Here is a 144,179-nt window from a genome sequence, read left to right as displayed (position 1 = left end):
TCCTTCACCCTCTGTCTTTCTGCAAGGGTCTCATGCACAACCCCACCTGGTGGCCCTTCCACCGGCCACCCTGTCCCGGTCTCCTCTGCAGGCCCAGCCTCACTAGCCTCCTCTGCCCTGGGTGCCTCAGCCGTGACCCTGGCAGCTGCTCCCCCAGCTTTGACCTCAAACTATACAGCCAACACGCTAAGTCTTGTTCCTCCCTCTCAAACCTAATCTGCCCTCAGTGTTCTCCCATCTCCATAGATGGTACCTATCATCCACCCGCCTCCCTCAACTCCACAGCTTTGCCAATGGTTATTCCCCCAAATACTGTTTCTTAAATTTTATTCTATTGTGACAGCACATCTGACATGGGATCCCCCCTCTTAAACGTTCAAGTGTGCAAGACGTATTGTTAACTTGCAGCACAGTGTTGTACAACGGGTCCCCAGAAATGCTTCATCTTGAGTAGCTGAAGCTTTATGCCCCTGATTTCCTTCCCCCTTGCCTGTCCCCCCACCCCATCCCATCCCCAGCCTCCGGCAACCACCTTTCCCCTCTCTGCTTCTATGAGTTTGACAATTTTAGATGCTTGGTATAAATAGCATCAGACATTATTTGTCCTTCTGTGACTAACTTCTTTTCTGGGCATGTCCTTAAGGTGCATCCATGTTGTCCCACAGTGCAGGACTGCTTTCTCTGTGAGACTGAACCATACTCCATTGTGTGTACACACCGCATCTTCTTTATCCATTTATCCATGGACATTGAGGTTGTTTCACATCAATAGTCCTGCAATGAACACTGGAGCGCTACTACCCTCTCCAGATCCTGATTTTAATTCTTTAGGGGCAAATACCCAGAAGTGGGATTTTTATCTCATCTGATAGCTTTTTTTTTAATTTTTGGAGGTGCTGCCAAACTGTTTTCCACAGAGGCTACATCATTTTGCGTTCCAACCAACAGCACACAGGGTTTTCGAATTTATCCATACCCTCACCAACATTTGTTTTCTTTTGGTATTTTGATAATAGCCCCCCTGACAGGTGTGAGGTGATACCTCAATGCAGTCTTTTTTTTTTTTTTTTTGGTGTGAGTCAAATGTCTCCTTCTGGAAGCAGGAATAGTTTGTTTGTTTGTTTGTTTGTTTGTTTTTATGGTTGCACCTGCAGCATATGGAAGTTCCCAAGCCAGGGGTCAAATCAGATCTATAGCTGAGGCCTACGCCACAGCCACAGCAACGCTAGATCCGAGCCGCACCCTTGACCTATGGGACAGCTTGTGGCAACACTGGATCCTTAACCCACTGAGCAAGACCAGGGATCGAGCCTGCATCCTCATGGAAACAATGTTGGGTTGTTAACTCACTGAGCCACAGCGGGAGCTCCCCTCACTGTAGGAGTCCCGTGCATTTCTATGATGACCGGTGATGTTGATTCTTCGTCCACCCATTTCTCTTGGTCCCCACCAAGGCCACTCGATCAAAACACCATCTTCTCTTGCTTGGATTCTTGCAGGAACCTCCAAGCAGGTCCTACCTCAGCCACCCTCACCTACCCCCTCTACACAAGCAGAGAAATCTTTCTAAACACAAGCCATCCCGTTGCTCAAACCCTTCGTTTCCCCCTTGGGATAAAAATGAGCATTCCTCATGTGGTTCCTTTACCTCATCTGTGGGGTTTCAGGCTGCACCTCTGGCTTCCTGCAGGTCAGCCACACCAGCTTCAGTGGAATGCATTTGCCATCCTTCCCCGCTTCATGAGTTACTTACACAAACTCCTGTATCTAAGTCCTCAGCTCCTTCAAATATCCCTTCATGCCAGACACCTTCCTCTGACTGTTTGCAAGCATTCTTGTGACACCACGTACTTCTTCTTCCTAAACTCACCAAGAGTGTGATTAAATCTATAACTATACTAGCGTCTATTTCTGCTGCCAGAAGACAGACTGCAAAAGTTTGTGCATCTTATTCTGTATCCCCAGGGCCTAGCAAGAGCCGGCAGACATGGAGACTCAGCCAGTGCTTCTGGAGTTATTGCTTGATGAGCTCCGTCTATTCAGAGGCAGCTTCTCTAACTGTATTGAAAGCAAAGGTCTTTGAGTCAGTCTAACATGGCTCAGCCTCTCGCTAGCTTTGGGACCTTGTGACTCAGTTTCCTCATTGATTAAAGAGGGATAACTGCTTGGTGCCGGCATGGAGTATGAGCTCAGGGAGCATCAGCAACTTTGGTGTGAGACACGTATCACCCTCGCAGCAGAGCATCAGGGGAAAAAAAAAATCTGTCCCTGGAGTTCCCACTGTGGCTTAGCGGGTTAAGAACTTGACCAGTATCCATGAGGATGCGGGTTGAATTCCTGGCCTTGCTCAGTGGGTTAAGGATCTGGCATTGCCAAAAGCTGCCACGTGGGTGGAGGATGTGGCTCAGATCCAGCTTCTCTATGGCTGTGGTGTAGGCCTCAGCTGCAGCTCTGATTCAACCCTTAGCCCAGGAACTTCCATATGCTACAGGTGCATCCATAAAAAGAAAAAAAAATCTCTATTCCTGCCTCTGGAAGGAGACATTTGAGTTACAGCACCCAGAACAGAGCCAGTATTAAGAGTTTCCTAGGGCTACTCTAAAGTGCCACAGGCTGGAGGGCTTAGGCCACAGAATTGTATTGTCTCCTGGTTCTGGAGGCTGAAAGTCTAAGACCAAGCTGGCAGCAATGCTGATTCCCTCTGAGGACTGGGAGGGAGGATCTGTTCCAGGCTGTGGTGTGCTGGTCATCTTTGATGTTCCTTGGCTTCCACAGGAGGTTGTGATCCCCACAGCTCACCTTGTCTCTGCAGAGGAAGGCGTCCACCCTCCCCTCCACTTTCACCCTGTTACCAAGAACCAGGTGAGCCAGAGCCTTCCCAGAATATTCAAGACAAATGAGAGTGAATGAGGATTGCTGGGGCTCAGCTCAGGCCCCGTGGCTGCGAGGCAGGCTTTGCAGCAAGGCTCCTCCATCTCACTAGATGCCCAAGGGTGCACCCACCATAGCCACCTTGTTGTGGGTGGTCTTGGGTCCTGCACTGAGACCTGTTGTACCCATGCCTTCCAGGCTGCGGGGTCCAGTCTAGTTCACAGCAGAGTTTCTCTAGCTCCAGCCCAGTGCCTATCATAATGAATGATGGGAGAGCCCAGGTGGGGGCCTTGGCTGCCCCCCTTTCCACCAGTGGAAGGACTATGACAAGCCCCTCAGCCTCTCTGAGGCTGGCCCTAGGCCCCATCTAGAAAAGGGAGGCCACCAGGCCTGGCTCCCAGAGCCATGGGGACAACTGGAGAACATACAAACCTCAGCACAGCTTTGGAACCCAGTACACCATCAGTGAACACAGCTGAGCCTACAGCAATCTGTGTTTCTTAAGATTTCCCAGAAGGGCTGAGGCCTCACTCTAGTGCTACCATAGGACATCTATTTGCAACCAGTTGAGGAAAAAAAAAAAATCTGCTGGGAGGGAAAATACCCTCCCTTCCTCAGAATAAACGGAGTTTAAAATCTGTCTGGAATCCCCCTCAGTCTCTTGTCAGTTTTTAGAAGGGTGGATATTAATGCACAGAGATGAAGGCACTGACGTTTCCCAAGAAGACAAAAGGTGGGAAGTGTTTCCCAGCACAGCGCATGTTGGGGATGGGCCCTGGACTGGGGACCACAGGGTGCAGCCATGGCCCTGGTCCTGATGTGCTGGCCAACAGAAGTGCAGGTGGCCAAAGGCCAGGGCCTGCATGCTTGTCCAGTTGAATTTGACCCTGCACCCACCTCTGGGCTCTATCTCACCCTAACACTAAGTCATTTATTCATTCATTCACGCATGCATGTAATAAATATTTATTGTGTGCCTACTGTATGCTGATGCTATGCTAGGCCTGGGGACCCAGGAGTGATAAGACAAGCCCCTACATAAGAGGGTTTACAATATCTAGGGAACAGGAAAGCAAGCAGGAGAAAGGCAAGATGATAATGCTGGGATGAAAATAGATAGAAAGTTCTGGAAGAACTTAAGAGAAGAATGACCAAATGGAGTCTGGCCTTTACCTGTGGACTGGGATAGAAGAGGCCAATGCTTCTTGTTTCAGAATCAAGGCCCGTCTGGACACCACAGCTGCCCTACCTCTCCCATTGCAGCCCAGGGTCTCATCCACTGGCCCCTGAGCCTACAGGCCTGTGGGGGTGGGGTTGACCAGAAAGACTAAGCAGAGAGGGTAGAAAGAACACAGAGGAGCAGGTGTGCCAAGAACCCCAGATGGGCTCCTGCCACCCCCACCCAGAGACTCAAAGGCAGCTCCCCTGGTTGCTAAAGGACTTCCTGGGGTAATTCTTACAGAGCCCTACAACTACTGGGGACTACTGCTGCTTGGATTCCTATGTGCTCTTTTGTAGTCCTATTTAAGAAAAGATTTTACGTGAGCCAGTTTTGTCCATTTGTTTATTCAAAAACTTATTTATCAAGTCTAAACTAGGCGCCAGATGTAATGCTAGGTTCTTGGGTTATATCAGAGAACAACTTTCACAAAGACCCTATTTTCACGGAGCAGGCATTTTGTAAGGGGCCAACAGGTAATCAACAATAAGCATAATAAAGAGGCTGATTATAGAGAATGTAGAAAGTGGTATGTGCTTGGAGAAGAAAGCAGAATAGAATGAGGGAACTGGGGCCTAGACAATAAGAGAAACAAGTTTTGATGTTAAATATGGTGCTCAAGTGAGGCCTCGTTCAGCAGGTGAGATGTGAGGAATTTAAGGATGTGAAGGAGACACTGTTAGGGTATCTGAGAGGAGGATGTTCCTGGCAGAAGGAACAAAGGTGCAAAACTCCACAAGAGGCAGGAGTGCTCCAGGAAGGTGAGAGAAGTAGGGGGCTGGAGCATCGTGGGTGAAAGGCAGAGCTCTGGGAAAGAAGGCAGGGGAGGCAAAAGGCAGCGCCTGGAAGGCTTGAGCAGAAGAATGCCGGCATCTGACTTGCAGTCTAAAGCCATCACTCTGGCTGCTATTTGGGACGAGATTGTATAATTGAGATGTGAATCAGTGATGCTCCAACAAAGGTGGGAGCCGTGGGCAGTTCTGGATCTATCCTGCAGGAAGACCAAGAGTACCTCCCGACAGATTGAAGGTCAGCTGTGAAAGAAGAGAAAGGTTGAGCTTAGTGGGTTTCTGCTGCTTGCAGCTGAAAGAGTCATGTCCCGAAAGTGGTCCCCTTTCCTCTGACCCGGGCACCCTATTTAACCTTGCAACGTGCTCCTCTACTCTCTAGGCCCCACCAGAACTTCAAGGTGGGCTTCCTTAAGCCTGCCTTTCCCCTGGGTTCAAGGTCTGCTGAGAAACCACCCATTTCCCTGTAAGGATTAGAGGTAGTGACTAAGCCAAGGAGTTCAGTGAGCAAGGCTGTGTGTTTACACATAGAAGCCTGAAGTCAGAAAGAACAAAGGGTGTGAATGAGAAATCCAGGAAATAGATTTTATCTGGAGTTTATCTGGGTTCAGCACATTTTCCCACATGCTGTCAGCAACTGAATGGCCAGTCCTCAACTTTGTGGCTGAAACTTCTCAGGGAAGGCATCAGACCACACACATCATTCTACTCACCACAACTGTGCTGATGTCATGGAAACAGTTGTTGATACTCACCTACTTACTGTCCATGAGCTAACCTACATTTTCCAGCCTCCCTCGCTATTAGTCAGGCCATAGGACTAACTTGGGCCAATGGATTGTGAGCACAGGTGATACAATTTCTTCCTAGGATGAGCAATGAGAGGCAAAATATATACTCCATTCCTCTCTTCCCCTGCCCCAGTGGCCTGAGACAAAACGGAGAGAGCTTGGATCCCTGAGTCACTAGGTGGAAAGAACTACTACCAGCCTTCCTTGGACTTTCTTGTGAACAAGAAATAAATGTGTTTATTATGAGGTTAATTTATCATGACAGCATGGTGTAGCTTTCTCTGATGAATACCACTGGATAAAGGCTTTGGAACCAATTTCAACAATAATAAGATTAGTGATATTCACAAATTACTTCATAGTTTAAAAGTTTTTTTGCAGAGTTCCCTGGTGGCTCAGTGGATTAAGGATCTGCTGTCGTCACTGCTGTGGCTTGGGTCACTGCTGTGGCGTGGGTATGACCTCTGACCCTGCAACTTCTATATGCTGTGAGTGCAGCCAAAAGAGGACTGTGTTGTGAAGAGCACCAAGTGAGGCCCGTTAATAGGCCACCCTCTGGGCTGACAATCTCATGGTGAAGAATATGGCCAACCTAAAAAAAAAAAAAAAAAAAGACAATGAAAGGAGTTCCTATTGTTGCTCAGCAGGTTACAAACCTGACTAGTATCCACGTACAGGTTCAATCCCTGGCCCTGCTCAGCAGTTTAAGGATCTGGTATTGCTGTGACTGTAGGATAGGTGGGCAGCTACAGCTCCAATTCTACCCCTAGCCAGGGAGCTTCTGTATGCCTCAGGTGCAGCCCTAAAAAAGAAAAAGAAAAAGAAAAGAAAATTAATATGGCTGACCAAAATCCTTATGCTGGGCACAAGGCCACACCTTCAGGAAGATTCTCTGCAGCACTGCTGTTAATAACTAAAATTGGAAAAATTTAAACATCTGTCAGGATGGGACTTAAAAAATAAATGATGAATAATTTCCTACTATGAAATATCATGCAGCCTTTCTCAAAAAGGAGGTTCTAGATTTAAGAAGTGGAAAGAGACCAAAAGTCGATTCCTTTTTTTTTTTTTCTTTTTCAGCCATGTGTGCAGCATATGGAATTTCCTGGGCCAGCTATCAAATCTTAGCTGCACCTGTAACAACACCAGAGCCCTAATCTACCGTGCCAGGCCACTGGGCTGGGGATCAAACTCATACCACTTCAGAGACAATGCCAGATCCCTAACACCCCAAAAATCTATTCTTAAATGTGAGAAACAAAGCCTCAAAATAGTATATTTATTATGACTATTTTGTGCAGGTGCCAAAAAATACATGTATTTTAAAACAAAGAATTAGAATGGTCCTTGCCAAACTATTATTCCAGCAAGAAAAACGAGATTGGAGGTGAGGTGAGAGATTGAATCTGCAATGAAGGATTTTTACTTTTAATAATCTATTCTTCTGTTGAATTTGATGTTTTAAAAGAATTATATTTAAAAAATTGAAGAGCAATAAGTACAGAATTATTCCATTTTCGTTTTTCAAGGACAAATACTTAAAATACATATACAGTGGTCTTTATAGGGTAGTGGAGCTGACTGTACATTTGAAGCCATGCAAAGAGATCATAATAACCAACGGAGAGGGTACTCTAAAATTCCTCTGGGGAGGGGGAGTGGGACAGGAGTGGTATGAACTAGGAGTTTGGGGGTAGTAGATGCAAACTATTATCTTTAGAATGGATAAAGGGATCTTACTCTGTAGCACAGGGAACCATATCCAATCTCCTGGGACAGACCATGATGGAAAATAACAGAAGAAAGAGAATGTATACATGTATGACTGGGTCACTTTGCCATACAGCAGAAACAGACACAACATTGTACACCAACTATACTTTCATAAAAAGAAATAAATAAACAAATAAATAAATATTAAAGAAATAAAATTCCTCTGGGGAAGGAACTGGAACCAGGTCTTAAAGAGGGACTTACACATTTTTCTCAATATACTTCTGTGTTACTAGATACTTGACAACGATCCCTGGAATTTTAAAAAGAAGAAAAACATGACGAAAAAGACAAAGTCATCTGACAAAAATACAACTGTTTTTCTAAAAAGATATTAAAAACACATATAAATAGAAATATTTCACTGGATTGTTATTTAATTATCTTTATTAAATTTTTTAAATTATGAAGTAATACATGTCTACAATAAGTGAAACAACCCAAAGATAATAAAAACGTTAATATTTACAAACTTCATTTTGTTTCATTTGTTTCTGATTTATGTGATCATTTTTATGCCAAGTATTAAAGCAGTTTAAAAGTGAGTAGTAAAAATCTGGGGATGCAAACTACTCCCCCACCACCATTCTTTTATAAAATGTTCTGGGGTATTCTCAGACTTTATTCTTTCAGATTGTCTACAAAATATTTGTTCAACTCCCAAGATATAGCATTGGAATTCCATTTAAAACTGCATTTTAGTTTTGCTTTTATACAATGTTGTGTGTTTATATCTAGGAACATGATATATCTCCCACCATTGTTTTACTTTCTTTAATAAAGTTATATAATTTTTTTCAGTAAGTGATACATCTTTTTTGCTAGATTTATTTCTATGAATATTGTTGACTTTTTGTGACTAACATGAGTGGGATCTTTCCATTTTCATTTCTAAGTCAATTTTGTTAATAGAAAGGATATTAATTTTTATGTTTACCTTGTATCTAGCAAGCTCATTAAATTTTCTTATCAATGCTAATTTTTTAATTAGTCTCTTGTTTTTCCTCAACAGCCAATCACAGTTGCACATAAGTATAATTTCATTTTTATTTTTAATACTTATATATATATTTTATTTTATTTTTTTTGTCTTTTTGCTTTTTCTAGGGCCGCACCTGCAGCATATGGAGGTTCCCAGGCTAGGGGTCAAATCAGAGCTATAGCCACCGGCCTACACCAGAGCCACAGCAACTCAGGATCCGAGCCACATCTGCAACCTACACCACAGCTCATGTCAACGCCAGATCCTTAATCCACTGAGCAAGGCCAGGGATCGAACCTGCAACCTCATGGTTCCTAGTCAGATTCGTTAACCACTGAGCCACGATGGGAACTCCAATACCATATTTTAATTTTAATCTTAGTAATAAAAGCATTTAAAATTATATAATGCTAGAAGACATAATTAAAAAACAGCAATTTCTTGCCACACTTGCTTTTGTTTCTGAATCCTCAGGTGCAGCCACTTTTATCTCTTTTAGCTATTTTGTCTGGCTTTTCCACAATGCCATATTTCTAAATGACATCTTGTACTATTACCTTTTTGTTTTTTAGGTTTATATACCTCCTCTTCACTTCCCAAGATGGAAAATAGTAATTTCACTTTCTTACACTACCCCTCACCTTCATGCATATTCCCCATTCTCCTAGTATAGTTTTGTTACAATAAACCAATTTCCATATTCATGAAGTCAAGGCTTTGTAAATATTGTCTGTAGATGAGTCATGCTCATAATGACTGTGACCATCTTCTCTTTACTTACAGCTTTTCTCTTTCCCAGATTCAATAATGGCTGTAGTTTTTTGTTTCCTTGTTTTAGATGTGTGTATATGTATATCGTCATTATTTTGTTTTGCTTAGTTATTCACTAACATCACTTCTGATACAGTCTCCTCTCAAAACATTTAAACACATCCACTAATCTATCAATTTTGTTTGTTTTTTTGGAGATCTTTTTCCTGTAGCTCTCTGTCTTCCTGCTCCTAAAGGAACTAGCTATTGTTAGCTGACAACAAGGCTGCAGTCCTGGACTTACATTCACATTAGCATTTGCCTCTCAACTGTGTTACCTATTCATTTATTTCTGTTTTTTCATCATCTTTCTTTTTCTTGTTTTACTCTATAGAGTAGATAGAAGGTAAATTGTGAGAAAGAGGTCATTACCATTTGCTGAAAAAAATTTTCCAATGAAGAGAGAAACAGAAATGTTTAAAAAAAAAAAAAAAAGCAGAAGAGGAGGAATTAGTGAAAGAGAGAAATTGTGATCACCCAAGATAAGGAGATAATCTGTAAGAGAAAGTTCCCAGAAGTTACACATGGATGAGCTGGCTTTGGAGAGGGAAGTCTTCCCACAACCCAACCATCAAGGGTAACTGAAAGATAGACTCTATCTCTGGGAATTTGGCAGACTAGATTATTTGAGCCAGCCCTCCTGCTGAAAACAATTTAAAATGCTCACTAAAATAGAATAAATATCCAACAGCTGGCTAAAGATTAGATTTATTAGATTTGCCTTTTGACAGTCCAAAATGGCCAACTAATCATAATTCCATATGTCTCAATCTAATAGTAAGGAAATAACAGGACAAAAATCTAAGGGAAGGAGGGATCCCCTGAGCAGTTAGAGCAGTACTGGAGCTGCTTTTGCTCCAAGGACATTTGTTGATCCAAGAAAACCTGAACTTTGGTCTCAATGGTGAAGGGATAAAACTCAAAAGTGTAATAGGAGACTCTCCCACAATATTCTATGAGCCTGAAAAGCTATACCCTCAGAAAAAGGATGAATCAGGGAACTACATGGGAGTTGCTGAGGCACTGAGCAGAATGAGAGGGAGGAATCCTCTAAAGAATTGTAATCATAAGTAGGCCTTTATGGAGATTTGTATCCAAAGATCACATTTCTAGGATGGTCCCAAATTTATCTCAAGTGTGAGTTTAGTTTAAAGTGGTCTTTGGCTAGTAGTGACCCCAGACAACTTGCAGAACTGAATGCAAATCCTTAAAGAAAGCATTTTATCCCACAAATACTTTTTCAAAGGAAATGAGCAGCATATAATAGAAAATAACTAAGCACATGAGGAAAAGCCACCAAGATGAGGTCCAACAGAAACAATGGATAGCAGAAACAGATCTGCAAAAAAGTCAGGCATTATAAACATAAGATGTTGATTACAATATAAACATATTTGAGGTGGAATCAAAATGGCAGAGGAGTGAAATGTGGGGCTCATCTCCTCCCACAAGCACACATGCACAAAAAAAACACCATTTACATATAGAATGATTTACACAGAATATCTACTGAATGCTGACAGAAGACTTTAAACCTCCAAAAATGGCAAGAAACCCTCCACATAACTGGGTGGAACAAAAGGAAAAAAGAGAGAGAGAGAAAGGAATCAGGATGGGATTAGCACTCCTGAGAGGTACTGTGAAAGAAAAAAGGAGCCCACACCCTGGGAAGCCACCTGACTGATGTGGAGATCAGCCAAGACAGTGGGATCTCAAGGCCTCAGAGAAAATAGGAGCAACTGGACTGAGGAGGGCAAAGCAGAGAGAACAACCACATAGTATCACCTCCCAGGATACCACAGCCTGAAATGCGTAGAAGAGAGCTGGGCTCTGAGACTCAAGCTCTGGAGGTCAGTTCTAGGGAGAGAACTGGGGTTGGCTGTGTGGTGACAGGGTGAGGGGCTAGGGAGTGGTGCACCAAGGGTTCGGAAGCAGAGTGCCATAGCTGAGGGAAACTAGGAGACGGTCTGGAACCACAGGAGAAGCAAGGCACCATTGTTAGGGAGGGCAAGATGAGAGGCAGACCTCCCATAGAAATATCTTTATCTGCAAATGCACAGACTCTTGGAGGTCAGGGTCACAGGCAGCAAGATGCCTCTTGAGCAGGCTATGGGTGATGAGACCCTATTGTGTAGGCTATGGGTGATAGCACCTCCTGCATGGATAAACATGATGGGGTGTCTCTTGCATGGTCTACAGGCAGTGGGGGCAAACCACTGCAATCATCTCAGATTCCAAAGGTGGGCATGGCCTGCCACCACTAGGGGTCCATGAAGAGGCACCGCCTGTGTCTCCAGTCACCTCAGAGGTCAGCAGGGAGGAGGGCACTTCAACAGAGCACAATCTGTTGTTGCTCTCACTCACCTTGGAATGCACACACCCTGCTGCTGCCACTACCAAATACTCTGTGCACTACCTGCACCTTCCTGAGGGTCACTGTCACTTCCCAGGGGCCTGCAACTAGGAGCAGCCTGAACCACCTTCCTGCAGGTCCTTGCCACTCTCAAGGACCCAGCAACCAGGCATTGGCTACTAGGCCTGCCCATTGCCTCCATCTCCCTGGAAGTACACACAACACACTATCAAGGGGATAACAGCTTGCACACTGAGGAAACAAACAGCAAGCAGACAAACAAAAAGCAGTCCTCACACCAAAAATAAATAGTAAGCCCTCACAAAATAACCAGGGGCACTCTCACATATAAAAAGCCCTCTAAGACTACAGTGGTTATTTTCCCTAAAATCACAATAAGAAAAATATAAGCAAAATGAAGACGCTTAGGAACCATTACCAGTTAAAAGAACAGGAGAATTCGCCAGGAGCAAACAATGAGTTCAAAAAGGAGATAATGAGGAGTTCCTGTCATGGCTTAGTGGTTGACGAATCCAACTAGGAACCATGAGGTTGAGGGTTCGATCCCTGGCCTTTCTCAGTGGGTTAAGGATCCAGCATTGCCGTGAGCTGTGGCGTAGGTTGCAGATGCAGCTCGGATCCTACGTTGCTGTGGCTCTGGCGTAGGCTTGTGGCTACAGCTCTGATTAGACCCCTAACCTGGGAACCTCCATATGCCATGGGAGCAGCTCTAGAAAAGGCAAAAAGACAAAAAAAAAAAAAGAGAGAGAGAGAGATAGTGAAAATACTGAAGGAATTAATAGCAAATATGAAGGAATTAAGAGCAGATATGAAGGGTAATGCAGATTACTTCAGAAAGGAACTCAAATTTTTTTATTTATAACAAGGAGCCAAGAAAAAATAGAAAATTCATTTGCAGAGATGCAAGCTGAGTTAAAGGCACTGAAGAGCAGAATGAATAATGCAGAGGAATGAATTAGTGACTTGAAAGATAGAAAAATGGAAATCACCTAATCAGGACAGCAGACAGAAAACCAAATGAAAAACACGAAAGCAATATAAGAGATCTATGGGATAATATAAAGGAGGCCAATCTGTGCATAATAGGGATTCCAGAAGGAGAAGAAAAAGAAAAGGGGATTGCAAATATATTTGAAGAAAGTATGGCTGAAAAATTTCCAAACCTAAAGGGAACTAATATCAAGATACAGAGAGCACAGAGGGCCCGAAACAAGTTGAACACAAATAGGACCACACCAAGACATATTATAATAAAAATGGCAAAATTAAAAAGAGGATTCTAAAGGCAGCAAGAGAAGAACAAATAGTTAATTATAATGGAACCCCCATAATGCTAGCAGCTCATTTCTCTACAGAAAGACTACAGGCCAAAAGAGAGTGGCAACATATATTCAAAGTTCTAAAAGGGAGAAATTTTCAGCCTAGAATACTCTACCCAGCAAGAATATCATTTAAAATAGAGGAGAAATAAAGAATTTCTCCAACAAACAAAAACTAAAAGAGTAGAGCAATACTAAGCCCATTCTAAAAGAAATGCTGAAAGACTCCTCTAAATTAAAAAAAAAAAAAAGAGTAAGAAAAAACAGGATGGAGGAAATAACAACTGGAAAATAATCACTTAAATTAGCCAGTATACAGATTTAAAAGAAAAAAAGGGGAAAAAACTATTATAAAAGGAACAATAAACACAAGGAATAGCAAAATGATCAACATGAAGATGCTAAAAAAGGATATCAAAACCATAAAATGTGGGGAAGGAAAGTAAGAACATCTGCTCTTTTTTAAAGAATATGTTTGAGCCTATATGACCATCAGGCTAAAGCAAGCAGATATAGGAAGGCATTAACATAACTGAAAAACTGGGCAACCACAAATCAAAACAAAACAATGCATTCACAAAAACTAAAAAGAGGACACAAGCATAAAATAAAGGGAAATCATCAGATAGAAAATAAAAAGAAAGAAAGGAACAAAGGAGAAACATACACTCAATTGGAAAACAAGGTTTAAAATGGCAATAAATATGTATATATCAATAATTACCTTAAGTGTGAATAGACTGAATGGTCCAATCAAAAGACATAAAATGGCAGAATGGATTAAAAAAACAAAAGCCTACAATATACTGCCTACAAGAGACTCACTTTAAGGCAAAGGACACATATAAATTGAAAGTGAGGAGATGGAAAAAGTTGTTTCATGTGAAAGGAAAGGACAGGAAAGCAGGCGTTGCAGTATTCATATCAGACAAAATGGACTTTAAAATGAAGGCCATAAAGAAAGGCAAAGAAGAACACTATTTAATTATAAAAGGATCCATTCAAGAAAAGGATATTATTACACTTGTCAATATATATGCCCCTAATATAGGATCACCCAAATACATACCAAAAAACACTAATGGACATAAAAGTGGAAATTGATGGGAATACAATAATTGTAGGAGATTTAACACCCCACTCACATCAACAGAAAATCCTCTAGACAGAAAATCAATAAGGCAAGAGAGTTCCTAAATGACACAAGGGAAAACTTAGATTTAATTGATGTTTTTGGGACAATACATCCCCCCAAAAAAACCATAGTACGCATTCTTTTCAAGTGCACATGCAACACTCTCAAGGTTTGAGCACATACTGGGGCACAAAACTAACCTCAACATGGAGTTCCTGTCGTGGCGCAGTGGTTAACGAATCCGACTAGGAACCATGAGGTTGTGGGTTCGGTCCCTGCCCTTGCTCAGTGGGTTAACGATCCGGCGTTGCCGTGAACCTGTGGTGTAGGTTGCAGACGAGGCTTGGATCCCGAGTTGCTGTGGCCCTGGCATAGGCCGGTGGCTACAGCTCTGATTGGACCCCTAGCCTGGGAACCTCCATATGCCACAGGAGCAGCCCAAGAAATAGCAAAAAGACAAAAAAAAAAAAAAAAAAAAAACTAACCTCAACAAATTTAAGAGTTTATAAATTACTTCATGTATCTTCTGTGACCACAATGGCATGAAACTAGAAATCAGCCACAGGGGAGAAAATGAGAAAAAACTGACTACATGGAGACTAAACAACATGCTACTAAAAAACCAATTGATCAACAAGGAAATTAAAAGGGAAATTTAAAAATACCTCAAGACAAATGATAATGAAAAGACAACCATTTAAAGTCTATGGGATGCCACAAAAGTGATTCTTAGAGGGAAGTTCATAGCAATACAGATCTTCCTCAGAAAAGAAGAAAAATATCAAATCAACAACTTAATCTACCACCTAAAAGAATTAGAAAAAGAAAAAAAAAAACCTAAAGCCAGCAGAAGGAAGGAAATTATAAAGATCAGAGAGGAAATCAATAAAATAGAGATTCAAGAAACAATAGAAAAAAATCAATAAAACCGAAACTGGTACTTTGAAACAGTAAACAAAACTGACAAACCTCTGGCCAGACTCACCAAGAAGAGGACTGAAAGAACTCAAATAAACAATAAGAAATGAAAAGGAAGAAACCTCAACAGATACTGCAGAAATACAAAAAAATAATAATAACAGCACAAAAGAATACTATGAACAATTATATGCTAATAAATTTGAAAATCTCGAAGAAATGGGCAAATTTGTAGAGACGTATAGTCTGCCAAAACTGATCAAGAATAAATAGATCAATGGAACAGACTAATCACTAGAAATGAAATCGAATATGTAATTTTAAAAAAACACTCCCTAACCACAAAAGTCCAGAACTAGATGGCTTCACAGGCAAATTCCACCAAATATACAGAGAACTTCTACCCATCTTTCTTAAACTTTTCCAACAGACTGAAGAAAGGAACACTCCCAAAGGCATTCTATGAAGACATCATCACCCTAACACCAAAACCAGACAAACATATGACCAAAAAAGAGAATTAGAGGCCAATATCTTTTTGTTGTTGTTGTTGTTGTTGTTGTTGTTGTTGCTATTTCTTGGGCCGCTCCAAGCATATGGAGCTCCAGGCATATGGAGGTTCCCAGGCTAGGGGTCCAATCGGAGCTCTTAGCCACCGGCCTACGCCAGAGCCACAGCAACGCGGGATCCGAGCCACGTCTGCAACCTACACCACAGCTCATGGCAACGCCGGATCATTAACCCACTGAGCAAAGGCAGGGACCGAACCCGCAACCTCATGGTTCCTAGTCGGATTCGTTAACCACTGCGCCACAACAGGAACTCCGAGGCCAATATCTTTGATGAATATAGATGCAAAAAATTCTCAACAAATTTTTAGTCAACTGAATCCAACAACATATAAAAAAGATCATACACCACGACCAAGTGGGATTCATCCCAACTTCACAAGGGTGGTTCAGAATATGCAAATCAATCAATGTCATACACCACATTAAAAAAAAGTCAAAAACCCCATGATCATCTCAATAGATGCAGAAAAAGCATTTGACAAAGTCCAACATCCATTCATGATAAAAAATGTTACCAAAGTGGGTATATAGGGAACATAATTTAACATAACACAAGCCGCTTATGACAAACCCACAGCCAATATAATACACAGCAAAGAAAAGCTGAAATCATTTCCATTAAAATCTGGAACAAGATAAGTATGCCCACTCTTACCACTTTTATTCAACATAGTATTGAAAGTCCTAGCCACAGCAATCAGACAAAAGAAATAAAACATATCCAAACTGGAAGAGAGTGGTAATATTGTCAGTCTATGCAGATGACATGATACTACATGTAGAAAACCCTAAGGACTCTATACAAAAACTACTCAAATTGATCATGAATTCAGCAAAGTAACAGGATACAAGATTAACATTCAGAAATTGGTTGCATTTCTGTATACCAAAAATGAAATATTAGAAAAGGAATATAAAAATACAATGCCTTTTAAAATCACACCCCCAAAAATTTAATCTGAGGGATAAACTTGACTAAGAAGGTGAACAACTTATATGCTGAGAACTATAAAACATTAATCAAGGAGATTAAAGAGTATTCAAAGAAATGGAAAGATATTTCATGCTCCTATTTTGGAAGAATTAATACTGTTAAAATGGCAATACTACCCAAAGCAATCTGCAGATTCAATGCAATCCTTATCAAATTACCCATGACATTTTTCACATAACTAGCACAAACAATCCAAAAAAGTATATGGAACAATAAAAGACCCAGAATTACCAAAGCAATCCTAAGGAACAAAAACCAAGCAGGAGGCATAACTCTCCCAGGCTTCAGACAATATTACAAAGCTATATTAATCAAGAGAGTGTGATACTAATACAAAAATAGACATACAGACAAATGGAACAGAATAGAAAACTCAGAAATACACCCAGACACCTATGGTCAATTAATCTTTGACAAAGGAGGCAAGAACATACAATGGGAAAAAGAATCTTTTCAGCAAGTATTGATGGGAAACCTGGACAGCAGCATGCAAATCAGTGAAACTAGAACACACCCTCACACCCTGCACGAAAATAAACTCAAAATGGCTGAAAGACTTAAACATAAAACATAACACATAAAACTCCTAGAATAGAACATTCTCTGGCATCTACCATACAAATGTTTTCTTAGGTCAGTCTCCCAAAGCAATAGAAATAAAAACAAAAATAAACCAATGGGACCTAATCGTACTCACAAGCTTTTGCACAGAAAAGAACACTTTAAAAAAAAAAATAAAAGGAGTTCCCGTCGTGTCGCAGTGGTTAACGAATCCGACTAGGAACTATGAGGTTGCGAGTTCGATCCCTGCCCTTGCTCAGTGGGTTAACGATCCGGCATTGCCGTGAGCTGTGGTGTAGGTTGCAGACGTGGCTCGGATCCCGCGTTGCTGTGGCTCTGGCATAGGCCGGTGGCTAAGAGCTCCGATTGGACCCCTGGCCTGGGAACCTCCATATGCCGCAGGAGCGGCCCAAGAAATAGCAACAACAACAACGACAAAAAAAAAAAAAAAAAAGACAACCTATGGAATGGGAGAAAATAGTTGCAAATGATGCAACTGACAAGGGCTTATGCTCCAAAATATATAAACAACTCATACAACTCAACAGCAAAAAAAAAAAAAAGAAAAGAAAAGAAAAAAAAGAAAAACCCAATTGAAGAATGAGCAGAAGACCTGAATACACATTTCTCCAAAGAAGACATACAGACGGCCAACAGGTACATGAAAAAATGCTCAACATCCTATTAGAGAAATGCAAATTAAAACTACAATGAGGTATCACCTCACACCAGTCAGAATGGCCATCGTTAACAAGTCAACAAATAACAAACACTAGAGAGGGTGTGGAGAAAAGGGTACCCTCCTTCACTGTTGGTGGGAATGTAAATAGGTAAAAACACTATGGAAAACAGTATGAAGGTACCTCAGAAAACTAAATATAGAATTATTATATGATCCAGGAATCCCACTCCTGGGCATATATCTGGGCAAAACTTTCATTGAAAAAGATACGTTCATAGCAGCACTATTCACAATAGCCAAGACATGGAAATAACCCAAATGTCCATCAACAGATGAATGGATTAAGAAGATATGGTACATATACACAATGGAATACTACTCAGGCACAAAAAAAGAACAAAATAATGCCATTTGCAGCAACATAGATGGAACTAGAGACTGTCATGCTAAGTTAAGTAAGTAAGAAAGAGAAAGACAAAATACCATATGATGTCACTTATATCTGGAATCTAATAAATCTCACAAACGAACCTACCTACAGAAAAGAAAAAAGCACATGGTTGTGGAGAACAGACTTGTTGTCGCCAAGGGGGAGGGGAAGGGAGTGGTAGGGACTGGGAGTTTGGGGTTAGTGGATGCAAACTATTGCAATGAGATCCTGCTGTGTCGCACAGGGAACTCTATCTAATCACTTGTGCTGGAATGTGATCGAGGATAATGTGAGAAAAAGAATGTCTATATATTTATAATTAGGTTAATTTGCCATACAGCAGAAATTGACAAAACATTGTAAATCAACTATAATAACTTTTTTAAAAAAGTCCAAACTGCTGCTGCAATCTCAGCTGTTGCAGTGACAATGGTGGATCCTTAACCTGCTGCACCACAAGGGAACGCCTCAGTAAGGCTTCTTTCACTCAGCATAATGTTTTTGGCAACAAAACATAATACATTAATTACGTGATGTTCTCTTCAAGCTATGTTTTCTTTCTCTTCCCTCTTGCCAACCAGTATCTTTTTTGTTTTGACTAATGACAATCTGTACTATACTGATTTTTACTAAGTGCTTTCAAATTGCGATTAAACGAAAGGAAGCAAATAACAGAAAAATACATGTAATCTCATGAAAAAGTTTTAAATATAAAAAATCACATCCATGCCTATTTAATTCTCAAAAAACCAAACAAAACCAAAATAACCATATTATAATGTTAAAAGATATTTAAAGCTCAAAAATATCTGCAGAAATATGGAAACAAACAAAAAAGACATAGAAAATTTGAAATAGTACCACAAAGAACTTCTAGGAATAACATTTAAAAGAATAATCAGGGTGTTCCCTGGTGGCATAGTGGTTAAGGATCTGGTGTTGTCACTGCTGCTGTGCAGGTTCGATCCCTCAGGCACAGCCAGCAACAAAGAAAGAAAAATCAAAATTAAAACTCAGATTTTTTCTTACTTTTTATTGTGATAAAATGTAACACAACATGAAATTTACCATTTATCATTCTTAAGTGTACACTTCGATGGCATTAAGTATGTTCATATCACTCACTGCCTTTTACCAGGACCTTTCCATCTTCCCAAATGGAAACTCTGTACCCTTTACATACTAACTCTGTATTCCCTTTTCTCCAGTCTCTGGCAACCAACATTCTTCTTTGTGTCTCTATGGATTTGACTACTCTAGGTACCTCCTATAATGAAACCATATAGTATTTATTTTCCCTTTTGTGTGTGGCTTAAATAACAGCTTATGTTATTGGCGGCCATTTTCAATGGCACTTACTTTTATTCATCCGTATTACTGGTTTTCACTTTTTTATATGAGTTATAGTGTTATGAATAATTTACATTTTTTATTGTTGCTATACCATATGTTTAAAACAGCAGGGACGGTTACACAATAGAAGGAATTTGGTGCTTTAATTTTGGTGAAATAAAGGGAAAATGAAAAAAAGTTGAGCTCCTACACTGTAATAAAACAGCATCAAGTTCTCACACACATAAAAATAGCTTAGCATATATGTCTTCAAGTTTCACGCACATTATAGTAACAACATTTTCTTCCTTTTAAAAAAATTATGATATACACAACATAAGCTTTATCATCATAACTGTTTTGAAGTATACAGTGGTTTGAATAGATTCACATTCTTGTTCAGCCATCACCAACATCTATACCAGTAACTATTTTCATCTGTTAAAACTGAAACTCTGTACCTGTTAAATAGCAACTACCCATTCTCCCCTTTGCCCAGCTCCTGGCAACCACAATTCTCCTTTCTGTCTCTATTAATTTAACTACCCTAAGAATTCCTGCTGTGAAGCAGTGAGTTAAGGATCCAGCATTGCCAAAGCTGTGGTACAGGTCACAGCTGTGGCTCAGATTTGAATCCTGGCACCAGGAACTTCCATATGCCACAGGTGCAGCCAAAAAAGAAAAAAAATTACTCTGTCTTATATAAGTGGAATCATATAGTATTTGTCCTTCTGTAATTGACATATTTCACTTAGCATAGTGTCCTCAAGGTTCATCCATTTGTCGCACATTGCACATTTCCTTCTTTTTTAAGGCTGGATAATATTCCATTGTATGTATACAAAACATTTTGCTTATCCATTCACCTGTCTATGGACACTTGCGTGGCTTCCACATTTTAGTTCTCAAAAACAATGCTGCTATGAACAGGAATGTACAAATACCTCTTCAAGGTCCTGCTTTCAAATCTTTTGGGTAAATATCCACAAGTGGAATTACTAAATCATATGATAATTCTATTTTTAATTTTTTGTGGAAATATACTGTTTCTCACAGCAGCTATATCATTTTATATTCCCACTAACAATGTACAAGTGTTCCAATGTCATCTTTTCCTCATCAACGCTGATTGTTTTCTGTTCTTTTAATAGTAGCCATCTTAATAGGTATGAGGTGGTATCTTATTGTATTTTTGATTTATACTTCATTAATGATTACTAATGTTGAGCATATTTTAATGTGCATAACGGCCATTTGTATATCTTCTTTGGAGAATAATCTATTTAAGAGCTTTGCCCATTTTAAAATTGAATTGTTTTTTTATTTTGGGTCTTAGGAGTTCTCTGTATATTCCAGATACAAATCAATTATCAGTTAGATATATGATTTGCAAATATTTCTCCCATTCTGTGGGTTGCCTTTCTGCTCTGCTAATAGTGTCTTTTGATGCACAAATTTTTAATTTTCATGAAGTCCAATTGGTCTACTTTTTTTGTTACCTATGACTTAGTTTCATATCCAAGAACTCTTGGCCTAACCCTATGTAATGAGCCTTTGTCCTATGTTTTCTTTGAAGAATTTTATTGCTCTAGAGCTTACATTTAGGTTCTTTATCCGTTTTGAGTTAATTTTTGTATATAGTTTTTAGGTAATGACACAGCTTCATTTTTTCCAAAGGATAACCAGTTTTCCCAGCATCATTTATTGAAAAGACTATCATTTCTCCATTAAATGGTCTTATCAAAAATCACTTGACCATAAATGCAAATGGTTATTTCTGTGTTCTTTGTTCTATTCTATTTATCTTTATCAATGCCTTTATATCAATACCATACCATTTTGATTACTGTGGTTTGGTAGCAATTTTTGAAATTGAGAGGTGTGTGTCCTCCGATTTTATGATTCTTTTCAAAGATTGTTTTGGCTATAGAGTGTCCCTTGAGCTTCTATATGAATTTTCGGATGGGTTTTTCTATTTCTGCAAAAAAAAAAAAATTTGACAGGGATTACATTGAATCTATGGATCACTTTGGATAGTACTGCAATCCATGAACATGGGATGTTTCTATTTATTTACGTATTCTTTAACTTTCAGCAATGTTTTGTAGTTTTATTTGTGTAAGTCTTTCACATCCTTGGTTAATTTCTAAACATTTTTTTCTTTTTGATATTATAGTAAATAAAATTGTTTTTAGAGTTCCCTGGTGGTGCAGCGGGTTCCCTGGCATTGTCACTGTTGTGGCTCATGCCACTGCTATGGCACAAATTTGATTCCTGGCCCAGGAACTTTCACATGTCAGGGCATGGCCAAAAAGAAAAAAAAGAAAAAGAAATACAATTTTTTTGTAATTTCCTTTTCAGATATTCATGTATAGAAATGCAACTGATTTTTGTGTGTCGATTTTATGTCCTGCTACTTTGTTGAAGTTATTTATTAGTTCTAACTGTGTGTGTGTGTAATCTTTACAGTTTTCTACATATTAAGGTCATATCACCTGCAAACATATAATTTTGCTTTTTTTCTATTTTGGATTCCTTTTATTTCTTTTTCTTGCTTAATTGCTCCAGTTAAAATTTCCAGTACCATGCTAGATATAAACAGTGAAAGCAAGCACCTCGCCTTGTTCTTTATCTTAGAATAAAAGCTTTTAATCTTTCACCATTGAGTATTATGTTTGCTGTGGGTTTTTCATTTGTGGCTTTTATGATGTGGAAGTAATTTCCTTCTATTTCTAGTTTGTTGAGTGTTTTTATAATGAAAGCATGTTGAATTTTGTCAAATGAGTTTTCTACATCAATCGAGGTAATTACATGGGCTTTTTCCTTCACTCTGTTTGTGTGACATATTACATTGATCAATTTGTTTATGTTTAACCATTCTTGCATTCTAGGAATAAATCCCACTTGGTTGGTCATGGTGCATAATCCTTTTAATATGCTGCTAGTTTCTGTTTGCTAGTATTTTGCTGAGGATTTTTGCAATGTTCATAAGGTACGTTGGTCTGTCATTTTCTTTTCCTGTAATGCCTGTGTTTGGCTTTGATATCAAGGAAATGCCGGTTTTATAGAATGAGTTAGGAAATGTTAGCACCTATTCAATTTGGGAGGAGAAATTTTTGGGGAACAAAAGTGTTATTTCATCTTCTTTTTATGTTTGATAGAATTCACCAGTGAAAACAACAAGTCACTGCCTTTCTTTGCTGGGAGATTTTTGGCTACTGATTCATTACTCTTTTATATCTAATTAGATTTCCTATTTTTTCCTGATTTAGTTTTTATAAGTTTGGTGTTTCTAGGAATTTGTCCAGTGCATTTAGGTTATTCAATTTGTTGGTATACAACTGTTCACTATACTATCTTGTAGTCCTTTTATTTCTATAGAATTGGTAGTAATGTCCCCACTTTCATTTCTGATTTTAGTAATTAGAATTACTAAATTTTTCTTGATTTATTAAGAAAAATTTGTTGATCTTGATATTTTCAAAGATCAACTTTTGATTTCATTATGTTCTCTGTGGTTTTTCTACTCTGTTTAATTTGTATCTGCTCCAATTTGTATTATTTCCTTCCTTTTGCCAGCTTTAGGTTTAATTTATTCTTCTGTTTTTATTTCCTTAGACTGTAAAGTTAAGTTGTATTTATTTCTTTTTTAATGTATATGTTTACATCTATAAATTTCCCCCAATACAACTTTAACATTTTCCCATAAATTTTATTATGTTGTGTTTTTATCTTCATTCATCTCTTCAGTATTTTCTAATGCCTCTGTGATTTCTTTTTTGACCCATTGGTTATTTAAAAGTATGTCATTTAACTTCCACAATTTTGTGAATTTTCTAGTTTTCCTTTTATTATTGATTTCTAACTTTATCTAACCATGGATAGAAAGAATACTTTGTATATCTATCTTTTAAAATCCATTGAGGCTTAATTTGTGGCCTAACACATATCTATCCTGAAATATATCCCATGTGCTCTTGAGAAGAATGTATATACTATTTTTATTGGGTAGAGTGTCCTGTTTATGCCTGTTACATCTAATTGGGTTAATATGCTGTTTAAGTCCTCTACTTCTTTACTTATCTTCTTTCTGTTTGTTCTGTCCACTACTGTGAGTGCTGTGTTAAAGTCTCCAACTACTATTGTAAAACTATTTCTCCCTGCAAGTCTATTGGGTTTTGCATCATATATTTTAATAGTATGTCATTAGGTGCGTAAATGTTTTTATAATTGTTATATTTTCTTGCTCTATTGAACTTTTATTAATATAGTATGTCCTTCTCTGTGTCTTAGAGACTTTTTTTTTTTTTGTCTTTTTAGGGCTGTACCTGCAGCATATGGAGGTTCCCAGGCTAGGGGTCGATTCAGAGCTACAGCTGCTGGCCTATACCACAGCCACAGCAATGCGGGATCTGAGACCTATCTTCAAGCTACACCGTAGTGCATGGCAATGCCGGATCCTTAACCCACTGAGCAAGGCCAGGGATCGAACCTGCAACCTCATGGTTCCTAGTTGGGTTCCTTAACCACTGAGCCATGACGGGAATTCCATTACAGACTTTTTTGATTTTAAGTCTATTTTGTCTGATATTAGCATAGCCACCCTGCTCTTTTTGGTGGTTACTATTTGTATGGAATATCATTTTCCATCTTTTTGCCCTCAAAAGGCTTGTGTCTTTGGATCTCAGGTAAGACTCATAAACAGAATCATGTGTTTTTACCAATTCTGCAGTCTCTGTGTTTTGATTGGACAGTTTAATACACTTACATTTGAAGTCATTTCTGATAAAAAGGACTTACTTTTGTTATTCCACTGTCCCATATGCCTTATAGCTTTCTCTCATTTCATATGTCACTGCCTTCTTTTGTGTTTAGTGAAATGTATAAATTCCTTTCTCCTTTCCTTTTGTGTATATTCTATACCTATTTTCTTTGCGGTTACCATGGGGATTACTTTTAACATCCTAAAGTTATAATACTCTAATTTGAATTTATAGCAGTATAACTTTAAGAACATAAAGAAACTCGGTTTCTTTACAGATCCATCCCCACATGTTTGGATTATTGATGTCACAAAATTACATATTTATATATGTGTGCCCCAAAACACAAACTAATAATTAATTTAAAATGCATTAGTCTTTTAAATTTTGTAGAAAACAAGATTTGGAGTTACAAACAAAAATTACAGTAGTACTAGCTTTTATATTAATAATTGTTTTATCCTTTAGATGGATTAGTCTCTTAAGTCACATAGAAAACAAAAAGTGCAGTTACAAACCATTGCTACAATAATGCTTGCTTTGATAATTGCCCATGTTTTTATCATTACTGAGATCTTTATTTCTCCATGCTGATCAAGTTACTGTATAATGTCCTCTCACTTCACTTTGTAGGACTCCCTTGAGCATTTCTTGCAGGGCATGGCTAATGATCGCGAATTCCTTCAGCTTTTGTTATCTGGGAATATCTTAATTTCTCCTTAATTTTTCAAATGACAATTTTGCTGGACACAGGATTCTTGGTTGACAGGCTTTTTTTTTTTTTCATTCAGCATTTTGTTTTTTGTTTTGTTTTGTTTTGTTTTGTTTTGGTCTTTTGTTGTTGTTGCTATTTCTAGGGCCACTCCCGCGCAGCATATGGAGGTTCCCAGGCCAGGGGTCGAATCGGAGCTGTAGCTACCGGCCTGCACCAGAGCCACAGCAACGCAGGATCCGAGCCGTGTCTGCAACCTACACCACAGCTCACGGCAATGCCGGATCGTTAACCCACTGAGCAAGGGCAGGGACCGAACCCGCAACCTCATGGTTCCTAGTCGGATTCGTTAACCACTGCGCCACGACGGGAACTCCCTTTTTGGTTTATTTTTAGGTTTTCTATCTCTTGAGAATTTATATCTCTTTATTGATATTTCCATTCTGTTCACACGTCTTTTTCTTCACTTTGTCCACATATTCCTTTAGATTTTGTGGTATCTTTAAGATGACTATTTTAAAGTCTTATCGACTACATCTGCCATTAAGTCTCTCTCGGGGACAGATTGTGTTAAATTATTTTTTCCTTTGAATGGGTTATATTTTCTTGTTTTCTTTGTATGCCTTGTAATTTTTTGTTGAACAATGGACATTTGAATCTAATTATGTGGGAACTCTAAAAAGCAGAGTTCTCTCATTTCTCTGGAGTTTTCTACTTTTTGTTGTTATTTTTCGTTTATTTTTTTAAATTGTCCTATTCTGTTGCTGTGAATTGTACACTAAGGTCTTTAAGATCTTTTCTGAACCTCTCACTAAGACATGCATGGTCACTTCCAAATTTTTTCTATAAGGGCAGTTGTTTTTGAGTGCCCTAGTCTTTTATGTCTGGCTCCCAAAGGGGGGAAGGCAAAAGATAAACTGGGGGAAAAATAAGTGGTAGCCTTCTAAATCTTCTGGAAGTCACTTCAGCCAGAGAGGAAAGAGATCCCAACAATGGAAAGAGGTGCATGGCTGTCTGCCTTTGATTTTGATCTCTGTGATCAAAAGCAGCAATCAGTGATCACACATAGAGTACAGATCCTGATTCTTGGAAGGCAGGAGAACAGTCTTCTTTGCCCTCTCCAGCTCCTCCAAGCAGTGTACAAGCTGTTCCTGGACATAGACACTTTGCCTGCCACATGGTTGGGGATGGGTGATGGGCAATCAGCCTCTATGTTAAGAGCTGAAATTGACCAAAATTAACCATGATTTGCCACCCAAGTCTTCTTCTGGAAATTGTAAACTTTTAACAGATTCCAGAGTTCCAAAATTGTATATTAGACAGATTCTGCCAGTACTATAGATTCCTGGCACTTCCTAATCCATCATCTTCATATAATATTCCTCTAAACTCAGATATTTTAACAAAATTTAGAAAAAGCTACAGAAATAATTTGGGAACTAGACGGTAAGTCAGTAGAAATTAATCAGAATGAAACACATTTTTAAAAATTGAAAATATGAGAGGATTAAGAGAAGGAAGATGGATTTAGAGGATCAACATTCCTTTAATTAGAGTCAGAGTAAAGGAGAGAAAGAAAAAGGCAAAGTCAATATTTGAAGAGATAATGCCAGCAATTTTCAGAATTGATTAAAGTTTTGAATATGTTCCTGGGTGGTGTTCCACAATAACAGAATTTGCTCTGTTGTCATTATTGTGAGTGTTAGTAGGACTTGGGAAATTTTTAAATTTTATTAAATCAGAATCATATCACCACACCCCCTAGTTAAAATTCAGTATCAATGTGATAACACACTGCAAAATCAGCCCCTCTTCTGGATGGGAGATGATGATTTACAGCCCAGCTGAAATAGAGCAGAGGAGATTCTTTAGAACACTGATCTCAGGTTAGGCTTCCTTTGAATTCTCCCCAAAGAGCCATGAAGTTCCACTCCTTAAAATCACCATTACTGGTGAAAAAGCATGACTTCCTCAGAGGAGGAAAAAGAAAATCCCATAAGTTTCTACAGCAATAATCTAGGCCAAGGCGCCAGAAAAATTTCTCATGCTCTGTCTTGTCATGAGTTACAATCATTGTTCTGGGAATTTTCTCAGGGGCTTGGCATTTTTCCTTATAAACAAAACCACATATCATTCTTGAAGCTGTCTGATAACTGGAATGCAAGCAATTGCAGCATCTTTTCCAGGCCAAAGTGTGATGCCCGGTGGTCCCAAGTGGCAACCAGAGGTTTGGGTTTCACTTTTCACTTCCCAGTGGAACTTCTTCCTCTCTGGACACAAATGGACACAGCCATCTCCTCAGACCTCCCCAATCTGGCACCAGGCCTCTCATTCATGGACCTCTTAGGGCTTCTTCCTCTATCCCACAGAGCCTGTGCTTTTCTCTGCCTGGAGACAAGGGCTAAGTTTTCTGAGGACTTATTAGTGTGGACGTGAGATGCTTGAGATCACTGGATCAAGTCCACATGGCTGGTACAGCATGTCCCTTGTCTGTAAATTAATTCTGGGATGAAGTTTACAAGATAAAGTTTTGATGACCTCTTGGATAAATGATGTAGGCTCAGAGACAGTTTAAATAAATCTAACTAAACAGAAAAGAAATAATCATTTGCAAGCCCCCCCCCCATCATCTTTCTTCTAGTTTCCCTCACTCCGTTTCTTTTTTTTCCCCTCCGTTAAGGATAGGGTATCACTTTTTGTGTCATCTTGATCATTATGTGCCCTGAGAACAGAGCTCCTGATTCCTTTGGAGTTGGACTAGGGAGTGCCCTTCACGTCTCTCTGGTTATCAGCCCTGCTGTTTGCAGTGCTGGACCCTTTCCCAGGTGCCTTCAAGACTGACCATAGTAGGACAGGCAGCAGGTGACCCCCAGGTATTCTCAGCTATCTTGACAATCTTCTCTCATTTGAGTAGGAGGTCTCCCCTTCCTCAGCCTCTTCTCTACACCAGTTCCTCCCCTGTACTTCCACCCTACACTCTTCCTTTCTCATAAAACCTCAGTGATTTTCTGTCCTCTTAAGGATCAAGGCCAAGCTTGTTCCTCTGGGTTCCGAGGCCTTCCTTAGTCTGATCCCAAATCTCTCCCTGATCTCCAACTCTCATCTGATCTGGTGATTTTCAACCAGATGTGCCCTAGAGGGTGTTTGGAAATGCATGGAAGGCTTTCAGTTGTCCCAAGGGTGGGGGTGGCAACTGGCATGTAGTGGGCAGTGTTTAGGCATGCAAATCACCCTCCGATGCCCAAGATGGTCCCACACACTGAACAATTATCCCATCCTGATGTCAGCAGTGCCCCTGTTGAGAAACACTGCTTGATTCTGACCAAACTTGTTCACTCTCCATCCATCAAACCAGTTACGTATGTCTGTCCTTACTGTTCCACCCTGTCTGGAATGTCCCTCCTTTCTTCTTTGATTATATTACCTATTTTCAAGAACTGCTCTGCCTAAATGCCCTCCTGAAGCCACCATGCCTCTTGATCCCTGAGAGCACCATCATCTATGACTGAGTGGCTGGCAGAGTCATGAGAAGGATGTGGATTCTGGAATGGCACAGATACAAGTGTGAGTCTCATTCTGCCACTCTAGCCACATGGCCTGGGGAGAGTCACCCTCTTGGCTGAGTCTAGTTTCTGCATGTCTAAAGTTAGAGGTGGTAATAGTTCCTCCCTTAGACACTTTTGTGAGGATTAGATGCCATATGGTTGTAACAAGCCCAGCTCCCTCTAGCATGTGGTAGGAGATCCTTTTGTGCTACATATTTTTAAATTCCTTTCAACACATTGCATGTTTTCATGTGTGGAGTCACCATTCACCCCCAAGACTGTGAAGCTGAAGCACTAGGTCATACCATTCTAGACAGAAACTATGTAGGCAGAAACTCTTATTCAGCCACATAAAATGTCTTAGGATGTGAGCCCCTGAGAGGGGGCAAAGAGAGAGGCACCTGGGAGGAAGCACTCCCAAATCCTGACTTTTCAATCTGACACAGAGTATCACTGCAGGGCCACCTCCCCACTCCTCTATTCAGCTCTCTCCTTGCTCCAGTTCTGTACCACAGACATCCCAACTACCTTGAAGTCCTCCCAGCTTGGCCTTGCTCTGTGTCCTGAGAAACATCCTTGTCTCCTAGTAAGAAATGGCAGATATGAAGTCAGAGAACAGCTTCACCACATTTAGCCAAAGACACAGGGCATCATGGATATCCAGGGAGTGTGCAAGGGCCAAGGCCAGGCCAGCCCACGCTCTTTGGCTTCAGTTTAAACCCAAATCTCTCCAAGTTGTGCAATGACCCTTCACGAGCACTCAGGAGCCAGCTGGTGACTGCTCAGGATGTCAATCACTTGGTAATCTTTAAGAATTGAAAGTTGATAAAGTTTCTGGTAAGGGATGACCAAAGGTGATACTGCAAGTCAGGGAACTCCATCCAATCCCTTCCAAAGTTAGCAACAACCCCCAAAGTGTAAGAAGATGCATCAGTAATATTCCAAAAACCTTCTAGGGCAGTAGTTTGATCATAAGGCACTGGATGTGATATGCTTTGAAGATGAAAAAGTGGGCCCAGCCTAATGTGGGTTTATGGGCAGATGGAGCAGACATCACCCTCCTATATGGGGGAAGGAGTGAGGACTGAGCCAGAGGCCTGGATCTGGGCACCACACACAGCTTCTCTGGGCTTCTGTCTTCTTATCTCATCCGTGAGAATGTTGTTCTATAAAGACTGCTTCCTGATGGTGATGATCCAGTTAAATACCCAATAGGGATTGATAAGTCATTGAAATGATCATGTTGGTTTTTTATTAGGATGCTGACCCTTATCACAGAAGTATTCCCACCCAACTGTCCACAAATGCACCTTAAGGACACCCAGCTCTCTCCAGTCACCAGATCCACCTGAGAGGCCTCCATCTGACCAGGTTCCATGTTTCTTGGGTCATGGCTCAAGCTGTGCTCCTTGCTCCAGTCATTTGTCACTTAACCCCTTGGATCACCCTTTCTTTAGGTCTTTACAGATTCTGCTACCAGCACTAGGGCAAGGCCAGCTCCATCAGGGCCCTTGAGTGGTGAGTCAAATGGCACCTGTGACCCAAAGGCCAGAACCAAGAAACTTCGATGATTCCACAAACCACACTCCATTGGGTGGTGGCTGGTGTTCAGCCAGAACACCCTGTGAGAAGTGCCAAGCACCAGCTTGGCTCTCTGGTCTCAGAGAGAAGGTGCTGTGACTGTCCCAATAGAGTTGGGGATGGAGCTGGTTGTGTGGCACACATTTGTTGATGCCTCTCTCAATACAGGGTCCCATCAGAACCATGATCATTTACACTCCTAGGAAAGATTCCAAAAGAGAAAGGCTGAGGGTATGTCCCTGGCCAAGGTAAAACACAGGCTCTCTTCCTAGAAGCTGGAGAATCCCACCTTCAGCATGGAGAAACATGAATCCTTCTCAAACCCATGCCCAGCAACACAGGCAAGTGTGTCAGGGGCCAGCTGGATACTTTCATGTTTTGAGCCTCTTCAACCCAGAGGTTTTACTAGAGGGAAAAAAATTTAATGAAATGGAGCATAATCAAAATCAAAATTTAATGAACTGGAGCATAATAAAAATAACTTATCAGGTTATTTCTGAAAGACTCTCTTGCAACAGAAAGAGAAATCACAATAAAAACTCATGTCAAGGACATGAGTTAGACCTAGACCAACCATTGTAAACCAGGAGGGCTCCAGCTCTTGTCACCAGCTGTGAGGCAACCTTAGGATGGTAGCCCTAAAGTCATCAAATCCCACAGAAACCACTCTAACCATCCGAAGAGAGAATTAATCCTGGAGATTCTTGCTGGTTTGCACAGCAGAGAACCAATACATGCATTTCAGACTGTTAACAAGGAAGCAAATGGAAACGACTGTCAGTAAATTAGACAATTTTATTAACTGAATTTTATTATTGAATATCTCAGGCCCCTTGAATATTGTGTTGAAATGACATTGGTAAGCTATGCAAAGTATTCACAGCTTGCATCCTACAAAATCAGATACCTCCATCAGATCCTTTTTGGAAGTGAGATCAAGAGTAAAGTATTAAAATCCACAAAACCGTGTGAAAAGGAATATTGTGATAAGCTACTCTTTTGCAGCCCTTTGGAGGCCTGGAAAGGCTAAGTGTGTTCTCATAGTTGTGGCATTGGCTACCCTCCAAAATTTGAGATGGACCCCCAAGGCATTTGGAAGAAAGCACCATTTGGCCAGGAAAAGTAGTAACAAGGGAGGCTCTTGGTCCAGGAATTACAAGGAAAGTAACAATAATGTTAATCAAGTCACTAGAATTGGCTTCACACAAGCTGTCTATGCAACAATTGGCAGAGAATGGCTTTCTATTTATTTGCACAGTTGACCCCAAATCCTTCTTCCCTAGTCTGCGTTAACCTTTTGAGCTACTTGTTCTTAAAAGCGCCCAGAGAGTCCCTTGTAAATACAATGACCAAAAATTCCTGCTAGCGCACAACTGACAAAAAATTTGAAAGGAGCTAGAAGTCAACCCACTGACCCTGGCCTGGAACCTCTATGCTAAAGTGGGGTCCATTTATAATCCGTGAACCAAAGGTAGGTGCAGGGTCATTTCCCAAGAGCTTCAGTGGCAGAGACAAATCTTTTGTGGGAGGAAATGAGACTATTTAGATCATAAGAGAAGGACCTTAAAGTGCTCCAGTTTGCTCTGTGCACCTAATCTACCCCACCCCTGGTTGTTCTGGAGGCAGCGATCTTAACTCGCCCAAGGCCATTCCTCCTGAGGTTTTTAGGCATTTAAAAAATACTGACTGGCATGACCAATCAGGCAGGTCTAAGCCAAGACAATTTAGCAGTACTCAAATCTGGACGGTCTCCATCATGTTTTGTCCTATAACCACTGTTACAATGCATATGTGCATGCATGCATGCACAAAAGGCAACCTCAGGAAGTCTCAATGGCCAGTTGGGTTCATCTAGGCTCAGGTCTGCACCTGGACCTACTCTTTTCTTTGGAGCACTTCCCCAAATGAATTGTGAAAAAGATCAGTAGAACCTATCACTCAATGATCTGGCCCAGAAGTGATCCATATCATCTCCGTCACAGCCCTTGGGCTCAGAGGAGTCCTCTGACCCTGCACAAGGAGGTAGAAAAATGGAGCCTCCATGGGGTCCTCAAGAACAGAGCACTGGATCCAGGCAAGCTTGATAAGTCTCCTTCACAGACCAGGTAGACCGACAGGGTCAAAGTCACCTACATAAGGAGGGCTTGGATGAGACTCCAGCCTGGTTCTGTGGTACTCAGTATCTACGCACCCAAATCACAGTCATCATGAAGCCCAGGATCTGGACAGGGACTTATGAACAAGGCTGTCTCTGTGAACCAAGCATGTGAGGTGCTGGCAGCTGTCTGTATGCTGGGAGACCCCACCCCAGGAGATTCCTGGGTCTGCTGGCCTCCCCCATCCTACATCCCCTGGCCTGATGTCACCTATGTCTTGGAATACTGGTCAAGGACCTACTGTGTCACACAGAGAGTGATATTCAATACATTGTATTAACCTATAATGGAAAAGAATCTGAAAAAGAGGGAGTTTCAATTGTGGCTCAGCAGGTTATGAACACGACTAGTATCCACGATGCTGGTTCAATCCCTGGTCTTGCTCAGTGCATTAAGGATCCAGTGTTGCTGTGAGCTGGAGTTTAGGTCAGCAGCTACAGTTCCAATTTGACTCCTAGCCTGGGAGCTTCCATATGCTGCAAGTGCAGCCTTAAAAAGCAAAAAAAAAAAAAAAAGCATCTGAAAAAGAATATATATATGTTATTATACATAACTGAATCACTTTGTTGTACACCCAAAACTAACACAACACTGTAAATCAATTATACTTCAATTTTAAAAAAAGATTAATCTTCAAAATAAATGGTGGATTTTCATTTGACATCTGACTTGGTAATACACCATGGTGACCACATGCCCCAGGAGTCACCTGGTGGGTTTGAGGCTCACACACAGTTCAATGTCTCAGTTAGCTCAGGTTCTATAACAAAACACCACAGACTGGGTGGCTAGTCTGGAGGCTGGGAGCCCAAGATCAAGGTGCTGATGGATTGGGTTCTTGTTGGGAGCCCACTTTTCTGCTTGCAGATGCCTGCCTTCCCCCTGTGACCCCACATGGGAAAGAGAGCAAGCTCTCTGGGGTCTCTTCCTCTTCTTCCAAGAGCTCTGTTACCCTCTTGAGGGCCTCACTCTTGTGACCTCATCTTAACTGATTACCTCCCAAAGATCCAACCCTTAAACCATCACCCTGGGGGTTAGGGCCTAAGGATATGAATTTGGGGGAGGGGGGGACACAAGCATTCAGGTCATGACAAATGTTCATGCCACATGGCATTAGTGTCACTGGGGTACACAGAGCATACCTCGAATACTGTCCCAAATCTGCTCCTTCCCTACACAGGAGGTACCTGAGCCCCCTTTCCTGTGGCTTCCTAGGAGAAGGGGTGAGGAGCAGAGAAGGGAGGCCTGCTTTGGTTTTGAGGTTTGGTGTCTTCCGACAGAGACCCTGAGCCTCCATTCCGATACCCTGCCTGCAGCTGGGGCATGGGCTGTGATAGCGCAGGTCCCCTACTCTGGGCCAAAGAATGGAACGGGCACTGTGCATGTCACAGGTCACAGAGCAGCCCTTGAGACCTGTGGCAGTGCCTGGGGTGGGAACGTGCAACTCTAGCTCAGGAGGGTTTGGAGTTGAGCCTCTACCCAAGGCTGGTGGGACAGGCTGCCTCCCCCTTACACATCGTCCAGGCTTTGCCTGACTTGTTCTGACCATCCATTTATAATTAGAGGGCCTGAGCCGCTTGCAGTCCTGGGGGTGGGGGGTGGACGGAGTGGGGCTCCCCCTGTTTTCCTGAGAGCCCCTCCCTCCTACCTCCCTCCCTTGCTGCCACTGTGATGTCGGCCCTGGAAACCTGGCTGGCAGGGTAGATCCTTCCCACCAGAATGGCAGGCTTGTGAAGAGAAGCTGGAAACCTCTGCGGGTAGCAGGGCTACCTTCTTCACTTGCATCAGCATTAAGAGGCTGCACAACACACTTTTCCTGTAATTTGCTCTTCCCGCTCTTGTAATCCTGGGCTGAGTGATGTAATGAAAGCCTCTTGGTCCACTGCTTCCTGCGAGGATTTCTTTGGCAGCCTGAGATCCACTAGAACTTTCCCTTCTCGTCCCTTCCAGTGCTCTTTTTCCATCACCCTCTCGATCCATGCAGAGACTTTCTCAATACAACCAGAGCAGCCAGTTCTTGTCTTTAGCTTGCCCCACTCCACCCAAGAACACACCATGTCTCCTTACAAACCAAGAAGCTTCATGTTGAGAATCTCTGAGAAACTTACTCGGTTGATTACGACACTGCTGAACTTTTGGCAGGATATATGTTTATCCATTTAATTATCATTATTAAGTTTCTCTCCCACTCACATTTTTGGCTTTACGTATTATATCATTTTTGGCTGAGTGTGCGTGACTGGGGGCAGTGAATGGAAGGGTAAAAAGATGTAATTTGCTCCTCTTGACGTTCATTTTCTCCCAAGGACAGCTATCTAAGAGCTATCTGTGGCACTAGGCAAATATTCCTTTCTTTAAATAAATTTTCTATTGTTGCGTCAAAAAGTCCCTGCTATTGTTTCTGCCTCCTCCAGTCTTACTCATGCTCAATCACTTCCTACTTGGGTTATAGTTTTTATTTCCCGACTGGTCTAAAATGATGCCTTTTGAATATCCCAGAAACCAGACAGACAGAAGAAAGATTGAATCTCAGCTCTGGAAAATAAAATATTAGTCATCCGCTTTACTCACTCATAAAACACGCTGAAGGATTAAAATCCAACTCGCCTGTCCAGATTTCCAAAGTTTTCATCATCCCAGCTCTTCCCATAATTCAAACCAACCTCACCTGTCACATACACCTTCCTCTCCTTGGTGTAACTGCTTCTGTGGACCATTTCCAAGCCATGGGCCAGGGATGACAGTGGGGGAGCTGTGGGGGAGCCCCCAACAGAACCCCAGGCCTGCCCACTTTCCTACCTAAATATAGGGCTCCCCACCCAGGCCCAGCCACCTCCAGGGTACGGTGGTACTGCCAAGGAGCCTCTAGCCCCTGGGACTCCCTGGCCTGAAAGCACCCCTACACATGGCTCTGTTGTAACCACCATTCTCGAACACATCCCTTCTCTTGTTGGCTCTAAGTTTGCCCCTGGGATGTAGGCACCAGCCCAGAATGCTGGCACTGGAACATAGTCACTGGGACATAGGCACAGGGTCCACGCTCTTGTCTAGCCTGGGCGCCTGCATTGACACATCTTCACACGACTGGAATGCTGATGTCTTCTCTCTGGTAAGTAGCCTCAGGGAACAGCCATTTCCTTCCATCACCTGCCCCCCTAGAACAAAACTGTGCTTCTTTGCCCTGCCTGAGCATGGGATGGTCCTAGGAGAGCCCCCCGCCAGGGCTGCATTTCCCACCTCCCTTGCGTTCACACGAGGCCCCGTGACTGGTTCTCATGCCAATGGAATGTAAGCTGATGGGCCGAGTGTCACCTCTAGGCTGAGGTTCTTAAGGAGCAGAAGAGACTCGCCCATCCTCTTCTGGAGAGAGTAAAAGCCAAGGGTCCGGGGGATGCCAAAGACACAAGATGGAAGGGTCCCAGCCCCTGGCATAACACACGGGAGACAAGCTGCTCATTGACCAAGAGTGCCTGCCTTGGACTGTTACCCAAGAGAGACGTGAGGTCCACTGTGCAAAGCCTGTGCCAAGGGGGAGCATTTGTTACAGCGGCCAGTGTTGCCTGCACTCCTCTAATGGCCATCTCTGGCCCACCCTCCCACATGGCTAACTTCCCTGCAAGGGTTGGACCAAAGTCCCAGGGGCCGGGGGCAGCTGCGGTGGTCTGGAACATCCAGAGCTTTTGGCGAGATGACTTCTCCTGTCCCTTGAGGGTTAACCCCAGTCAGTTCCCCTCTCCCCACAAAGACATGGCAGTGCTGCCAGGGAGCAGTGAGGACATAGGGTTTGTTCCCCACTGGAGGTGAGGCTGCCGTGGTGTCAAACCCCAGATGTGCATCTGCACCCTGAGTGCACAGCAGCCCACCTGTCACTACCTCAGGTCTCACACCTGCTAAGCCAGGTAATGATGTCTTTCCCACAGGAACGACGTGAGGCTTTCAAAGCATAAGTGCCCCCAAAGTACCTGGAGCAGTGTTAGGGCTCAGGAAGCATTAACGCTCTTCCACCCCTGTCCCTCTTCCTGAGGAAAAATCCACACACAAAACCATAGCTGGCTGTCTGAAAATCACCTGGAGAAGAAGTTCCTATTATGGTTCAGCAGGTTAAGAACCCAACTGGTATCCATGAGGATGTGGGTTCAATCCCTGGCCTCACTCAGTGGGTTAAGGATCCAGCGTCCCTATAAGCTATACTGTAGGTTGCAGACAAGGCTCAGATCCTGTGTTGCTGTGGCTGTGAATGTGGTGTAGGCCAGCAGCTGTAACTCCAATTCAACCCCTAGCCCGGAACTTCCATATGCTGTAGGTGTGGCCCTTAAAAAAAAATAAAAGAAGAAGAAGAAAAAAGAAAGGGAGGGAGGAAGGAAGGAAGGAAAGAAAGATAATCACCTGGAGAAGCAAAAAGGACAAGCCAGATGGGGTACATTACTTCTGACATCCTAACTGGAGTGAGTTCAACAGGGCTGGCATGTCTCAGGGAGGTCAGTGGACTAGGCCTCATCAGGAAGGCCACCCAGGCCTGTCACGACCATTTATCAAACTCCCAGCCATGGCAAGGGGCCCAAAAAAGACCCCTTCACTCCCACCTAGGCCCAGCTCATGACAGGAAGCAGCTGGCCCAGAGCTCTTTACAACAGGCCCTGCAGGGGTGCGGCTTCCTCCCACCTCTGATCAGAATCAGCACTGACCCTTTACTTACTCGGATGCTGTCCAAGGCTTCGCTCTGGAAGGCACACCACACTGCAGCTGTCTGATGAGGAGGGGACACACTGCTGTCTCCCTGGATGGGCTCCAGCTCTCCATCCCCCAGGCCCACCCTTGCCCTCCACGCCTCCTCATGCACCTGGGCAGCCCAACTGGGGTGTCCTAGGAAGTGTACCTCACACCCTGAGCTCAGCAAGAGCATCCGCCGGAACCCAGGCTCAGGGGCCTGCTTGTCATCTGTCATCTCTTCAAGGCTCTGGCCTTTGTTGAAATCCATCTACTGCAACACTGCTTTCCAGAAAGCCTCTTGCTGCCAGAAGATCGGCTCTCAGCAAAGCCCAGCCAAGGGACCAAAGTCAACCGGATGTCACCAGTGACACTGAAGTGCGACTCAGGGCCTCTCATTTAAAATGAAATCATGTGTGTGTATAACCGATCACTTTGCTGTACAGCAGAAATTGACAGAACACTGTAAGTCAGCAATACTCCAGTGGAATTAAACATTAAGATAAAATAAAACAAAATAAAATAAAATAAAATAAAATAAAATGGAATCTGATACTATACATTTACGTGGGACCTCTACCCTCCATTGACTGATATTCCAAACGCCAGCCAAGGTAAGCTCTATCTGGGGAAAGCTGATTAAGTTTTGCCACTGTGGAGCCCATGAGCAGAGTCACATGTACAGGGGCAGCTGGGGAGCTCTGGACAGCCATCATCCCTCCCTTCTTCTCATGGGAGTCAGGGTCTGGGAGGAGAGAGAAATAAAGACATCACCTCCATCCTTGTCCTAAAGAGGCACTTCACCAAGGAAGCTCTTCCCAAAAAGACTGGCCTGGGCACACTCTGCGGCCAGGACCTGAGAGCCTCAGGAGGCCAGGTTCCAGAATAAATAGGGCAAAACCAACCTCTGTGGCAGAGCCTGACTGCTCCATCCTGTAACAATGAACCGGATTCTCTCCCAGAGCTGCATGGCAAAACACAAGCATGTGTTGAGGGTCGAAGAGAGGAAAAACCCTCTCTGTCTTTCGTTCTCTGCAGATGGAGGGACAGTCACTTGTGCCCCAGTGCCTCCAAGAAAACCCCACACCCCAGCCAGGCCACCAAATTAAAGGGACAGCTCATGTTTGAAGAAGGGAAAGTGAGAGGAAAGCATGCATAGATGGAAGCTCTGCACGGCAGGGTGGGAACAAAAAGGGATTTGGAAATAGACGCAGGACTTGTTATGGTCTTTATTGCTGTTGGTAAGATGTCAGCCACAGCAGGGTCTACAGGAATCTTGGCCTCTGCCTGCACAGATGGTCCCCATAGATGATTAGAGAAGACTTTATTAGAATCCACAATACATTCTGCAAAGATGGAGTTCCCATCATGGCTCTGGATTAAGAACCCAGATGAGGATGAGGATGTGGGTTTGATTCCTGGCCTTGCTCAGTGGGCTAAGGATCTAGTGTTGCCACAAGCTGTGGCTTAGGTCACAGATGCAGCTCAGATCTAGTGTTGCCATGACTGAGGTGTAGGCTGGCAGCTGCAACTCTGATTCGACCCCTAGCCTGGAAACTTCCATAAGCTGCAGGTCAGGCTGTAACAATTAAAAAAAAAAAAATTCTTCAAGGAAATTGAGTATTGGAGGCTAGTAAAATACTTAGACTGAAAATGCCAGTTGCTTTTAAAACTGGACCCAATCTTCATTAAAGTGTCCTTTCCTACCTGATGATAAAATGTCAGCAAGTATTTGAAGTACACTTGATCTGTTAATGCTGCAAAGCCATCAGACTTCAGAGTATTTTGATGAAGGCAAAATTCTCAGGTGATACCTAGGTCATTCAATGACATCACCTGCTTCACCACCAAATGCCAATGGAAGAAAGGCTTCATCTGAGGGGAAATGAACTTTAGTGAGCAGATTCATCCCTGGGGATTTTCCAGGGCCCCTGGTCTGCTCCCATCCACAGGAGGCATGTGTCAGCCTTTGAAGGCAAGTCACACGTCTGAAACACCCCTAAATTGGGAGGAGATATTTACACCCCAGCCGGCTCTCTGTGTCCCTATGTGCAAGGTTTGGCCTTGGGCCTCCTTCCTCTACTGGCATATGACACAGAGAGGGCATCTGGAAAGGACAGGCCATGTGGCACACATGCGTGAGGTGTGGCTGTTAGAAGAAAAGTACAGTGTGAGCCTTTGAGCCCCTGACACTGTCCTCACCCCACCTCCTGGACAGTCTTTTCATCTCTGTGTCCCCTGATCAGACAGCAAGATGTGAGGGCTTCTAGAGAATGTGTTGGTAGGAGCTGCTTTTGCAACCTTTTAATCACCATCTCCTCATCACGTATCATAACACAATGTTCATTGTCCACCCATTAAGAAATTCGTGTTAACACCAGGGGCTAGCTGAACAAAGCACACAGGCCCATGTCCCTGAAGGCCACAGTCTGCAGTGGGAAAGTCCCTTCAGCAGGGACTAAAGAGAAGATGGGGACTCAAGGGGCCCCACCTCGTCTGGGTGTCACAGAAGGACACAGGGAAGGACAGGAGGTCTCAGCTGAGGACTGCAAGGTGCCCAGAGCTGAACCATGGGAAGAGAGAGGCTAAAGTGGGTGGGGGCTGGATGCAAAGAAAGTGAGTGAGAGAGGGTGCTGTGCCCAGGGAGGTCTGGCTCCAGGTGTGGCTGAGAGGATGACTGGGCATCAGCCAAAAGGCAGGTGTTTGAATGTCACCCCAAGGGCAACCCCAGGACACACAGCTGGCATGCAAGCGATGGTGCGTAAGCTACAGATGTCATTGACTCTGAGATGCCATCAATGTTAAGCCATTTCAGAAATGTTAAGTTGTGAAAAACTGGACATATTCAAAGATGAGGCACAGAAGGTGAGGCTGCCCCCACAGGGGTTTGAGGTGGCCAGAGTCAGGGAGAAGGAGGCCACACAGAGCACCACGTGCAGGGGGGCAGGGAGAGGATCGCAGGCCTCTTTGTTCCAGCCCCTTGGTACTTTCTACCAGACCAAACCAGGTAAAAAAGCCTTGGGGCCTGACCTGAAATTCTATAAAAGTCTAGAAAGGGGGACCTCCCATTGTGGCTCAGTGGGTTAAAAACCTAACGTAAAGTCAGTGAGGATGCAGGTTCGATCCCTGGCCTTGCTCCATGGTTAAGGATCATGCATTGCCACAAGGTGCAATGTTTACTGCAGATGCAGCTTGGATCTGGCATTGCTGTGGTGTAGGCCAGAAGCTACAGCTCTGATTGGACCCCTAGCCTGGGAATTCCCATATGCCATGAGTATGGCCCTAAAAATAAAAAGTCCAGAAAGGGTCAGTGAGTAGGGTGTGAGGACAAAGAGAAACTGTGTGTTCTTTCCAAGGGGGTCCTGTCCCCATCACAGAGCTGTCTTTCTAACCCCCAGCCCTTAGCACCCCCACATGTCCTCAGTTCTTCCCCCCACCCAGAAAGGCAGTGGCTGCCTGCCCTCCCCTTGACACTCAGCACAAACCCCTAAACCCATGTGTGTGTTTTACCCACCTTTTAATGTTTCTGAAATCACAATACCTCTTGCTTGATGTGAACATTGAAGGTGATGGTGTTTCTCCTTGTTAAACAAGTGGTACGTCTCACAGTCATTTACAATCTAGCCTTAGACTCTAGACTATTCCACAATTCACAGGGCCAACTGGTTATGCCATAGGGACTGTGGCTTTTTTAAAAAAAAAAGGCACTTATGCTTTAAAAAAAAAAATACCACTGTCTCCAACTCATCTCCCCTTTTCCCAGATACGCACAAGAGCCACTTAGAAAAAAATTCCAACCTCTATTGGGTAATTCCTCTTAAAGAGAAAAAAAATTGAGGTTCTTTTTTTTTTCCTGGATGGTTACAGGAATCAGGGTCCTAAATATTTGGGGGAGTGTCTTTTGCACCTACCCTGAATAGAACAGCTTTTGCAGAGGACGAAACAACCACAGCAAAGTATGGCTGGGCATCTGGCTACAGTTCACCCTGCTTGCTGGCTATTGTCTGATGATGACCCATGACACACAGCATCTTAATAATCTTTACAGTTGCCCAGTGACCACTGTGAGGATGTGGAACCTGAATCTTGGGGACCAAGGGGCTGCCCGATACCGCAGAGGAATGCAGGCAGAGCTTGAATGCAGGCGCATCTGATCCCACAGAGCCACCGAAATTCCGAGGGGCACAGCATCCTCTGTGCTTTAACCCAGGATGCACATCAGCTTTCCTAATGCTTTTTCCTGGAGAGACTGGCACACACAGTTCCCCTCCCCACTGCACAGCACTTCTATGTTCAAGAGGGTCCCTGGGGCTCGGGAGGGGTCAGCTCATAAGTCTGTTTTCTTTCTTTCCATCACGCCATCTCTGTGCTTCAGTTTCCTCATCTTCATCCTGTGAGAACAGAGCACCCACCTCATAGAGTCATTATGAAGGGTTAAAAGAAATAGAGAGTATACAGTAAGCACACGAGTACACATGCGTGCACTCACGCACCAGCGTTGCAAACAGTTTTTAGTAATCCCAACTTTCAGGTGAGCAGAACCAGCAGGGCTCCGAAGAATCACCTAGTGCAGTGGTATGGGGAGTGATGGCTGGACTGGATGATGCACTGGGGTGAAACAGAGACGGCACCCAGCTCCGGCCCCTCCCAGGGAGCTGAGTCCTCACACAGAGCTGGGGACATGGCACATCCTCGGGCCTTTCTTTATTAGACCTCAGGAATTCAAAGCATCAGGAAAGATGATTTTCTTTAATACAAGAGCTTCTTATTACAGGAAGGAAACAATTTAAACATGGCGTCTAGAAAGGGCCACTTAGGTTAGGCGGGAGCGTGGCGCCGAAGCAATCATCAGCTTTCCCACCCACATTTCTGAGAGGATGTTTTGGGGGTGGGGGTATGTTTAAACACAAACAAGTCTGAGTCACAGAATTTGAAACCTGCAGAAGGGAATTTTCAAGTGAGTCTCTTCAGCTCCAACTCTGTGGGACCAACCGACTTGGGCCATCTATTCACTTTGTTGGTTGTTGGCGGGAGAGATGAAATACGGGATTAGAGAAAGAGGGGTGGGGGAAGCCATGATGTGTAAAGAAATGAACAAATCCCTCCATCCAAACCAGAACAAACAAGCCGCTCCATTGGCTGGACCGTTGCCTCACCTCACTCCAGCTTGGAGTAAACACGCGGGGAAGGGAAATGCAAGGCGGATGCAGTGCCGGGCATCACCAAACACTAGCTAGTTCCTGGAAGGGACACAAGCCGTTCCCAGCCTCTGCTAAGTGGCCAGATGTTTTCCTCATTAAGGCTTTCCTAGGGTAGGAATGATTCTGGCTTGTTTAATACAAGATTGGTAGTCTTTCTGCAAGGACTCAGAGCTGTCTACATTCAATTGCCTTTAGAGAAAAAACTCTTAAAATGTCTTCTGGTATGCAGCATCGTCTATGAAATGTTTACCCTGAATCCGGCCTTGCTGCCAGACTGAACTCCAGCTTACAGGAAATACCAACAGTAGCTAAAAGACAAGAGGAATAAACAGTCACACAAATCCAGATTGTGAGACATTCTCCAGGGCAACTCTTCAAGACTCTTCACTCAACCTTGAAAAAAGTAAGTAAATTAGATAGAGAAAGATGGATGGATAGATGGATAGATAGATAGATAGATAGATAGATAGATAGATAGATAGATAGATAAGGTTGGGGGCAGTGTTCTAGACCAAAAGACCAGAAGAGACACAACCAACCACAATGTATAAACCTAGATTAAATCCTGATTACAAATAACATCAAAATAGTTATCACAGACATTCTCATGGCAACTGAGGAAATTTGAATATGGACTGGATATTACATTAGAATAAGGAATTATTAATTATTTTCTTAGGAATGATATTGGCATCATGTTTATATTGAAGAATGCCTTTATTCTTGGATACAGGATGGAGTGTTTAAGGGCAAGGTGTCATGGTGTCTATGACTGACATTTTATTTTATTTTATTTTATTTTATTTTATTAGGGCCTCTCATGAGGCATATGGAAGTTCTCAGGCTAGGGAGTCTATGACTGACTTTTAAATGGCACAAAAAAGATATGTATGTATGTACACATAGGGATAAAGCAATGACATCAAAGTTTTCGCAACTGTTGGATCTACATGGAGGTGTTCACTGTATAATTTTTTCTACTTTTTATATTTTTTCTTTTAATATTCATGTTAACAAGTTAGGGAAAGAAACAAGCAAAAGAAAATCAAAAGAATAAAAGTAAAATGAAAACTATTTTAAAAACTAAAAATTAAAAACATGAAGGGGAATTTGTTGGGAATACATATTCCACTATTTTGCCTTCTGAAAAGCATAGTGGAAAAAATATTGCCCGAGAAGCACATTTACAGGATTAAACTACTACAGTCATCTCTCAGAATCTGTGGGAGATTGGTTCCAGGACCCCAACAAAACCAAACCCCATGAATATTGGAGTTCCCATTGTGGCTAGTGACTTAGGGACCAAACACTGTCTCCGTGAGAATGCAGGTTCAATCCCTGGCCTCACTTAGTAGATTAAGGATCCTGTGTTGCTGTGGCGTAGGTCACAGATGCGGCTTGGATCCAGTGTTGCCATGGCTGTTGCACAGGTCTCAGCTGCAGGTTTGATTCAACCCCTAGTGCAAAACTTCCATATGCCCTGGGTATGTGGGTTAAAAGAAAAAAGACAAAAAACAACCCACAAATGCTCAAGATCCTTATACAAAATGGCATAGTATTTGCATATAACCTACTTCACAGATGTCCCCTTTACTTTAAATCATCTCTAGACTACTTGAAATACCTAAAACAATGTAAATGCAATGTGAGTAACTGTCAATACAATGGAAGTACCCTGTGAGTAATTGTCAATACAATGGAAGCACCATGTACATAGTTGCTGGGGGGCAGTAAAGTCAAGCTTTTCCTTTTGAAATTTTCTGGGCCTTTTTTTGCTGAATATTTTGAATATTTTTCCACCTGTGGTAGGTTAAATCTGCAGATTTGGAACCCACGGATATGGAGGGCCGACTGTACTAGTGAAACAAGGCACTAGTTTGAAAGAGCAGCGTTATGAAATCCCAGTGTGGGTGAGTGGGGACTTCTCAGGAGGACGGTGGGCACAGATGTCAATGAATGTTATCATTAGTATTCTAGTTCTTGGGCTGCACGGCGACTTGACGTCTGTAACATATTAGTAAGTGGATAAATAAAATGGGAGAGTGCCATGCATGAACCAGAGATGACAGCTCAAATATCAAGTAAATCCAAACACCACCTAGTTCCTGTACTTGGTTCTGTGAATAAGGAGAAAATGTCCCCATGGAGGAGTCTTCAGTCCTCTGAACACTGACGCAAACAATTATACTCATTATGCGATGTTCCTATTTATCCACTTATTTATTCAGTCCACAAATACTTACTAAGTGTCTGTTGTATTCTAGGCATATAATACGTGTAAATGAGGTATGCAAATTCATGATAGATATTTACTGAGGGTCTGCATAAATCAAAAGCTGTGAAGAAAAACAGAAAGGCGTAAAGGGGCTTGGGAACAGAGAGCCTGATCTTTTGCCGAGGGACAAGGGCAAACTCTCAGAGAAGGGGGGTCCTTTGGGCAGGCCTGGAATGACTGAGCCAGGTACCATGCGTTCTTGGGGTAGAGCATTCCTGGCAGAGGAATAGCAAGTGCAAAGGAAGGTTCTGGGGCAGGAATGTGCTCTGTGTCAGAGAACACGGGAGGTCAGGGCAGCTCCAGTGAAGTGATAGGGTCAGAGAAGTTTTTGAAGCCATCCTAAACACTTCAGATGTGGTGCATTGGAAGCAATCAGTGGGTTCTGAGCAGGGAAGTGAGACATCTGATTTGTGTTTTAAAGGGTAAAGCTAAGTGATTCTCTTGAACAAGTGAACTAGAATATTACTGTGCCCATGAAGCCAGGTGATGTTCAAAACACTGAGAAACTTTAAGACATGGGCACTGACAGATCAGAACTGACACTGGCACTGCCCACTCGCCAGGTGCCAGAGCGCTCCTGCCTGGGCAGGTGGCTGGTCCTGGAGCTGCGAGATCTGGATGAGATTTCTCTCAAGGTTGAAGAGGGCAGGGCAGTGGGGGCAGGGCAATGGAGGGCTAAGGGAATGCCTGATGCCCTGGAAGCAGTCAAGGTTTTGAGAAAAGGATGAATAAATACCCACCTATGTAAAGATATCATGAATAGAAACAAGACTAGATTATACCTCCATCTAAAGTAGGTGGGTATGTGCTGGAAGTTTAGGGAAACCCAAGCGAGGTCATCAATGAGCCTTTTTACATCTTCCCTACTCCTTTATCCACGAGAAATGCAAGAATCATCCATTCTCCCATGGGGCCGTCCAGCTTTGCACAGAATCAATAGGCTTCAAGCTGCCAGTATGTGTCAAGGACAGTTTTTAGTGCTGGAGATGTATTAGTGACCAAGATAGGCAACATCATTGATTTTGTAGTTTCTGTTTTAATGTAGACCATTAAAACATACCCATGAAGCAGATTTAAGCCTGGGAAAATAAAAGCTCTTGATGACCTGGTGATTGATAAGCAGGTTGGGTCCTTTTTTTTTTTTTTTTTTTAACTTAATTAATTTTTATGGCTGCACCCACAGCATATGGAAGTTCCCAGGCTCAGGGTTGAATTGGAGTTGCAGGTGCAGGCGTACACCTCAGCTTGCAGCAACGCTGGGTCCTTAACCCACTGAGCAAGGCAGGGATTGAACCTGCATCCTCACAGAGATATGTCAGGTCCCCAACCCACAGAGCCACAGTGGGAACTCCAGGATGGGTACTTTAGATTCTAGAAAGAAATTAGCAAGAAACAGACACTGAAAAGCTAGTTCCTGCCCTATCCCCAGTCCCTGGAGAAGTACCTGGCACATCCTAGGTGCTAAAGGAACATGAGACGAAAGGGAAAATAATAAATGTGGAGTATTACTTAGCCATTAACAAGAATTAGGTCCATCTACACGTGGTAACAGAAAAGGGTCTTTATGAGTAGAGATAAGCTGCAGAGGGCATTTTTGTAAAACTAAATTCACAGAGAAAAAGCTGTCCAGAACCAACGATACCTGGTTAACATCAGGAGGAAAAGAGAAGGGACTTCCACTTTTTACTTAATATATACTTCTTGTTTATATTTTAAGGGTATACACTCATTTTGGAATAACAAAGACTTTTCAAAATATGCACAAAATGACTACATGCATCAGGAGGGGTGCCCTGGAAATGGGTCATGAAAACTGGTGAATAATTTGATTCAATCAAGAAAACCTGTACCAGATACTCACTTTCCAGATGATGACTCTTCAAACATTTGGGCAAACTAAACTCACTCACACTCAATGCAATTAGCCGGGTTTCCCAGGCCTGTCATGTGTCCAGAGAAATAAGTGTATAGAGCATGTTTCATTTTCTAAGGCATGCATAGATGTTATCTCAGAAACGAGAAGCAGAAAGCATGGTGTAAAAATAGAAAATAGGAGTTCCCATTGTGGCTCAGTGGGTTAAGAACCTGGCATAGTGTTGTGAGGATATGGATTTGATCCTGGCCTCGATCTGTGGGATTAAGGATCTGCATTGCTATGGCTGTGGCACAGGCCTCAGCCACAGCTCCAGTTCAATCCCTGTCCTGGGAACTTCCATATGCCGCAGGTGAGACTGTGAAAAGAAAAAAAAATAAAAATAAGTATTTCAAGTTTCCAATTATAGCATCCTTATGGCACCACTGAAATAAAATGGCCAGGATCAACTGGTATTTAAACAATCCAGATCTTCACCGTGGAGGAAGATTAGAGACCCTGACTCTAAGAACTGTCAATACAGGTGAATTTTGTTACCCGATTACAACAAAAAGAAGCCCTGGGAAGGTGAAGCTGTCCTTGGTTTTCAGTCTACAGAGACCAGCATGATGGGAATATCAAGAACCCTGGAGACAAAGATATCTCGTGCAGATTTTTGTGGAAGGATTAACAAACCAACTAGCAGGACTTCGGTAAGTTCTGCCAGGCAGCAGTGGCCCGAGCGCCACCACGGACAGTTGCACACACAAAGGATGTGTGGGATGCCCACAGGAGAGCCCAAAGCTGGGGGCTCCCTGACCCTAGAGGCTGAGCAGGAGAATCACGGGGCTCACCTCCTAAAAGACCCTGTAATTTTCAGTTGACTAATGGGGGTAAAATCAACACGTGAATCACCTTTCAAGTATTTAATTTAATTAGACAAGGAAAATGAGGCTTCTTTAAAATTCTTACTTGGTATTAACTTGTGTCACAAAGCAGCCTTGCGTAATTGGTAAAAGTGAAAAAGTGATTACTGAGGCTTAAGCTTATTTATCACAGTTGCTGCACTTTCACAAAGTGAGTTTTCTGGTGCTAAACCCTCTCTGCCAGAGGAGTACAGACCCTGGAGCACAGATTCCAGTCTTTTCATAAACCACCTCTAATAAGCTGCGGGAATAGGATGGGTGGGGGAGGGGTATTACTAACACCCCACCCACTGGAGCTCAGAGCTTGGTCTGTCGCCCTGGGGGCCCTTTCTCCCCCATCCTGTCTTCTCTGTCACTTTACAATCAGGCAGTGATGGCCAGTGAGGGAGCCCTTAGCTTTAAACCTTGGCAAGACTTGCCCAGGGTCAATGGCCGTTACCAGGACGCTTGATGCCCATGTCACAGACCTTTTTGGTCTTCAGTGAGGTCATCAGAAAGAAGAGGGACCAGGATCTCGGAAACCAAATCAGAAACATTCCCCAGCAGCCCTTTTTTTTTTCCAGTAGCCCTGTCCGCTGTTCCAGTGCACTAGTAACTTCCATCTATCTCCTCTTCTCCCCAAGGTTTCAAACATTTTCAAGGCAGGTTCTAGACCCCGTTCGTCTTCCCGGGGGACTGACTGCAGCAAGTAGGAGGCACTGGATGCAACTGTATTGAAAGAAAGTCCTCTCCACATTAATAACCCCCAGATTGCAGGAGTCATGTTCCTCAACTCGGACTAAAACTCCCACACAATGAGGGGATGTTTGCAACGTGCCATTCTCTGTGCTGGGATCCAAAAACTGAGGAAAAACAGACCCAGCCTGCAAAGAGTCTACAGTCCAGTGGGCTGGAAGACAACTTTTCATTTTGGGGAAAAATATTAAATGAAAGCTCAGAGAATAATAGTACAAACACCCATGTGCTCACGACCTAGCTATCTAACTTTTGTCATATTCGTGTGGCCTCCCCCAAGCCAAAAACCAGACAAATGAAATACATATTACAGCAGGCCAGGGAGGGCCTGGGACCCGGGACCGATAGACCGCCGATTCCACTGCATTTCTCTTTGGGAAAATACTTGATTGGGTCAGTTGGAAAATATAAGTGCTTGAGAATAGGACTATTGAAATCCTGCCAAGAATTCCAAGACCCCGAATATTTCATTAAGCATCTCTGGCCCCTCTACCTCCACCTCAGCAGGCTGCATCCTGGTTAGGAGGGCACGGAGCTGACAGGGGTTGCCACCGTCCCCCCTCCTGCCAGGCTAGTCTTCAGAACCAGGGGTAGGCTAGGCCTCCCTCAGGAATTCCCCCAGAACATTCGGGTCACTGCTTGCCACAGGAGTTCCAACCTGTTCCCCCACCCCAAGGCCATCTGCCCGATGTTTCTTGTCCCAGGTCCTTGATTATGCTCAGTCTCCTATCAGACTGAGGTGGCACTTCAGACATCCTCTTTCCTTTACCTTGTCTGTTTTTCCACTTTCCAATGGGGTGATCAAACCCATAAAATTTATAAATATGTGCAATGTTTGGTATGATCATTATACTTCAATAAGACTTTTAAAAATTCTTAGTAAGTTTTATTTTTATTCTTCATTTTTGTTAAAGCTGATTTACAATGTGGTGCCAATTTCCGCTGTACAGCACAGTGACCCAGTCATATCTATATATACATTCTTTTTCTCATACTATCTTCCATCGTGTTCTTTCTCAAGAGCTTGTATGTAGTTCCCTGTGCTGTACAGCAGGACCTCATTGCTTATCCATCCTAAACATTGTAGTTTGCATCTACTAACCCCAAACTCCCCATCCATCCCACTCCCTCCTCCCTCCTCCTTGGATACCACAAGTCTGTTCTTTTTTTCCAGTGGTAACTGATTCTTGCTTTTAGCAGGCAGATTCCATCCAGAGATGGCTCTCAGAGTGGCTCCAAGGCTGGCAGCAGCCACATCGATTGCAAAGCTACATTCCTCTCTCAGCTGATGAGTCTTATTTTTTATTTTACTTTTCTTAAAGCAGATATCAGCAGCTTAGCCCCCAAGAAGCCCAGGCTGCATCAGTGGTCTGGGAAAGGATTCGTTGGGCCCCGTGTTTCCCTCAGTTCCCTCTGGGAGCCCAGGCTGCACCCAGCCTGACCTGGCAAGGGGTCTCCCATTCACTGTCAGCACTTGGGACAAGGCTTCCCTGCTTCCTCCGTCTTTGGGACACACTGTTGGCAGCCTGCCTTTGGGCAATGCCAAGGCACATGCTGGCTGGAGCAGCCAGAATCATTGTCTCTCCCACCCCCGAGCAGGCCAGGGCTGTCATTATTCCTGTTTGGCAGACATATTATTTACGAGCTGCTAAACTAGGTTGAAGAATAATAACAGCAGGATAACAGAACTACAGGCTACTGGTTTTGTCTGTGCCCAACTTAAATTAAGCAGTTGCAAAAGATAATTGGAGACATAAAGGCCCAGACGTAGAGTCAGCTTGTAACGTGGCAGGAGAGATTTGTAGTCTTTGTTCACAGAACACATACAAAACTATCCAAGGCTGCCCATAAAATTAGGAGATTCATGTCACACATGGCTCCCAAAAGTCACTAGAACTACTTTATACACAGCTCGTAGACAAGCAGGTAGACGGTTCTATAAATCTCATAGTAACTGTTGAGTTCTTCTCTTTTTTCTCTCTCTTTCCTTGGCATGGAGGAGTCTACATGCCCAAATGCAGTGGTTCTAAGGTGGTCTCTAGCATCCACATCATCTGCATTAAAATGCAGATTCTTAGGCTCCACCTCAGATCTCCTGCTGCACCAGGAACTCTGGGAGAGACTCTGCATATATATTTGGCCACAGCATGTGGAATTTCCCGGGCCAGGGATCAAACATGCGCCACAGCAGTCACAATGCCTGATCCTTAACTTGCCGAGTCACCAGGGGACTCTGAGGCTCTGCAATATTTTAACAAGCCCTCCAGGAGATTCTGATCCCCACTCAAGTTTGAGACCCACTTGTAGTAATGTACACAGTGGAGCACCACAATTTCACCTTCCAGGAATTGTGTACATTTTGAATTTAGAACGCGTTAAGTCCTCAGCCAGGCACAGCCCTACCTGGTCTCCACACAGTCTCCTCACACCAGCCTTGATTCTTTCCTCTCCCAGGAACCTCTGTCATCACCTGGGCTCCCAGACCACTGGGTCCTGAATGCTGGCACCATTTATGGCCCCTCCCTCAGCACAGACACCCCCAAAAGATGGATGGAATAGGCAAGCAGTCCCCAACTGATCATTTCCTAATTTTCCCCGATTTTGTGACATAAAGGCCCAGACATAGAGTCAGCTTGTAATGTGGCAGGAGACCTCCACAGAAGGTAGAGTCTGTGGAGGTCATATCAGAAATGTCCCAGCAGCATGAAGCTGAGCCCCACTGTATCAGGAAGACCATGGCACTGCTCTCAGGAGCTTTGTCACAGTTACCAGGGCTATACTCTGAAGGAACATCACAACTGACCTATCACATGATGGTGAGCCTCTATGAAACATGCATTTTATTTCTGCCTATTAAAACAGGTGATTAAAGCATTTTTAAATTCATGAACCTCTTAAATGAAGAAGGTAGTAATGGTATCAGTTAATCTGAGGTCAGTTTTTTTTTTTTTTTGAACCACCTAATAGTTTCCTAAACATCAAGCATTTCCATGAAGCTAGCCAGTTAATTATAGGCTTTATGAGTAAGTGCTTCCACAGACTTCTCAAAGGGATAGCCAGGATCCTTATATAATATAGGGTTGGGATGATCCATATTGGAGCCTGTATGCTCGCCCTTTTATCTTGATGCACAAAGGTGACCTGAAGAGGATGCAATGAGGGGTTACATGCTTTGGGGAGCCAACCTGGCTCAAGGATGAGGTAGCCAATTGAATGTTGGGAACGTAGATGCCACCGCTGGCTCTACTCACCATGGGCCACTACAGGGCATGCTCTGATGGTATCTGGTGATACGGTGACACTCCGAAGCCGCCCCCTCCTCCCAGGCAGGTGAGTAACATCAAGACTCATCATCTAATAACTTGGTTTGGCTGTTATTACCCCTCTTCAAAGGAGAGTAAGGCCGCAGAGGGCAGACTGTCAGCACGAGGCCTGGAGGCTGGTCCAGCAGCAGCACCTGCAGTGAAGCTATGTGCACACACGCCAGCCTCTCCTTTCCCTGAGCTGCAGCTCAGGATCCCCAAGGTCCCGTCCAGTTTACCAAGTCCCTCTGCTCCCTAAGACTTTCTCATTGAAGACAGATGCTCAGAACCCAAGTGGAAACAGTCAAGGAAGAAATGATCAGATCAGGGAGGAAGTGGGGGATGGGAGCTGGACCAGATGGGGGCTCTGCACCCAGGCAGCTGGAGTTGTGCTCACACCCCAGTCACCTAGTTCAGCATAGCACATGTAGCACTTGGGCAAAGATCATGGGCAGGGCCCCCACGTGGTGGTTGAGCTGCTCTTGGCACCTGGCAGCGGGGAGACAGAGGCTCGGGAACTGCCCATAGGTCGACCAGTGTGCTGCCTCTGATACTAGGGGATTACATATGCCTCCGACAACCTGACGGAGCCCAGACCCTCCTCCCAGGAAAAAACACCTGTCCAAGGGTTTCCTGGTCCTTGCATGAAGAACCCTGAGGAGCACAGCTGCTGTCCCTGTGTCAACAGAGGCAGAAGAGGCATCCAGGGAGGGGGAGTAAGCCCAACTGGGAAGCTCAGGGAAGGTGGAAGACCTGAAAGGCTGGGTCTGGCTGGGGCAGAGCTGACAGGACAACCTCAGCCTCTTCATCTCTGGAAATGACTAACATCTATGTGGCAGGGTGCAGGTGAGAATCATGCAGGAATAAACACAAAAGCAGCTTAGCATCCACACGACAAATTGAATTTTGATTCCCTTCAGCCTTCCTACCTGGTATGGGGCTTTGGCAGGGCCACTGCAGCCACCCCTCATTCATCAAACATCTGGGAGGCCCCTGACTGCCTACACACGGGTGGTATGGTTGTTGGGCCACAAAGCCAGATCCCGGCCTTCCAGAGGCTTCTGGCTCAGCAGATAGACATAACAGGTAAACTGGTATCCCTCCTAGAAAGAGGAACTGCAGGGCAATCCCTCCAACTGGGACTAACCAAAGGCAGCAGGGCCAAGGACAGGGAGGGTGGAGGGGAAAGGCATGCGGACAGCTGGGCCAGGAACGCTTTAGTGAAGCTGTCTCAAGGACAGCAGATTGCCAGCCTGGGTTAGGGCTGAGCACCCACTGGGGTGGGACCCCTCCCCACTTCTCCCTCCCCGCAACTGGCTCCCTCCTGGATCTCCCCAGCCACAGGCCTACCAGCCAACATGTCAGTGCAGCAGCCCCCTTAGTTTCCCATCCCCTTCTAGACCAGCCCAGCCCAAGTTACTATAAACCCATGGGCCCTCTGCACAGAGCTGTCCTCACAACACACAACTATAGCTGACCTCCTCCTCCTCCACAAGCCTGTCCCCACCCTGGAGAGAAGGAAGCCACACTCTCTTCCACAACACATTTCTTTCAGCAGAATATCATCCTTATCATCTAAGGCTTTATTTTTATTATTTCATTATTATTATTATTATTATTTTTTTGGGGGGGGGGGCTGGGCCCTCAACACAAGGAAGTTCCTGGGTCAGGACTAAACTGGCACCACAGCATTGAGCCGTTGCAGGACACCACCAGATTCTTAACACACCGGGCCACCAGGGAACTCCCTAAGCCTTTACTTTCCTACTTTAAATTATTAGACACACACACACACACACACACATATCCCTTGGGGGTGGATGACAATACATATTTGTCACACATTATGAAGCAGATACGCAGGACAGATGTAACAGGAACCAGTAAAAGAGTGTGTTCTCAACAGGCTGCAGCAAAATTGCTGCTTCCTAGGCCCAGGCAAGGCAGTGTTCCTCATTCTTTAAGGGGCTCCAGGGTAAGGAGGTTTCTGCAACCAGCTCTGTCCGGCTCAGCCCTTGGCACCTGGTGAACCTTATTTGTCATAGACTGTAGCCTGTTATCTGGCCCTTTCCTCCTGGGACCCACTCTCCCCACAAAGGAAGGCTTGAGGCCCAGGACTTCCATGTCCCCACCACTGGTATTACATCAGCGGGGGGGACCCTAACCCACAACGCCTCTTGCTCCAGAAACACATGCCTGGGTTGGGGGCAGGGGGACATGGGGGTGATGCCTTTCATTGGGTTTGACAGGAAGTTGGAAGAGAAATGACCACCTTGTTACTGATGTGTCCACTGTGATTTTAACCATGGGACTTCAAAATGTCCTGTGGATAGTATATCTGAGCCAACAGTACTCAAGGGCTGATTAATCAGGGTAAACCAACAGCATGACATTTTCCACCCAGCTCACCACGTCTACCTCAATGTCTTACTTTCTATTTACTAGAGACAAGTATCTGCCAGATCAATGTATTTACAATAAATTGATTGTTTTGTCTGCAATTAATTTACAGATTATCTGCAAGTTTTCCTTACAGAAAAACTTTGAGAGACCTCTGGATAAGAAACATCTATTCGAAAGCATACACAATAATTAGTTGCTATGTGATACAAGGATATTTATTTCAATTCCACTTTAATTCTAAGACAAAATGTCCAAGTTCCTCTACTCCTCCACAAGCATCTAATCCTCAGTGGAAATACATACCATGAATATAAGGGATCATAAAATATGATGAAAGGGTGGTAGTGTATCAGTCTCTTAGCTGCCTGTAATGAGAGCTGAAAGAAAAAAGAGCTGAGTGTGAAGGCCACGGGCACCTTCGCATGCAGTTACTCAACCCGCCTTGTAAATACACAGAGCCAAACACACACACTGCCCAACAGGGAGCAATTCCCATGGCTACACTCACGAGGCTGGCAATGCCATTTGTACGGGCACCCCTGGAATCTTTCCTTTTAGCCCAGATTATTCAAAAAAGCACGGTGGGGACCAAGATGGAACTCTTAAGAGGTGTTTTGTAGGAAATCAGAGGCAGTCTTCTGGCTGTGTGAGCTTCAGCTCTAGAAATAGATACACAAAGTCCTGAGCCTTGCCCTCTCTCACCAGAATGTGTCTCTTTCCGCTGTTGCTCTGTCAGCAGTAGGTCCATTCCTGTTCCATAGAAAACATCAGATGCAAGTGAGAGCGAAGCCACCTGAAGCCAGGACCCGAAGAACCAGATGCTGAGGATGCCCGGCTGCCATGCCTTCACCACCACCGCACAGGCAGGCCACAGCCCCTGAGCCGCTGCAACTCTCAACCCGTGAAAGAAAGGCTTTCCTGCCTGTAAGAAAGGGTTTGGACTGGATTAATTCATTTGAGGAATACTGAGTGAGCGCCCAATGCATGGAAGGCTTCAGGCCAGGCAGGCTCTGTGGGGAGGAGAGACGGCTAAAAGCAGTAGGACCAGCTCTGAGATGCTCTCCTAATACATAAACAATGTGCTGGACATAGGGAAGTGGGCAAGGGGACCCCAGGAGCTCCACCTCAGTCCCCATCAGCTGCCCTGAGAAGTGAGGGGGGGGTATCTGTCCATGTGCAGCTGTAACCCACCCACAGAGATGCATCAGTGGGCTGGCAGGCTCTGGGCTAGATGTGCACAGACGGTCCCCAGCCTCAGGGGATGTATACCCCTTCAGAGACTCCTGATGACAGCACTCTCCACATTCGGAGCCCACAGCCTCTCTCTGGAAGTCTGCCGTCCTGGTGCCCTGCCCTGCTGATCACACAGGTCCACCTCTGTGAGACCATGGCCGGAAAGGGGGTTGGGGGCCAGGGCAGGGTGAAGGAAGGAAGGAAGAGAAAAGGCAATACTGGCAGGAATTAGAGGATGATATCTACCAGAGATTTGGAGCTGGGAACCATTGATGCTGTCATCCACCTGGCGGACAAAGTTGCTGGCTGAGGGCCAAGAGCCACAGGTATCTATGGCTGTGGAAAGCTGATTCTTTCAGCAAGTACTGTTGGAGATTCAGGCAAATAAGACCGAGGGTCCATCCTCAAGGAGCTCACTGAGCAATGGATTCACAATGACTTCTTAAGAACACCAGTAATAAACCAGGAAGAAATGAGGTATGGTCCTCTCCAGTGAAACCCTGGATGGGAAACTGATGTAGCCCAGACTCATTTGTTGGGCCTTTTTTTTTTTTCTTTTTGTCTTTTTGCCTTTTCTAGGGCCACACCTGCCATATATGGAGGTTCCCAGGCTAGGGGTCTAATCAGAGCAATAGCTGCCAGCCTACGCAAGAGCCACAGCAACACCAGATCCAAACTGCATCTGCAACCTACACCACAGCTCACAGCAATGCCGGATCCTTAACCCACTGAGCAAGGCCAGGGATCGAACCCGAAACCTCACAGTTCCTAGTTGGATTCGTTAACCACTGAGCCACGACGGGAATTCCTATTGGGCTTCTTAAATGATACTGGGAAATACAGCCACCATATTGGGCTATATTTTCCAATGATATTAAGCTATCTTTCTATCCAGGTAAGTCAGGGAAAACAAGCAACCTGAGAACTCAAAAATCAACACCCAAAAGCAACTTGGTGAAGGCTGAGGCCATGACTTGGGCACGCGTATACTTCACTAACGGGTTAAGTGGACGGACATAAGAAAGGGAAAACCTAGAAAGTCTCCAGAGAAACATAAAATGGTCATGTACTGTAAGTCCATGCCCTACAAGTGTCCTTTTTCAGTAAAGAAAACTGAGCAGTGACCTGACCCCAAACTATCAGAGGAAGAAAAGCCCAAGACTAAGCAGCAGGAAAAATATGACTCTGTTTGCCAGATAAAATAGGAAATATCTGCAGCTGGATTACCTCTGCGTCAGTCACAAAGGGTCAGTCTACTCGGCACGTAACCGAGTTTCTCAGCTTCAACCGAGTCCCTTCATCCAAATTAAGCCATCTTGTTTCTGATTCATAAAATACTGTTTCACAGTAAAGTGAGTCACTTCATTACTACCTAATGTAACATAAATTACATTTATATTCATCTACAACAATTTCCTAATTACAAGGAAACAAAGTTCTAAGTGTGAATTTTAAATTAAAAAAATATTTGTAACAACTACAAACGATGACATGATTTTTCCCTCCAAAATCATTTCTGCAACAGAAGAGAAATAATTTGCTTTAATCTGATCCTTAACTTCTAATGGTTTATGGGTCTCTAGAATTGATCAATCATTTAGCTTTGGATGCACAGCTGAGATGCAGCAGGAGGCCCTCTGGGCATAGGTAAGTGACAGATGGAAAGGGCACTTCTCAGCACTGGTGGAAGACACTAGTACAGAACAAGAGACCACATACTGCAGCAACGGCGCTAGCTCAGGGTTTGATCACACAATTATCCTTTGTAGGACCTTCAGCAAAACATCTGGGTCTTTTCAAATGGGATTGAGCAGGTTAACTGTCACTCAGGAATCAGAGTCTTTCTGAAAGACTAAGAAATACCTCTAGGAGTTCCCTAGAGGCTCAGTGGGTTAAGGATCTGCCATTATCACTGATGTGGCCCGGGTTCAATTCCTGGTCTGAGAAGTACTGCATGCTGCCAAGTGTGGCCGGAAAAAAAAAAAAAAAATCTCTAAAATGTACCATGATCTTAGGGAAATGTATTACAAACTTTGAACATGGTTTCCCAGCAGTACATGACAAGTCATGGGCTCCATGGGAGCCATACGCTGGGTGACATTTACTTCGATTATCTAAGACTTAAGAGACCTTAGAGGTAATGACAGAATAACTAATGATAAAATAATGATGAACTGCCTTTGTGTCTTATGAGTCTACATCAACCTAAAAGGCAGTATATAGCAGTGGATATTTACAATCTTTATTGGTAGTTGAGCTAGTATAAATTATAACATCAAAATTTGTAAGACGTGTTAAAAGAACACAAAGTCACACTGTTACATTAATACAAATTGATGACACAAATCCGATTTTCTTTTATCTTTGAAACCCAACTACATGGGATGTGGAAATTTTTTTTATCAAGTAGATAATCTGTTTTATCAATAGCTGGTAAGTCATTTTTGTAAATTGTCTTTCAGCTGAAAAAACAATACACTACTTACATCATATTGGAAGAGGAAAGACCTCAAGATTTCCAAGCAATGCAGCTATTTTTCACATCTGAACTCCCTTGCTGATCATTAGGAATAGTTTCAAATGTCCCATTCTTGGCTTTCACTTGTGCCAAACCCCAGACAAGTCTGTAATGAGGTTACAGTTGCAAAACATCGGATTTCTGCATGGGGTGCTAGCTGGCCTGTCCTCCCTTCTTCTTAGCACACCATCATTCATTAGTCTGAGGTCTCTCCTGAATCAAGCTGTGCTTATGATATACAGAGGAAATAGGAAATCAAAGTTATTCTGCTTCTAGTTCTTACAAGCTAATAAACTACCTCAAATTCATTGTTTAACTGAATTTACTGTTCTGTGCGATGCTGTGGTCCAAAACGTCGAGGTGGACATGGCCCCAAAAGGATCAGAGCTGGATCACACTCAAGAATGGGATAGAGGGAGTTCCCATTGTGGCTCTGTGCAAACGAATCTGACTAGCATCCACGAGAACACAGGTTCGATCCCTGGCCTCGCTCAGTGGGTTAAGGAACCAGTGTTGCTGTGAGCTGTGGTGTAGGTCACAGACGTGGCTCAGATCTAGCATTGCTGTGGCTGTGGCTGGAAGCTACAGCTCTGATTCGACCCCTAGCCTGGGAACCTCCATGTGCCGAGAGTGTGGCCTTAAAAAGAAAAAAAAAAAAAAAAGTAGAATAGCTACAGAGTTTCCTGGTGGCTTAGCAGGTTAAGGATCTAGTGTCACAGCTAGGGTGTGGGCTGCTGCTGTGGCGTGCGTTTAATCCCTGGCCAAGGGAACCTCTGCATGCTGTGAGTGTGGCCAAAAAATTAAAAAGAGAGAGAGAATGGAATAGTCTTTTGTTGGTGGGTGTTTGCAGAATACATTAAAAGGGGTGGGGGGCTTCCTTATCTGATCTAAAATAGTGCTGTTAACTATCTCACCTTCTTACACAATTCCCAATTATCTAAAATGCTGATGAATGAGATTTCTCTTTTTCTTTACCAAATAGCTAGTAAGTATTAAAGTTAAGAGAGACTAGAAATAAAACACAATTCCAATATATTTTAAATCAGATTTAAGGTTTTGTGTTTTTTTTTTTTTTTAATTCAAACTGACCCAAAGCAAAACTTACATTACAAAGGAAGAACAAAATACATTACGATATAATGCACTAGGAGTTACAGGAAAGCTAAATTTGTGTGCACAGGGCCTCATCCCAACCACATTCTGGGCTGATGAACAATTCTGCAGGAGAGTTAGAATCTCAGTTTTTGTATGGTCCACTCTGGTGATTAAACTACACATTCTTGTCTCTCAGGGTGTGCATCTGACAAAGCAAGCTAGACTCCCTCACGCTCCAGATGTGTACTCTGGCTACTGCCAGAACAATGAATTCTCCAGCGGAAATGCTGTTCCAAGCATGACTGATAATGAATTAAAAAAAAAAAACAAAATAGTCAAATCCTCCAAACTAACAAGCACAGATTATTCTGTAGTAAATAGTTTAGAAATATGGGAATTAAATAATCTAAAAAAACTCTTACTCTGCTGTACATTTATAAACACAAATATTTACACACACGCACATACACACACACACAAATCTTCTGTTTTCAAAAGATGAGGTTTGCAGTTCGTTAATGACCATAATCTTTTATGAGCTGGTTTCTTTGGTGTACTTGCCAAATACATTTTCATAAAGGTTTAGTAGTAGGCTTAAATAAATTTCAAAAGAAACATAGAAGGATCAGTGACAAATTTGATACTATTCTGAACATTTCAGTCAAGGTTCTGGAAAAACCAATCCACTGATTTTTCTGAACATACTTGTTCTCATTTTGTGACCACAGAATGCTTCTCTGTCAAACTCAAATGCAGACCTGTACATTCGCCCTGTGTTCCACCATTTACCAACTTTGAGACATTTTAATTATTGTTAAATATGATATGCGATTGGGATTTTATTAACAGCAAAAATAAAACATCCTTTTTAAACTTCCAGATCAAACCTCAAACAATAAATAATGAAATTATACAATTCTTCATTAAATAGAAATTTTGATTCCAAGAAGAATTCTCATAATTTTTTTTCTGAAGTCACAGCAGCAATACAAAACAAAGAATTTACCTTCTTCTGATCTTTTATTTGGAATTCCCTGACAAACTCAATGGCTTGGTTTGGAAACCTCTGAACGGCTGGGGAAAGAAAATCATTTTAAACTAACTGACTAAATTAATAGATACATGAGGAAATAAGCCCTGTGCAAAGATATCATAACATCACTGCTCAGAATGCAGGACCCCACGTGCCTCCCATCTCCACGTCTTCCTGGGCCTAGAGTTGCAGGGAAAAGTAACATTCAATTCGTTTCTTGCTATGGCATGTCCCTGGTGCCGAGAAGGTGTATTAGCTCAGACCTGGGTATTGGTTTACAGAATGAGAACACAGCTCAGTTCCTAGCTTCACAGCGGCCTCTCTCTCAGAAGATAACATTTTGTAGATCTTTTTAATGGGGAAAGAGACGACCACCCATCACATTCAGGTTCCAGTTTGGGGTGGTCACAACAGCAGCCACACTCTCAGCAGCTCTCTGCAAGGGTCTGCATATCCCATCCATGACCCCCTCCCCCATGCCATCCTCTTTCTGAAGCTGTCTGTTTTGCAGAAACTGGCACCCAGCTCAGGCCCAGCAAACCAGACACTGATGCCACAGCTACTCTGCACTCCCAGGGAACAAACTTTGTGCTTGAGAAAGTATCGCTGCTGGCTCTGAAAAAGGGTAAGCCAGAGTAGACTCCAAATTCTGCTTAGTTGTACTTTTCAAGTGAAATATCAAGTTTATAGTTAGTGACTTAAAACTAGAAATTCACATAAGAGAAGCCCTTCATCTTGTAAACTTCTGATAACAAATTTATTACTAGTGTGTAAATATTCTGAAATTTCCCAAAGCACTAAGAATAATACTGGGGTATTTTTCAAGTTTCTTCTGAAACTAATATGATGACAAATCAAGCACAGAACTCATTTCCAAGGACAACACCATAGACCCCCTACTGCCTCTGGAACCACTGTTACCGACACTTTATCATATCTCTGGTTACACTGCAAACACCTGCCAATCAACCCAGAACGTAACTGTTTTGAAGAGCTTCACCATGTTTAATCTTAAAATAGATAGGAAATGCTTAATTAGCATATCAGGAATTAACCAGACTTACAAATGTGCACCCACTAGAAATTTTACCCTTTAGAAATTTTATTTTAACTGGAAAGGAAAAAACACCACGAAACCACCCCCAATTATTTAACCATTAAAGCCAAATGATTTAACAATATTTGGGGCTATTTTTAGGAAATACTCTACCACCAGGATCTGAAATTTTCTGCTATAAAGTAAAGTAAAAGACAAAGCTTAAAATAGAAATTGCAATGGACATACTATGGTTCTGCAATTAAAATTAAAGTGGCGGTTCCTGTTCTCACAGGCATCAAAGCCGGTTGTGGAATGAGGAACAATAAGTGAAATAATGGATAAAATACACCAGAAAGAGTATTGCACTAGAGGCACTGTTTTAAAAACAGAATACACTGGCTTTATAAAGTTATTTTCTTTCCCATTAATTTTTTAAAAGCACAATTCAACTAGAGACAGAAAATGAGACCCAAGGTCTCTGGGTAGTGTACTACAGTTGTTAAAAAAATAAGTTAAAAACAAGAGCACACCAACAGGAAAGCAGAGGTACTGGATTTATGCCATCCGAAAGCTACATTAATTAGGAAAAGAACAATTTGAAACAGCCAATTTGTACTCATTAAAAATGAATGAGGTGACAGCATTACTTAAAAAATTTCTTAGGGCATTTTTCAGTAGAACCCAGGACCCCCTGGGTGAAACTGTGCCTCCAAACTTTAACAAGTGCTCTGCTGGTTTAAAATATCGTGCCCACCGATGAAACCATAAATCTGGAAAGGGTAAATTCTCCAACCCAAACCCGTTTGTGTCATTTTGAAAAAAACAATTTTTTTTAAATGCAATATTGTATAGAAAGCTTGGACCTCTTAAACTTGGACCAAGAAACCAAATTAAGACCTTCAAGCATGTGGGGTGAGTGTGTGTGTGTGTGTGTGTGTGTGTGTGTGTGTGTGTGTGTATAAAAATCCCTCCCCTACAATGAAAACCAACCAAACAAAAAAAAAACCTAAAAGTGTATACCTGCTTTCTGACTTCACAGCAAATCAGAAATTGCATAGGATATACTTTGTGCAAGGCAAAAAGCCTTTTAAAGTATCTGGAATATAACTCCTAATCTTGCTCACAGTTCTGTGTATATCAGATATCATCAAATTTGTGTTTTAAGTAGTCTTTCATGACCTTGGCAATTGGTAGTTCATCAAGTAGCTTGAGGTTTTGAAGGCCTATACACTGTCGAATTTTAATTCTGCACAGGTCCTGCAAATTTCTGGGCTGTCCTAAAGAGACAGAAAAAAGAGAATGTTACAAAGTTGCAAATCACAATATTTAAGGTAGGTTTTTTTAGGTTCTGAAAAGAATAGTTTATTTCACTGGGAAGTGACTCTCTGTGGACTTTCTGTGCAAAGGATCAGAGACTCTCACAAGGAGGGCGTGTCCTGGGTCCCTTCTTCGTTGGCATGTCTCACTGAATCCTCTTCCTATCCCTAGGATGGTTAATGTTTTCACCTCCATTTTATGTAGGGACACTAAGGGTCAGGGATTTTAGTTAACTGCTCAATGTCTGATGACCAATTAAAGCTTTCTATTATAAGACTAAAACCAGTTCTTCTCATTCTAAGCCTGATGCCCTTACTGTTACAATGACAAGGTCCGCCCTTGTCCTTGCCCTTCATAGGTCTTTAATGTGCTGAGGAGCCTTCGGGAGCAGATCACCCCTCTGGGCCTCGGTTCCTCCATCTGAGACGTGAGGGAACTGAGGAGATGCTTTCTAACAGGGCTCCTCTTATCAACTCCCCATCAAGGGCACAGAACACAATCCTGAGGAGCTTTCCCAAACGACGGCTGCCCGCTTGCTCACCAGGATTCTGAACAGCAGAACCTTGGCCGTGGGAGGAGGAAGTAGACTGGGAGGGCAGAGTGGAGGTGGAAAAAGCACCCCAAGCTATTGTGAATCTATGTCTCCTCGAACCTCATATCCTGACCATCTGCCAATAAAAACCTCTGCCATAAACCAACTCAAAAGAATGTAATTTCTTGTACATATGAATATAGTCTTTTATCAAAACAATACAGATGACCACAAACACAAGTGAAAATTCTTTACAACGGTGCCTCGGAAGGATTTGGATTCATATAAATACTACTTTCATATTAAATGGTAACAACACAAGCTAACATATGTTGAATGTGTACTCTGTACCAAACAGCCTTATAAGCTCCTGACATATGCTGACTTGTTTAACCCTTTTATGAGGGAAGTGCTTTGATCATCACCTTCATTTTACAGACTGCTTGCATCTCAAGATGAAGTAACATGCTCTAAGTCATGCAGAAGGCCTGCTTGAGTGGTTCTCAAACTTCCTGGTCCCCAAACCTCTTTATATTTTACCTTATCAGAAGTTAAAACAAATTTCAGAAATACTTATAAATTCATTTAAAAATAATAAAGATAAACCTATTTATATTAATGTAAATAATGCTGTTATGAAAGTAACTGTATTTTAAAAAATAAATCACGGGAAAAATGGCATTCTTTCACATTTCTGCAAAGCTTATAAAAGTCTGACTTTACAGAGGATAGCTGAATTCTCATATCCGCTCCTGCATTCAACCTCTTGTGATGAAACACATCATCTAGTGCCTGCAGAAGTCCATTTACTCTCAGGAAAGAAGGAATGCGGAAAAGACAAGCAATGTCTTAGTGTCATTATGGAAATCACTTTGACCTCAATATCCTGAAAGAGTATGGTTAACTCCAGGGGTCCCCAGTTTATACTACTATGCTTAGGACTTTATCCTTTATTTGTTTATTGTTATCATCATTATTCAAAATTGTCTTTTTTTTTTTTTGGCTTTGTAGGGTCACACTTGTGGCATATGGAGGTTCCGAGGCAAGGGGTCAAATCGGAGCTATAGCCATCGGCCTACACCACAGCCACAGAAATGCAGGATCCAAGCTGCGCCTGCAACCTACACGACAGCTCAAGGCAACACCGGATCCTTAACTCACTGATCAAGGCCGGGGATGGAACCCAAAACCTCATGGTTACTAGTCAGATTCGTTTCTGCTGCACCACAAAGGGAACACCAAAATTAGGTAATTCTTTATATATGGAAAGGGAACCTTAAAATCCAGATCTCTGCTCAGTAAGGGCTATATGTGCTTTCCAAGGGGTACTTAATACATGGTCTCTTAAGAGACTCAGCAGAAGCTACTGCTTTCTGGCAAAGGTCAGTAAGCTAGGGACACGTGCATATCCACTATGTTTGCACAGGGGTCCATGCACACCCTGGCTGCAGCACACACCCATGAAGCTCCCGGCAAGGTCACTGTGTAGTTCTCGGAGAAAAGGGCCCTTCATTAGGGGAGATGAGGTCAAGCTCCCCATCAGATACTCCAAGCTCTTCTCTACAGTTCTTGACAAGGCTATGATTTTACACTTATTTGGTGATTATTTATTAATGCTTGTCTTCCTCGCATGTTACAAGAGGGCAAAATGCCTGCCAATGTAAAAGCCCAAGGCCTGACACAATAGCCAACAAGTACTAGTTGAACAAATGAGTGATTAATAGGCTTGTCCTTAAAGGATAAAATAGTCAACTCACTGCAAAACACACCCATGTCAACAGCAAATCATTTTCTAATCTGTTTTGAATTATTTTTCATCACCATTCCTGGGCTACCTTTAGGAAGAGAATAAATTATCACTGTCATTTTTCAATAAATGCTAACAGTATTTGATCTGCAAATAGAAACCAGAGTATGAATTAGATTTGATTCTTCTTTTCTTAAAGAATTTGATTTTCCTAATAGATGGCAGATTCTTTTCAAGTACATTATTAATAAAAAGAACAACCACAATGTATTTGGGCAAAAAACAGATGAGATAAAATTGACATGTATGAGTATACATGTGACTTAAATGGAAACATATCATCCCACAGTGTGGAAAAATTAGATTACTGGAATTTGCTGAGCTAAGGTAGAAAAAATGGAGACAAAAGGTTCCAACCCAGGGGGCGGGGTAGTCTTCTGATGGTTGTGTTTTATGGCCGATTACACTCTCCAAAAATGAGCATAGTATTCCCTGTGTGCCCTGTGCTCACTTTTACAGTGTGACTGGACACCCCATCATTAAGAGATGGATCTAGGTACCTCTCCTTGAAACTGGGTGGGCTCATGACCAATGTGGAACTCAGAAATCATAGCTTTCACCTGGCTCTTGGGACATTTGCTCTCAGGATACCGCTGTCACACCATGAAGAAGTCCCCAAGCAGTCTACAAAAGGGAACTGAGGCCACTGCCTGTCAGTCCAGGCTGAGCTCCCAGCCAATGCCCACACCCATGCCAGCCAGCCAGCCATGAACGTGAGCCACCCTCAAAGTGAGGAGGCCCCAGTCAAGCAGTTCCAGGTGACACTGCTTGGGACAGAGCAATAAAAGAATCAACTATTTTAAATCACTACATTTTGCAGCATTAGATAACTGAGTGACATTCTGGGACATGTAAGTATGTCCTTGCCATTAAAAAAAATTTTTTTAAATAGGTGGTTTTGTCACCAGGACCAGGCAGAGGGAAGGGCTTTGAGGAGGCTGTTGGTCAGGCCTTAAAGGAGTTTTCTTAAAATGTTACTAGAAGCTGGAGGAAAGGGAAGACTTTTAATATTGGTAAAGTCTGGCAATCCTATCACCAGGGGTAACAGGAGAACAGGAAATGCCCTAAGGATCTAATAAGAAGGCTCCCAGGCTGAATACTGCAAGCGCCACTGGCTCTCCTCATTAGCTATGATAAAATGCAAGAGGGCCAAGATGAGCTAGCAACTTTAATTCAGGGGATGCAGCCACAGATATACTCCCATCCTCAGAAGTTACCTGTGCGTGAGCCTTTCCCAGGGACAAACACACTTTCTATGCCTCAATATTGGAAAGTTTTACTCCATTTGCTACTCCGTTTTATTCTTAAGCAGTGTGTTGTGGCAGTCTTTATTAAACATTAGTTTTAGGAGAATCTGATCTTGTAAAGATGTCTTGACCATGTGTAATTCCTGTTTGCAGAAAGATCTTGAATGGTAAAAGCCAGCAGAGTGGTTAAAAAGCATCAAGTCGGCGTGTGTCTGACTGCTGCCCCAGCACTTTTAATCCGTATGATCTTGGTTGAGCTACTTACTTATTATTAGCCTCCTGCCTCAGTGTCCTCATTTATGAACTGAGTATAACACCACCTATAATAGTTCTTACAAGCATAAAAAGAGTTAGTTTTGGTAAAGTGCTTTCAATAGTACCAGGGAGTATTTTGTAAATAAACGTTAGAATAGTCATTTTAAATACTTTACACTGATTTTATATAGGACAATTAATGTTTGCTTCGCCTCAGAAAAGTAGAAGGCTCCTTCTTGGAAGGTGAAGTCTTCATCTTCCTGGCATTAAGATGGTAAGAAAACCAGTCGACTTAATGGTAAAGGAGTAACTGGTAATCTACTCCTGGGAAATGGTCCTGGGCAAATTGATGGAAATCATGTTCTGGGAGTCGCTGCATGGCCTGAAGTAGGCAGAGATGTAAGAACTTTGAATAAAAAGCTGTGCAGTGATAAAGTGAGGGGTGTTGTTAGTACAACTGCTCCATAAATAGGCAGGCAACCCCTTACCTAGCAGCACTTAGCAAAAAGCAGGCTATAAGGTAAAAAGTAATAAAGACTACTCAGAATGATGACTTATTTCTTTTTTTTTTTGGTCTTTTTTTGCTATTTCTTGGGCCACCCCCGCGGCATATGGAGGTTCCCAGGCTAGGGGTTGAATCGGAGCTGTAGCCGCCAGCCTACACCAGAGCCACAGCAACGCGGGATCTGAGCCGCGTCTGCAACCTACACCACAGCTCATGGCAACGCCGGATCGTTAACCCACTGAGCAAGGGCAGGGACCGAACCCTCAACCTCATGGTTCCTAGTCGGATTCGTTAACCACTGCGCCACAACGGGAACTCAAATGACTGTTATTTCTAAGACTATCTAAAGAGCTATTTTTTTCAGGAACATCACTTTAGGGATAGAAGTTATGATTCAGATAGAAGGTCAGGCATACCTCATATTGATGCTTTGCAGACATTGCATATTTTACAAACTGAAGGTCTGTAGCAACCCTGCAGGTAGCAAGTCCATTGGTGCCATTTTCCCAATAGCATTTGCTCACTTCGTGTCTCTGTGTCACATTTTGGTAATTCTTGCGATATTTCAAACTTTTTTGTTATTATTATGTTATTATGGCAATTTTTTTTTGAAGTTACTATCAACTGCTGAAAGCTCAGTTGATGATTACTATTTTCTAGCAATAAAGTATTTTTAAATTAAGGTACACACACTGGTTTTTTTAAGACATAATGCTACAGCACACTTGATAGACTACAATAGAGTATAAACATAGCTTTTCTATGCACTGGGAAACCAAGCAATTTGCATGACTCCCTTTACAGCAATATTCACTTTAGTGTGGTGGTCTGGAACAGAAACTGTGGTATCTCCCAGGTGTGCCTGTACTTATTTTCTTGTCAACACATCACTCAAAAGTATTTACTGAGCACCTACTACATACCTAAAAATGCTCTGTCCCAAAGATTAAAGGGGCAAAGGTAAGAAGGAGGCTGCAGCAGATGAAAAGGCAGAGAAAGAGAATGAAGGGAATGAAAGCAGAAAATCAGCACACATATTCATGCCGTTTACTAGGCGTCTTGGAAGACTACTCCTCTCCTGTTAAATAGCAATCCTGTCAACAGGATTATAGTAGGGGAGACATGGGGGACATCTCACACGAAAAAGTATAATTTAAGGAATTATAAACACTATGGGGGATGGAGAAACACTACAAGCTATTATTCAGGCTAATGAACTACAATGGGATTACATAACACTTCAAAGGGTTCTTAGTCTTTCCATTTGGTAAAGAAGCCCATCATTAGTAATAATTGGGCTGGTATAAAATAGGAAATCAATTTGCTTTTGAAGGGCTTGGTCTAGTATAAATTACAAAACCAGTGCAGCAGCCCCATTTAGAAAATTAGTTATCCCAAACAACTTCCTTTTGACAGCACTGTCGCTGCATTTCTGATAGGCTAAACTTCTTCATATTGTACCTCTTTATCTTCAGTCAACATCTGGAATGGTCTCCCAATACCTCTTTGTTGTATCTCAGCTTCCCAGTTTAAAATTCTACCATAAACACGTTTTATTCCTTTTTTGCCCTTGCCTCTGAATTCCCTCCACAGGGACTTCGTATGAAATGCATTAAATTTTACAGAACGAAGGTAGTTGCTCACTCACCCTAAAATAAATATCACGGTATTGCAAAATAAAAGGCTACTTACTCTTAAGTCTCAGGCTCCACAGGGATACAAGGTAGGCCTTGTCGACATTTGCCCAGTTGTTACATTTTCTTCACAGGCAAAATGTACAGCTTTGTATAACTTTGACCTGTATTTCCCATTTGCACTAAGCCAAACAAAATACATACTACTTCCTAACAAAGGAGAGCAATCCCTAGAAGCCTACATAAAACATAGAAAGTAATACAAATATTATGGGAAAACTAGAGAATAAAGTAATAAACTGTTCATATCAAAGAATCTTAAAATGTGGTGTAATTTGACTTAAAACTCTGCATCACTTATTTACTTTTAGTACTTGGGATTTTAATACTTGGGACTAAAAAAAAAACCTAGTAAGATTATAATTTATAATGTAGATGTCTAGCAAAACCCCTAATTAGAAGAAAAATCAATAATCAAAAAAATAACCTTAGTTAAAATGTGTTACACAAACTAATTTTTTAAAGTTACACTAACGTAATTTTGGTAAGTCACACTAAAAGGCGGGGGGGGGGGGGGGGAATCAAAGAAATTGATTTAAGGAGCCTTTGAAAAGAACACAGGAGTAAGGGACCTGATGTAGAGAGGTTGTTTTCTATGACCATCTGCTTACATAACTGCCACTGCACTGGATTTAGCTGAGAAAGCTACTTTCTCAAAACTTCACTTTCTCAAAATCTTTGAGTCATGATTTATATTCTTACTTAAAGTGTGAAACTTTGTAACTAAAATATACTATGTGACTCTATTACTATAATTTAAATGAAAACATATTTCACTTAACTGCAGTGTTTATAAAATAGCCTTTTTTTTTTTGCCTTTTCTAGGGCCACTCCCACGGCATATGGAGGTTCCCAGGCTAGGGGTCAAATCAGAGCTGTAGCCGCCGGCCCACGCCAGAGCCATAGCAACGCGTGGTGCAACCTACACCACAGCTCATGACAACACCGGATCCTTAACCCACTGAGCAAGGCCAGGGATTGAACCCGCAACCTCCTGGTCCCTAGTCGGATTCGTTAACCACTGAGCCATGACGGGAACTCCCTAAAATAGCATTTTTAAATGCCTGTAACTAATGTTCTACAAAACAACAATCTTAAGTACTTGACAGATTATGTCTCCACAAAGCAGTTTACATAACTCATTCCTATGTGCCTAATCTCTCCCCTCCTTTTTTTTGGGGGGGGGCACACCTGCAGCATATGGAAGTTCCCAGGCTAAGGGTCAAATGAGAGCTGTGGCTGCTGGCTTATGCCATAGCCATGGCAAAGCCAGATCCAGGTGGCATCTAAAACCTACACCACAGTTCATGGCAACGCCAGATCCTTAACCCACTGAGCAAGGCCAGGGATTGAACCCGCATCCTCATGGATACTAGTCAGGTTCTTAACCCACTGAGCCACAATGGGAACTCCCCTAATTTTTTTCTCTTTGAAATATGAGCCCTTTATTTTTAAAGTCCTTTTACTAATTAATCATTTAATTGTTTAAAAGTTTTTAAATGAAATATTTAAAAATTATATTGAAACAAATTATTAAAGTTATTTAAAATTTAAACAACTCCTTTTATTAATTCCTTAAAACATACAAATTGAAATACAACCCAGTATACAACTGCCTTTTATATATATCACTGAAGCAATTGAGTGGTTACTTCAAGTCTTTGAAAAGCATCTACTAGAAACACATTTCACTGCATTAACTCAGACTCTTTGGATATTAAACACAAACCCAATTGGCATAGTCTGTGCCTTAAGAATAATTTATACAAGAACTTGCCATGCTATGTGAAAATAAAAATAAAAAATAAGGTGGTTAGTGAACAAAGTGCTTAATTTACTTGAGAACTCCTGGGCACCTGTGATGTGCTACTATGCAGGGTGAACCTCGGAAACTGGGATCCATGCCGTTTAACTCCAGAATATGTGACAGAATGACAATTTTATAGACACACTTCAGGAATCACTGATCTCTACAAATCCCAAGTAGTAAATATGCTGGCACAGGCCAAACAGTAATTTAAAACATTCCATTTTATCCATAGACTGAAACTGCAAAGATATGTTAGAGACGTATCAATTCTAAAACACGAGACTAACGGTGTCCTCAAAATTCTGGATGTAGAAATTGTACATATATCACCATGTCTCAACTTTTTAGTTTTAGTTTCACACTCTTAAAATTGGATGGCCTCAAAGAATTTCTGTGTATGTGTTTTATATCTATCTATGTTTACAATATCTAGAAGTTAAAACTAGCAATTTTAAATTTATGCATTGATTCACTGAAAAATAATAAGTTCATCGCCAGTTGAAATAAATTTTTATGGGAATAAAAAGCTGCTTTCCAAAACAAGAAAGATTCCATGAGAAGAGTGTCATTGGTTTATATCTTTGAAATACCTCTTCAGAAAAGACACCTGGATTCAGAGAGCTGTTTCTGCAAACCACCTGTTGTAATAATATGCTGTCCTGACTGAGATCGCTGAAGGAAATCCAGACTTACATATGTAATTGGGAAGGAGAGGATATTTTAATGGCCTTTTTAGATAATTGTGGATCTTTTCTAATACTTCACCAAAACTCAACAAGTGGTATTTTTTTTTTTAAGGTTAGATGCAGTATTGAATCTAAAACCAAATCAATGAACTTTTTGTATTCTTCTCACATTAAAATCCACTGGTCTGTAGTTATTGTTGTAGTGCAAAGAGTCGGTGGCATTTCTTCAGTGCTGGGGCTCAGGTTTGATCCCTGGCCCAGCACAGTGGGTTAAGGATCCGGCATTGCTACAGCTGCAGTGTAGGTTGCAACTGCAGCTCGGATATAATCCCTGGCCTGGGAACTCCATATGCCATGAGGTGGCCAAAAAAATTAAAAAAAAAAAAATACATAAAATCAATTGGTCTCTCTCTGCCCTTAGATCTCTTACCAATGTATGACTTTGTAACATTATGCATTAGTCGTTTGGAAAACACCAGTTACCTAGGTTATGCAGATCTTCCAAATGCTGACCCAATTCACTATATGATATCAAAAAATCACTTTTTTAAATATCTCTATTGATCTGAGGAAAGTCTTCACATATTGGGAAACTATCACTGTCCCAGTGGAAATATAAGCTTTTCAAAATTTTAAATTTCACTTGAAAGCTCAAATTTTATGACTTACCATAAATACTGTTGGTTGTTTTCCTTAGGGTGACAAGTGAACTTTATTCATTTTTAAGAAAATGTCTGCCAAATACCTAAGACTAAATAGCTATAGTTTAGCAGTCAGTCCATCTTTCAGGTAAAAATGGTGTTCTGTCAAAAAAAAGCTGCTGGTTCAGCTTACACAAATCACCGAAGTACTTTTCCTCAATTCAAATTGCAGCACTTTGGTACACAGGAAGAATACTTTCAATTTCCATTCCACAGAATATTAAAAAGGTACATAGTCAAACAGATAAGATGAAAAAAATTAAACAGGAGGACTTCCTATCGTGGCACAGCAGAAACAAATCCAACTAGGAATCATGAGGTGGCAGGTTCGATCCCTGGCCTCGCTCAGTGGGTTAAGGATCCAGTGTTGCTGTGAGCTGTGGTGTAGGTTGCAGGCACGGCTCAGATCTGGCATTGCTGTGGCTGTGGCTGTGGCTGGTGGCTATAGCTCCAATTCGACCCCTAGCCTGGGAACCTCCACATGCCACAGTGCAGTCCAAAAAAAGAAAAAAAAAATTAAATCAAAGCTATCCCTAAGCGGAACTGGAACATGCTTTACTGAGACTGCCCTGTGGTGAAGGGCACAACTATTAGTACCCAGTGGGCCACTGCCTTTAATCCTGCTGAAGTGTCTGACCCATCACCACTCTGACACCATTGGTGCAAAAAGTCAGTGCAGTGAAAAAGGCAAATAACATCTTCACATCACGATGAAATTAGTTTTGACCTCATGGGTACATTAAACTGTCTTGAGGACCCTCAAGAGTCCACACGGTTCTCCATGAATCCAAAGATAAAAGAAAATCACAAGCAGCAGGATATTCCCCCTTTAAGAGTGGGTACTGGCAAACATTTTTTTAAATGACTACAGTCTAATTCCCCCATTTTTCAGAGGAGGAAACAGATACCAGAGGCAGGTGGAGGCTAAGCGCCTTGCACGAATACTAGGCAAGTCAGATACGAGGTCAAGAGCCCACTAGCTGCCCTCTCCACCACTAGATTAGCTGATTTAACAGCACCCACAACACAGGCACAGCTGGGAAGTCTTCAGACAATGTAAAGGAGATGGTGCCTCTGAATCCAAGTGGGCAGAATGCTACTCAGCCCAAGGGACCATGGATAGGATGTTTTTCACATTGTAAGTAAAAAAATGATAAAAATCATGAATATACTTCTGGTTTCAGCTCCAACATATAAAGGACCTGAAGTCATCTCTCCACGCCCTACGAGAAGAATAAGCTTAACAAACTCAAAATCAATGACTTAGGCCCATCAATAAACTAACATTGCAGGCAAAACCTCCACCACAAAATCTGGAGTGAAAAACAAACAGAATCACAGCTGAAATCTGTGCACCTGGAGCAGAAGCTACTGGAGCCATAAACTGGTAGGAATGGTAATTTTGCTAACTGCCAGGAGCTGAGTGTGGACTAGCCTGGGAGTGAGAGCTATGGTTTTATTAAGTCTCCATAAGTTCTCAGTTTGACTTTCTGGAACCCCACCAGGTTCTCACAGTGAAAAGCCAATAAAGACCCTTTTATGGCTCACCCTCATGGGGGAGGGTGAGAATATCCACCTGACAGACACCCAGAGACTACCCAGAGACTTCCTAACAAAGGCCTGTTCTCAAGGCGAAGAGACTTTACTGAAGTCTTAACCCACCCAGAGAATAAACATTTCTCTGACTCCAGCCACCACAGCCCTGCTATCTCACCAAAGTGTGGATGCTCAAGGTGGAAGGTAGGGCAGGGAAGAGGGCAAAAGTGCTTCCTCGTGGAATTTCTCTTTCTTAAAAGATTTTCATATTCTGAATAACTCTTTAAGGAAATCTACATAGTGGGGCAGGGAAATGATAAGGGACAAAGAGCAGTAGATTACCATCTGATCGCTCTGGGGGACATCCATTATCCTTTAGCCCTTTCCTCCGGGTAAGCTTTATTTATGAAATAGTTGCACTTCTTTGAACAACATTTTCTTGTGCTCACCCTCTACTTGTGCATAAATGTTCTCTTTTGAATCAGGAAGCATTCCTACAATTTCCTGCTCTTTATTTTCAGCTAGAGGATTTTAGCCCATTCTTATATGCCAGAGCTTCCATGATCCTCTTAGTTCCATCATTGCGTTCATGCAAATGCTACCGACAAATTATTCTACTTAATTAACTGCATGCCTTTGCAGGACCCTCAGAGAGTATCTCCAATAGACCACCATCAAAGGACCTCCATCATTCTCCATCAATGGACATACATCAACGGACTTCCATCAAAGGATCTCCATCATCCTCTATCAAGGGACCTCTATCGTCCTCCATCAAGGGACCTCCATCATCCTTCATCAAGAGAGCTCCATCAAGAGACCTCCATTAGAATGCCCACTGCTATCTGCTCTCACCACCACTTCTGTCATCAGTCACGTCTTCACTGTTCTCTCTGTTGATGTCCCTTTAGTTTATACTCTTTTTTTCAAGTAAAATAACTAAAAGAACAAAAACTGGCTTCTCTAAGCAGAAACACCTTTCCTTCTCCAAGGTGATCCTCATTCTCCAGGTATGACCATGGCTCCTACTGGCTGCATTTATTGTTCCAGGGCACAAATGAGCTGCTCCTTCAGCTGACTGGCTTTCTGGAGGAGACCACATTGAGCTCTGGCTATTTTAGAAGAGGTTTCTGGAAGTCTCTCTGAAGAGTAAGAACAGCTCTTTGAGGCTTCTCCCTCTGCTTGAGATCAACAAGGCATCCACAGATACCACTTTAAAGCTAAGCCACTTGACCTGCTGTGTTTTTACGGAAAGTTTTTATGGCAGTTTTTCTAAAAAGCCACAGTAGCTTTTAGATTCTAGGATGATGACTATCTTGAGCTCTTCCAATTTAAATAATTTGCTATGCCCGGGGTAAAGATGACCAAGTGGCATTTCTGCTGTCCTCACAGCTCAGAGGTCTGAGTTCTCAGATGCAAATCCACACACTCTGTGCCTGGAGAGCTGCGGGGTTTGCTGGGCAGCATCAGAGACCAGGAGGCGCTCCGAGATTTGACTTGATGCACCCTGAACCACCCAACCTTCTTTCACTCTGGTTTTTAAGAGACAGCAAGGACAGAGCTCCAAAGAGCATCTGCTGCAGTCAGTCCTCCTAACACAGAATTATTCACTAAGAAAAGAAAATCTAAGAAATAATGCACAGGTGAATCAGAAGCACTTAATCTGCTTTTGATAGAAAACAGCACTGATGGCAGAGTCAAGAAGTAACAAATTAGACTGCAGCATCTGAAGACAAAGGATAACCTCCAAGGACAGCCTTCCAAGGACAGATGGTGCCTCATTTCCGAAAAGCACCCCAACCAAGTCTGCTCAGCCACTATCCTTTATGGAAGCAATCAGCCAACCCACACTTACTGAGGACCTACTAGGTGCATGGCTCTGCTCTATATGTAGTGAAGAACTCAAACACAAAGAGGCAGTCACATCCATTTTTCTATCTGCCCTAATTTTAAAGGTACATGTGGAGTTCCTTGGTGGCACAGTGCGTTAAGAATAAGGCATTGTTAACTGCTGTGGCTCTAGTTGCTGCTGTGGTGCAGGTTCAATATCTGGCCTGGTAACTTCCACATGCCCTGGCCACAATGGGAAGGGGAGGGAAGGGAAATAATACAACACACGCATCGCTACACATGGTGGGTTGGACACTTCCTGGCTTAAAAAAAAGTGCCTGTTTGCACAAAAACAGGTCAGTTACAATGTCCTGTGTGGGCCAGGGACAGTGGCACTATATTTTCCACTGATAGTTAATTTTTTCCTTACAACAATTGCTACAACCCTTACAACCCTTAACCTGCATTACTCAGATATGTAAGTAAATAACACTGCTGTTCCATTTCATGTGTCCCACACTGTAATGAAGTAGAAAAGCAACAATAAAATATGAGCAAGAGCTTAGCCATAGCGCGCAAATTCTAGCTCACTTTCATAGCTATGGATGCCAATATCCAAAATCCTCCTTCTAATTCCTCAATCTTAATTCCACAAAAGCCTGGAAATACTATGCTTATGAATAGCAGGAAGTGCCTTGTTCTAACATCGATCTTTGTTAATTTAAAAAATTCTCCTGTTTCTTTTTCTCCATTTCTTCTCTCACCCCACCCTATCTACTCTCATTACTTCTAGTAACACAACTGTTTTTTTATGAAATCTTGTGATGTGGCGCCTTCTTTTCATTTTACTTACCAGGTAGGGCTAACAGGAAGCATTCATGTCTGTCCATTTTAAGTTGTTAAACACCTTAAGCTCCTCAGAAGATGCAATTGAAAAAAAAAAAAGTAATAATAGTAATAATTAAATTACATACTTGTGACTTCCTGTAAGAAATCCAAACACGGTCGACTACTTCCAGAAATGCTTATTGAAACAGCCAGTGGGGTCTGTCCTTCATAGTTCCTTGTGTTCGTGTCCGCTCCATAATTATATAACATCCGCGCACAAAGCACGTCATCCCTAAGGGCAGACAGATGTAATGGCGTCTGTCCATCTTCTAAGCGACCCAAGTTTGTGTCTGCTCCTCTTTGAAGGAACATTCGGCAATAAGAGTGATTGCTTTTGATCACAGCGTATCGCAACAGGAAACCGTTCTGAATGTCGATATTGGCATTGTGGTCTAGGAGGATCTTCACACAGCTCGACCTCTCCCGGATAATGGCGAGCTGAAGCGGTGTTGTGCCTTTATCACTGAGTGGGTCGACCTCAGCCTTGAACTCCAGGAGGAGTCGGACGAATGAGTCCCTACCATAGTGGGCTGCCACATGCAGGGGGGTCCAGCCATCATTGCTTTTGGCATTAATGATGTCGCTCCTGTATTCGGATTCCAACATGAGGCGTGCAATCCGGGCCCGGCCATGCATGGCTGCGTAGTGAAGAGCAGTGAAGCCTCCGATTAAGTCCTTCACTGTGGGATCAGCTAGAGTGAGAACCAAAAGGAAAAACATTAGCAGACTCTGTGACAAAGCAATGAACTCTGCCATGGGATGGCACATCTTAGCCGACTCTTGTTCGAAATGTGAAATGATGAAACAGTATAATGAATACCACGTACTTCTCAGCTTAACCCAAGCAGAGTTTTAATGGAAAATAAATTTTACTAGAGAGTTATCAAAGCTGGGTTAACAGGATGAACATGACTTACAAAGTGTTTAGAAGATGTACACAAAAAACAGAGTCCAGATCACCACATCCCTTCTCTTTGCTAATTGAACCAACTGCCCTTGGCTTCCCGACTCCCTCATCTCTGTACTGTTTCATGCTTCTCTTCTGTTTTGAACTTTTTATTTTCTCTTGTGCTTCTTCTTGGTCTTAAAGAGAAGCATGTGTAGCAACATCTGCTGCTCTAAATTACGGATGTACTGCGGTCTGGCAGACTGTGTTGTTTTAGGCTGTATTAGTTTAAAAAAAAAAAAAGTTTTTCTGTGGTCTGTAAAAATTCCAAAGCTTGTAAGATATATGCTAAGTGATCTTGATAAATCATGTTTTCATAAGATAAAAGTCTATTCTGAATTCTCCATTTTACAAGAATCTTGGTAAGAGTTAAGCAGCACACATTGTGTGAAAAGTTGGGAGAAACCTCAGCACTGTATAAATATTATTTTCTAAAACACTTTCAAAACTCTCTCCTAAATTGACAGATCTCTTGAAGAAAGAAAAGAAATAAAAGAGAGAAAGAAACAAAAATGATTTATCAGCTATGTTACTTCTCAAGTCACAGAAATTTTGTCACCTGCCCCCAATCTTTCCTGAAGCCAGGGGTCAGTTCTGCACACTACTCATCCTCCTGGCTTTCCTGAGCAGGGGCAGAAAAGGGGCAAGAACTCTCAGAGGATGCAGGTCACTTCCTGGAGGCCAGCAATTCCATGTGAAGATAACTGGGCAGACCTAACTACCTAGGATTAAAATGCTTTCTCCTGGAGTTCCCATCATGGTGCAGCAGAAATGAATCCTACTAGGAACCATGAGGTTGCAGGTTAGATCCCTGGCCTTGCTCATCGGGTTAAGGATCCGGCGTTGCCGTGAGCTGTGGTGTAGGTCACAGACACGGCTTGGCTCTGGTGTTGCTGTGGCTGTGGTGTAGGCCAGCAGCTACAGCTCCTATTAGACCCCTAGCCTGGGAACCTCCATATGCCACAGGTGCACCCCTAAAAAGACAAAAATAAAATACAATAAAATGCTTTCTTCTCACAAGAGTCATCCTTAATTTTTCATTTGTTCATAAAAAAAAAAATTCATGCACGTTCTACAAACAAACAAATGAAAAGCCTCCAAAATTATATGATCAAACACTCATGGACTATTTAGTACAGTGTTGCTTAGTTCTAAAACATTTTATGAAATCAAATTTTATGAAGTCTGCTCTCTTAGCAAAACCTATGAGGCAGAAAACTATATGTAAAATAGTAATAAAACTGTGGAGAATACAAATTTCAATTAAGATGTAGTTGAAACAAACCTGTAAAAAGTTAACACTTTTTTAGGTAAGCTGGATCAGTTGAATTTCTAAAATCATTTAATATAAACTTACATTACACAGTAGCAATATTAATTTTATCTGCTTAAAGAAAATCAGGGTATCACATCTGCACTGGTCTTCAACTAAAAGAAAAATATACAGCACATATTCACTATGTGACAAAAAAAAAAAAAATAAGCAAGAACATTTAAACAAAGCACATTGCTGCCACCTACTGGCAAGTCATAAACATGAGCTACTAATATTCCCGTTTTGACAGATGCTGCTCAGATACCACATTTACCTAAAAGTAGACTAATTAAACACAGGCATGGCATCTAAAAGACATCTATTCAAATGAAACTGCAAATCTTGCCAAGACTGCATTTCTAATCTATACATGACCAGTCAACTGCTTTCCAGACATTCTCTCTTAATCTGCTAGTGAAATTTAAGAATACCTTCTTCTCCTACCTTTCATCCACTGGGGGTGCCTTTAAAGGTGTCAGTAAGCAGTCTGTGTGCATCCTACACTCATTCTATTTGATAGTAAAATTAAAATTATGTTACATGAAATTGCACTTGCATCTTTGGTTTTCTACTTTAGGCCTTTTTTAGATTCTACTTACATCTGGATGCTCTACTGAGCTAGGAAAAACAAAGATTTAACAAATAAAGCATGGTCTAAGTTTAAAATGCATTAACCGAGTACACACGGGAAACACAGTACAGAAGGAAGACTGTCGGTTAACAACACATAAAATCTGTGCAGTTACTTTCCTTGAGGAATTAACAAAGGGGAAAGACAAGTAAAGATGAAAAAATTATTAATTTAAAAATTATTATTAGTCAATGCAATAAGAAAAAGATCTTACTTATAATAGTAGCAAAACACCTAGATATAACTTCTGTCAGGATCACACAAGGCACATGAGTCCTTGTTTGACTGAATTGTCGTCACTTCACCTGTTGTCTGCTCAAATTCCTTCATCAGGAAACCCCTCCTGAACTCTAACATGGTAGCCCCGTCAACCTCACTAACTTCGTCCACTTTGGCAAGCTTTCTCCCCCTAGGTGCAACCTATTTAATACAAATTGTAGCAGTTTCAAAAACCTCATTTAAATCTATTGAAAAGTTTGAAAGTATATAAATAAAAGCAAAGAAACATTCTACAACAATGTGGTTTCTTTCTTTCCAATGGCTTTTTTGAGGTACAGTAAAACTGACCCATTTTAACGGTACAGGTTCATGATCTTGGATAAATTGTATAGAGCCATGTAACTACTGCCATGGTCAAAATATTTCCATCCATCTCAAAAAGTTCCTTCCCGCCTCTTTCTAGTCAATTTTCTGCCCAGACTCTGGGCCTCAGGCAACCACTAATGTTTGGTCTTTCTAGAATTTCATATAAGTGGAATCATACAGCGTATGTAGGATTTTGCATTTGACTTATTTCACCCATCATGATGTTTTTGAAATTGATCCACATTACTATTCATCAGAAAGTTCATCCTTTTACACTGCTGAACAGTATTCCATAGTATGAGTTTACAACTATTTATTTATATAGTCCCTAGCATATGGACAAAGGGTTATTCCCAGTTTGAGGCTATAATGAATAAGGCTACTGTGAATATTCATATACAAGTCTGTTGGTGGATACATTTTCATTTCACTTGGGAAAATACCTAGGAGAGAACTGCTGGGTCGATGTGCATTTAACTTCCTAAAAAAGTGCCAAACCGTTTTTAGTAAGTGACTATAAAAGATTACATTCCCACCAGCAGTATATGAAAATTCCAAATGTTCCACATCTTCACTAATATTTGGTATCAGTAATTTGAATTTTAACCAATTCTGAGTACAAAGTGGTAACTGACTGGGATTTTAATTTACATTTCCCTGATGACTAGTGATACCGGGCTTATTCATATGTTTTCTTTTGTGAAGTGTCTGTTGAAACCATTTACCCATTCTCATTGTATTGTTTTCTCATTATTGAGTTTAAAACTTAATTGTGTACATACTGGACACAAGCCCTTTTGTCAGATACATTTTGTAAATATTTTCTCCTAATTTATTGCTTGCCTTTTCATTTTCTCTACTGTGTCTTCTGAAGAGTAAAAGTTTTATATTCTGATCAAGTTTTCAATTTTTCTTTCTATGGTTTGTGCTTTTTGTGTCCTGCTTACGGAATCTTTGCCCAACGCAACATCACATAGATTTTGTTTTCTTCTAGAAGTTTTATACTTTTAACTCTTTGACTTAGGGCAATGATCCATTGCTAGCTGATTTCTATGTACAGCGTGAGATCAAGTCAAGGTTCATTATTTTCCATATAAATATCCAGTTGTTCCCGCACAATCTGTTTAAAAGACTCTTTCCTCAATGATTTATCCTGCTGCCTTTGCCAAAAGTCAATTTACAAGTGTGGGTCTATTTCTGAGCTCTATTCTGTTCCACTGATCTAAAGGTATATACATACACCAATACCAGATTGTCTTGATTACTGCAGCATTATTGTAAGTTTTTATAAGAGGTGGTATACAACCTCAAACCTCCTTTAAAACTGTTTTGGCCAACAAATTTTAGACCTAACCTACCAATTTCTTCAAACAAGCCTGCTAGAAGCTTGACTGGAACTCTACCAACGCTAAACATGTAAATCTCTAAAATTATCTAAATAATGTTTATTCTTCCAAACCATGAACACAGAATACCTATTTATTTAGGTGTTCTTTAATTTCCCTCAGCAATGTTTTGTACTTTTGAGTGTTCAAGTATTGCACACCAGTAGTTACTTTTATTACATTTTGAGTTTTGATGCTATCATAATGGTTTTCACATTTTCCAAATGTAAACTGATGGTATAGAGAAATAAAATTGAATTTCGCCTATTTTCCTGTGTATTCGTAACCTAAACTCACTTTTTAGTTCTAGCACCTTTTTTTGCTTACGATTTTCTAAAAACACAATTATGTTCTCTGCAAATAAAGACAGCTTTACTTCTACCTTTCCAATTTTAGTACTCTTACTTGAACAACAGAATGCTGAATAAATGTAGTAAATGCATACACCCTTGTCTTGTTCCTGATCTTAGAGGGAAAGCGTTCAGCAGTTCACCATTTACTATGATGTAAGTTATAGTTTTTTACAGGGTATGTAAGTTCTCTTCTGCTTCTGGTCTGCTGAAAGTCTTTATAATGAATGTGTATATTATATTGCCACATGCACTTTCTGCATCTACTGAAGTAATCATTTGGTATTTACTTTTATTCTATTAATAAGGTAAATTACTCATCAGGTTGATTTTTCAGATGTTAAACCTTGTATTCCTGGGATAAACACTTGGCCTTGAAGTAGTATCCTTTTTTATATAACAATGGAAGGCATTTTACAGTATCTTAAGGATTTTTCTATCTACTGCCATGAGAGATACTGGTCTGTGGTTTTCATTTCTTGCAGTGTCTGCATTTAATTTGAAACTTTATATAACAAGTTTCAAAGTATTTCCTCAAAGAGCAGGAGCAGTGTTGTTATTGTTTATTCCTTTAATATTTGAAATAATTCAACAGAGATGGCAGCTGGGCTTGAAGGGTATTTTTAGTGGAAACTTTTAATTATACAAAGAAGTATTTCTTTATATTTAAGGCTATTAAGTTGTTCTTTTTTCCTTGGATCAGTTTTAGCAGTCTGTGGCTTTCAATGAATCTGTCCATTTCTTCTAAATGACAGAAAGGTGTTCATTACATTCCTTACTATCCTTTTAACATCTATAGGATCATTTTTTTCCATACCTGATATTGGTTATGTGTCTTTTCTCTTGTTTTTATCATCAGTCTAGCTAGAGATTTACCAATTGTTGATCTTTTCAAAGAACCAGCTTTTTCTTGTTTTATCAATTTTCTCCATTCTCAATTCTGCTGATTTCTTCTATTATTTCATTCCTATTTTTACTTTTGCTTTAATTTTAGCAGTATATAGAAACTGCTCCCATATAGCCTCCTTTCCTCTCCCTTCCTTTGTGCTATTACTGCCATATATATTACATCTTTATATAAGTCCAACAACAGTTTTACAATTATTATTTTATGTTGTTGTCTATTAGGAGATGAAAAGGAGGAAAACATATTTATATTGTCTATGACAGAAGGATTCTCAGGTGGCCCCTCCCATAATCCCTGCCTCTTCATGTTCATGCCTTTCCCCTTGAGTATGAGCAGGATCCATGACTTCCTTCTAACCGAGAGAATCTGGCCAAGGTGATGGATGGGATAACACTGCTGAGGTTACAGTATGACATATGAGACTCTATCATGCTAGCAGACACATGACAGCAGCTCTCCTTGCTGCCTTGAGGAGCTAAGGAGCCTTGGTGGGAAAGGCTCCTGCAGGGACAAGAATCTGCAGGTTATCTCTAGGAATACAGCCAACCTCCAGCCAATAGCCAACAAGAAGCTGAGGCCCTCAGTCCTATACACTCATGGGAATTAATCTGCTAACCACCTGAGTGAGCCCAGAAGCAGATTCTTCTCCAGTCAAACCCACAGATGAAAACAGTCTGGCCAACACCTTACAATTGTGAGGTAATAAATATGTGTTGTATTAAATTGTTTGTGTAATTTGTTTTGTTGAACAGCAAAAGAAAATGAATACACTGTTTTTTTACACACACAAGCACCTTTACCAGGGCTCTCTATTTGTTCTGTGAATTTGGATTACACATGGTCCTTTTCTTTCAGCCCAAAAGACTTCTTTTAGTATGTCTTACTGTAAGGTAGGTCTGAGAGCAATAAATTCCATTCATTTATCTGGAGATATATTTATATTGCCTTCATTTTTGATGGACAGTTTTGTTGGATATAAAAATTCTTGGTTGATGTTTGTTTTCAGCAATTAGAAGATGTCATCTCACTGCTTTCTGGCCACTATTTATTCTTAATGAGAAATCAGCTGTTAATCTTATCATGAAGGATCCACTATACATGAGTCACCTCTCTAGGTGCTTTCAAGATTTTCCCTTTGTTTTATTAGCTTCCCACAGTTTGACTATTATATCTCTTAGATGAATGTATACTACCTGGAGTTCACTGAACTTCTCAGATGTATAGTCTGGAAGTTTTCAACAACCATGGGAAGTTTTTGGCCTTTCTTCAATTTTTTTTTTTTTTCCTGTCCCTGTCTTTCTCTCCCCTCTCCTTTCTGGCTCCCATTAGAAATCATGCATAGTTGGTATGTTCAGTAATACTGCTTAACCACAACCTCTAACCAGTTACTGGTCAAACATAAGTTATTTTGGCCATAAGATGTCCCAGGTATCTTGGTGGTGTTGATATTTTAGAAGTTCTTTTTTCTACATATTCCTCAGACTGGATAATGCTTGCTGATAAATGTTCAAGGTCACCAATTCCTTCTTCCAGCTCAAATCTGCTATTAACTAATGAATTCTTCATTTTAGTTATTGAGCTTTCAACTGTAAATTTTCCATTTATATATAAATACATATTCTCATTTACATATATTAAAATATGTATGTATTCTCTATTGATCTCTCTTTGATGCCTCATCATCACATGGTTTTGTTTAACTTTTTGAACATGGTTTTCTTAGTTCTTTGCATGCATTTATAATAGCTTTTCTTAAGTTTCACTAAGTCTAACATCTGGGTCCCTTCAGAGACACTTTCTATTAGCTCACTCTATTTCCTGTGTAGGAGAAATATGTTCCAATTTCTTAGTATGTCTCATGATTTTACTAAGAATTACAGATTTTAGATTATATGATAGTAACCCTGGATTTTGATCCTCACCTCTTCCAGGTGGGCGGCTCTTGCAATCTGCTTTAATGAACTGCCTAGACTAATTCTACAGTCTGTCTCCCTTGCATATGCAGCCATTTAAGTCTCTGCTCAGTTGTTATTATTAAAGCCTGGCTTCTGGAGGCTGCTCCAAGGAATAACATGTTTGGCCAAGATAACTTATGTTTGACCAACGACTGGTCAAAGGTCATGCTAACACATTTTCAGCCAACAAGGTTTCCATGCTTTGCCAAGGAGATCTGCAAATAGGTTGAGACACACCTTTAATAATCAGGTAATTTACAAGTATGTCCCACCTCTCATTTTCTGACCTCATGTTGAGCCAGGGATGAGTTAATAACTGGGGTCCTCTCTGGTCTTTCTTAGGCATGCATATGCCCCCTAAATTCCCAGAAATAGGTAGGTAGCAGCTTATCAAAGCCCACATAGCTGTCTCATTTGCCAGATCTCCTTTTAAATGTGTGGCTGCTCTGTTGCTTGCCCCAACCAGTATCACAGCCTTGGTCAAGCAATTGTGCTGCTGACCTTTCTAGATTGTTTGTCACCTAAGTCAAGACCATGGTTATTTTCAACAATGCTCCAGTCATGGGGCATTTTCCACTAGGCTCCAAAATCAGGTCAGTCCCTTCCAGTGGCAAGGATGATTCCAGCCTTCATGATAATGTTTCACAGAGATTGTTAAGCAGTTAAGTGGGAACAGCCACTTTGGGCTCAATTTCTTCTTTTTCAAGTTTCTTAAGATAAAAACTTTAAATGATTTAAGATCATTCTTCTTTTCTACTCAAACAATTAAAGCTATAAATTCCTCTCTAAGCACTGCTCTAGTATACCCCACAAATTTTGATAAATTGTATTTTTACTATAATTCAATTCAAAATCTGCTTGATTTCCAAACATCTGAGGCTATCCTAGATATCTTATTTTTGTTGATTTCTAGTAGAATTCTATTGCAGTTAGGGAACATACCCTTAAGATTTCAGCCTTTTTAAATTTACACTTACTTTATTGCCACTATGTGATTTATCCTAGTGTCCATATCATGCACACATAAAAAAGAATGTATATTCTCAAGTGTTGGGTTCAATTTTCAACATGTTTGACAATGTTTTTCAGATTTTCTCCAATTATTGACTTTTAAAAATCTAGTTGTTCTATCAATTGCTGACAGATGTTAAAATATCAAACATTCAAGACTGTGAAACTGTCCATTTCTCCCTTTAATTGTCAGTTTCTTGCTCACATATTTTGAAGCTCTCTTTCCTGGTGTATGCACATTTTATGATTGTTACTCCTCTTAATGAGCCACCCCATCTGTCAATGTGAAATGTCTCTTTTTTGTTCTAGTAAGTCTATGTCTTGAAATCTATTTCATATGATATTAATGTAGCCACTTGGGCCTTCACATGCTTGCCATTTGTGTGATATATCACCTTCCATTCACCAACTTTCAATGTACCTATACCTTTATACTTAAAAGTATATCTTTGGAGGTAGCACATAACTGAGTTTTGTCTGTATACCTTTCTGATAACTTCTAGCTTTTACTTGGAAAGTTTAGTCCACTAATATTTAATGTAACTATTCATATAGTTGAGTTCAGATTTACCATCTATTGCTTTCCATCTGTCTCTTTTCTTGTTCCTCTTCTTCCCTTTACTAACCAACCCCCCCCCCACCCCCCGCCTTTTGGTACTATTAGAACATTTTTTTTGGCATTCCATTTGACTACTTAGTTATACTTCCTTGTATTATCCTTTTCTTTATAGGTTTCTCCAAAGATTGGAATATATACACTAACCTGGTCAAAAATATTATCAGTATTTGTATAGAGGTTACAGTATGTTTCCCACTTGTTTAAAAGCTCAAGTACTTTTGGACATTATAAAGTCCAAAAAGCAAGAAAATCAGAATTTTACAAAATATATGTATAAGCATTGTACTCTATTTGCTATTTATATGATTACTCTCTTAAAAGTCTCAGAAAGCATCAAATGTAATTAGCCAAGTTACACTGCTTGGAGGCCTTAAAAAAACAACAAAACAAACAAACAAAAAACAGTTATGCATTGTGCCATTAAGTATTATCATAGAAAGAAAAAGCAAAAGTGATGGAGGAAAAAAAATCTAGATTAAAAACCTAAAACTTGCCAATAATTCACCACAGAACAAAGAGCTGGAAAGCCAGATAGTACAATGTTCCCAAAGATTCCCCCCAAGAAATACTACTTTTTCATTAATGAAAAACTGAAAATTTAGGAAAGCAGTAAGGCAAAAAACAGCATTCCCTAATACTACTGTCAACATTGATAAAAGGCTTTCAACTTCCTCTCTATACACTTTTAAAATTATACATAACTGGGGAGTTCCCATCGTGGTGCAGCAGAAATGAATCTGACTAGGAACCATGAGGTTGTGGGTTCGATCCCTGGCCTCACTCAGTGGGTTAAGGATCCAGCGTTGCCGTGAGCTGTGGTATAGGTGCAGACGTGGCTCAGATCTGGTGTTGCTGTGGCTCTGGCGTAGGACAGCAGCTGTAGCCCCAATTAGACCCCTAGTCTGGGAACCTCCACACGCCGTGGGTGCGGCCCTAAAAAGACAAAAAACAAAAAAAACTATACATAACTGTAATCATAGTCTAACTACTTAACTCTTCCTCTATATTTGGGCACTGAAAATGCCTCTATCTAAAAAATTATATATAATAAGGGGTAAAATTTCATACAGAAAAGAAATGCTGCACTTAAGACTGCTTCCTTGGAATAAATTAATAGAAGTAGGTTTATTGGCAAAAAGATTCCCCATTTCTAAGGATCTAACACATACTACTAAACTTCCCACAAATGCTTTCATAAATTTCTACCATCAATGTCCTTGTTCCATCACATTTGGGATTACCATGTGCAAAATCTTTCATTTCCGAAAAGCTAAAAATAAATTCTCACCATTCTGCTATGGATTCCCTTGATTAATCCCTTATCTCTCTGATTTGTTTTCTTGTTTCACCAAGAGGATTTTACCTACTGTACCAAGAAGAGACCTGAGATGCTTTTCTCAGGTTCCTCTGAGGATCAGCTTTATGGATTTAACTTCTACAGCTTCAAGTCACTGTCCTCCAGGTCAGTCTGCATAAACACAGAATCTGAAGATAAATAAACACACCAGCTAATGTAGAGTCTCTTAATGTTACTTTTCTTGCAATGTCCAGTATGGTCTTTGAATTTTCAGAAAGATTCGAAATGGGAAAAAGAATATAATAATAATTGTGGATTTTTTTTTTAATTCCCACTCTTATAGTAGCGATTCTTCTTCTAAACTCCAACAGCAAGCTAACCTGGTCAGAAAGACTACAAGGATTTGTACAGGGTGCTATTAATATTATATGCATCACATTGTGTTTAGAAACACTAATATTTTTGGACATTATAAAACCCTAAGTTTTCATCATTTTGAAGCAGGATGTTTGGAAGTAAAGCAGTAAAAACATATGTATCTGCACAAGCCAACATTTTATATCTGTGAGGTGTAATGTAAGTTGGTGGCTACTGGTCACATGTGGCTACTGAGCATGTGAAACATGACCAGTGTGACTGCAGAACTGAGTTTTTTGTTTAATTCTAATGTAAACACAAGCATACCTCATTTTATTGCACTACAGAGATACTAATTGTATCTTTTACAAATTGAGAGTCTGTGGAACCCTGCCTTGAGCAAGTCTATCAGTGCCATTTTCCAACAGCATTTGCTCACTTCATGTCTCTGTATCACATTTGGATAATTCTCCAAATATTTCAAACTTTTTTATATTATATGTGTTATGCTGATCAATGATCTATGCTATTACTATTTTAACCACAAGTATGCCCATAAGAAAGGAAACTTAATCAATAAAAATTTGTGTCCTGATGGCTCCACCTACCGGCAGTCCCCTACCTCTCTTGCTCTCCTTGGGCTTTCCAATTCTCTGAGACACAACAATGTTGAAATAAGCCCAGTTAATAACCCTACAATGCCTTTAACTGTTCAAATGAAGAGTCCCATGCTTCTTACTTTAACAAAAGCTAGAGAAGATGAAACTTAGTGAGAAAGGCATGTTGAAAACTGAGATAGGCCAAAAGCTAGGATTCTTATGCAGAATAGCTAGCCAAGTTGTGAATGCAAAGAAAAAGCTCTTGAAGGAAAGGAAAAGTGCTCTCCAGTGAACACAGGAATAAAAAATCAGAATGGCTTTATTATTGATATGGAGAAAGTTTTAGTGATCTGTATAGAAGATCAAACCAGCCACAACATGGCCTTTAGCCAAAGCCTAATTCAGAGTAAGGCCCTAACTCTCTTCAGTTCTACAAAGGCTGAGGTAGGTGAAGAAACTTCAGAAGAAAAGTATGAAACCAGCTGAGGTTGATTCATGAGGTTTCAGGAAAGAAGCCAGCTCCATAATATCAAAAAGCAAAGCAAAGCACCCAATGATGGGTAGAAGCTGTAGCATGTTATCCGGAAAACCTAGCTAAGATCATTAATGAAGGTGGCCACATGAAGCAACAGTGTTTTGATGTGATGGCAACAGCCTTAGATTGGAAAAAGATACTACCTAGGACTCTCATAGCTACAGAAAAGAAGTCAATGCCTGACTTCAAAACTGCCAAGGACAGGCTGCCTCTCTTGTTAAGGTCTAATGCAGCTGGTGACTTTAAGTTGAGGCCAGTGCTTATTTACCATTTCCAAACTCTTAGGGCCCTTAAGAATTATGCTAAATCTATTTTGCCTGTGCTCTATAAATGGAACAAAAAAGCCTGGATGACAGCACATTTCTTTATAACATAGTTTACTGAACCTATGAAACCCACGGATGAGACCTAATGTTCAAAAGATTCCTTTCAAAATATTTCTGCCCATTGACAGTGCACCTGATAGAACCCTGATGGAAATGGACAATGAGATGAATGTTGTTTTCATGCCTGCTAACACAATATCCATTCTGCAGCCCACAGATCAAGAAGTCATTTCAACTATGAAGTCTTATTATTGAAGAAATACATTTCCTAAAGCTATGGCTGCCATAGATTATGATTCCTCTAACAGATTTGGGAAAAGCAAATTGAAAGCTTTTTGTAAAGGATTCACCACTCTATACACCATTAAGAACATCTGTGATTCATGCGAAGAGGTCAAAATATCAATATTCACGAGAGCTTAGAAGAAGTCACTCCCAATCTTCATCTTCATTCTGAGGTTCAAGACATCAGTGCAGAAAGTAACTGCAGATTACTTAGCAAGAGAACTAGAATGAGAAGTGGAGCCTGAAGATATGACTGAATTACTTCAATCTCATGATAAAACTTTAACAGATGAGGAGTTGATTCTTATGGATGAGCAAAGAAAATCGTTTCTTGGGATGGAATCTACTACTGGTAAAGATGCTGTGTAGGTTGTTGACATGACAACAAAGAGTTAAGAATATGACATCAACTTAGGTGACAAAGCAGCAGCAAGGTTTGATAGAGGTGACTCCAATTCTGAAAGCACTTCTGCTGTGGGTAAAATGCTAGCAAACGCATCACATATTACAGAGAAATCATTCATGAAAGGAAGAGTCTATTGATGTGACAAATATCCATTTTTGTCATATTTCAAGAAATTGCCACAGCCACTCCACTCTTCAACAACCCCCACCATAATTAGTCAGCAACTATCCACACAAGGCAAGACCCTCCACCAGCAAAAAGATTATGACTCACTAAAAGCTCAATGATGGTTAGCAACTTTTTAGCAATAAAGCTTTCTTTTTTTTTTTTTTGCTTTTTAGGGCAGCACTCGCAGCATATGGAGATAGGCTAGGGATCTAACTAGAGCTAGAGCCACCAGCCTACGCCACAGCCACAGCAACGCCAGACCCGAGCTGCATCTGCGACCTACACCACAGCTCACGGCAACTCCAGATCCTTAGCCCACTGAGTGAGGCCAGGGATGGAACCTGCCTCATGGTTCCTAGTCGGATTCACTTCCGCTGTACCACGACAGGAACTCAAGCAACAAAGTATTTTTAATTAATGTACATACGTTTTTTCTTAGACATAATGATACTTCACATTTCCTAGACTACAGTGTAGGGCAAACATAACTTTTATATGCACTGGGAAACCAAAAATTTCATGTGACTCCCTCTGTGGCGCTGTCTGCTTTATCGTGGTGGTTTAGAACTGAACCCACAGTATCTCTGAGGTTCGCCTGCTGCCCCGTGCTACAGACAGCACAGGTTTAGAGTAAACTAAGAGAGCCTCCCTTTTTTTCCTTTTGGAATATAGACTGTATTAGCGATTTAAGTCAAACGTGCTCATTTTCTCAAAGAAACTGGATTTCTCCCATAGCAGCAGCACATATGGCTTCACACAGCTGCTCCCCAACCAGGCTTCCTCTGTGGTCACACGGCAGCCACCACAGCAGTCACAGTCCACCTCTTAAATCTGAGTGTTGATTCTGTGTGATCCCTCATTGGTGGTTTGACTGTGAAGGTGTACAGATTTAACTGAAAGATATGATCCTTTAATGTCCTTGAGATTAAAAATTCCTGGTAGGGTAGGTGGCTTATATTAAATATCTATGTTTTCTTTTTTTCCTTTAAAGTGCTTTGGCTAACTTTCCCATGCTCATTCAGTAAATGACAATTCTTTTCATCCTGATCCTCAACCCCCAAGCCTCAGTTATTCTTGATTTCCTTCACTATCACCTCACAGCCAATCTATCAGCACATTTTGTCTCCACTTTCAAAACAGATCCAGAATCCGACCACACATCCACTGCTATTGTGCAGACCATGCAGCAAGGACCTCGCCTGGATTGTGCCAAAACTTTCAGGGAGCTTCTCCTAGCTCTTCTCTGCTCCTCCATGATCTGTCCTGAGTCCTCAGAGTAGCCAGAGTGCACCCTTAAGTAAGTTTGCATCGCTCCTCAGTTGAGGGGTAGTCAACGGCTCCCCATTCTCTCAGAATAAAGTCCAAAGCCTTTTCTGCATCTTCTAGGAGCTACAGAACATGGCAGCTGACTCTCTTTACTGAGGTGTGCCCCCTCTCCTATCATTCTGTGCCAGCTACGGTCTTTCTGGCTTTTTCTAGAAAGTACTAAGCATGTTCCTAGAGTTTTTACAGCACTTGCTATTTCCTTCTCTTTAATGCTTTTCTCCCAGATGGTCGCACGGTTTGGTCTTCATTTCTTTCAGGCCTCAGAGCTAACATGTCACATTAGAGGTCTTCCCTGAACACTTCATTTACAACAGAAGCCTGTACTTCTTTATCCCTTCTCTGTTTCTTTCTTCTTCACCACCTGATACTGTATATTTACTGTCAATTTCTTCCATTTAGAAATGTAAGTGCCACCACAGCAGGACTTTGTTACTGAATTCCCAGTACTTAGAACAGTGCCTGGCACATAGGAGGTGCTCAAGAAATGGGGTACAGATGAGACTGCTGTCCTGACCAGGCAAAAGGGCCTGAGGTCCTGGGCCCCCTTGCTAAATAAGCTCACATACAGTAATCAGTGAGCTTTCTAAAGCACACATCTGTTTCTCTCACTCCTGTCAAGTGGCTCACGACTGTCCCCAGAAAAAAATGGATAGGCCCCAATCACACTGAATTTTTTTCGTTTTCTAAAACCAAATATGTTCCTCTTCTTCTTCAACCCTTTTCTCAGTGTCTTCTGTGTCCTTTCAGCATCTTTCCAGAGCCCCATACCTGCCTCCCTCTTCAAGACCTCAAAGCAAACCATGCTTCCCTATCCAGCCTTCCTTGCCACTCCCACCACCTCCATCCCACCAAGAGTGGGTGCTAATCTGTGCATAGTGCTCAGCTCACTCTGTTGGACTGCACTGTTTTCTTACAGAATTATGGTTAAGACAATGGCTTTGGATCCTCGCTCAAAGATTTATGAGGTGAATGACCTTGAGCAAATTACTTACCATTGTGTGGCTCAGTTTTCTCAGTGGAAAAAGATACTACTTATCCTCATAGAGCAGTTTTGAGGAATTAGGCTTATACTAAATGCTCAACAAATGCTGGCCATAAATCTGCCCACCCACTGGACTATGAAGTGCCAGAAAGCCAGCACAATGCTCATGTCTGTACTTCAGGGCCTGGCCAGAGCCTGGCTTATCTTAGGTGCTCAATAAGTACTTTCTGAATAAATATACAAATAAGTGACTGCTGGCTACTTCATTCTCATCTAACTATCTACATGAATTCTCTCTACATCCTGCACAGAGGTGGGAAAGGGAACAGCAAGGGGGTGAGGAAAGCAAACCTTTGTTTCTTGTGCATTTCTTCACTCACCATCCTGTATCTGAATCTCTGACTTCATTGCATCTTAATGTCCATCACAAAATATGCTTATTAACAGGAGGGGACAACCTGACTTGAAGTTTAGAAACTCTTAAACTGTGGTTTACAGAAAAGAGCAGGCATGATGAATTCAGGTACTTTTCTAATCCGATCATAAGCTCATCTATTTTCAATCAGTATTTTCAAGTTTAAAAAAAGGGGGGGGGGGGATTAGCCTTGTCTTTCTAAGGCTAGGGAACAATTACCCTAAATAACTGGTGATGGTTTCCTATTTTTCTCTCTCCCTCTCTCTCTGAGAACAGGACAGAAGTGAGTTCTATCCTCATGAAGACTAACTAGGGACACAGACATCAAATAGAATACTACAAAGATAATTATGCTTGCGAAAGAAACTACAATACAGAGGTATAGAGCACAATAAAATCATATGATGAAGGATCTGACCAAGTCCGGATGGTGAGGGGCAACTTCCAGGAGGAAGGGGTGGGGGGAGGTGAGGGAGAAGCAGGTATGAGCAAGGCGGAGGCGGAAGCAGCAGTGAATGCCTGACCCAGGCGGGTCCTGGGCAGGCACCTCTGAGCTCAGCGACTATGAAAGAATACAGAGGGGCTATGGCTCAAAGATGAAGCTAGAAAGATGTCCCAGAGGAGTGGATGCTGCAGGGCCATGTAAGTCACATTAAGGACTGAATATTACCCCAAGGGCGATGGGAAGCCACCCATGGGCTATAAAAGGAAGTATTTTAATTCTCACTTTGAACAGATGACTTCATTTAGAGACTGGCTGGGAGGGGGCAGGACTGGAAGCAGGGAAGGCAGAGACATCACAACAGTCCTGGTGAGGAATGAACTTTCTGTGCCCAAAGGTGGGGCATGTCTCCAACGAAAAGGGAGTGGAAGGATCTGACAACCATTCAGGAGGAGGGATTCTAGATTTTTGATACAACAGTAGTAGGCTGTGGTGCTATTTACTACAAAAGAACACAGTCAAAGCAGCAGCTCATACTGTGCTGTGAACCCCAAGCATGGAAAGGCTGACCAGATAGCTGGGTATCCTGTTCTGGAGACTGAAAGCCAGGCCTAGACTAAACACAAAGCACGTGGAAGCATTACACATGGCCAAGGCAAGCAGAGGTTTCCTCTCTTACTAATGGTTCCTAAATGATATATGATGGGCTATTAAAAAATACTCCCTAAATCTCTTATTCTTGTAGGGTAAAGAAGCACATAAAAGGTGCTATATAATAAATGAAAGTCTTCTGCAAAATATGTAATTTTGTTGTTTTAAAATTTTATATGGAAATGTAAAGTGCTAAGGCTAGCCAAGACATCCTTAAAGAATAAGGAGAGGATATAGTGCTCCCCCAGATATTAAAACTTATTGGAGAACAATTTACAACAATATTATACCAGCAGACAACAGAACTGATGGAGCCATGCATATATAAATATTGTGTATCTGAGTTGGTATGACAGAGCAATAAGGAAAGAAGGGATGGCTGAGGTTACCTTTATGTATGAAATAGCAACCCACCTCATGTTACACACAACCAATTCTGGATAAAGTCCTAAATACCACAAGACTTTTTAGAAAAGAAAACAGGCAAATAACAACCCTGTGGTATGATGTACCAGATACAAAAAGCACAAGCCATAAGCCAAAAGAAAAATACAATTCACCTACATTAAAACGCAGACTTCTGTCCCCCAAAACAAACACAGCAAGAATGTGAAAAAGCTGCAAACTGGAAGACTGTAGCAACATATATAAACAGCTCCTACAAGTGGTAAGAAAAAGACAAGCCAAGCAGTTTAGTCTTGCAATGCTTTGTTATTCATATATCATTGGGGGGGGGGGGTGCAAAAAATAAAATAAAATAAAAAGAGGCAAGCAGATCACCCAGAGGAAGGGCAAAGCACCTAGTGATACACGCCTGGGCATCCTCCCACCCCATAAGGACAGAGCCATCAACAGCCTTCTTTAAAGGACAATTTGTCAATGTCCATCAAAAACAAGCAAACAAACAAAATTAACATCCCTTTGAAGGGGTAACTGTACCACTGAACTCCTAGGAATTATCCAAGAGATAAACTCTCATCTGTAAAAAGATCAGTCAAGGATTCTCTATAATTCTGTTTGAAGAAGCAGGAAAATGAAAAATCAGAATGTCCAAAGACAGGGAATAAATTTAAATAAATCACACCCATACAATGGAATTTGAGATACAGTCATATAGTGACAAGGAACTATCACTTAGCTAGTGTTTTGTGAAAAAAAAGAAAGTCCAGATGTAGAGCAGACCACGGACAAAAGGGAAGCAGGCTAGAAGAAGGATGGAAAAAAATCACACACTTCTAGCACAGACCGTGGCTGCAGGGGCAGTGACCGCCTCCTGGAAGGAGCTGAGGCTGGAAGCCAAGGGGCAGCGGCTCCCCTCACTGAACAGTCTGCACCACCCCCTTATGCTCTGTTTCTGACCACACCCATTTGTGCATGGATTACCTTCTCAACACACTGTCTCCTGTGGAGAAAATTGCAGCCACTCTCAAAAAATACAAAGGATGGTTTAAATAAACAGTCATCCATACTAATAAAGCCTATATCCAGCAGTTGTAAAGAAGACAGTAAATCCATATGTATTATTATTGAAAAGGGACAAGGTTTCTTTTTCATGTAACGAAAAGGTTTCAAAACTGGTTCTGGCGATGCATGCTCAACTCTGAATATGCAAAAATAGGACACTTTAAATGAACTGTAAAGTATGTGAATTCTATCTCAATAAAAGATGTTAAAAATATCTACACATACATACATACACATACATACACACACACACACACACACACACACACACACAGAGAGAGAGAAAGGGGGAGAGGGGTGAAGATATAGGGTTCAGCAAACTGGGGCCCTGAGACCAAACCTGGCATGCCATTGGTTTTTATGAATAAAGTTTTATCAGCACACTGCCACACTCATTGGTTCACATTAAATAAGGCTGTCTTCATACCACAAGGGCAGAGTAGTTAATGACAGAGACAGGGAGGATTCGTAAAGTCTAAGATACTTAACTATCTGGCTTTTTACAGAAAAAGTTTGCCAACCACTGATATTAAGAAAATCTTAAGTTACATAGCTGAGCAAAAAAATAACATTTGCAGAATAATATGGTCAGCATGATTTCATTTATATTCTAAAACTACATATCACACAGAAAGACATATTTTCTATGGGTACATAAGGAAATGATCTAGAAAGATAAGGACCAAGCCAAACTCACACCCATGGGTTACTTCTGGGCAGGGGTAGGCAGATAAGGACTGGGAGCTGGCCAAAGCGGATTTGGGCATTATTTGTAATTTATTTGAAAATGTGTATTATTTGAAGAAGACAAGTTCATGTATTACCAGAGTAATGGAACATTAAAAAAAAAAATGTTTTAAAAGCAAGGCTGGCACAAGCAGAAAGTAACATGATAAGGTGGAATTAAAAAACACGAGTTCTTATCTTGGTCTTAATTTTACTGAACATTGCCAGAATTTTAAGTATTCTGATCTGACACCCACCTATGAGTTTTTTTCAGGTCTTTCTCCTGGTATTCTTCTTGGTTTCCCCCTCCTTACCTTTAGGGCTGAGGTTTTCAAGCTTCAGGGTGAACCGAGGTGTGAGCAAGGGAAGACCTCCACCTCACTACACACACTACAAAGGAGCGCAGGTCAGCGAATGGCAAGGTCCTGTCCACAGCCAACTATTTCGGGGCATGCTTCCTATTTCAGGGTCATTCAGATGTGTGCTGATTCCTGATCTCAGGACTATCGGACTTCTAATGTTTTCTGTACTTCAAGTAAGTTTGCAATTAAGCTGGACTAGTCTTGATAAAGTACACTTTAGAAATGAAACTAAATGATTGTTCATAAGCAATCCAGGCCCTAGAATGGCGCATAATGGAACCTGAGTCCCAACCAGGATGTTTTACACCTTAATTTACAAGAATAATATGAGTACAAATGATAAAATACACTTGTTCATCTTTAAGAAAATAAATTAAATGGATACCCAATTGGAGAAAAAAGTAAATTAGTTTAAGATAATGATTAGTTATTATTAATTATGGGAGGGGATTGTTTTTCAAGGCAAAAATATAAAATGTGAAGTGCATTTTTCAAACTGTATATATTTAACACAAAATTAGACCTCTGATAACCAATCTTATAGGATACCTAGAAACCATGTACAATTCTGGAAAAGCCAAGTATTCTAAACAGCAATAAAAGCATCTAAATTTTTTTTTTAAGTGATAGAGTCAAAAGATAGGGTGTCATTACAGCCACGATATTTAAAGGGGCCTGCATGAGCCCTGTCTGCTTGAGCAATTCTAACAGGGGAAACTTGAGCAACGCTCTAATTACCAATACCACAGCCACTTCTGCTTCTGAAACGAAGCAAATGGACAACCTGAAGAAAGGCTGCTTTTAGTTGAATAATCGGGGAAAATCTGGCTGTACATAAACTAGAATTATAGGCAGAAAAAAGCATATTAACAAGTTTTTTAGACAATTTGGTTTCAAACAAAACTCAGCATGATGATAATCTTAACAAAGGAGAGAGAATAAGAAATTGAGTATGAATAAGAAGTATTAAAAATTGTATAGACATGCACACTTATATTTTAAACTAAACAGAATTTCATTTTAAGTTTCTTCTTAGGGAAAAAAAGATTTTGCTCCTAGTACACTCACCTCCATGTTCTAGAAATACTCGAACACATCTTTCCTTTCCTCTTGCTGCAGAGAAATGAAGCAGGGTCCAGCCATTAGCATCCCGGCCATTGGGGGAATAGCCTTGTTCTAACATCTTTCGCACTGTGTGGACATCCCCGGCAGCCACTGCAGCCTGGATCTGCAACTCTTCCTGCAGTTCAGGGTTCCTTCGACAATGGTGGTGTAACATCCTAGCTGAGTCCACTTTTTACAAAGGATTCATTAGGTTACAGGGATCAGCCTTTAAGGGTAGGGAGAATATATAATAATAAGGAGAATTTAGAATACTTAACCACTGATAGTGTACTCATTAAATATCACAGAACTTTCCATTGCTAAATCATGTAAACCCTAGTGGCAACAGTTCATACTACTACAATTAATTAACATGTATCTGTTATAACCAAACCTTTCAGGCATTTCTCTAAGATTATACAAGATTTCAAAAACAGAGTGAGGCACAAAGTGCTAAATAGCCAAAAATGGAATACGTCTTCTACGGCTTTTTGTAAACACAAAGATCAATGAACACCACATTTATTTTAGATAAAATGGAAGGTGATGCTGGGCAGCTAAAGATGGAGACAAGAGAAGAAGCAAGTGAGCACTTGTCTTAGGAGTTCAGGTTGACCTGATGCACACACAGAGGAAATTCAAATTATAAACCTTTCAAGGACTCTACCACTATCAGTGAGCAGATATCAAGTATCAATTGGACAATTCGTAGACTAGGAAGACGAAAGACCTTCAACCCATGAGAAGCTGTTTAAAATTCTTAAAAAAGCAAAAAAACTTTAGGTTGAGGAGTTCCCGTCATGGCGAAATAGTTAACAAATCCGACTAGGAACCATGAGGTTGCGGGTTCGATCCCTGCCCTTGCTCAGTGGGTTAAGGATCCGGCGTTGCCGTGAGCTGTGGTGTAGGTTGCATATGTGGCTTGGATCTGCGTTGCTGTGGCTCTGGCCTAGGCTGGTGGCTACGGCTCAGATTAGACCCCTAGCCTGGGAATCTCCATATGTCGAGGAAACGGCCCTAGAAAAGGCAAAAAGAGAAAAAAAAGGCAAAAAAAAAAACCACAACACTTTAGGTTGGTACCCTCAAGTATTTCAACAATATTTTATTTTTAGCCCCAAAGGCGGGGGGGGGGGGGGGGGGAGTGGGAGGGCTTTAAGTAAATTAGAGAAAAGTTTGTACGTTATATTTCCTTTCCTTTTGTTTTTATCTGTTTGTCTTTCTATCCTCCCCCACTTTATGTGATCCGGTACATGATTTACTACTCTTTTTCTGCCTCACTTTCCTAGTTTCAGTTTTCCAAAAGTTTTATTCTACAAATAATCAACAGCAAGATCATACAAAATGTTTAATGAAATCTAATCAACCTGTTGATTAGTCACATAAAAAAAAGTATACTGAATTCCCACACTAATAAGTCACAAAAGAGGTGTGTACCCAAACACAATATAAAATGAGATCTCCTTCACACAAAAAGGAAAAGTCCAAAATGAACTAGTGAAAAGTTACATTTTATATATAAAAAACTTTTTTAGTGCATGTTTAAGCTTTGAAATACATACAGAAGCTTAAACTAACATGCTTCTAGGTAGCCACTCCATCTGGGCCAACTTTAAGGAACAGTTTAAACTCACCTCCTAATTAGTAGCTTCCACTTCTAAAAATAAAAAAAAAAAAAATTATGTGAAAGTCCTTTAAAGACATTCTGGTCCCATATGTAGGTTAGACATCTTGGGATAATCTTGTTACCAATAATAATTTACCTTGTAAAACTTCTTGTCATAGACTGTACAAAGGTCAACTTAAGCCTCTATCTTAGGTCATAGTATCACAGCTTAATGGTATAGTCAAATATCCTACCTTGTTTTATACACAGAAAACGGTTATTAACAAACTCCTAATTATCAGTACTAAGTAATATAATTTAAATCAGGCTACTGCTACAAAGAGCTATTTCCTCAGAGAAAATTGGGAAATGAGAAAATTTCCTGGCAATTTGTTTTCTTAATAAACATGATTTCTCCTTACTCTCCACTTAATTACTTTTTCAACTGACACTAAAATTAAGTCTCTTGTCTTAGAAATTTTAAAACCAAGAATCCTCTTGGAGTGGTTTTTGCTCGACTTTAACATTGTAAGGGAAAATGAAGATCATTAGAAGGAATTAACAGAAACTACTACCATATACTAAAACAACCATCTTTAACAATTTTTTTTTTTAATGAGATGATTACATTGGCACTTAAACAAGGTATACCGTCCAAGAAAAAAAAGATTCAAACAATATCAAAACAAACCTGGATTTTCTTTTAGCAAGTGCTGTATTTAGTGATCTGAAGAAGAAAAATAAAAGCTAACTGGGTTCTCCCCTAGCACAGCACAGATGACCCGTGACCCTCACTTACCTTACAGAAGAATGCCCCTTCTCCTGATACATAGATTGCCTAATAACCATTGTGCACATACAGCATCGTGAGCAGGGGATTCAGAGTGTGTCCAGATTCTGGTGGCAACGAGCTCTTTCCAAACCTAAAAAACGAATGAAATAACAACCATCAGAACTGCCCCCCTGCAAAATAAAGAACTATAGCTGTTTGAATTGTCTGCCTTCTGAAGAGCTTAGAGCACTTTACAACACACTTATAGAGCAAAGAAAAGAACTCACATCAATTCTTAGAGAAAATGATCTCAATACCTACATTAATCTCCAAGATAGTACAGGATATGTTTTATTTTCAGGAAGTTTTTTTCTAAAAACACAGTTTTTTGTTTTTATCTAATGAATAAAGACAATAACAAATCACACGTTTAGAATTTGGATGTAAACATAAATTCTTTTTGCTCTACTCAAAAAATATTTTCAGAACTAAACTACTTTTTTTTTTTTTTTTCTGAATAGCTGCACCCACAGCATATGGAAGTTTCAGGCCAGGGACTAAATCTGAGCTGCAACTGCAGCTTACACCACAGCCACGGCAACGTCAGATCCTTTAACTCACTGCACCAAGCTGGGGATTGAACCCACACCTGCAGCCAGCTTTATGTCTTATTAAATGCTGGTTCTTCATATATGCAAAAGGTATCATGTTAATAATTTTGAAATTTTTATTTATTTATGCATACACCAAACCAGGTAAAAGATTAACAATAGTTTTGCCAGGTTGTCCATACGGAATTCTGAAAAAGTTCTCTACAACTAAAAAAGATCTTTCTCTATGTCAATTAAATGATTTTTTTTTTTGTCTTTTTGTTGTTGTTGTTGTTGCTGCTATTTCTTGGGCCACTCCCGCGGCATATGGAGGTTCCCAGGCTAGGGGTTGAATCGGAGCTGTAGCCACCGGCCTACGCCAGAGCCACAGCAACGCGGGATCCGAGCCGCATCTGCAACCTACACCACAGCTCACGGCAACGCCGGATCGTTAACCCACTGAGCAAGGGCAGGGACCGAACCCGCAACCTCACGGTTCCTAGTCGGATTCGTTAACCACTGCGCCACGACGGGAACTCCTCTCCATGTCAATTAAATACTAGATCTGTGAATTCCATCAAAGTTAAGAAAACATGAAAAGTAACTTCCACACATCACACCCAAAACCTTCTAGGAATTACTCACTGGGAGAACTGTCACCCCACCCCAGTGGGGTGGGTATGCTAAGGCCTCTATCACTTAAACAAGGAAAGGCCAGGCTGCCTGGCAATGTGATGAGCTATGGGGAAAGTGGCTGTCACAGGTGGTGGCAGCAGCAGAACAGAGGTTTCAAACAATCCAAATTAGTAGTTTACTTTGACCCTTTCCTCTTTCCACACCTTATTTTTTTCCTTGTCAGACTTCTTCAAGGAAGGCCAAAGACTTCGCCAACATGCCCCTGGAAGTAAATATCTGGTTTACAACTCTGCCTATCACTTTCTAAATAAATTATCTAGGCATGATCAAAACGACTCTTACATGGCAAGCTGTAAAAAATGCAGAACTATCCTTACAGAAATGGCTGATTCTAAGGCTGGGGCAGGAAATATACAAGATGAGCCTGGAGCATTTTGCAATGCCAAAAAGGAAGGAAGTGCTCCAAGAAAAATGCAATGATGGGGTATATCAAAAGGACACAGGAGCCAACTAAAAGAGCTCTCAGTAGCCAAGATGGAACAACTAGAATGACAAGATAAAAATACTATTGGATTCTAACCCAAAGAATAGAATAAATATCAGTAAGTCTATATTGGTACAAATAACTGATTAGATAAACAAAAGAGGAAGAAAAAACAAATCTCCTGTGCAGAATTCTAAATAATTTGTGTAGATTCTGCCCCCTCAAGGAGGTGGAACGCAACTCCCCTCTCCTTAATTGCGACTTCCTTCCAAAGAGGACAGTATGGTGGGGGCGGGGGGGAAAGCCACTTTACAGAGGGAAACTTGCTTCAGCCAGGTGGTCACAGCCAATACCAAGAGTGCCAAGCCATGCTGTTAGTCTGATGTGATTCGAATGGCAATTTACCTCTGTGATCTTTCTTCCCAGAACCCCAGTCTAAAAGTTAGGAAAACAGCAGACTAATTTCAACTGAGGGATTCTACAAAATACCTGACCAGTATCCTTCAAAATGTCAAGGTCATCAAAAACAAGGAAACAAAGAAGTCTAAGAGACTGTGACAGCCAAGAGGAACGTAAGGAGACAGGATGACTAAACGGAATGTGATGTCCTGGATAGTACCCTAGAACAGAAAAAATGACATTCAGTAAAAGCTAAAGAAATTGGAAGACAGTACCAGGTTTTAGTTATTAAGAAGGTTCGTTACTGGCTCATTATTGGTGGCAAATTAGGGGAGGTGAATGTGGGATATAGGGGAATTCTGCATTATCTCTGCATCGTTTCCACAAATCTAAAACTCCACTGAAATAAAAAATGCAAAACAACAACGAGCCTCTGGCATGTCCACAGAGGAACATGTGATTATTTTCCACATGAGCTACACCTTCGTTTCAAGAATGAATGCCACTGGATACCTGATTTTTAATAAGTCATCCTTGGCACCCCACCTCCCAAGAAAGGGGAGATTACCCTCCAAGGTCTCAAACCTTTAAGAATCCTCATTCTTGTTGTGGTGGCCGTTCACATACCCAGTGCCACTTCCATGCAGGCAGTGGGAGTGATGGGGAGGACTTGTGAGGTGGCGTTCAGAAGGATATGAAACGGTATTAATTTATTAAGAATATCAAGAAAAGCTTTGTGTTAACAGTCAAAGTGACTCAATTATTTCTGTCAGAAGGATGCACAGGAGTTCTCTGGTGGCCTAGCAGTTAAGTATCTGGCATTGTCACTGCTATGGCTTGAGTCACTGCTCTTGTGCAGGTTTGATTCATGTCCTGGGAACTTCTGCATGCCACAGGTGAGGCCATAAAATAAAATAACATAAAAAAGAAAGCTGCACAAATAACGGTAACTTGTGATCATCTCACATGGGCTGTTTCAATCAGACAAATGAAAGTCTGAATGCCTGGCATGTGTGTGGTATACTGGCAGGCTTCGGCCACTGGCATTACTCCTGCATACAACTTTACTAGAGTTCTGCATACTTCAAATGAATCAAATCATCCTATAATGGTTAAGATCACTTTTCTCTGTTCTGACAATACCAAACACTGTAAATAACAACCATAGATTTAAGCCAAAAAGAGCATTCTTTATATGTTTTGGTGTTTATGGGAAAAAACGCATGGACACACACACCAGGCATACATGATCCCTGTTAGCTGCACAGCTTAGATTAGGAAAGACAATGACTTATTACCAAAATGTCCTAATAGTCCAAAGCATCAGACTAATAATTAATTTTATGGTGATGTAATTTTATGAGAGATTGCACAATAGAGTATGACCATCTGCATGTGTATAGAGGGAAAAAGACCACTGAACTTAGAAAGTAAATATAATATCCACTGGTAAAAGTACCTATTAAAAACTACAGAGGAAGTCCAGAGAAGAGAATGGAAAAAAGTCTATTTCCCCTCAAGAAATGCAAGTTTGAAAATGTGATAGTTCATGGAAATCACCAATAAAATAAAAGAATATGGCAAAGGAAGCAGTTTTCTAAGTAAACATATGTACAATGCAAAGTTGGCTCAGAATGACTAAAACTCTGAGGGTGCAGTCTTTAGAAATTCCATTTTAGGTTTCAGTCAGAAAAAAGAAAAACATATTAACAAGGAAGACTTCAGAATTATACATCTAAATGAGCTGCTTCCCCAATACATATCACTTTTATATAAGATTTTACTGGCCAATGTTGATAGCGTGTTTAAATTTTACGAATTCATCTTTTCTACTCTACATGGGGTCAAAAGAAAACAATCTAGGCCTCCAAGGTTTTATACTGTTGACCATATTAGAAACTATAAATTCAGGAATTAAAACATTGCCATCTAATTTCCATAGAGATGCCAAGTGAACCTCATTAAGTTAAAACAAAAGCTTCTTGCTTCACGTAATTAAAAGAAATCTATATGCATAACGAATAAAAGTTATAAAACAAAATATATTTAAGACCTGTTTAAAATTATGTAAGTTTCACCAAACTTGCCCTATGTCCCCAGTTTCCTTTGGCACAAATGATTACTCATTAATGGCTTTTTGAATATTATTTCCACTAAAAGGCCACACATTTTTTGATGAAGTGATTCAAATCTGAACTGTGCTCTCAGACTTCACACACACTAGAAACAAGATAACAGCTTGCTCCTGAGAAAAAGAAATAGGCATTTCTTTGCAGAGTAAACAGAGATACAGGCTGGAAAGGAACTAAAATCAACTCCAAGGATACTGGTTCTGAGAAAACCAAAAACCCCAATAGCTCACAAGTCCTAAAAGGGACTCTGGATGCAGAAACAATACCAGGACCAAAGTGTGCCACCTGGCTGAGGAGGCTGATGAGGTCTTCTTGAGTGACCAAGAGCCTGGGACCCAAAATAAGGTAAAACTGTCTTCTAATATCACTCAAGATAGCAGCACAGTGTTTATATTCCCAAACAAGTAAGAGTGTTCACATTCTCTCCAAGGTACTGGGGCTCCGTACAACATAAAGATCTATTATCATGCAGAACTTGTCTGTAAGTCTCCTAAGCTCCAGCAGAAAGACCAACGATTTTCATGAAACATGGACAAGGCAAGAAAGGCAATTTTGTAATTCACTTACCCAGAGAAAACTCAAAGCTTAAATCACAATAATTATAAATGATGAAGTCTTGCCAATCTTTCTCTTATTAACCCATGTCTGGCTTTACCATCTTAGCAGCCTCATATCAGTACCTAGAAAGTCTATGAGAAAGGAGATAAGCTTTCTACGTACGGTGTACCTTCTGTTGAGAATGAACTGAAAGGCTTGAAGTCAAGTATTAGAAACTGCCTGACTTTAAACTCTTGGGGGATAGTACACACTTCTGTATTACCTAAGCTAAAAGTGAACAAGATAAAGATATTGTCTGTGTCATAATATAATTGTGAATGGCATCATTTTAGGTATGAAGAAAGTAAGTATTGGCCATAACATACTCAAAATACATCATTTCAACCAAAACTGGTGATTCTCCCAATGCGATTATAATCCTTACTTGGTTACCAAATAAATCAGGTGTTTTCTGATTTTTTTTTCTTTCAAAACCATGTGACTGATAATAGAATTACCACAAAGTTAGCTACCAGACTGAAAAAGATTAACTAACTGGCCATGTTGGTAAGAAAGTACTCATATATTTTAAACATTTGACATAATCTAGACCAAATACTCTCAATCATGCTAATATTAGGAGCAGATGTGGACAATTTACATACATTCCCTACTCTCAGAAAAACCATTAAAAGCTGAGAGGGTCAATGAAATACATTTAAGCAATGAAAATGAACTGATTGGAAACCAGAGGGAAGCAGTGTTCTCTCAGCACAGATGATAACACCTCTCAGAAAATGAAAACATGCTAAAGTTCAACTTAAAGCAGAAAAATATTTAACTGAGAAGGCCTGAATAGAAAATACATAATTCCTTTTTACTTTAAAAACATACTTCCAGTATTTCAGCATTTTTTAAAAAGTTCCAAAGTAATCATTAGGCATTTCTCTGGTGATTCATATATTTCAATAATAAAAATCGCCTCTGCCTAGCATTTACTGAAATGAAGTGGACCCTACATACACATGCAAAGGGTGCCCTAAATGTTCACCAGGAAACAGTCCTTGGTAGATTCTGATTCTAAATCCCATTTGGTAGCAGACACCCTCCTTTTGCTGTCCATTGCTGGGTTTCAAGAAGATACAAACCCTCAGGGCCCTTTAAAAGTATCTTTAGCTGTACCTTGACAATTAGAAGAATCAGGAAAGACATTAATTTCTTTTACTAGAAGGCAGAAAGTCCACCTGAACAGAGTAAGGCAAAGATTTCCTAACTTCTGCTATTTTAAGTACTTCTTTGTACCTAAAATTCCCTAAACAATCTGAGATATTAAAATAACTCTGAGATTAACAAGTCACTTTATACTCCTGTTATTGGATGCTAGAGAAGTTATTCACTTGGCTAATTTCTGAATTAACTCTTACATAATTTCCCTGATTATACCCCCTCTTCAGGATTTACATGAATGTCCTAAACTTACCTTTAGCTCATTTTCAAAGGCAGCAACAAAATACAGCAGCAGAAATCTGATCACATGAATTAGATGCTTACATTTCAATCTAACCAATTCTCTGTAAGGATTTTGAAATGAGAAATCTTATGAAGAGTGCAAAAATAAAACCCTAGATTCTAAATACACCAAAACAGTCTTTGGTTTTTAAATTCCTGAGTGTCAAATGATTAAAGATACTGCATAAAGTTTTATAAGTTCTAGGAAACCCAAAATATAACAAATACGGTTTATCTTTTTATAAGAATTTCAGAGCCCATCCACATCTGTCACAAGAAATACACAAAAGAGTTAATTATACATAAGTGCTTCAGAAGGGAGTATTGCTTTCGTACTATTCATACTACTTAGGTACACAGATTCATTTTTTCCAGAAAAAAAATTGGCATTATTTTCTGAAACTCTTAAGTTTCAAGTTATTACTGTATCTTCCTCTACCTAAACCTTCACCAGTTAGATAACTCAAAAGACTTTCTGGTAGAGGTAGAGAAAAGGTTATAGGAAAGTATACGGGGAAAGCAGAAAATTGTAGTTTAATTAAAAAGCAGAGTCATTCAGAATTAACAAGCAATTAACCAGGAATTGAGGAATTCCTATGAGAGTAAGAGGGGCAGGGAAACCACAAAAAGGTCTCAAAGTCTCTGAGCAGGGTACACGGTTCAGTGTACCGAAAGAAAATGCAAAACACGAAAACACTGTGCAGAGCAAAAGGGATAAAATACGTTCCTGGGAAAAAGAAGTTATTAAAATGTTAAAGATCAGGGCATAGGCAGTGTTTCTGGTTTTGCCTGGAAACTGGGGGCCAGGAAAGGGTTGCATTCCCAGGTAACCATCCCGAAAATAAAGCACTGCTTAATGAGGTAGGGGCCAAGAATAAACAATGGGGGAGGGGAGGAGTGGCTTATTACCTTTATGGAGGATGCTGGTCAGAGGCTCTCTGCTGCTTCTCTGGTGGTAGACCCTTCCTGCCCTCTCGCCTCCTCAAGCCAGCTCAAACCTGGAGATCAGAAAGCAGAAAGCTGTGCAGTGCCCCGGGGCGAGGAGGAGGGGGATCTGAGGAGGGGAGAGCAGAGGAAGAGAGTGGTAAAGGCAGGCAGGAAGAAGCAGGGATTCTCCTCCCTCCCAGGCCAGCCCCCTTCCCCTCCGGGAGGTAACTGACTTTACCTGTCTCCTCAGCTGCTGCTTCTCTTCCTCCTTTCAGCCTCCTCCACACTCACCAACTTCTCCATTGAAGAAACAGCCCAGGCAGGGCCGGACGCGGCTGTTCCTGGTCCTCCTCGGTGCCTCACGGCCCCAGTCCGGCCAGCATCCACACAGCCGAGCCGACCTGAGGCGGCGGTGCTGGCCGCCGGGCAGCCTCGGGGCAGGGGTGCAGGGAGGAAGTCCCGGCTCGGGTGGGGGGGCAGTCCCGGTCTGAAGGCTCAGAGCAGGGGGCTGCCGCGCTCCGGGCCGGAGGCTCCCAGCCACTGGGGGGCACAGGAGGTCTCGGGGCAGCGAGGTCCCGGGTCATACAGGGTCCCAAGTGCCAGCCGCGGGGGCTCCAGGCAGGGGGCTTTCGGGATGCACTTTGCACTGGGCCACCCCCGCCCCCTCCCTCCAGCACTTTGGGGTCACTGGGATGGGACCAAGCCTTCAGCAGCCAATCAGCGGCCGCACTGGAGCCTCAGCCCGGAGCCGTAAACCAGGTCCGGAGTGGGTGGGGGTGGGGGGTGGGGACGACTTGGTTGGTTGGTTGCTTCCTTCTCTCCTCCTACCCCCAGCAGCCCCCACCCCTTGCCTGCCGTAAAGCCGCCTGCACATTCGCGACAGTTAGGGGAGGCGTGCCGATTGGGGCTAGTACTCCTCTCGGATTGGCCTCACTCACTTCCCCTTCTGAGGCTTCCAATGCTCCGCCCCTGGCGGAGGGACTCCAGGCAGTTGCTAAGAAACGCGGGGCGCCGCACAGGGCCTCTGCGCATGCGGGAGAAGGCAACGCCGGGTTCTCTCCGCGAACTACGGTGGCCCGGAAGGGGCCGGTGTTCGCGCGAATGGCGGTGCGGAGTCAGGGTGGCTCGAGTTGGGTCCCTGCAGGTAATTGGCAGCGGCCGCTAACTTTGGCGGCGCGGGAGGCGTGTGTGCGACCTACTGAGAGGCTGTCTCTGGGCTTAGGCTTAGAAAGGCGGCAGTCTCCAGGAGGCGAGGAGAGGGGAGCCTTGTCGCACCGCCCTCTTCAGCGCTTCTCGGACGCGGGTGCCGGGCCTTGGCAGGTCTTTCGGCCCCCGGGGCTCCGTTAGTTCCCAGGATGGCGTTCCTCGCCTGGCGAAGAAAGAGAGTCTTGTGGGCTGGCGGTGTCGCTTCAAGGGTTTGCCTGGAAGGGTGAAGCCCCTCAGGAATTCCTGTGGCTGAAAGGGAGAGAGGGGAAAATACGGGAGATGGCCATGTTTATTAAGTGCTTCTTTTCATTGAGCAGGTATTTACCGACCGGGCACTGTTGTAGCCGTTAGAGAGACCGCGGTGAACGAGGTAGATGCAATCACTCATCATCGTGGAGTTTTCACTTTACCAAGGGAGACTGACAAACACGAAACTATTTATCAGGTAGAGATAGGCTGTGTAAAGGGAAGCGGAATGGGGTGGAGATTGACTAGGATGTGATGGCTGTTTTGATAATAAAGGTCCCTGAGAATGTGACATTTGAATAGTGATCTGAATGAAGAGACGCCAGCCATGCCAAGATCCGGGGTCGAGTGGGTTGGGGAGGATTTTGCAGGCGGAGACATCAAAAGTGCAAAACCTCTGATGCTAGAATAACTTTTGCTGTGGACAGAAACTGCAAGAAAGATAACCAGATAGTCCAGCATCATAGGAGGGATAATGGTTTGTGGTGAAGTTGGGGTTGATGGTGGAGCGGTGCGACAGTCTCCAGATCTTGTAGGACCTTGTAGCGGGTGGTAAGGTGGTAGAAAAATGATCATAACTCTGTATGTTTTGAAAAGATCACTGGCTGCTGGAGAAAGCTGTAGCTGAGAGTGGGGTTATAGAAAGACTGTTGTGATAGTCCAGGCAAGAGTTGACCTTGTTTTAAACTAAGTCACCCAATTCACCAGACCTTTGGCTGCCATCAGTGTCCTCAAAGAAAGGCCTAATTATATAAAGGAGGTACTATTTCAACATATCAACTCCTTTTATGTAACTAAAATATACTAAGATGTTTTGTGGCAGGTGGCGGGGGAAGTCACTGAAAACACTTTAAAAAGGGCCCTGTTATTTTCTTTTTCATTATCATTCATTCACCAAGAAGTCTCATTTTGGTGTCTTCTACATGAGCTGCCTGTTGGCTTAGGTGGGCAACCCCGGCTCAGTCCCGCCCAGGGACGATCATAGTCAAATGTGGGGAAACCAAACTAGAAAGTAGTTACGGACAATGCAGTGAGACAAACACTGCAGTATAGGGTGAGAGAGCACTTGGCAGGGCCCTCTAATCCTGACTTGGATGTGTGGAAGGCTTCCCAGACTGGAGGTTTCCAAGTTGAAGGTTGAAAAAGTGGGAGGGGGAAAGGTTGAGTGTGATTTAGAAAGACTGAGCTAAGCAAAGCTTGGGGGTCCTACAGTGCAGGGTTTCTGAGGCCCTCAGAGGAAGCCTGGAGCTTAGTTTGTGAGGCATAGAGTTGAGAGGATCCCAAGGGTCAGACACTGAAGGGCCTGCTAAGTCATGTTCAGGGGGTTAGACTTTATCCTAATGAAAGTGGAGATGTTTGTAGGAAGGAGCTGGATTACGGTGGACCAAGAAACAACCACTTAGCCAGGACTCTGTGGCAGTTGTCCTAGGAGGAAGTGGTATGCTGTAATAGTGATGGTGAGGATGGAGAGAAATAAGGTAAGGAAGGGTCTGACGAGATAGCCAGGTTTCTTGCTTGTAAGACAGGAGATACGGGTGCCATAAACTGAGATCGCAGGTTTGAGAAGCCATAGAAAGAGTTGAGCTTCTACAGAAGATGCTGTGGAAACTCCAAGTGGCACCCTCCATTGACGTTTAGATACTTGACCATGGAGCCCAAAAGAGAGTGAAACTCAAACTGTGGATTCTGGGGTTGTTAGCATGGAAATGTTAATTAAAGACAGTGAGAGTCCATGAAGTTGCTCTAAGTAGAGAGAGGATATAGAGGGCTGAATCCTTCAAGGTCCTGACATTTAGGAGACTGTAGTTGGCTCTCTGTATTCATGGTATCCGTGCCCATGGATTCAACCAACCTCGAATCAAACATATTTGTAAAAAGAAAAGCGTTCCAGGAGTTCCTGCTGTGGTGCAGTGGGTTAAAGGATCCGGCATTGCTGCAGTTGTGGCATAGGTCGCACCTAAAGCTCAAATTCAACCCCTGGCCCAGGAACTTCCTCAAGTGTAGCCATTTAAAGGAAGAAAGAAAGAGAGAGAGGGAGAAAGGGAGGGAAAGAAAAGTATTCCAGAAATTTCTAAAAAGCAAAACTCAAATTTGTCACTAGCACAGCAACTATTTACTTAGCATTTACATTGTATTAGGTATTGTAAGTAAGCTAGAGTTGATTTAAAGTATGGGGAGGATGTGCTTACTTTACATGCAGAAACAATGCCATTTGATAGAAGAGACTTGGGCATCCACAGATTTTGGTATCAGGAGATGTCCTAGAATCAGTCTCTTACCCAGAGATGACCATGAGAGGAAGAGGGTCCAGCAAAAGTGTCTTTGAGAAGGAACCTCCAGAAAGGAAGAAGGAACTCCAAGGGTAAAGGACTTGGCAAGGATTAGTGTGTGTTTAGGAAAAGACAAAAATATTTTTAATGGAAGGAGTTATTATCTGTGTGAACCTGTGCCTGTTTCCCTTTAAAGAATATGGCCAGCAATTCTACTGATAAAATTGTACGCAGAGGCCCCTTTTAAGGAAAAAAGTTAGACTTGCAGGGGGAGAGGAATGAAAAGATGGCTTATAAAGTGAGAACCCTCATGCAGGATAGAGAGGGCATTGAAATAGCCGGCATTGATAATCAAATTAATATTCACATCTGGCGAGCCCTAACATTCCCTTGCTCTGTGTAAGGCTTTTCAGAAAATACAAATGCTTAAAAGAACACCCTAGCTAAATATTTACTTAGATTAGGGAAAAAAAAAAAAAAGTTTTGTTTTATTAAGAGGCAGGCTGCAAATTATACAAGAGAAGTTTTTAATCACTTCTGATGGTTTCTTTAAATCAAATGCATCCGGAAAGTAGAGTTATCTAACTGTACATTCAAACAAATATATGCCAAACTCTGCAAGCAGTTTCCAAAGGGTTTTCAACAAGAATCTGAAACACTGATGCTCTATTTGGAGGTAACTCTTCCTAAAATAAGTGTTTTTGAAAGCTCCCACATATTTTTGGATGTACAATTTCCAATTTTTAAAAAAATCAGCTACTTTATTCTGTTATATTTCTCAGCAATCATATTTCATAATTTTGAATTTCTAAATTTCTCTTTCTCCTTAAAGTATGTAGCTGAATTGTAATTAGAAACCAGTTACATCCAGGCATATTAAATGGTATTATATATCAGCAACTCCTGATATTTTATTCTGCCATGATTTATTACAAAAACAAAATAACATCACAGAAAGTTTGGAAGACAACTTATAAAGACCTCAGTACAACTACCACCTTTAATTTTGCACATTCCTTTTTGTCTTCAAACATTTCACATAGTTCCAACAACACTTGTGCTGTGAATTTCTAGACTTTACCTGTACATTCTGTCTGAAGTAATTACTACTTCCTTCTTAGGAACCTGAATTGATACCTGATATCTCTACTATTGGGTTCTGGAATTGCATAGAGGCTTTTGGAATCATCTAATCTGGTGATTTTCAAGTTTTCTTAGCTGTGGAACTCCATAGTAAAAAGATCTATTGTAAGTGGTATCTTGTATAAATATAATTTATAAGTTCAGCTTTCTAACATTTAGTGATTATAGAGTCAGGAAATCTTGAATTCCAAAAAGAAGGAATAAAGATGTAAATGATTATGGAGAACATGTTCAGTTTTACAGCAGCCTCATCACCAATGCAGTTCAGGTAGTGTGTTTGCTAAATGCCGCTTCAACTAAGACATGAAGGTCTGTAAGTTTCCTAATGAGAAGCTGGTTGTCTGAGTTGTGTCCTAATTCCCAGCTCTTCCATTGCTCTGGCCATTTGTTTTTCAGTTGAAATCTTTTGTTCAGGTTGCAACAATTTTTAAGATTACTGAGAGATGTAGTTATATCACCACCAGGGAACATTGTATTACCACACTTTGACAGAATGTGCTACTAGACAATTCTAAACTACTTTATTGGTACTATCAAATTTGACAATTTTTAAATTTATAACTTTTCGCTGATTTAAAAACAGTTTAGATTGCACAACGTTTTTTAACAAGTTAAAATTGATTAGATGTCACCAGACATACGTCATTTATCCTTCCTTTAGGTGATACCACATTCACACAAATGGAAACACTAATTTTATAACATATAAATAAGGTAATTCAGGATCAATGTTTATGATGTTTTAGTTCAACTAGAATAGAGTTTATACCCCTCGAAGAGGCCTTGATGGTTAGAAAAATGCTCAGCATTCCCCCGCAGCAACTCTGACTAACTAGGTGCCCAGGACGCAGAGATTCAGTGTGACTGAGATCAGGAAGCACTGTGTCTCAGCCCTTAAAGCACTGGCAGTGGGGATGGTAGTGGCCTTTAAAGCATGCCGTGGTGGGGGTGCTGGTGGTGGAGAGAATGAGCAGCTTATGCACAGGATGACACCAGACACCATTCTCAGGAGAGCTGGGGGGGATGGGGGAGGATTGGGACCTGGGTTGTGTAAACAAGGCCATCAGGCATGCAGTCCCATCATCTGTCTGCCTTTTAGCCTAACCTTGGTCAGCAGGACCTGGGAGGAAAGGGGGGTGGGGCTGGATAGAGAATCCACTTTAGACTTTGGCCCCACAGTCCCAGCAAAACAATGCTGAAGAAAGGAAGCTAACTACTGGCTCTCAGGCTTGCTTGTACCCCTGATCCTGCTAATTTAAAGAATTTTTTTCCCCTAAGGGTAGTTTTAATTTGCACTGTATTGTGACTTCATTGTGTGTAGCTTGAGCACATTGTTGTGTGTGGAATTCAGTAAAGGCTGAATGAGCTCCAAACTCCAGCCCTGCTGTGGATATTACTGTATTCACAGGTTTTGACAAGAAATGGTTATTGTATTTTAAAATTCAGTTGTTAAAATTACACAGCAGTTAGAAAAACTTTGAGATCAAAAAAGTACTAAAATCAACTTTGGAACTGATTTTAGGATTATTTTAGATATACACACTGCTAATTAACCCTAAATGGATGAAGTTAATCTCTGAGCACTTGACTGAAACAGAATATTCAGCCATGAACACATTAAGTAAATATTTATTAATCTCTCCTGGGAAGAGGTGATGAATCAGACACCTCTTAAGGCATTTCACTCTAGGTAAGAGACTTACACATCATTACACAGATAATTTAAAGTACAATTATGAAGTCTCTTAACAAATAACAACTTCGTGTTGGAATACCCTTCCTTAATCAGACGAGAAGTAAATCTGAGACTTTGGGAAAAGAAAAAAAAGAAAAAAGTACAGTTGTGACACATTCCGTAAGACCAGTGGTTCCTGGAGACAAGAGTATCTAAAGAGGACCTAATCTTGCTGGAGAAAGTCATGTTAGTCTCAGGTGAACAGCGTAAGAGTTTCCATGTTTGTAGATACCGCAGAATGATCATCCCAGTAAGTCTAATTAACACAAGTTTTTTTCTTTTCCTGAGAACTTTTAAGATCTACTCCCTTAGCAACTTTCAAATGGACAATACAGTATTATTAACTATAGTCACCAGGTGGGACATCACATCTATGGCTTATTTCTTTTATAACTGGAAGATTATACCTTTTGACCACCATCACTCATTTTGCCCACACTCCACCCCTGGCCTCTAGCAAGCACCAGTCTGTTCTTTGTATCCGTGAATTTGGGTTTTTAGATTTCATGTATCAGTGAGATCTTGTAAGTTGTCTTTAACTTTTTTCACTTAGCATCAGTGCCCTCAAGGTCCATGCATCCATGTTGTCACAAGTGACAAGATTTGGCGGGTTTCTTTTTTATGGCTAAAAAAAAAAATCTATAGATAGAGACACTTAGGTTACTTCCATGTCTTGGCTATTGTGAATAATGCTGCAGTGATCACAGGGGTGTACATATCTTTTCAAGTTAGTGTTTTCATTTCCTTTGGATAAATACCCACAAGTGGAATTGCTGGATCATATGAAAGTTTTATTTTTAATTTTTTGAGGGCCCTCAATACTGTTTTCCATAATGGCTACACCAATTTACATTTCCACCAACAGCGCAGGAGGGTTCCCTTTTTTCCACATCCTCACCAACACTTGTTATTTCTTGTCCTTTTGATAAATAGCCAATCTAATAGGTATGAAGTGGTATCTCACTGTGGTTTTTGACTTGCATTTTCCTGATGATTAATGATTATCTTTTCATATACCTATTGGCCACCTGTATGTCTTCTTTGGAAAGATGTTTATTCAGATCTTCTGTCAATTTTTTATTAATCAGTTTTTTGTTTAAGTTTTTTAAAATTTTTCATTTGTTTTGCTAATAATTTATATGAGTTATTTTATATATTTTGGCTATTAACCCCTTATCAGATATGTGGTTTACAAATATTTTCTCCCATTTTGTAGGCTGCCTTTGCATTTTGCTGCTTGTTTCCTTTACTGTTCAATATATTGAAACAACCTAAGTGTACACTGATGGATAAATGGATAAAGAAAATAACAAGAACATCAAGTTCATAGATACAGAGAACAGGTTGGTGTTTGGTAGAGACTGGGGGACTGGGAGAGCAAATGAGTGAAAGGGATAAAAAGTTAAGCTTCTCATTATAAAATAAATAAGTCCTGGAGATATTATTATACAACATAGTGATTATGGCTATTAAGAGAGCAGGTCTTAAAAGTTCCCATCACCAAAAAAAATTTTGAAACTATGATAACAGATGTTAACTGGATTTATTGCAGTGGTTATTTTGCTATGTATACATAGAGAAGGTCATTACATTGTACACCTGAAACTAATGTTATATAGCCATTATACCTCAATTAAAAGAAGAATCTGGTCACCAGTGTCTTCTATTTATGCCTCTCTTGCCACCCCCTTAAAAAATGGAGGAGGAGCATTGTTTTTTCTCAAAATAAATCATGTTCATTCATGTTTTAACCAGTTTGATACCATAAATAGAAGTGTAAAGGAAGTATGATGTCATTTTAACAGGGCCAGCTGGGGCACAGCAAACACTGACAGGTGTGCACTGGGGATTATTATGGAGACAATCACATTTAACTTAACCCTCCCAATGTCATTATGCCCCTTGAGCATGGAAGGGGACTGAGGCTTAGATGGTAGCTCGCTCCAAATTGGCCCTGATGTGGTAGAGACATGTGACTCTTGATCCCAGATCCCGAGCAGAAAAACACTTTTTCAGTATGGCCTTAATCATACATTTTAATTCTTTTTATTTTTTACTTTTTTCAAACTCTATTACAGTTTTCTGAGCTTGGCCTTTTTTCTTTTTTTGTTTTTGTTTTTGTTTTGGCTGTGCCTGCAGCATGTGGAAGTTTCTGGGCTAGGGATCAAACTTGAGCCACATTGGTGACAATGCTGGACATTGTCATGACAATGCTCATTCTTAACCTGATGAGCCACCAGGGAACTCTACATTTTCTATGTTTTAAGTCTTTTTATCTCTGACTTAATTTTCAGGCTTTTTCGTCATGCTTTAAAAACAACAACAACAAAAAAAACCATCCTGACCTGTATTGGAGTCCTGACAACAAGACAGTTTAATAGGAGGACAATTTATAGACTTGAGGCAGGGTTTTAGTAGTAACCTGGAAACTTGTTAGAAATAAGAATTGGGAGCCCCACCCCAGAACTACCGTATCCGTCACTCCTGGGGTAAGGCCTGCAGTCTGCTTTTACATGCCTTTCACGTGATTCTGAGGCAGCTAAAATCTGTTTTAAGGAAATGAGCAATGGATGATGTATCCTGGGGCCTGCTAACTGCCAGTACCTGCTCTAGGCCTGAAGGTAAGTGGAAGGAGCAGTTCCTAGAACTGGAAAGAACTGCTTGCCTTTCTCCCTCCCTCTCCTCACTCCCAGTCTCAGAGGCCCTGAGGAACAGGAGGAGTAGAACTAGCAGGGACCAGCAGGGAGAAGGAGGGTTCCTTATGTTCCAGTGCTGTCACTTGGGCAGGGAGATGCTCTTGAAATCAGAGTTAACCAGCCAAGATGGCCCTGGTGGTAGACAAGGATGAGGGAAACCTGTCCTTTCAGCCTTTCCTAACCTTGGCCCTGCTGTCCAGTCCTCCCCTCTCCCTACTCCACCCCCATTCCAGCCCCAACTTTCTGTGAGCCTAACTAGACCCATTTTAATTTTTGGACAAAGCAAATGCCTTCTCACTTGGGGAGAGGAACTGAAATCTTAGAAGCAGGCTTTGTTTAGAGTGCCTCAACTTCTGTCCCAAGAATCACAACTTTCTCATTAAAGGAGAAAGAGATTAAGGCCGTGGTCAGATTTGAACCTTTTGTTGCATTAGGCCACAGCCCAATATTGAGATTCTTGTCACTTAGCACACTGTTAGCTTTTCATAGAAAACCAATTTTTTACTTTATATATTGACCATGAAATATTTTTCTGTATTCTGAGTTTAATGTAGAGGTTATGTAAAGAAAACTTCCTGAAAGAAGTGTCTTTTTTTTTTTTTTTTAACATACAAATGAGGAGTAAATTACTAGCCACTTGGGTTTTTTTATGTATATAATTTTTAAATTAAGTTATGGGAGAATGTTTTCTAATGAATAGGCTATACACTTAAAAGTTCTACCTGTTTCCTAGGAATATTCTTTTTTCTTTTTTGGCCGCCCCATTGTCATATGGCATTTCCAGGCCAGGGCTCAGATCTGAGCTACAGTTGCCACTTAAGCCACCGCTGTGGCGATACTGAACCCTTAACCCACTGTGCTGGGAAGGGGAATCGAACCTGTGTCCCAACACTCCCAAGATGCTACTGATCCCATTGTGCCACAGCAGAAACTCCAGGAATATTTTTTTAAAAAGTATTTTTAAAACATTTTTAAACAGTATTCTCAGTTTTCAGTTTAGAAATTTTTAAAATCAAAGTTCTGATATGTTCACACTTTCTCTATGCCTTTTTTTTTTTTTCTTTCTTTTTAGGGCCACACCTACAGCATATGGAGGTTCCCTGGCTATGGGTCAAAGGGAGCTACAGCCATTGGCCTGCGCCAAAGCCACAGCAACGCCAGATCCGAGCCGTGTCTGTGACCTACACCACAGGTTTTAATTTGCATTTCCCTAATGGCTAATATGGTTGAACATCTTTTTATGTCCTTACTTGTATATCCTCTTTAGTGAACATATCTGTTCATGTCTTTAGCCCATTTCCTAATTGAATTATTAACATTATTTTAATGTTGAGTTTTGGGAGTTCTTTATATATTCTAGATTCTGGTCCATTGTCAAATATATTCCCTCAGTCGGTAGCTTGTCTTTTTATCCTTTTGTAGGGTCTTTCACGGAGCAAAAGTGTTGCATTTTGTTGAGGTCCAGTTTATCAGTTTTTACTTTTATGGACTGTGCTTTTGGGGCCAAGTCTAAGAACTCTGCCTAGCCTTAGATCCCAAAGATTTCCCCTACTTTCTTTTTTTAAAAGCTTAATTGTTAAGTACTAAGCCCGTGATCCATCTTGAATTAACTGTTGTAAAAGGTTGAAATTATTTTAAATGACATTAAATCAAGGTCTTAGGCACTCATATTTTATACTGCCTTTAAATTATTGGTGAACTGATATCAAAGTATGATCAGCGGATCATTTGGCTTTTCACCCTGGGTTTGATGTCACTACTAAAAGTAAGTTAATGTAAAAATCCATCAAGTTGGGCATACTGATTAATGCTTCAACCTTTGGTTGCTGAATATCTTTTGAAAAAAATCAGTCTTAGTTTGCACTGGGAAGTTGCATAGTTGGGAAGTTGTATAGTAATTAACTCTGATTTTAGAGTTTATGCAGCACTTAGAAATACTAATCTGAGGATTACTATTCTCTTTGACAGTATTATGGGAGTATATATAAAAACTTAAAGATTAGGGTGTGTGAGTTAGGAAGTTTACTGGAGAGCTGATACTCAGTCATTGTTCTGAAGCAACAGAGGAAATTTGAGGAGAGGCTCAGGCTCTTAAATTAGACTTTCTGGGTTCAGATTCTGCCTGTGCCACTACCTGGCTCTGTAACTATCTCTTTGCGCCTGAGTTTTTTTTTATTGTAAAATGGGTATGGTGACTAAGTACCCACCTCTTTCAGTTGTGAAACTATTACTTAAAACAGTTTCTAATACATAATGGACACTAAACAAACTTTAGCAATTATTATTCCTAAATCATCAATATATGTAAAGATGGGTGGAAAGTATATTTTGTATATTAAGACACACATGGTTCTGTTAGGATTTGACTGCAAAATTCCAATAGTTTATTGCCTTCAAACAATAAAAGAGAGTCTTCAAACAAGTTTTGTGCTTGTAATGGGCACTGCCTTGGGTCCCCTGATTCAGGAGTTCACTCTCCTCTGCCAGGAGGCGTTTGCTGAAAAACTTCTGAGAAGCACTGCTCATTCGCTTGTCCTAATTAAGTCTCCTAATATTTGTGCCCTTTCCAGGCTAGACATAGCTCACTCGTTTATCCCCAGTAGCTGGCTCCACAGCCTCTCAGCATTCTGAACATCCTTCCCCAGACACTTTGCTTTGTTGGCGTCTCTTAAGAGCGTGATGTTCGAGGCATATGCCTTCCTCCAGACCAGCTCGGAACCTTGTAGCAGCCCCTGCAGGAAAAAGTGTGGTTGGTTAATCCCCTAGTCCGTCTTTTCAGGGTCTGTCCTTGTCTTTAGTGCTGTAATTGCTTTAAAACAACACCTGCATTGCTCAGTTCTCAGTGGGCTGCGTTAGACATTTGTTTCAATGCAGTCTTCTTTGGCATTACTATCTTAAAAAAAACCTTGTAATTAGGAATGGGATATGTTAGGTTGAAGCAGCTTAGCACCAATTGTCTTCATTCATTTGTTATCTGACATTTGTAACCCCTAGTTGATGCTTTTGTTTTTTCCTCTGTCTGTAAAGCATCATTTTGACTCTGTATCTTAAAGTTGATAACTTTTCAATCTGCTCTCTCACAACTACTCTTATCAAGATCCTGTGTCCTACCATGATAGAAAACAGCCCATCCTCCTCGCCATCCCTTCTTCCCCTATGCTTGTTTGTTTATCTATTTATTGGCATTAAATTTAGTTTTGTATGCTGAAATGATTGGACCATTTGAAATGGCCCTTTTTGTAGGTTGAAATGATTGAAATAGCAATTTTATTATCATTTGTGTTAAATTTTAAGGATTTAAGATTTATGGAAATATTAGTATTTTCAGTAATATTGAAATAAAAATAATTACAGAGTTGAGCATATGATACTAATTAAAACCCAATTAGGTTTTCTGATTAGTTTTAAAATAAAAAGTATTGGAAGTTCCCATTGTGGCTCAGCTGTAATGAACCCGACTAGTAACCATGAGAATGCAGGTTTGATCCCCGGCCTTGCTCAGTGGGTTAAGGATTCTGCGTTGCCTTGAGCTGCCATGGCTTGGATCTGGTATTGGATCTGGCTATGGCGTAGGCCAGCAGCTACAGCTTCAATTCAACCCCTAACCTGGGAATTTCCATATGCTGTGGGTATGGCCCTAAAAAGACCAAAAAAATAAAAGTAAAAAGTATTGTCATAGATTATTTTATATATTAAAGTGTTGGTAGTTTTATTGGGAAGAAATATTATAACAATGTAAAGTAAAATAAGTACAGTGGAATTAGTCCAATTTCTGATGTGTGGCAGACAAAATATACCAAACAATTAAGGAGATGATTTTATTCAAGCTGTTGCAGCAGGGAGAATTTATTAATGGGAAATCTCTCAAAGAAGGAAAATGTGAGGTTTTATAAAACCAGGTAGTTACTAAGGGTGAAAGTTGTTCCTATATGGAAATATGGTCAACTCTCTTAGAACACAGAAGGCTGGGTGCTTAACTATGGCTGCTTTCTGGGAGCACAGGGCTCAGGTAAATTTTAACACTGTCTGATGGAACACGGTTTCCGATACTTAGTTATGTTCATAAATCATGTGAGATAGACACCCCAGTGTGAAGATGGAAGTCAGTGAAAACAAGTTTCATTCATGACTCTAAATTAAAGTCGTAGGTTCCTTAGTATTTATTTCTGCACTAGAGGACTAAAACAGGTCAGCTTTGTCTTATAGGAGTGACCAGGAATAGGAATTCCTCAGAAGCTAAGCAGAGGGAAGAAACCAGGAGAGGGAGGTTGGAAAACCAAGGGCAGGCCAGTGGGCGCTGTAGTAAGAGTGAGACCCATGTAAGCGACAGCCTCCCTCAGAGGCCTCTTGTGAGGAGGGAAGGAAGTTCAAGATGGGCATCTATAAATGAGTCAGGATAGGGGAGGGAAGTCCATGGATTTTGTTAAAGGAGAAATTTTAAGAGGACAAAATTACAACACATAAAATGAACATGTTTTAGTGATTTTATTTAATTCATTAACTAATGAAAGAACTAGGCAAATGTCACAACCATTTTAAAGGAAAAGCTGAGGAGCTGAGAATTTATATAAAGGAATGTTGAAAGCAACACTGTCTTTTCCCACTGCAGAGAGGGCTGCCCCCATCCCCCACCACCAGATAATTATTTGCATTGCTATTAGTTACTTATCATTTACCCAGGTGCAGACTAGCTCAAAGCCAGTAAAAAGACCAAGCGCTATGGCTCCACTATTCCATTAAAAGGACAGATACTCAGTCATCTCTTTTGCTTGCCCCAAAGTCTTAAATTTTTCCTAGCTATGCTTACTCTATAATAACTACATGCGTCTTCTGTCCATTTATATAACTGATTCCTTCTATCAGTTAATTGCCCATGTTCTCTGCTTTAAAAGCCATATCTGATCCTAAATGTCCTTTCCTTTCTCCCCATTCTTTCTGATCTCCATCAGGTCAGAGGAGCCTGGGGCAACCAGAATGTCTAAATTTACATCCTGCTACAAATACAGTCAGCTCACACTTGGATTGCTTTTGCTTAACGTCTTGTCTTTTTTCTTAGGATGGCATTTATATTATTTTATTTTTTTCCTTCTTAGCCACCCTGAAGCAAATGGAATTCCCAGGCCAGGGATTAGATCCGAGCTGCAGCTGTGGCAACGCTGGCTCCTTAACCCACTGTGCCACGCCGGGGATCAAACCTGCATCCAGCAATCCCAAGACACTGCCAATCCCTTTGTGCCACAACGGGAACTCTTAATACATAATTTTTTAATGTTATAAATGATGACCAAGGTTTCTTTTTATTTTTATAAAATTTTAAGTTGGGGATTGATCAACAATAACCATAATAGTTTGACTACATAGCAGTCTAACTTTAGGTTTTCTATAAGTTAAAGGTGAAAGTTAATGAATTTGGGTTATTAGCACATTGGTTCTCAACCTGGATGATTTTGTCCCCCATGGGAGTGCTCCTGGCAGCTAGTAGGTAGAAGCCAGTAATGCCACTAAGCTTCCTGCAGTGCACAAGACAGCTCTCTCACAGCAGAGTTACCCAGTTCCTACTGTTAATAGTGCCAAGGTTGAGAAACCCTGACAGCCCATTAAGAAATGTTAGGGAAAGCTGAAGTTTCTGCTGTGATAAAATTAAAAATAATTTTATGCCTGAAATCTATATGAAAATTGTACATTTTGTTTTTATGGTTTTAAAATGAGGTTCTTATTACCAATTCTCCATTCTTAGAAATTAAGCAATCAGTATTACCTTTAACTCGAGAGACTAAATGATTAAGTAGAAACAGATGTCTTTCCCTTGTAATATAGTGTATATTACATATACACATATAATTTTAAATTTTTATTTTTCCATTTTAGGTTTTAATGAAGAAACATCTTAGTCATTTCAGTTCTAACATTAATATTTACAATTTGGAGTTGTCAACATTCTTATAAGATATATTTTGGCAATCAAAATGAAAGCTTTCTTTGAAGTTTTAGAACAGTTGTACAGTAAGGTACTTCTCGGAGCCACCCTGGAAAATGACAGCCATGATTACACCTTTTATCTCAACCCAGCATCTTCAGATCAAGATTGCTCCAGAACCACCTCTTCAGACTGCTCAAACACACTTGAAGTTCAGCGCAAGCATCAGCCATCCTCTGTCCATCTGGCTACCCTTTCTGTAGCAAAGGAGGCTGTAGCACCTCTGTGTTTGAAGAGACCCTCTCAGATGAGCAGTACCCGAGAAGTAGTGCTCCTTCAGTTAACAGTGATCAGAGTGATGATAACCAGAATATTGTCTGTTGAAACAGAATTGCATGCAAAGGAGAAATACAGAGATATAATTAAACTTCTTTTACAGTCATCTGACATTGATTCTAAATTAGTAAGCCCATTTGCTTTCTGTGTTTTTTTTTTTAAGATCTAGATTTTTAAAATAAAAATTTTAAAACACCAACAGTAGATAAACTTACTTGTTTTCCTGTAGACATGTATGTTCCAAAACTCGGATAAATTATTATCTCACATGGCTGCAAAGTGCCTTGCACTACTTCTGTATTTCCAATTGAAAGAAAAGGTAAGATAAGTAACCAAATTATTATTTCTTTTATGGTTTGTTTAAAATTGCTTTCTGGCATTCAATTTTTTATCAGTAAAATCTTTGCTTACATAATAACATGTAAATCCACAAAAGTATAAGAATAGAATAGTATGATTGCTTATATGAATAATATGAATTATATGAATAATATGAATAATTAGATGGCTTATATGAAGGATTAGAATCTTAGATATGTTGTAAATCATTGCAAATCAGATTCATAGCCCAAAAGGTGCTTTCAGGTCAGAGAGTCCATAACTTTATTTAGATTTTCAAAGGAGTAGGTGGGCCTCCTTCCTCCCTCCAAAAAAAAAGGTTTAGGAATGCCTGCAATAGACTAGGAGGATTTTCACAGGTTTAATTTATAAATAAATTTTAAGAATGGTCTTAAGCATAATGAAACACATGAACAAATTAAAGTTCCCTTGTAGTACAGCAGGGTAAGGATCTGGCTTTGTCACTGCTCTGGCTCAGGTCACCACTGGCTCAGGTCAACCTCCTAAACCAAAAACTTCCACATGATAAAGGCATGGCCAAAGAAATATAAACAAATTATCAGATTTTTCTCTTATCTCTGAATTAGTTAAATCTAATTCTTTCAGCTATAGTTTCTTGTTCTTGTCTTAAAATAAGTTTTTCTTTCTGAATACAAAAAGACTAAAAAATTACATACATTCCAGCCACCAGAAGTAATAACCACTGCTAATATTTTCCTGATCCCTTTTGATCTTTTATATCAATGACATTTTGAATTTTTTTTTTTCTTTTTACGGCCTCTCGTGCGGCATATGGAAGTTCCCAGGCTAGAGGTCAAATCAGAGGGGCAGCTGCCACCCTACACCACAGCCACAGCAGCAGTGGATCCAAGCCACATCTGCAACCTACACCACAGCTTACAGCAATGCCAAATCCTTAACCCACCTGCAGCCTCATAGAGACAATGTCAGGTCCTTAACCTGCTGAGCCACATTGAGAACTTGAATTTCTTGACTTAAAGAATATTAGGATATTTCTGTCCTTGTTTTACCAAGTATTATCATAGTAATTTTTTTTTGCAATGGATTAAATAATGTTGTATAGAGTAGTATTGTGTATAATAGGTGCATTATGTATAATTATAAAGAAAATATTGCATTATAACTTACTAATTTAAAATTTTTTCTCACTTGCAGGTAACATTAAGTAATTCCTGGATTTCTTTTTGCCAGAAAAATCTTTCTGAATATTCTGAAAGTGATGAAGTAGTTTACAGTCTCTGGATTCTAACTGCTGTAATAAAAGAAATCTTTAGAGATACATGTTCACAAAAAACAGGTACAAATCATGTTCCCCCATAAATAGTTGTTATTATCTTACTTGCAATGCACATTATATAGTGAAGAGTAAAATTTACAACATCTGCTCTGTTTTGACATGAAAAACTAAAGAATCCCACCCTTTTTTTTTTTTTTTTTTGTCTTTTTAGGGCCACACCAATGGTATGTGGAGGTTCCCAGGCTAGGGGTCGAATCAGAGCTGTAGCTGCCAGCCTGCACCACAGCCACAACAACACCAGATCCAAGCCTCATCTGATCTACACCACAGCTCACGGCAATGCTGGATCCTTAACCCCCTGAGCGAGGCCAGGGATCTAACCTGCGTCCTCATGGATACTAGTCAGATTTGTTTCCGCTGAGCCTCGACAGGAACTCCCTCCCACCGCATATTTTTTGATTGAGGTTCTCCCTTTTTTTTTTCTGTTTTTGTCTGCTCCACAGCATATGGAGTTTCCAGGCCAGGGGTCAGATCTGAGCCACAGTTGTGATCTCTGCCACCACTGTGGCAATACCAAATCCTTAACCCACTGTACAAAGCCGGGCATCTAACCTGCGTCCCAGTGCTCCAGAGCTCCAGTGACACCCCAATCCTGTTGCACCACAGTGAGAAGTCCAAAGATACCTTTTTAAAAGAAAAGTAATGTAAATCTTCACTATTATTAAAAATTGAAGGAGTTCCCAATGTGGTTCATTGGATTAAGAACCCAGCAGAGTGTCCATGAGGATGAAGGTTCAATCCCTGGCCTCTCTCAGTAGGTTATGGATCCGGTGTTGACACAAGCAGGTGTAGGTCACATATGGCTTGGATCCACCATTGCTATGGCTGAGGCATAGGTCAGCAGCTGCAGCTCCAGTTCCACCCCTAGCCCAGGAACTACTATATGCCGCAGATGTGGCCATAAAAAGAAAAAAATTGAAATTCAAGCTTTTCATTTTTGTATAGCCTTCACATAGCCTTCACATGTTATTGATATTTGTAAAGTGGGTGTTGACCATGGTTATTAGCCCTTAGTCTGTGTAACTTCATTTGTTCATGTTAAAGGTAAGCAAGCCAGTCCATTTTTTTGTCTTATAAAGTGATAAAGTAAATAATGTTGTATAGAGTAGTATTGTGTATAATAGGTGTATAATAATTATAACAATTGAATTTTACTATTGTGTTTTAAGAATCCTTTTTTCCCTGTTGTTTATAATTACTGTTTTTATAATTGCAGAAATTCTAAAGCAGTTCCTGACTCCTTTTGACACTATTTTTGAAGTCTTTTACAATTCCTTGTTTTCTCAGCATTTTGAAAATCACCAAGATACTTATAAACTAATAAACAGCTTGATAAGTTTCTTGGAATTGCTTGAACTTCTTATAGCCTCCAGAATCCACCTAAAATTACATTTCATTTGCCAGAGGATTTTATTTTTGAAACCTTCCTGTGTGTTAGATGTTATTACCTGGCCTGTTCAGGCTTTTGTCAAAAGGAAGTTCATCATATTCATCAAAAAGTGCCTTCTCTGCAAAATGGGTGAAGACGTTTGTCAGGTCCCTGCCTTCATGCCGCCAGATCATCATTTCAATGTGGATATGTTGGCTTTGGCTGATGCTGTTCTGCAAGCTGTGGATTTGGGCTTATTGAGGACATTGTCTGTCCATGGAAAACCTTCCTGCTTTGGAGGTGATGAAGTCCAGCCTGGATGTGAGCATGTCCCTGGTCCAGATCATGTGATGCTTAGAGCAGCAAGCCTACTTATCATTAGATCCTTGGAAATCAAGTTTCAGAATTGTGCTTCAGCAAAAGAAATGAAAGGTAATTCTCTGAACTCCTTTTATATAAAAAGTAATGGGTAGTTATTTATTGAAGTAGAATTATTCATAATTATCAAATCTCAGGACTATAATTTAAGTGATGTATTATTCTAGTTATAATTTATTAAATTTTTCTTCAAAAAAAAGAAAGAACTAGAATTACTTTAAGGAAAGGAGTCTTTTATGGGCTAAACTGAATTTGTATAGTAAAGTGAATGGTTAAAAAAAGATACTATTGAGTCATTTCTAAGTAAGCAATGTACATCGATTCATATTCAGACATTTATGGTATATTTGTATTTTTCTTCTAAAAATTAGTATATTCACTAATGTAGATTATTGATACTTAAGCATTGAACTAAAACTAATGTGTCAGAAGTTATATTGATGAAGAAATTGTCATATAATATCTCCAGGATATTAATTCAGAGTCCAAAGATGGCAGCCATTTAAAATATGATACTCAGTGTAGGTGCTGGAGAAGACATGTCCTCCTTTTCATTTCAGAAGAATGAATAGTAAATGTCTCTAAACAAGCAGCATATAGTTTCAGTGAAAAGTTTGAATTGTAAGCAGTGACTTCCCTGAATTGCTTTGGAAAACATTTAGTTTGTAATAACCACATATAAAATGTAATTCTGTGCAATTATAATTTACAACACTAGATGGTGTGTGTTATATAATTCAAATTTTAAATTGCAGTTAAAACTCCTCAAAATCTTTCTGAGCTGTGTTTAATAGTAGTACTATCTTTTAATACTTTAAACAAAAATTTTTTTTCTGTTCTTTTGAAGGCAAATTATTTTTGTTTAATTGCATTGTTACCTCTAGTAACAAACACTGTAGCATTCAGTGAAGAGATTTCTTTTATCTACTACTCATTCATTTATATGCTTTTAGCAAGAATTCATGTAATTTCTATTTCTCAGAAATAGTTATTTGGCATTGTGGCAAATAGATGATACTGTTATACATTTTATCCTACTGAGTGGATCACTTTTTTTCTCTGAAGCTCAGTTTCCTATTTACAAAGTAGAGATGATCCCTAACTCACAAACTTTTTGAAAGTGTGAATTATGATAATGCACTTTAAAGCACTTTAGATATTATACAATTTCCTTTTATATATAGGCAAATTACTAATGCATTCATACACTGTTGCCTGCTTTTTGAAATTTGCATTTTTTGAAGTTGATTTACAGAGGTTCATGTTTGAGTTACTGACCTTCTTAAAGCCTCACCTTCAGCCCTCTCTGCAGTCATACAATCTTTGTGAGTGGTTGCCTAGGGTCTTCATAGAACAAGACGATGACATGCTAGAGGCTGCCAAAGCATCAATGGGTGTCTACCTAAAGTTGACCAGGTTCGTATATTTTAAAGTAATTATACTAACTACATGCCAGGAAAGCAGCAAACATTTTTAATAATGTGTTGGGCATACTATTTACTTTCCATCATTAGGGGGAAAAAAATCCCTAACAGTCTTGTGGTTTCCTTATAAGTTCTAGTTCCTCTCTTTAACCCTCCCCTACATGAAAATAGATTATATTTGAGCTCTCATTATGAAAACTTGGCTGACTAGGCAGATCTAGAGATTAGAGCTAGGCTGAGATTAGACAACATGGGTTCTGCTTGAGTCTTCATTTTTTGCTTTACCTGTATGACCAGGGGTAATTTAATATACTTGTCTAAATCTTAATTTAATTGATATTTCCAATCTCTTTTCACCTTTAAGACTAACTTTTCTGTATTTAAGTTCTGTAAGGTGAATATTGCCTTTGTAAAAATGAATATAGTTTTATAAGTCAGGGAGCTGTTCTAAATTTTCATTTTAATATACAGTTGAACTGGGGCTGACAACATCTTGAGGCAAATATCTGAAATTGATTGTGGAGTTATGTTACTGATGACATTTTGTATTTGTACTATTTCTGTTTTATCAAAACAGCTGTACTTGGGTCATGTCGTCTTGTGGCAGATGTCTGTAATTGGTTATGAAGTTAATAACTGATGACCTTTAACACTATTTCTGCTCCTGCTTTATTAAAACCTTGAAGTATTTGCTTTATTTCCATTTCTTTTTTGGCTTCAGAGAAAGGGATTTCTTACTGATGGTCGTCGGTGCAGTGCTGTGTTGCCAGTTCCTACTTGTATTATGACACTGCTGGCAGTGACTGCTTTCAGACTATAAGTGTTTGGGGCCAATATTCAAAAGGTTCTAATCAAGAACACAATTCCTGCATGTGATTTTAATTAGGCTCAGAAACAGTAAAATACAAATTCAGTCTGAAGGCACATGCCTATTAGAACCTATCTTAGTTGTACTGAAAGCTAACTTCTTACTCCTCGGGAAAGAGGAAGCCACTGAATTAAATTCATTTTGTATGTGAACTTCTAACTTTCTTGAGTTTTGTATGCTCACAGAGGCATGTGCTCATGTCATTTGTGTGTTTTGGGTTTTTTTAGTGTAATAATATTAGTTAAGATTGGTTGGATGTAAATGATAGAAACTAACATAAACTAGTCTAAGCAAAAAAAAAAAAGGAATCTATTGGCTCTTAATTGGGAATTCTAAGGGGTCAAGTTGGCATCAGGTGTAACTGTATATATAGATGCTCAAAATCATGTCTTTGATTATTTCTCTTTGTTTCTATCTTACAGCTCTGAGTTCATGCTCAGGCAGGGTCACCAACAGTGCCAGGCTTACAGCAACCTTACAGTGATAATCTTCAGTAGTTCTAGCACTAGTCCCAGGGAAGATCTGCTTAGCCTGCTTGGGTCACAGATTCCTGTTGGAATCACAGTGGCCAGGAGCATGGGTGCTCTGATTGGTCAGTCTGGGTCACACACCCACCCCTGTTGAGGCAAGTGTGGAAGGAAAGGAAAGAGGTTAGGCCCCAGCCCCACCTCACCATATGGAATGAGGTACCTGTAGAAAGGAGAAGAGTCAGGAAGGCTTTTTGTTGGGCAGATAAAAACTAAAACTACCAAACCAATGGATTTTGTTTATTTCATTGAATCAGATTTATATAGAGTTTGTGGAGGAGATTGGTTTGAATTTTTTTTCTTTTTAAAATAAAAGTATTATGATAGGAGAATCTGTAGTATGTGATTTATATCTGTCAAAACTAATTTTTGTGAAGAGTCATTAATCCGGGGACTCTGTTATCTTTGTTTTCAGAGAATGTGAAGCTACAGAAAGTTTGACCCAAGAAAAAGAAATGTGGAACCATCACACACATGAAAATGGCTATAATCCACACTGTATTTTTTTATTCTTATTAAAAAATATTGGATTTGATTCTACAGTTCTTCTTGATTTTTTGATTTCATCAGAAACCTGTTTTCTCGAATATTTTGTCAGATATTTAAAATTATTGCAAAAAGACTGGGATAATTTTTTCACCATTTGCAAGTACTTTGATGTAGCAGAGTCTAAAGATAACATAAATATTTGTTATCACACCTTCTCACTTGTCCAAGACAGAAGCAGCAACCAGAGGGAACCTAGTCCTTTGGCTGCTCTCGGTAGTCACAGAAATACTTGTGCTCGGGTCTTCTGGGCTTCTGATGCTTCTTCAGAACCACTGAACCAGGCTGCGATGTCCAGCAAGGCCCACACCACGCTCCAGGATAATAGTCTGTCTCCACCCCAAGCTCCTCAGAGTCTGGTAGATTATGACAGCTCTGATGATTCTGAAGACGAATCCACAAACCAGCCTTTAACAAACAGTGGACTAACATCTTTACACCAAGAAGCAATGAAGAAAATTCAGGACACAGTTGGAACAAGTAGGGATAAAAAAGAATTTAGCCTGGAGCCTCAGTCAAGGCTTCTGGTTCCCAAAGAATCTGATACTCCCTCCCCTGTTGATTGTGACATGACCCCAAATAACACTGCCTCTGAGGTGGTACTGTCTTACAAAACAGTAAAGTGCTTTGAAGAGCTACAAGGTGCCATTTACCGTTTGCAGAAGAGACATCTATTCCCATATAATCCCACAGCACTCTTGAAGTTGTTAAAACACATTGAGACAATATATAATAAAAGTATGAACTCTTTGTAAAACAGTGACTTTATTTCTAGGAACTGTTTTTCCCTAATATAATTTTGCCTTAATAAGATAATAGTAAAACAACAACAACCTCAAAAGTGTCTCCTAAACCACGCCTTTCTTTGTTGCCTTTTGGAAGCAGCCTGGTGACTGAAAAAGACACATCAAATGACAGGTCACTTGATACAGTTGTACAGCACTTGAAAATTTATGGTTAGTTCAAACTTAAACAACTTTGAGATAGTCAGTGTATCAATTTGCTAGGGCCAGTAAAACAAATTATGACAAACTTCATGGCTTAAAGCAACAGAGGTTTGTTCTCCCACAGTTCTGGAGGCTAGAAGTTGAAAACCAGGGTGGCAGCAAGGCCTTGCTTCCTCTCAAGGCACTAGGGGAGAATTTTACCTGCTTCTTCCTGGCTTCTAGCCATGGCTGGCAATCCTTGGTACTTTGTAATTTGTAGCTGTATCAGTCCAATCTCTTTCTGTTCTCACATGAAATTTTCCCTGTGTGTCTATCCCTATCCAGTTTCCCTCTTATAAGGACACCAGTCATTGGATTAGGGCCCACTCTCATCTACTATGTGACCCCATTTTAGCTTAATTATATCAGCAAGGACTCTATCTCCAAAGAAGTTCACATTCACAGGTTCTTGGTAGACATGGATTTAGGGAGGGACACCATTTAAGCCAGTACAGTTATTTCCCTCTGAGGTATTTACCATATCTAACATGGTAAGTAAAACCAACTTAAAATACTGGCAGTTTTTTAAAGAGAGCTAATTAGCTCTCTGTGCATATATGTGGTCTGAACATGAGTCTATTGTTCAGAAAGATTTTTTTAATAGGTAATTTTCCTATTTAAAATTGTGATGTGGGATAATTAAGTTCTGTCTTTTTGAGAGGAGGCAATAAATTGAAGATTTCATGTCATTACAGACAACCTCACTTTATTCTGTTTCACAGATACTGCATTTTTTATAAATTGAAGGTTTGTGGCAATTTTGTGTCACTCAAGTCTGCTGGTGCCATTTTTACAACAGTATTTGCTCAGTTTGTGTCTGTCACATTTCAGTAATTGCAATATTTCAAACTTTGTTATAAAACTTCAATGGATGAGCAAAGAAAGCAGTTTTTTCCTCAGTGAATTTTATTACTTTTATAGTTGTACAATGATCATCACAACTCAGTTTTATAGCATTTCCATCCCAAACCCCCAGCCCATCTTCCCACCCCCAAACTCTCTCCTTTGGAAAACATAAGGTTTTCAAAGTCTGTGAGTCAGTATCTGTTCAAAGAAAGTTTATTGTGTCCTTTTTTAGATTCCACATGTAAGTGATAGCATATGACTTTGGTGTCTCACTGTCTGACTTAACTTAGCATGACAATTTCTAAGTCCATCCCTGTTACTGTCTGACTTAACTTAGCATGACAATTTCTAAGTCCATCCCTGCTGCTGCAAATGCCGTTATTTCGTTCCTTTTTATTCCATTGTGTATATGTACCACATCGTCTTTATTCATTCTTCTGTTGATGGACATTTAGGTTGTTTCCATGTCTTGGCTATTGTATATAGTATGCAATGGATTTTGGAGTACATGTATCTTTTCAAGTCATGGTTTTCTTTGGATAGATGCCCAGGAATGTGATTGCTGGATCAAATGGTAATTCTATTTTTAGTTTTCTGAGGAATCTCCGTCCTGTTTTCAATAGTGGTTGCACCAATTTACATTCCTACCAACAGTGTAATAGGGTTCCCTTTTCTCCACACCCTTTCCAGCATTTATTGTTTGTAGACTTTCTGATGACAGCCATTCTGGCCAGGATAAGGTGGTACTTCATGGTAGTTCCGATTTGCATTTCTCTAATAATGAGTGATACTGAACATCTTTTCATGTGTTTTTTGGCTGTCTGTATGTCTTCTTTGGAGAATTGTCTGTTTAGATCCTCTGCCCATTTTTTGATGGGGTTGTTTGTTTTTTTAGTATTGAGCTGCAGGAGGTGTTTATAAATTTTGGAGATTAATCCCTTGTCAGTCATTTCATTTGCAAATATTTTCTCTGATTCTGTGGGCTGTCTTTTTTGTTTAGGATTTCCTTTGCTGTGCAGAAACTTTTAAGTTTAATTAAGTGCATCTATTTATTTTTGTTTTTATTGTCACTACTCTAGGGGCTGGATCTGAGAAGATATTTCTGTGGTTTATGTCAGAGAGTGTTCGGCCTAAGTTTTCCTGTAAGTGTTTTATAGTATTCGGGCTTATGTTTAGGTCTTTAATCCATTTTGAGTTTATTTTTGTGTATGGTGTTAGGAATTGTTCTAATTTCATTCTTTTACATGTAGCTGTCCAGTTTTCCCAGCACCACTTATTGAAGGGACTGTCTTTTCTACATTGTATATTCTTGCTTCCTTTGTCACAGATTAGTTGACTGTAGGTGCATGGGTTTAATTCTGGCCTCTCTATCCTGTTCCACTGATCTATATTTCTGTCTTTATGCCAGTACCATACTGTTTCAATGGCTGTAGCTTTGTAGTATAGTCTGAAGTCAAGGAGCCTGATTCCTCCAGCTCCATTTTTCTTTCTCAGGATGGCTTTGGCTATTCTGGGTCTTTTGTGCTTCCAAACAAATTCTAATATATTTTGTTCTAGTTCTGTGAAAAATGTCCTTGGTAATTTGATAGGGATTGCACTGCCTCTGTAGATTGCCTTGTGTAGTATAGTCATTTTGATAATATTGATTCTTCTAATCCAGGAGCATGGTATGTCTTTCCATCTGTTCGTGTCATCTTTGATTTCTTTCATCAGTGTCTTATAGTTTTCAGAGTACAAGTATTTTGTTTCTTTAGGTAGAGTTATTTCTAAGTATTTTATTCCTTTTGATGTGATGGTAAATGGGATTGTTTCCCTAATTTCTCTCTCTGATCTTTTATTTTTAGTATATAGAAATCAATCAATTTCTGTGTATTAATTTGGTATCCTGTAACTTGCCAAATTCACTGATGAGCTCTAACAGTTTTCTGGTAGTGTCTCTAGGATTTTCTAGGTATAGTATCATGTCATCTGCAAATAGTGATAGTTTTACTTCTTCCTTTCCAATTTGGATTCCTTTTATTTATTTTTCTTCTCTGATTGCCCTGGCTAGGACTTCCAAAATTATGTTGAATAGTAGTCGCGAGAGTGGTCGTCCTTGTCTTGTTCCTGATCTCATAAGGAATTTTTTCAGCTTTTCACCATTGAAATGATGTTAGCTGTGGGTTTGTTGTATATGGCCTTTACTATGTTGAGGTAGGTCCCCTCTGTGCCCACTTTCTGGAGGGTTTTTATCAGAAATGGATGTTGGATTATGTCAAAAGCTTTTTCTGCATCTATTGAGAGGATCGTATGGTTTTTATTCTTCAGTTAAGGTGGTGTATCACACTGATTGATTTGCAGATGTTGAAGAATGCTTTCATCCATGGGATAAATCCCACTTGATCATGATGTACAATCCTTTTAATGTATTGTTGGATTCAGTTTGCTAGTATTTTGTTGAGGATATTTGCATATATGTTCATCAGTCATACTGGGCTTTAATTTTCTTTTTTTTTTTTTTGTGGTATCTTTGTCAGGTTTTGGTATCAGAGTGATAGTGGCCTCATAGAATGAGTTTGGGAGTGTTCCTTCCTCTGCAATTTTTTGAAATAGTTTCGGAAGGATAGGTGTTAGCTCTTCTCTACGTGTTTGATAGAGTTCTCCTGTGAAGCCTTCTGGTCATGGACTTTTATTTGTTGGAAGTTTTTAAATCACAGTTTCAATTTCAGTACTTGTGATTGGTCCATATATCTTTTCTATTTAGTCTTGGTTTAGTCTTGGAAGGCTGTACTTTTCAAAGAATTTGTCCATTTCATCTAAGTTGCCCATTTTATTGGCATATGAGTGCTTGTAGTTGTTTCTTATGATCCTTTTTATTTCTGGGATGTCCATTGTAACTCCTTTTTCATTTCTAATTATATTTGAGTTCTCTTTTTTTCTTGATAAGTCTGGCTAAGAGTTTATCAATTTTGTTGATCTTTTCAAAGAACCAGCTTTTAGTTTCATTGATCTTTTCTAAGGTTTTCTTCATTTCTATTTCATTTCTTTCTGCTCTGATTTTTATTATTTACTTTCTTCTGCTGACTTTAGGTCTTATCTGTTCTCTCTGTAGTTGCTTTAGATGTAAAGTTAGGTTATTTGAGCTTTTTCTTGTTAACTGAGGTAGGCTTGTATTGCTATTAACTTCCCTCTTAGACCTGTTTCTGCTGCATCCCATAGGTTTTGGATTGTATCTTTGTTTGCTTCTGGGTAGTTTTAATTTCCTCTTTGATTTCTTCAGTGATCCATTGGTGGTACACAGTCTCCACGTGTTTGTGATTTTTGCAGTTTTTTTTCTTGTTTATTTCCAGTCATACAGCATTGTGGTCAGAAAAAATGCTTGATATTATTTCAATTTTCTTAAATTACCAAGGCTTGATTTGTGGCCCAAAATATGATCAATCTTAGAGAATGTTCCATGTGCACTTGAGAAGAATGTGTATTCTGCTGCTTTTGGGTGGTCTAATGCATCATTTACGGCCTGTGTTTCCTTGCTGATTTTCTGTCTGGATGATTTATCCCTTGCTGTTTAATTGGGGTGTTAAAAGGCCCCTGCTATTATTGTGTTATTGTCAATTTCTCCTTTTAAGGTTAGCAGTTGCCTTAATATATAAGGCAATATTAGCAGTTGCCTTATATATTGAGGTGATCCTACATTGGGTGCATATATATTTACAATTGTTATATCTTCTTCTTGGATTGATCCTTTGATCATTATGTAATGTCCTTTGTCTCTCTCTCTCTCTTTTTTCTTTTTTCTTTCTTTCTTTTTTTTTTTTTTTTTGGCTCTTTAGGGCTGCACCCACGACATATGGAGGTTCCTAGGCTAGGGGTCCAATCGCAGCTACAGCTGCCGGCCTGCACCACAGCCATAGCAACATCAGATCCAAGCCGCATCTGCAAACTACACCACAGCTCATGGAAATGCCAGATCCTTAATCCACTGAGCAAGGCCAGGGATGGAACCAGCAACCTCATGTTCCCAGTCAGATTCGTTTCTGTTGTGCTACAACAGGAACTCCTCTTTGTCTCTTATAATGTTCTTTAAGGTTTATTTTGTCTGATATGAGTATTGCTACTCCAGCTTTCTTTTGATTCCCATTTGCATGGAATATTTTCTTCCATCCTCTCACTTTCAATTTGTATGTGTTACCATAAGTGCGGTGTCTTGAAGACAGCATATATATGGGTCTTATTTTTGTATCCATTCACCCAGTCTATGTCTTTTGGTTGGGGCATTTAATCCACTTACATTTAAGGTAGTTATTGATATATATGTTCTTATTGGCATTTCATGAACTTTTGGAACTGGTTTTGTTGGTCTTTTTTCTTCCCTTCTCTTGTTCTTTTCTCTGGTGGTTTGCTGACTATCTTTAGTGTTGTATTTGAGTTGCTTTTTTTTTATTTGTTTATGTATCTATTGTAGATTTTTGGTTTGCAGTTACCCTGAAGTTTTGATATAGGAGGCTGTCTGTCTGTCTGTCTCTCTATGTATATATATACATACACAAGATTGTTTGAAGTTGTTGGTCTCTTAATTGCAACTGCATCTCCAGTGTCCTGCATTTGTATTCTCCTCATGATTTCTGATTTTGGTAGCATATTTGTGTGTGGGAGATTTCATACCTTTATTCTATGTATGTCTTTACTGGTGATCCTTGTCATTTGTAATATTTTTATTTTTATTTTGGCCTTTTCTTTTCCACCTAGAGAAGTTCCTTTAGTATTTGTTGTAAAGCTGTTTTAGTGGAGCTGAATTCTCTTAGCTTTTGCTTGTCTGTAAAGCTTTTGATTTCTCCTTCAAATGTGAATGAGAGCCTTGATGGGTAGAGTAATCTTTGTTGGAGTCTTTTTGTTGTTGTTGTTGTTGTTGTTGTTGTTGTTTCCCTTTCATCACCTTAAGTATATCATACCACTCCCTTCTGGACTACATGCAGAGTTTATGCTAAGAAATATTCTGATAACCTTTTATCAAGTTTACTTTGTATGTTATTTGTTTCTTTTCCCTAGCTGCCTTCAATATTTTCTCTTTGTCTTTAATTTTGGTCAGTTTGATGTGGGGCTCAGAACTCTCACTCCCGTAGGTGAGTCTCTGTGATAGTTACTTTCCAGTCTGTGGGCTTCCCACCCCGTGGGTATGGGGTTGCTTATATAGCATAATCACCCCTCCTACCATCTTGATGTGGCCTCCTCTTTGTCTTCTGGACTAGGATATCTTTTTTTATAGTCTTCAGTCTATTTGATTGAAGGTTGTTTAGCAGTTGGTTGTCATTTTGTGGCTTTTATGAGAGAAGGTGAGCTCCATTCCTTCTACTCTGCCATCTTAATTCCATCTCCTGTTAATGTCAAAAGTGGTTTAAGATGGAATCTGGTCCCAGTGAAGATGCTGTGAAGATCACTGAAATGACAAAGGATTTAGAATATGACATAAACTTAGTTGATAAAGCAGCAGCATGGATTGAGAGGATTGACTCCAGCTTTGAAAGCACTCCTACTATGAGTAAACTCCTGTCAAATCCATCATATACTGCAGAGAAACTATTTGTGAAAGGAAGAGTCAATCATTGTGGCAAACTTCATCATTTCATTTTAAGAAATGGTCACAGCCACCCCAGTCTTCAGCCACCACCACTCGGATCAATCAGCAGCCGTCAGCATTGAGGCAAGATCCTCCATCAGCAAAAAAAATTACTACTCACTGAAGACCGAGATTTAGCATTCTTTAGCAATGAAGAAGAAGGTATATGCATTGTTTTTTAGGCATAATGACATTGCACACTTAATAGATTACAGTACAGTATAAACATAACTTTTTCTTTTTGGCTGCACCTGTGGCACATGGAAGTTCCCAGGCCAGGAATCAAACACACATCACAGCAGTGACCCAAGCCACAGCTTAATCTATTGTGACATTGCCAGATCCTTAATCTACTGTGCCACTAGGGAACTCCAAGACGTAAATTTTACAAGCCCTGGAAAACCAAGCCATTTGCACAACTCATTTGATTGTGATGTTGGCTTTATTGTTGTGGTATGGAACCAAACCCACAGTATCTCCTAGGTCTGCCTGTGATGGATTTCTATATAATGAAAGCATAACTGTATTGCACTGGTTAGTCTGTCATTAAGGAAATCTGAAGTGTTGTCCTTCTTAAGATTTATTTATTTATTTATTTATTTTGCTATTTTAGGGCCACAGCTGTGGCATGTGGAAGTTCTCAGGCTAGGGATTGAATCAGAGCTACAGTTGCCAGCCTAAGCCACAGCCACACCAGCACAGGATCTGAGCCATGTCTGAAACCTACACCACAGCTCACAGCAATACTGGGACCCTTAACCCACTGAATGAGGCTAGGATCAAACCTGCATCCTCATGGATACTAGTTGGGTTCTTAACCACTGAGCCATGAAGAGAACTCCCTTAAGATATTTTTTAAATGATTATTTTATAGAGAAATATAAGGAGACAGAACCTACTAGACATTAAAGTATATTTTAAGGCTGTGTTGATCAAAACTAGTATTCATTCAGGTAGAGATGGAAAGATCATTGGAAATAAATAGAGACTGATAAAGTAACGAGGTGCTAATGTTAACCAAGTGTAGATGCAGAGGCCAAAAAGATATGTGACAGAGTTGGGAGTATATATTGGGGCAACTACTACATAAATAAAGAACTTATGAATGGATGCATTTATAAACCATAATGGGAAAGAATATTAAAATATATATATTTTAATATGTATAGCTGAGTAACTTCGCTATATAGCAAAAGTTAATACAACATTGTAAATCAACCATCCTTCAATAAAATTTTTTTTAATATATATTCAAAGATTTTCAGAGTTCCTATTGTGGCTCAGCAGTTAGCAAACCCAGCTAGCATCCATGAGGGTACAGGTTCGATCCCTGGCCTTGCTTAGTGGGTTAAGGATCCGGTGTTGCCCTGAGCTGTGGTATAGGTCACAAATGTGGCTTGGGTCCTGCGTTGCTGTGGCTGTGGGGTAGGCCAGCAGCTTCAGCTCTGACTGGACCCCTAGCCTGGGAACCTCCATATGCTATGGGTGCGGCCCTAAAAAGACAAAAAAAAAAAAATTTCAATGCCACATTTTTATAAAAGTGAAAGACTAGAAATACCTGGTTAAATAAGTCATAATGTATATACTCAGTGGAATACTATATACTTTTAGAAAGAGTGAGCTATATTCATATTTATGGATATGAAACAAGTACAGTAACAAACAAAAGTGAATATACTGGGCTTCTATTTGCTTAAGAAAAGAAGGTAGGGAAGGAAAAATACACATATATTTATTTTTTTGTGTGTTTATAAAATATTTATGTAAGAACATAAAATACAAATAATGGCTGCCTTGGGAAACAGATCTGATAAGGAAAGAAAAAACCAAACCTGCTTTTTTACGTACCTAAAGGTACATGAATGTTAAATCCATTAAAAGTCATGCTTACAAGATATGTTTTTGACCTGTGATTCTCTATAAGGATAATAAGGAACCATCAGCCCTTATTATATCTAAAATGAGGAAAAGGTAGAGTTCCTGTTGTGGCTCAGTGGTAACCCGACTAGTATCCATGAGGAGGTGGGTTCAATCCCTGGCCCCACTCACTGGGTTAAGGATCCAACATTGGCCTGAGCTGTGGCGTAGGTTGCAGACTCGGCCCAGATCCTGCGTTGCTGAGGCTGTGGCGTAGGCTGGCAGCTGCAACTCCCATTTGACCCCTAGCCTGGGAATTTCCATATCTCACAGGTGAGGCCCTAAAAAGACAAAAATATAAATAAATAAATAAAATGAATATAAATAAATAAATAAATTACATGTATGCTAAGTGTTGGTATTGCAGAGACCTTACTTAGGTAACTAACCCTTAGGTGTAAGCCAATTTGTCCCCTACTCACTGAAGACCTACTGTTGGTGAAGGTGGCTAACAGCTGTATGATAACTTTCCTTGCCTGTTCAGAGTATCCAAGAGTTGTTCTGAGTTAATCCATAAAGGAACACAAAACTAGTGGTATTTGCAGGATGAGTTCCCAATCTGTAACCCCACCTCTTTTCCAAGTAAAAAAAAGCATATGTGCATTCCAGTGAGCACAGTGTCAGGAATCTAATTTATTCCTTTAACTTAAAATATAGCAGATTCATCAGAATACATATAAAAGTATCCAATTTGATTAACTTTCACAAACAACATACCTATGAAACCAGTTCCAGATCAGGAAAAAACATCACTGGCACCCAGGAGTCCCCATGGATCCCCCTCTGGTCATTGTCTACCAGTAAAGGTAACTATACTCTAAGTTAAGACAACATAGATTAATTTTGCCTAGTTTTGTCTTTTATATTAATGAAATAGAGCATGTATTCTTTTGTATCTGGCTTCTTCAACATTTGGGAGCATGTTTTAATTTATGTTTAAAATAACTGCCAAGGAGCTGCATTTCAGCTATTATTAGTAAGGAGGTACTTGGGACTCCTCAGAATTTTCTCTGGCACTCCCAAGTGTGCTAGGATGGTGCAACTGACAAAGTGGTTGAAACAAAATAGAGACTCAAACAGGTTATGCTGGGCCTTGTGCAACTGGCCCCAACCTGTTTCTCTAGCCTTACCTGTAGTTCTCTCCCACCCACTGTCTTAGGAGCACCATCTTTTGCCTTCCATATTCCATTCGTCAAGCTCCATCTTAAGTGTTGGGTCTGTCAAGTTTTCTTCATCTGTTTTGAACCCTGAGATAGTCTATGTTTTGTGTTTTCCTCACTGCTCTTGCCTGTATTGTAGCATTTGTCACATTATGTTCTAATAATTGGTCAACAGTTTTCATTGCCACAGTCTTTTTACATCCTCCCCGGTGAACAGCATCATGTCTGACCCATTACAATAAATGCACCACAGATGTAGAGTGAATGAGAAGATCGTCTCCAAGGACTGGATAATCTGCCAGGGTAAACCGGTGTGCAGAGACTTAAAACCTTTAAAATGCATACATCTGTCATACTTACTGTATGCCAACTGCTGTTCCAAGTGCTTGATAATCCTCGCAGTAATATAGAAGGACAGGCACTTTATGATCCCTCTTTTGCAAATGAGATTAACTTGCCCAAGACCCCTCAGCTGGTAAAGTGGCGGAGCCAAGGTAATGGATCTAGGCAGCCTAGTTCTGACCTTCTTTCCATAACTGCCTGTCTTCAAGCACGTGCACTATGAAAACTAACATTTTGCAGCCATGGGTATGTATGGGGGGTGGTGTGAAAAGAAGTCACGCTGGCAAGCTGTGTGGGCAGGGGTCACATCATCCAGGGTCTTGTGTGCTCTGCTAAGGCATTTTGACTGTTCTGCTGGCAATGGAGAGCCAATGAGGTTTGGCCCACAGTGGGAACACACCAGCAGCCTATTAAAATTATTTATGGCTTTGTTTTTTAAGTTATTTAACCAACTATGTAATAATGAAGCACAGGTTTTCCTGCAGCTAAACCTTTTTTTTTTTTTTTTTGGCCAGGAAGAGAAGAGTTTATTTTCCACTTATAAATTGCTGAGCATTTTTGTTCATTTCTGTAAGATATGAGTAGTATAGCCTACTAGTGTAAAATAAAATTAATTTTTAACCATCAGCTTTCCTGTAAATTGTCATTTATAATTTTTTTTTCTGATTCTGCTCCTTTTTTCTGTAATAAAGTGAAAAAAAAATCCTTTCCTCACTAGACTGTTGACAAGTAAATCTCACCTTTGGTGTCATGTAGCTTTCTTTGCTTGAACATAGCATATGCCCTCTTAATTGTGTATCACTTTTAATATGTATAATGACTGGATGATGATATGAAAGGGAAGATGAGTGGTGACCTAGAAAATAAAATTGATTGGCAATATCCTTCCACCTATACGGATGAGTTTTATAATAAACTAATAGTGGAATCAGAGTAACATTTGTGAGTTATCACAAACAGCCAACTCTCTGAAAGGTCCAAATGGGCAAAAAAGCATGTCAGCACACTTTCAAATGGGGACTTGGAAATGGACCTTGAACAGCACTCTGAACTCCCTAGTTCAGCAAGGAGAAACCACCAGGATTCCATCAGAAGTATTTCTTTTAACAGCCCTGTAAAAAGTTTAACAGTATTGTTTATTTTGTTCTTTAACAGCCTGTGATAGAGGGTGGCAAAGGCCCATCTCCAGCAAAGGTATGTCATCCCAGTTATAGGTCAGTGGTGACATACCCACCGTGGGAGGCTGAGCTCACAAACATAGCAGCATACCATTTGGAATAGTGATCTGCAGAACTCTCCCGCAGTCTCTTGCCCACCCTGGCTTGGCTACTTGGATTTGCAAAGCGGCTAACAACAACAACAACAACAACAAATTCTCTGTAGTATCTAAAGAAAAGTGCTTTAGGACCATCCAAGACCAGAGTTTGAGGTTCCAACTGTACTCTGTGACTTTTAATCTAAACTTTTTGTGTATGAGTTCTTTGGTCTAATCATGTACAGGCAGCAAATAATAAACAAATGGACTTCATGTTATAAATGCAGTCAAAAAAGTTTTTCCCTTTAAATAGTTGAAAAGGTTCTTTTTATTGAAGTGTAGCATACATAGTTTTAACCTTAAAATGATTTTTCCTTTAAATTACATATTAATTACATAAATTACATATTTGCCGTTTTAGTTTATTCTTTCTTGGTGTTTCCTTTTTTTCTCTTGGATTGCTAGGGTTGTTAGTAATTTGTATTTATGTCTTATAGTTATTTGCAAACCATACCTACTTTTTAAACTGCACAAATCATTACCTTTTATGCTTTCAAAAAGCATGTTTGAAAATTCCTTTTTCTAATCATCAAAGCTAAGACTGAAGCCATAAGGGTAAACTTCATTATGTGCCATATTTAGTTCACTTTCACTTTCCTGCTCCCTCCAGCTTTCTGGTCATTGTTAATTTCATCTGCCTTCATGAACCAAATTGCTGGTCTCCCCAAATTTGTATATTATATAGCATCTCCAAATTTTATTTTTGCCTTTTACCTTCCATTTTGTTATCACCACTATATTTATTATTTAGTTTTAAGTCTTTTTCATGATGTGTCCAATGAACTAATCTCAATTTTGATTCCTCTTGGCTAATGTTTCCAGGAAGGAAATCTAGGGTACATCTCTCAGCAATTTTCCTAGGAAGAGGGATATATTTTCTGGCACCTCATACATCAGTCGGAGTGTCTTTTGGTTTCCATTTCTTTTTTCTTTTTTTTTCCTCCCTTCCTTTCTTTTCCTTTTTTTTTTTTTTTTTTTTTTTTTTTTTTTTTTTTTTTTTTTTTTTGGCCAGGGCTTGCAGCACCTCAATGTGGGATCTCAGTTCCCAGACCAGGGATTGAAACCAGGCTGCACCAGTGAAAGCACCAGGTCCTAACCACTAGACCACCAGGGAGGTCCCAGGTTGCCATTTCTTTTGTTGACCTGAATGACAACTTGTTTGAAAATAGTTTTTGTATTACAAATTTTCTTAAACCATTGCCCTTTTGCTCTGTTGTTTTCCATCCTTATCTTCAGGAGGAGAAAGCTGAAACCATCCTCATTTGATACTTCCAGATGAACTGACTTTCTCATGGGCATGTCTAAAATAATTTCTTATCCCTCAAATCCAGAAATTTCCTGAAGTTCTATCTAGATCTGGTCCGCTTTTGAGTATTCTTGCATAGAACATGATGAGTCTTATATACAGTCCCAGATATATTTTCTAGGTCCCCTTTTGCCATTCCTTCAGTATTTTTTACATTTCATTTGTCTAATTTCCATGTTTACTTTCTGCTCTTAAAACCCTCACCTATGTTCTTTTTTCTGTATGTTCTGGGAGAATATCTGAATGCTTTCCTTCTTCTTACCTGATTTGATTTTCTCCAATGTCAGTTCAACTTATCATCACCGCCAAAGCAGGTGATTACTTATCTATGATTTCTATAATTTCTATGATTACTTTTCTACTTTCTTCCAATCTTCTTTCATCCATTTCTATTCATATATTACCTGCATTCCAACTCCTTTTTTTTTCATCCTGAGCTTGATGCCTTGATATCTTTTTATGTTTATTTCATGGAGAGCTTATTAAGACTTAGCACTTAATAAGTCAAAAATTAAGTCAGTTATTATTAAGAACATAATTTTCTAAATTTTTTATACACTCAAATATAGCTGTCATATTCTGAGTGCTTAATTTTTACCAGAAATTATGCTAAAGACTTTCTAGACTACATTTTTTTTTCTCAGTTAATTCTCAGGATACCCTGCAAGGAGGAATTATTATCCTTACTTTACTCATGAGGAAAGAGCATTTTAAAAGACTATTAAAAAGCATTGAAAGCCCAAGTTCACACATCCCAAAGTTAAACTGAAGAGTCATAATTTAAACCCAGGGCTGTCTGGCTCCAAAGCCTGTCTTCCTCTCTACACTATACTATGTCTTCTGTAAATGATTTTCATAGGTTTATATTTCAATAAAATAGAGGAATAATACTCCCCCTTTTACTGGAGTTTTTCCTTGCCCCATTTTATCTTCTATTTATCAATCTATCTCAAATTTAACCTTGTAATGGGAGATCACTGCAGGCCTGGTTTTATGTAATTATTCTAGAAATTTCATCTTCCCCTCTCCACCCCTCAAGCTGTGAACTCTATAGGCCAGTCACAATATTATCTGCCCCCTGGAGCAGCTGTGCAGTGGAATAGCAGGGGCACTGGGCCGGAGTCATGAAAAACCCAGATTCAGACCCCAGCTGTGCTATGTACTGTGCACCCTGGGCCAGTTATTTAGCCCCTGCTCACATGCCTGTGTTATAAGGTGCACAACAACGTGCAGTCAATGTGCAGATGAGGAGAAAGGTGGCCCAGGTAAAATACCTGCACTGAAAGCAAGCTGTTGTCACTGCGAGGCAGAGTGGTGGCTTTCGTGGTTCCTCTCAGCCCACCCCAGCGGCCCGCGCCTGGCTTCAAGCGGCAGCGTCCCAGAATGCACCGCTGCGCCGACAACTCGCGGGCGCGCAACCGGAGCCTCGGCCTTGGGTCGCAAGCAGAGAGAGGTGCGGAGAAGGCTGCGGTCAGGAACCAGGGCGGGGGCGCAGACGAGTGGAACTCACTAACAGATTGGTGTCAAGTAGGCCTTGCCTGGGTCCCGGTCCTCACACAGGCCCCTAGACGGGGCCCCTGTTCCCGCCAGGCCTTTTCCGAGGTCCCCATTCCTGCCAGGCTTGTCCCGCGTGGTAGTCCTCACAGAGGCCTTGTCCTTGTCCCAGGCCTCTGTCCCCACACGAGGCTTCTTGTTCCCACACAGGCTGAGACCAGGCCGTGGCCCCGCAAGGCCTTGCCCAGGGTCCTTGTCCCAGACAGGCCAAGGCACATCCCAGTCTGAGCCCCGCCCCTCTTGCTGCAGCCCCTGCCAAGTCGGTTAGGTGAGTCCCAGGGCCATACAGTCAAGTGGTTTTGCATCTTTGCCTTTGCCTTCATGCCTTGTGAATTGCTGGGTTGGCTTCTCTTCTCTGGATAATTACCCCACTAGGGTGAATAGAGGTTTAGCCCATATTTCTGCTTAGTTCGAGGTAAAAGAGCCCTGGAGACTGAGCTGGAAGTGGACTAAAGTCCTGGTCATGATTCCACAGGCACTCTGGCCTTTGTGCCTCTGGCCAGGACTTCTTTCTAAGTGGGCGTTATACTTCTCCAGTGAAAGTTATTATTTTTATGGGACTTTAAACAAACTCTAACAATACCCTTTTATTTACTATAAAACTCAACAAAATGTATCAGGGGCCCAGTACCTGCTCAGTCCCAGGCTAAGAGTTAGGTGCTGGGA

The 144,179-nt window shown here is 40.7% G+C and overlaps 2 protein-coding genes across 11 annotated transcripts; one reads left to right on the top strand and one right to left on the bottom strand.

Moving 5' to 3' along the window:
* Window positions 1-53,898: 53,898 nt before the first annotated feature.
* Window positions 53,899-106,916, bottom strand: ASB7 (ankyrin repeat and SOCS box containing 7). 4 transcript variants are annotated; one of them, XR_007133127.1, is made up of 8 exons: window positions 106,412-106,916; window positions 106,156-106,244; window positions 98,987-99,110; window positions 98,216-98,238; window positions 96,549-96,810; window positions 75,522-76,127; window positions 61,648-61,904; window positions 53,899-54,631 (listed from the first exon to the last, which is right to left on the bottom strand). XR_007133127.1 is itself a non-coding variant. In XM_047766847.1 (6 exons), exons 4-6 carry the CDS (start codon window positions 96,757-96,759, stop codon window positions 61,765-61,767), a joined length of 957 nt encoding a protein of 318 aa, XP_047622803.1. In that variant the 5' UTR covers window positions 96,760-96,810; window positions 98,987-99,110; window positions 106,156-106,244; window positions 106,412-106,915; the 3' UTR covers window positions 58,503-61,764. The 4 variants fall into 4 exon arrangements, 1 of the variants encoding a protein (XP_047622803.1); XR_007133128.1 differs by lacking the exon at window positions 98,216-98,238 and having other exon boundaries at window positions 53,899-54,086; window positions 54,412-54,631; window positions 106,412-106,915; XR_007133129.1 differs by lacking the exon at window positions 98,216-98,238 and having other exon boundaries at window positions 106,156-106,300; window positions 106,412-106,915.
* Window positions 106,917-107,238: 322 nt separating this feature from the next.
* On the top strand, window positions 107,239-129,248 carry LINS1 (lines homolog 1). 7 transcript variants are annotated; one of them, XM_047766843.1, is made up of 9 exons: window positions 111,098-111,143; window positions 113,990-114,116; window positions 115,330-115,394; window positions 121,539-121,849; window positions 121,952-122,041; window positions 123,238-123,379; window positions 124,596-125,180; window positions 126,371-126,542; window positions 128,361-129,248. In XM_047766843.1, the coding sequence occupies exons 3-9, from the start codon at window positions 115,340-115,342 to the stop codon at window positions 129,244-129,246; spliced, it is 2,241 nt and encodes a 746-aa protein (XP_047622799.1). In that variant the 5' UTR covers window positions 111,098-111,143; window positions 113,990-114,116; window positions 115,330-115,339; the 3' UTR covers window positions 129,247-129,248. The 7 variants fall into 7 exon arrangements, with proteins under 7 accessions (XP_047622800.1, XP_047622796.1, XP_047622797.1 ...); XM_047766840.1 differs by lacking the exons at window positions 111,098-111,143; window positions 115,330-115,394 and adding an exon at window positions 107,252-107,317 and having other exon boundaries at window positions 121,338-121,849; XM_047766846.1 differs by lacking the exon at window positions 115,330-115,394 and having other exon boundaries at window positions 111,101-111,143.
* Window positions 129,249-144,179: the final 14,931 nt, after the last annotated feature.

This window comes from Phacochoerus africanus, chromosome 2 (assembly GCF_016906955.1).
Source record: "Phacochoerus africanus isolate WHEZ1 chromosome 2, ROS_Pafr_v1, whole genome shotgun sequence".
NCBI lineage: Eukaryota > Metazoa > Chordata > Mammalia > Artiodactyla > Suidae > Phacochoerus > Phacochoerus africanus.
Note: the sequence above shows the minus strand (reverse complement) of the source record. Positions and strands in the feature narration are given on the sequence as shown.

What these genes read in the sequence shown, in the direction of transcription:
- ASB7 (XM_047766847.1), bottom strand. Translation starts at nt 96,759, where the DNA reads ATGTTACACCACCATTGTCGAAGGAACCCTGAACTGCAGGAAGAGTTG. An exon ending in AGTATTTCTAGAACATGGAG is followed by an intron (nt 76,128 to 96,548) that starts GTGAGTGTACTA and finishes TTCTCACTCTAG; the next exon opens with CTGATCCCACAGTGAAGGAC. An exon ending in TTTCTTACAGGAAGTCACAA is followed by an intron (nt 61,905 to 75,521) that starts GTATGTAATTTA and finishes CTGTCTCTTTAG; the next exon opens with GACAGCCCAGAAATTTGCAG.
- LINS1 (XM_047766840.1), top strand. Translation starts at nt 121,436, where the DNA reads ATGAAAGCTTTCTTTGAAGTTTTAGAACAGTTGTACAGTAAGGTACTT. An exon ending in TACATGTTCACAAAAAACAG is followed by an intron (nt 123,380 to 124,595) that starts GTACAAATCATG and finishes TTATAATTGCAG; the next exon opens with AAATTCTAAAGCAGTTCCTG. An exon ending in GTCTACCTAAAGTTGACCAG is followed by an intron (nt 126,543 to 128,360) that starts GTTCGTATATTT and finishes CTTTGTTTTCAG; the next exon opens with AGAATGTGAAGCTACAGAAA.